Raw genomic sequence first — 121,896 nt, forward strand, 5'->3', positions numbered from 1 at the left:
TGGTGTACATACTGCGGTCGCATGGGGTCACGGCTGCAACCGGGCCCGGGCCTCCAGGGGGCCAGGCCGCCCTGCGACCTGGTATGTACGCCAGCATGGCCACATTTTGCCAGCCTCTTTTCCTGGGGGGGCCCACGAACTGGGGGATCTCTCCGCCCCAATCCGCCTCTCAGCTCCGCCCATAGGAAAGCATTACTCAATGCTTTCCTATGGACGTCCAGCGGAAGCGCCTCTAGCGGCTGTCTAGCGGCTGAAACAGCTACTAGAGGCTGGATTAACCCTCAGTGAAACATAGGGTTATAAACATAGCAGTATAACACAAATCTGCTATAAGTACTTGTTATAACATTAAAACATTGATTGACACATATAAATCTATTGTAATTTCTCTTGAAATGAGATTGATATAACATAAGGTGTAGGAAAATTTGATTGATATGTGCATTAAAATTAGAGGGCTTGGTTGTGTTGCATTCAACGCTCTCTCAGTGTATCAAATTGCTTTATTCTGTGAGAGTGCATTTGACTAGAGCAGCAGTTAACTCCTTCAGAGTCCTTGCAGTCTGTGTTTACAGCTATCTACCTGATTGTTAGAAATACTCTGCTGGAGTCACAGCATTCAACAATGGTTGCATTTACACTTGTTAATTTTTCCATCTAGAGTTCTGGCAGTCTTTTAGAACTGTTATGGCTGGCTGTTTGTACCCTCCAGTTGACAATCTAGTTGTCTGTAATTACTTATTGAATAAACTATTTAAACTAAATAAACAATAAAACTAAATACCTGTAAAAAAAAAAAAAAAAATACTTACCATTTGATGATTTTTTTCAGCAACAAAAAAGGGCAAATTGAAAAATTCCATTAAGCCCATTCAACTTATAAAATTAAAAGAAGACCTGTGCTAAAAAAAAAATCCTGGCACAAAAAATAATAATCCATTTTCACTCAGTGACGGCACCGCACAGACTGAGCGTAATCTGACTCAGAGCACTCTGGTTGGTCTGTTTAAGTCAACCAATAAGACTGCTCTGATAGGTATATAATAGTGAGCCTTACAGGTAACCAATCAGGTAAGGCGTGGTGCCCTCGCTATGTCTAGAGAAATGTATTTATTTTTGCGTCTGTATTTTTTGTTTCTGACTTTTTTTTTTTTTGGCACTCAGGTCTTTTTTATTTTATAAGTTCGAGTTACAGGTATCTGGTTTTATTGTCCCCCCACACTATTTTTAGGGTGAGGGGGGTAGGTCGGGCTCTATTTTGTATTTTTTGGGTGGGGGTGACTTGGTGCTTGGGGACCCTTAGTCACCTGTTGCCCATGGGTGGGTGCCGGGGGGGAAACAATAGGTCCCCCCATTGTCTTTTAGGGCCCCATCCTGCCCCTCATGGGCAGGAACCAGGGGCGACAATAGGTAGGTAGGTTGTCTTTTAGGGGACCCCCAACCACCGCTCAAGGATACGGGCCAGTGGGGACAATAGGTCCCCGCCTAATTGTCCTTTAGGGCCCCCACCCGCCGCTTATGGGTGGGAGCCAATGGTGACCCTATGTCCCCTGTTTAGTTTAATAGACCCCACTTGTGGGGGGAAGGTTACAATGCTGCCGCCCATCCCATGTGTTCCCTATTAAGGGTTAATACGTATATAGGAGAGCGCAGGTAATTTTTTCTTTTTTTCTTTTTTACTATATGTATTGGAGCTGATGTGTACTGTGGTCATTGCTGCCGCCCATGAGTGATGGGAGTGAGCGCAGGACTTTTCTTTTTGTATTTGTATTCACTTTTTGTATCACACAGCCTGGTTACAATGCTGCCGCCCATCCCATGTGTTCCCTATGAAGGGTTAATAAGTATATAGGGGTGTATATACATAATACACCTTTCTGTCTCATTAGAGATATCTTTGCCAGAAGCTCAAGGTAGCAAGGTGAAGGGTCAGAGTAGGACCCGTCTAGGGGGTTCTGCCTTGACGTTGGCAGGTGGGCATTCCCTCCAGTGGCCATTGGAGTAACTAAATGACCTCCATTTGTTTAAATATACATAGGGATTAAGGAGAGAGCGCAGATAACTTTTTTTCTTTGGTTTTTACTCAGTGGCGTACACACAACCCTTGGGGCCCCGGTGCGAAAACTGATCCGTAGCCCCCCCCCCCCCCCCTCCCCGGCGCGCGTTTACTCTGCGCGGGCTGGGGCCGCAACACATGGCGGCGGGCACCTGGTCGCAGGGCTGCGACCGCAGTATGTACGCCAGTGCATGCATAAACACATACACTTAAAGGACCACTACAGACACCCAGGTCACATCAGCTCAATGAAGTGGTCTGGGTGCCAGGTCTCTCTAGTTTTAATCCTGCAGCTGAAAACATAGCACTTTCAGAGAAACTGCTATGTTTCACTGAGGGTTAATCCAGCCTCTAGTGGCTGTCTCATTGACAGCCGCTAGAGCATTTTCTGCGATTCTCACTGTGAAAATCACAGTGAGAAGACGCTGAACGTCCATAGGAAAGCATTGAGTAATGCTTTCCTATAGGCGGATTGAATGCGCGTGTGGCTCTTGCCATGCATGCGCATTCGGAGCTAAGAGGCGGATCGGGGTTGAGAGACCCCCAGCGCCAAGGGAGTCCGGTGCTGGAGGAAGGTAAGTGCTTAAGACACACACGCACACATTTACTGACAGACACACACTCCGTGACAGACATACATACACACTCAGTGACAGACATACATACACACTCACTAACAGACGCACACAGACACACACTCTAACACTAACACACACACACTTACACACACACACACTAACACACACACACTCTAACACTAACACGCACACTCTAACACACGCTCACACACACACTCTAACACTAACACACACACTCACACACACTAACATACACTCACTAACATACATGATTTTATTTTTATTTTTTTCATTTAACCTATAATGTGTGTGTATGTGTTCTCTTTAGCTCATACATTAAATTAGATCAATCTCACTGTATCTTATTGATAAAATATTTTTAATAGTAGGGGATAATGGAATAATACATGAAATACATTTCACAAAGCCTTCCTAATGCAAACTAACAGATTTGACTTATTTTTTAATCTTTCTGATCCGACGAATGTTTTCATTTTTTTATCTCAACATCTAAAGTTAAACTTGAACCTGTAACCTCCAATGTTGACTGTTTTATCCGGCATGGTATCTTCTATGTGAACCTGATGTTGATTGATGTGGTTACCCGTGGTTTGTTACTGTGGTTCTTCTGTCTGTCAAGTTCTCATGTTTTTTCCTACGCAACTTCTGCAAAATCTTGTTTTGTGTCATGGCTTTGGTTTATTATTGCATTTCATCCGCATCTCTGCATGTCCGTTTCCTCTATCTAAACAATCACTATAGTTTCAATTTCAACACTGTAAAAATAATTTGCTCTGTCTGTTATTTTCTTTTATTTTTTTTACAATAAATTATTACGGTGAGACATGTTTTGTTGGCTGAATTATTATAGGTGTGTAGTGCGGTACGATTGGCAGTAAAACATACACAAATAATATTTAAAGGAACACTATAGTGTTAGGAAAAAAAGCTGTATTCCTAACACTATAGAAACCTTTTGCTACCCCTAACCCACTCCCCAGCAATCTAAAGGGTTAAAAAAAAACTTTTCTTACTTACCTGATTACAGATCCAATGTCCATCTGTTCTGGGTCAGACTCTTCCTCTGCCAACATCCCCTGATGGGGGAAACCTAATGCGCATGTTAGGCGAATGCCACACACACATTACACACTTTCCAATAGAAAAGCATTGATTCAACAAGCTGGACGTCCTCATGCAAAGCGTGAGGACGTCCAGCGTTATTTCACGAAGTCAAACTTTGTGGAACTGCAGAGATAACTACATAAATAATCCATAACTCAACAAATAATTATTAACACCTAGTGCCATACAGACTTTAGCTTACGTAAACGTCCTTGCCAATGAAACATAGAAACATAGAATGTGACGGCAGATAAGAACCATTCGGCCCATCTAGTCTGCCAAATTTTCTAAATGCTTTCATTAGTTACTGGCCTTATCTTATAGTTAGGATAGCCTTATGCCTATCCCACGCATGCTTAAACTCCTTTACTGTGTTAACCTCTACCACTTCAGCTGGAAGGCTATTCCATGCATCCACTACCCTCTCAGTAAAGTAATACTTCCTGATATTATTTTTAAACCTTTGTCCCTCTAATTTAAGACTATGTCCTCTTGTTGTGGTAGTTTTTCTTCTTTTAAATATAGTCTCCTCCTTTACTGTGTTGATTCCCTTTATGTATTTAAATGTTTCTATCATATCCCCCCTGTCTTGTCTTTCCTCCAAGCTATACATGTTAAGATCCTTTAACCTTTCCTGGTAAGTTTTATCCTGCAATCCATGAACCAGTTTAGTAGCCCTTCGCTGAACTCTCTCTAAGGTATCAATATCCTTCTGAAAATATGGTCTCCAGTACTGCGTACAATACTCCAAGTGAGGTCTCACCAGTGTTCTGTACAATGGCATGAGCACTTCCCACTTTCTACTGCTAATACCTCTCCCTATACAACCAAGCATTCTGCTAGCATGTCCTGCTGCTCTATTACATTGTCTGCCTACCTTTAAGTCATCAGAAATATTCACCCCTAAATCCCTTTCCTCAGATGTTGAGGTTAGGAATCTATCAAATATTCTGTACTCTGCCCTTGGGTTTTTACGTCCAAGATGCATTATCTTGCACTTATCCACATTAAATGTCAGTTGCCACAACTCTGACCATTTTTCTAGTTTACCTTAATCATTTGCCATTGGGTTTATCCCTCCTGGAACATCAACCCTGTTACATGTCTTAGTATCATCAGCAAAAAGACATACCTTACCATCAAGACCTTCTGCAATATCACTAATAAAAATATTAAAGAGAATGGGTCCAAGTACAGATCCCTGAGGTACCCCACTGGTTACAAGCCCAAGCTTCGAATATACTCCACCCTCTGTTGCCTGTCACTCAGCCACTGCCTTTCCCATTCAACAATATTGGAATCCAAACTTAAATATTGCAGTTTATTGATAAGCCTTCTATGTGCAACAGTGTCAAAAGCCTTACTGAAATCTAGGTAAGCAATGTCTACTGCACCACCCTGATCTATATTTTTAGTTACCCAATCAAAAAAATCAATAAGATTAGTTTGGCATGATCTCCCTGAAGTAAACCCATGTTGTCTCTGATCTTGAAATCCATGTGTTTTTAGATGTTTAACAATCCTATCCTTTAACATGGTTTCCATCACTTTCCCCACTACTGAAGTAAGGCTTACTGGCCTATAGTTGCCCGACTCCTCCCTATTACCTTTCTTGTGAATGGGCACAACATTCGCCAACTTCCAATCTTCTGGGACTACTCCTGTTATCAATGATTACTTAAATAAATCTGTTAATGGTTTTGCTAGTACACCACTAAGCTCTTTTAATAGCGTTGGGTGTATTCCATCAGGTCCCATTGACTTATTTGTCTTTACTTTTGACAGTTGAAATAGAACCTCTTCCTCTGTAAACTCTCGTGTAATAAATGACTCATTTATCCTTTTTCTTAACTGAGGTCCCTTTCCTTCATTTTCATCTGTAAATACTGAACAAAAATATTTATTGAGGCAGTCAGCTAGACCTTTATCCTCTTCTACATACCTTCCTTCTTTTGTTTTTAATCTAACTAATCCTTGTTTTACTTTTCTTTTCTCATTAATGTATCTAAAAAAAGTTTTGTCCCCCTTTTTTACTGACTGTGCTATTTTCTCTTCTGTGTGTGATTTGGAAGCTCTTATAACTTGCTTAGCCCCTTTCTGCCTAATCTTATAGATCTTTCTGTCTTCCTCACTCTGTTTTTTTTTTATAATTACTAAATGCTAACTTTTTGTTTTTTACTATTTTGGCCACATCTGCGGAGTACCACAGTGGTTTCTTGAATTTTTTGCTTTTACTGACAAGCCTAATGCAATTTTCTGTTGCCTTCAGTAGTGCAACTTTTAAATAATCCCATTTCTCTTGGACTCCATTTAAATTGCTCCAGTCTGATAATGACTCCTTTACACATATTCTAATTTTAGAAAAGTCAGTTTTTCTAAAGTCTAAAACTTTTGTTTTTGTGTGGTGTGACTCAGTCACTGTTTTTATATTAAACCACACCGACTGATGATCACTGGATCCTAAACTTTCACCTACAGTAATATCGGATACCAAATCTCCATTTGTTAACACTAAATCTAGTATGGCCTCTTTACGAGTTGGCTCCTCAATGACTTGTTTTAGAGACAATCCCAGTAGGGAGTTTAGAATATGTGTGCTCCTGGCACAAGCAGCTATTTTTGTTTTCCAATTCACATCAGGAAGATTAAAGTCACCCATGATGATAACTTCCCCCTACATTGTCATTTTAGCTATTTCCTCAACTAGCAGATTATCTAACTCTTTAATTTGTCCTGGGGGCCTATAAATGACACCGACACGAGTTACTGTGTGATTACCAAATTCTAACGTAACCCAAACAGACTCTATGTTCGCCTCACTAACTTTTATTAGGCTAGATTTTATGCTATCCTTCACATCCAGGGACACCCCTCCCCCTTTACTGCCTTTCCTGTCTTTTCTATATAAAGAGTACCCTTGCTATGTCCCAGTCATTTTTCTCATTATACCATGTCTCAGTAACAGCGACTAAATCTACACTATCAGTTGCCATTATTGCCACAAGTTCATGGATCTTATTCCCTAAACTGCGAGCATTTGTAGACATGACTCTAAGCTTATCATTCTTTAACACACTTGCTACAGGCACCTTGTGTCCTTGTTTTGGGGAACAATTGGATTGATGTTTTATCACCCTTTTGCCCCCCCTCCTAGTTTAAATACATCCTAGCAAAACCTCTGAACTGCTCACTGAGAACATTTGTTCCCTTTTGAGAAAGATGCAAACCATCTTTTTTGTACAGTTTATTTCCATTCCAAACAGAGCTACCATGAGAAATAAAGCCAAATCCTTGCTCCCGACACCATTCACCAAGCCACAAGTTAAAGTCCCTAATACGCATCCGCCTGTCGTTCTGAGTGTTATGCACAGGCAGAACTTCAGAGAATGACAGTGTGGAAGCAACCTGCCGTATATCATTGGCAAAAACACTAAAAACTTCCTTAACCTCTGAAACCTCATTGCAAGCCAAGTCATTTGTCCCAAGATGGACAAGTACATCCAATTCGCCTTCCTGCTTTGCTTGCTTAACAATATTACAGATACGTCTCCTGTCTCTGTGAGCAGTAGCTCCGTGAAGACACCTCACAAGACAACCCCATTGTCCATCTCCACACCTCTTATGATGGAATCCCCCAACAACAACTGCTTTCTATTAGGCCTCACCATAGTCTCCATGCCTCTCTCCACAACACCACTAGCCTCAGTGCCTCTCTCCACAACACCACTAGCCTCAGTGCCTCTCTCCACAACACCACTACCCTCAGTGCCTCTCTCCACAACACAATTACACCCTGAAAGTGCAGAAAATGAATTATGTAGAGCAACAATATGCCTTTTAACCACAACTCTAAGTCTACCAGATCCTACAGTGATCCATCTGCCATTCCTAGTATGTCTCTGCGGCAGTGGCTTTGCAGCAGTTCCAGCCTGAGTTTGCTTACCAGATAATTTACAAATCTCAGACTTCAAAAATACAATCTCCTGCCGCAAGATAGAGAACTGTCGACAGATTAGACAACAACCAAACCTCCAAAAAGTGGAACGTGAAACAAATGCATAGCAACTATTACACTGAACTAAGTCTGCCATTCCAATGAGGTGAATCATTTAAATCAAACGGATCTTAACTTTTTATTTATCCTCCTGAATACCTCAGATTACCTCCAGGTTATCTCCAACCACACACTTAGAAGCAACGCTTAGATGAAGCAACCAAGCTATATTAGCCAAGCTAATGACAACAACCCTTATATAACTCCTAAAATCACCACCCATTAGGAATGTTTAACACCTGGGTAGGCCTCTGCTTATTTGCAAACAATAGCTAATTAAACAGCAATCAACAGCAAGTAGCTAACTAATCAAATCAAATGCCTTATAATTACCAACAGGAAATCAAACCTTGTGCAATCAGTGACCTTTTCATACAGATGAATCTTACCTTGTGCAATCAGTAACCTTTTCCTACAGATTAATCTTACCTTGTGCGATCAGTAACCTTTTCCTACAGATGAATCTTACCTTGTGCAATCAGTAACCTTTTCCTACAGATGAATCTTACCTGTAACAGTAGAAAAGAAAACTCTTAGCACAACTCTTAGACAGTTGAAGCTTCTGTAAAACTCTCCAGAATATCTCCAACCACACACACTTAGAAGCAACACTTAGATGAAGCAACCAAGGTTCAGTGGCTGGTGACTATAGTGTCCCTTTAATAAATATAAAATGTATAAATAGATTTTTTTTTACAGCTCCTCTAGTTACTCCCTCTCACTTGATCTGTGAAGCAGATGGCATGAAAACGAACCTATCAGTGTACTAAAATATATATATACATAATATCTGCAGTACAGGGGGGCGGGGCCTGACCCCACAGCACAACACACTCCCACCCGCACCCCCTGCGCCACGCGGGAGGGGAAACGCAGGAATCCATGCCCGCTCTTCTTCCAAGCTAGGGACCCCAGTGGTGGTGACCCCCCACAGCCATCCATACACCCCGGGGCATGTCTGCAACCCGACAGACCCAGGGGCCCACGATCCCGGAGTAGGGATCAATGGAACACAGGCACAGGTGCCCGCACAGGCTTTGGGCCGAAGATGCAGGGAACCTGGACCCCGCAGACCCTCCAGCTGACAGTGCACATACCCCCTGCAGACTAGTCACCTGGAGAGACGAAGAGGGAACAGCGGTTCCATACAAGCCGTGGCGAGGTCTAAACATGGACACAAAGGGACTACCAATCCAGGGAGTCGGCTGAAAGCCACGTTCTCACAAAGAACTGCTGCCACATACAGCCACGACCCAATGGAAGATGCGCAAGCAACCCATCTAGCACCCCTTGTTATTACCCCTATGCAATATCTACACATGTTCATGTTACTAATCTGTCTGAAATCTCTTGCTCAGAAAAGCGGCTCTTACCATGACGCACTCTCATCATATTTAGCATGACTGGGTAGCATAAAAGTTGTGAATGCCTTTGCTAAGAAGCACTATATGTCTCGAGTTTTAAGCATGACAACCATATCGTAAAGCAACATATTAGATGTAACTAAATAGCCTGTATTAAGCTTGTCTTATAAACTAAATATTGTGCGTTACTATGCATGCCGTGCAAATGTTAACTACTATCCGTTTCCAAACTACAGGTGAATACTGATGTGACATTGCAGGCACGCGTATGTTATGTTCACAAATTACTTTACTCCCTTTAGCTACATGTCTAGGAACCAGCTTGTAATATGAGAAACGTACGCCTACCCTTTATACCCCACCTAGACATGTTAGATATAGCTTGTACCTCACATCACTTAAAAAATTGTGCAGTACATTCGTTTGCCTTGACCTTTGTTATGCTTTCAGTTCTCTTTCTTGCCACCGCTGTTGGGGCATGGTATGAATAATTGTTAATCTTATGCACACAAAAATAAAGATTTATAATAAAAAAAAAATATCTGCAGTACAAAGTAAAAATAAACCTAATTCAACGGAAACAAAAAAAAATGTTGCTCAATTTGATTCAATTTGGATGAACAGAATGTTTTCACCATGCATGGTCTACTATAAGAAAAGATCATGTTGATGGACTTGGAAAACTCATAACACTGTTCTAGTAGCATTGTTCTAGTTTAAGATGGTTATCAACTAAAGTGGGAATTTTCAATGTCTATTTCTGTGAATAGTAGTAAAACACAACACTCAGTATTTGGCTGACAACCCCCTAAAATACAAGTGTAAAAAGTGTAGCGCTAAAAATGATAAAAATGTGTGTGTGTGTATATATATATATAAACTGGGGTTTACCCCTCAAATAGTGGGGAAATGTAAAATATTGCATGTAACAAAAAATAAAAAGAAACATGCAGTGCTATATTGTAACAACCCAGTGAATATAATTATAAAGGTGAGTGGAGATTAACTCACATGGTGTAGAGCCTTTAAAATATATAGGCTCTAAACTTTGTCGCTTATGTGCTTTAAGGTAGCATACACACCCCTTTCTTGTTGAATTTTCAGATCAGCACCTCCCCATGCAATATATAAAACAAAAGTAAGATGGAGAGTATCTCCAAAGTGCAGTATGTTCTCATAAGGTGATAAACACAAGGCACTATTGTGGAGAGAATAGAAAACCACTAATATACAGTCAGGTCCATAAATATTGGGACATCGACACAATTCTAATCTTTTTTGCTCTATACACCAACACAATGGATTTGAAGTGAAACAAACAAGATGTACTTTAACTACAGACTTTCAACTTTAATTTGAGGGTATTTACATCCAAATCAGGTGAACGGTGTAGGAATTACAACAGTTTGTATATGTGCCTCCCACTTTTTAAGGGACCAAAAGTAATGGGACAGATTAACAGTCATAAATCAAACTTCACTTTTTAATACATGGTTGCAAATCCTTTGCAGTCAATTACAGCCTGAAGTCTAGAACGCATAGACATCACCAGACGCTGGGTTTCATCCCTGGTGATGCTCTGCCAGACCTCTACTGCAACTGTCTTCAATTCCTGCTTGTTCTTGGGGCATTTTCCCTTCAGTTTTGTCTTTATCAAGTGAAATGCATGCTCAATCGGATTCAGGTCAGGTGATTGACTTGACCATTGCATAACATTCCACTTCTTTCCCTTAAAAAACTCTTTGGTTGCTTTTGCAGTATGCTTCGGGTCATTGTCCATCTGCACTGTGACGCGCCATCCAATGAGTTCTGAAGCATTTGGCTGAATATGAGCAGATAATATTGCCCGAAATACTTCAGAATTCATCCTGCTGATTTTGTCAGCAGTCACATCATCAATAAATACAAGAGAACCAGTTCCATTGGCAGCCATACATGCCCACGCCATGACACTACCACCACGCTTCACTGATGAGGTGGTATGCTTTGGATCATGAGCAGTTCCTTTCCTTTTCCATACTCTTCTCTTCCCATCACTCTGGTACAAGTTGATCTTGGTCTCATCTGTCCATAGGATGTTGTTCCAGAACTGTGAAGGTTTTTTTAGATGTTGTTTGGTAAACTCTAATCTTGCCTTCCTGTTTTTGAGGCTCACCAATGGTTTACATCTTGTGGTGAACCCTCTGTATTCACTCTGGTGAAGTCTTCTCTTGACTGTTGACTTTGACACACATACACCTACCTCCTGGAGAGTGTTCTTGATCTGGCCAACTGTTGTGAAGGGTGTTTTCTTCACCAGGGAAAGAATTCTTCGGCCATCCACCACAGTTGTTTTCCGTGGTCTTCCGGGTCTTTTGGTATTGCTGAGCTCACCGGTGCGTTCTTTCTTTTTAAGGATGTTCCAAACAGTTGATTTGGCCACACCTAATGTTTTTGATATCTCTCTGATGGGTTTGTTTTGTTTTTTCAGCCTAATGATGGCTTGCTTCACTGATAGTGACAGCTCTTTGGATCTCATGTTGAGAGTTGACAGCAACAGATTCCATATGCAAATAGCACACTTGAAATGAACTCTGGACCTTTTATCTGCTCCTTGTAAATGGGATAATGAGGGAATAACACACACCTGGCCATGGAACAGCTGGGCAGCCAATTGTCCCATTACTTTTGGTCCCTTGAAAAGTGGGAGGCACATATACAAACTGTTGTAATTCCTACACCGTTCACCTAATTTGGATGTAAATACCCTCAAATTAAAGCTGAAAGTCTGCAGTTAAAACACATCTTGTTCATTTCATTTCAAATCCATTGTGGTGGTGTATAGAGCCAAAAAGATTAGAATTGTGTTGATGTCCCAATATTTATGGACCTGACTGTATGTTAACAAAAGGTATATTTTGTACTAGAGTATCCAGATCCTGATTCATCTACCGGGTTCCTAAGAGGGGAAATATCACCTTATAATTAACACTAAGGCGTTACAACTTGGAGCCAGTTCTAAAAGGCCCTTACCAGGTGAGCGTTTCCACAATAGTGTGTTGTATTTATCACTGTGGCAGAACTACTATTCGTTCATATGTTTTTTCCCCTTGTTCGCAAATCATGTTTGGGCTTGATTAGAAGATTGTGCTTTTCCCATTCTGAATGTAATTAAAATGAGGCTTGGTTATTAATCTGTGAGTAAGTGTTAGTGTCTCTTTTGGATATCATACTGCAGCACAGGGGGTTTTCTTGAGGGCTGATGACTATTCATATCAAAGGACACCTTATCTAGGAGGAAATCAGGACATATGGCAAGTGAGAGAGTTAGTTCATACCGAAGCCAGACGTCCAGGCCACTTGTGTGTGACTTCTCACACCTTGCAGAGTGGCTCAGTTGGGGTCCCAGCTTCAAATAGGAATTTGGATTTTAAGCTCTGACCTCCCATGCAATTCAATTTTGAAAAATTATTTTTGGAGTGTTTTAGAATATTGTTTATTTTTCTGTAGAGGATCCTGGGAGGAAAAGCCTTGTATTCTTGTATTGTACGCCCCATGTAGAGGGCAGTTGACTCCCAGGACTATGTTCCGTCTGGTTACTGGGGGAATGGGTATTTACTTTTGCTGATGGTTCCAGAGTGGCTGAAGAAAGGTAATAGCGGAGGTAACACCTTATGAGAACTTACTGCACTTAAGAGATACTCTCCATCTGCCTTTTGTTTTATAAATTACATGGGGAGCACTTGGATTGCCACCTAAATACTGAGTGTTGTTTTACTACTATTTTAGATTGGTGGGTGATTGTTGTTGAGATATTGATAAATCACCAGATAAGCGCCTAGAATCACACTTATTTGTTTTATTTGTATTTTCTATTTCTGTGAAAATCTGTGTAAGAGATTTGCAACTTTAAGGTTTGCACTCTTTTCATAAGATAACCACAAGGCAGCTCGGTGAGATCTATACTGGGCCAAAACCAGAATTTACAGATATATCTGCAGTTATTGCCCGATGAGCTAGTTTAGTGGTTAGGACTCCAGTTACAGACTCTATTTACAGAAATGTCAACTCAGGCGCCCATCCTTTCCGATATCAATAAACCGATTGCTGGGGAATTGGGAAATAGTAGCATTAAGAATCCATGATTTACTTTTGGAACCAAAGCTAAATTCATACTTCCTTGCCGAGTACTTTGATATTGTATTCAAAAGTAATTGTACTTTAAAAATCCAAACACTCATGCTCATGATTTACATATGTTCACATAATAATAATTCAAAATGTCAATGTCTGGGAAGCATATGTATCTAACATATCCCCCCTCTCAAAATATTGTAAAGCGCTACGGAATCTGTTTGCGCTATATAAATGGCAATAATAATAATAATAAGTGGGAATTGATTTATTGTTGAATTATGCTGTATTCATTTATTATTAAATCATGCTGTACAGAGCAGGCAAACAAGTTACCTCATAAGGCCATAATCCATATTGTGTGATGATAGAACTGTTACTTCAGCCAATTATACTTTTAAGAGATTTTTGAGGACATACCTACAATTAGTCCTTCTAAACAATAGTGTATAAAAAAAAAAAGTATCACCCTCTCCATCATTGAGAATGCACAGTGAATAATCAGAAAGTGTGTTAAATAGCTAAGCCAATCCATGATCTCATCCATGCTGCTTCCACCAATGAATGGTCTTGCACATGTGCAGTTCAGTCATACAATGAGGTCATTTGCGGGTGCTGTGCTCATGCACAAGTAGTTTCTACCTATTTCTACAAGGAAATGTTAAACATAAGCAGTCTGAGAGTACAGTTGTAAATCCTCTACTGTTTCTCAACTAAATATAAGGTGAGAGAGGTAGGGTTGTTTCTTTATAAATTTCAATTTAATTATATATATGTTGGAATATTATATGAAGGTTTACTCAACTGTTACATTATTAATATAACTTGGGGGTTTGTGTGGTGGTTGTATGGTTTGTGTGGTGGTTGTATGGTTTGTGTGGTGATTGTATGGTTTGTGTGGTGGTTGTATGGTTTGTGTGGTGATTGTATGGTTTGTGTGGTGGTTGTATGGTTTATGTGGTGGTTGTGTGGTTTGTGTGGTGGTTGTATGGTTTGTGTGGTGATTGTATGGTTTGTGTGGTGGTTGTATGGTTTGTGTGGTGGTTGTATGGTTTGTGTGGTGGTTGTATGGTTTGTGTGGTGATTGTATGGTTTGTGTGGTGATTGTATGGTTTGTGTGGTGGTTGTATGATTTGAGTGGTGATTGTATGGTTTGTGTGGTGGTTGTATGCAGTGGCGTACACATGACCCATGGGGCCCCGGTGCGAAAATTGATCCGTGGGCCCCCCCCCCCCTTCGCGTTTACTCTGCGCGGGCCAGGGCAGCAACACATGGCGGCGGGCACCTGGTCGCAGGGGTTGCAGGGCTGCGACCGCGGTATTTACGCCAGTGCATGCAGATGCACACACACTTAAAGGACCACTACAGATACCCAGATCACATCAGCTCAATGAAGTGGTCTGGGTGTCAGGTCCCTCTAGTTTTAACCCTGCAGCTGAAAGCATAGCAGTTTCAGAGAAACTGTTATGTTTCACTGAGGGTTAATCCAGCCTCTAGTGGCTGTCTCACTGACAGCCGCTAGAGGCGCTTCCGCCATTTTAAGACACTGAACGTCCATTGGTAAGCATTGAGTAATGCTTTCCTTTGGGCGGTTTGAATGCGTGCGCGGCTCTTGACGTGCATGCGCATTCGGATATGAAAGGCGGAGAGATCCCCAGCGCCATGGGAGTCCGGCGCTGGAGAAAGGTAAGTGCTGAAGACACACACTCTCACGAACAAATGCATACACACTAGCTAACAGACACACACATTTACTGACAGAGACACACTCAGCGGCAGACATACATACACACTCACAAAACATACACTCTCACTGACAAACACACACTCACTAACAGACATCAAACAGACTCACTAACACACACACACAAACACACTCAGTAACAGACACACAGTAACACACTCACTGACACTCAGTAACAGACACACAGTAACACACTCACTGACACTCAGTAACAGACACACAGTAACACACTCACTGACACTCACTAGCAGACACACACACTCTAACACAAACACCAACACTCACACTAACACACACTCACACTAACACACACACACACTCACACTAACACACACTCACTAACACACACACACACACACTAACACTCACACACACACTAACACTCACACACACACTAACACTCACACACACACTAACCTCACACACACACTAACCTCACACACACACTAACCCTCACACACACACTAACCCTCACACACACACTAACACTCACACTCACACTCACACTCACACTAACACTCACACTAACACTCACACTAACACTCACACTCACACTCACACTAACACTCACACTAACACTCACACTCACACACACACTAACACTCACACTCACACACACACACACTAACACTCACACACACACTAACACTCACACACACACTAACACTCACACACACTGTTTTTTTTTTTTATTTAATCCCCCCAGCCTCCTTACCTTTTGGAGTGCTGAGGGGATTCCCTGGGGTCCAGTGGTGCTGCTGGGCTCCTGGGGGGGCGGTCACCCGGCGGGCGGGCCCAGGAGCCGGCCACCTCCGGGCCCCCCGAGGCTGGCCCTGCTTACACCCGGCGGGCAGTCAGGCTGGCCGGTGCCGAGGGAGCACTCTCCCCTGAGTGCTTCCTCTTCAGCTCCCTCGCGCGCCGCGTAATGATACCGGCGCCGGAAGATGACGTCATCTTCCGGCTCCGGTATCAGTGCGGTGCGCGAGGGAGCTGAAGAGGAAGCACTCAGGGGAGAGTGCTCCCTCGCGCACCGGCCAGCCTGACTGCCCGCCGGGTGTAAGCAGGGCCAGCCTCGGGGGGCCCGGAGGTGGCCGGCTCCTGGGCCCCCCAGGAGAAGAGGCTGGCCCAGTGGCTACATACAGGGTCGCAGGGGCGGCCGGGCCCCCTGGTGGGCCGGGCCCGGTCGCAGCCGCGACCCCTGCGACCCTGGTATGTACGCCACTGGTTGTATGGTTTGTGTGGTGGTTGTATGGTTTGTGTGGTGGTTGTATGGTTTATGTGGTGGTTGTATGGTTTGTGTGGTGGTTGTATGGTTTTGGTTTTGGTTTTTGGTAGTTTTGCTTAAGATCAGTATTAAAAAGGATGAAATCTGGCCTCCTCTGTGGATTTCCATTTTTAATCAGCTGTCACTCTATAATTTAATGACATCTGCACTTTCTCTCACAATTTGCAATTGCTGACAAAATAACAGATGATGAGTGAATTAAATGTACATAAAGTAAATTCTGAAGTTGAAAACCTTTTGCTCTATGGCCAGCTTATGCATCTTAAGTATTGTCACACATGCAAACAATTTGGCAGTAATCCAAAGGGTCTATGAAGTTAACAGGAACGAAAAGATGGTGGAACTGAACTTGTACCAGCTATTTCTTAAAATTACCACTTTATTATTAAATATCTTCAGCATTCTATTATTTTATGTATAAGGAAACCAAAAATGTAATACCCCAGTCAATTTGCAATTAATATCTGTTTGAAGTCACGCAGATCAATCCATGTTTTTTTGGTGGGGGGGGGGGGGGGAGGGGAGGGGGGGTTAAGCACACTTGCCAGTATTCACAACCAGTAGATACAAAACTTTTATTTTGTGCTTTACTTATTTAATGATCAGAATAATTTCACCTAATATATAACAGCAAATTACAACTAAAGGCATGTTATAGGCACCAAAGCTACAACTGCACTCAGTTGCGTTGCGTAACAGCTAGAACATCATGCAAAATGTCCTATGTATTTTGTTTTCATATTATAATCTGTATGTTTTTCAAACAATAAAAACAATATCTTTGCCTTACATCAGGATGTATTCAGACACAAATCAAAAAGTGTACTTTTAAAACGCCAGTCTCATACCTCCCAACATTTCAATGGATAAAGAGGGACACTGTAATTGTCGGATGTAAATGGGGGTGTGACCAGGGACATGGCTGTTTTGCAAAATTTTTGAAGCTTTACTAATTACAATGCATATAACTAAAATGTAATTTAGTACAATGTATCTTATTTACACAGAATAATTTCTAAATAGTGATGTACCGAACGGTTCGCTGGCTAATAGTTCCTGGCAAACATAGCGTGTTCGCGTTCGCCACGGCGGGCGAACATATGCGCGGTTCGATCCACCCCCTATTCGTCATCATTGAGTAAACTTTGACCCTGTGCCTCACAGTCAGCAGACACATTCCAGCCAATCAGCAGCAGACCCTCCCTTCCAGAACCTCCCACCTCCTGTACAGCATCCATTTTAGATTAATTCTGAAGCTGCATTCTTAGTGAGAGGAGGGAAAGTGTAGCTGCTGCTGATTTAATAGGGAAATGGATAGCTAGGCTAGTGTATTCAGTGTCCACTAAAGTCCTGAAGAACTCATCTGATCTCTGCTGTAAGGACAGCACCCCAAAAAGCCCTTTTTAGGGCTAGAACATCAGTCTGCTTTTTTTTCCTGTGTAATCTAATTGCAGTTGCCTGCCTGCCAGCTTCTGTGTCAGGCTCACAGTGGATACTGTGCCCACTTGCCCAGTGCCACCACTCATATCTGGTGTCACAATAGCTTGCATTTAAAAACAAAAAAATGTTTTCACTGTAATAGATTGAATAGCAGTTAGTTGTCTGCAAGCGTCTGTGTGTCAGGCCTACAGCGTGTACTCTGCCAACCTCTTCCAGTGCACAGTGCCACTCATATCTGGTGTCACAATAGCGTGCATTTAAAAACAAAAAAATAGTTTTCACTGTTATAGATTGAATAGCAGTAAGTTGTCTTCAAGCGGGTGTGTCAGGCCTACAGCGTCTACTCTGCCAACCTCTGCCAGTGCACAGTGCCACTCATATCTGGTGTCACAATAGCGTGCATTTAAAAACAAAATAAGGTTTTGACTGTAATCTAATAGCAGTCAGTGTCCTTCAGCGGGTGTCAGGCCTACAGCGTGTACTCTGCCAACCTCTGCCAGTGCACAGTGCCACTCATATCTGGTGTCACAATAGCTTGCATTTAAAAACAAAAAAAGTTTTTGACTGTAATATAATAGCAGTCAGTGTCCTCCATAAGTGTGTGTCAGGCCTACAGCGTGTACTCTGCCAACCTCTGCCAGTGCACAGTGCCACTCATATCTGGTGTCACAATAGCGTGCATTTAAAAACAAAAAAAGTTTTTGACTGTAATCTCATAGCAGTCAGTGTCCTTCAAGCGGGTGTCAGGCCTACAGCGTCTACTCTGCCAACCTCTGCCAGTGCACAGTGCCACTCATATCTGGTGTCACAATAGCTTGCATTTAAAAACAAAAAAAGTTTTTGACTGCAATCTAATAGCAGTCAGTGTCCTTCATAACTGTGTGTCAGGCCTACAGCGTGTACTCTGCCAACCTCTGCCAATGCACAGTGCTACTCATATCTGGTCTCACAATAGCATGCATTTAAAAACAAAAAACTTTTTTCACTGTTATAGACTGAATAGCAGTTAGTTGTCTTCAAGCGGGTGTGTCAGGCCTACAGCGTCTACTCTGCCAACCTCTGCCAGTGCACAGTGCCACTCATATCTGGTGTCACAATAGCGTGCATTTAAAAACCCAAAGATCTTTTTCACTTTTATAGATTGAATAGCAGTTAGTTGTCTTCAAGCGGGTGTTTCAGGCCTACAGCGTGTACTCTGCCAACCTCTGCCAGTGCACATTGCCACTCATATCTGGTTTCACAATATCATGCATTTAAAAACCCAATTTTTTTTTCAATGTTACAGATTGAATAGCAGTTAGTTGTCTTCAAGCGGGTATGTCAGGCCTACAGCGTCTACTCTGCCAACCTCTGCCAGTGCACAGTGCCACTCATATCTGGTCTCACAGTAGCTTGCACGCATAGTACCACTAATCCCCAAAAAAATGACAGACAGAGGCAGGCCACTCCGCAGGGGCCGTCGTGGTCGTGGTGCTGTGATTCCCTTTTGCCCTAGAATAAAGCCCAGTTTTCAGAGGACATAGTTGACTGGCTAACACAGGACACCCAATCTTCTACAGCTTCCGCTCGGAACCTTGACGCACCATCCTCCAGCTCACCCGCCTGCCACCACCAACAACACTAGCACCACAGCCACTTCACTTTATCTGTCAGAGGAGTTATTTACACATCCGTTTGAAGAAATGAGTGATGCGCAACCATTATTGCCAGAGGATGTAGATAACAGGGATATGTCCCAGTCAGGCAGCATTACACACATGGACGTACGGTGTGATGATGATGATGTTGTACCCGCTGCTGCTTCCTTTGCTGAGTTGACAGATACAAGTGAAGCGGTTGATGATGACGATGCGTCCATGGATGTCACGTGGGTGCCAGCTCGGCAAGAAGAAGAACAGGGCGAAAGTTCAGATGGGGAGACAGAGAGGAGGAGGAGACGAGTTGGAAGCAGGGGGAGGTCGTCGCAAGGAGCTATTGGCACAGTCAGACAGTATGTATCAGCACCCGGGGTCAGCCCGACAGCACACCAATCAACGCATGCTATGTCCACCACCAGAATGCCGTCATTGCTGAGCTCAGCAGTGTGGAATTTTTTTGTGTGTCTGCCTCTGACAACAGCGATGCCATTTGCAACCTGTGCCAAAAGAAACTGAGTCATGGGAAGTCCAACACCCACCTAGGTACAACTGCTTAGCGTAGGCACTTGATCGCACATCACAAACGCCTATGGGATCAACACATGAATACAAGCAGCACACAAACTCAAAGCCGCCATCCTCCTCCTGGTCCAGCATCTTCAGCCACATCAACCACTGCTGTCCTCCTTGCCCCCTCTCAACCATCCGCCACTCTGTCTCTCGCCTTGAGCAGTTCCCGCTCATCTGCCCACAGTCAGGTGTCTGTCAAGGACATGTTTGAGTGTTAGAAGCCAATGTCAGAAAGTCACCCCCTTGCCCGGCGTCTGACAGCTGGCTTGTCTGAACTATTAGCCCGCCAGCTTTTACCATACAAGCTGGTGGAGTCTGAGGCGTTCACAAAATTTGTAGCTATTGGGACACCGCAGTGGAAGGTACCCGGACGAAATTTATTTTCACAAAAGGCAATCCACAACCTGTACTTGATTGTGCAAAAGGAAGTAATGGCATGTCTGGCACACAGTGTTGGGGCAGGGGTCCATCTGACCACTGATACCTGGTCTGCAAAGCATGGTCAGGGCAGGTATATCACCTACACTGCGCATTGGGTAAACCTGCTGACGGCTGCCAAGCATGGAATGCGTGGCTCTGCAGAGGAGTTGGTGACACCGCCACGACTTGCAGGCAGGCCTGCTGCCACCTCCTCTACTCCTCCTACTCCATCCTCTTCCATAACCTCCTCGGCTGAGTCCTCTTCTGCTGCTGCGTCTTGCTCCACATCAACGGCACCCCCCCAGCTCCCCAGGTACTATTCCACATCCCGGATACGGCAGTGTCACGCCGTTTTGGGTTTGACTTGCTTGAAAGCAGAGAGTCACAACGGACAAGCACTCTTGTCCGCCCTGAATGCACAGGTGGAAAAGTGGCTGACTCCGCAGCAACTGGAGATCGGCAAAGTGGTTTGTGACAACAATTTTTTTTGCCACGTTACTGGACGCTCATGCGCAATGCCTGTAGGCTCATGCGTCCTTTTGAGGAGGTGACAAACCTAGTCAGTCGCACCAAAGGCACCATCAGCGACATCATATAATTTATTTTCTTCCTGGAGCGTGCCCTGCAAAGAGTGCTGGATCAGGCCGTAGATGAGCGTGAAGAGGAAGAGGAAGAGTTGTGGTCACCATCTCCACCTGAAACAGCCTTATCAGCATCGCTTGTTGGACTTGCGGCAATGCTGGAAGAGGATTGTGAGGAAGAGGAGTCAGAGGAGAAATGTGGCTTTGAGGAGGAGGAGGAAGACCAACCACAACAGGCATCACCTATCTGGTACCCATGGTGTTGTACAAGCTGGGGGGAAGAACATACCTTCATTGAGATTACTGAGGAGGAGGAACGGGAAATGAGTAGCTCGGCATCCAACCTTGTGCAAATGGGGTCTTTCATGCTGTCGTGCCTGTTGAGGGACCCTCGTATAAAAAGGCTGAAGGAGAACGACCTATACTGGGTGTCCATGCTACTAGACCCCCGGTATAAGCAGAAAGTGGCTGAAATGTTACCAAATTACAACAAGTCGGTAAGGATGCAGCATTTGCAAAATCAATTAAAAAGTATGCTTTACACAGCGCATAAGGGTGATGTCACAGCACAACGGGAATCTAACAGGGGAAAAGGTGAAAGTAATCCTCCTCCTCCCACGACCAGGCCGGCAAGGACAGGACGCTTTAAAGACGTGTTGTTGATGGAGGATCTATCCTACGCATCGCCACAGCCCTTCGGGATCCACCCTCAGAGAACGACTCGACCGACAGGTAGCAGACTACCTCGCCTTAACTGCAGATATCGACACTCTGAGGAGCGATGAACCCCTTCACTACTAGGTGTGCAGGCTTGACCTGTGGCCTGAGCTATCCCAATTTGCGATAGAACTTCTGGCCTGCCCCGCTTCAAGTGTCCTGTCAGAAAGGACCTTCAGTGCAACAGGAGGTATTGTCACTGAGAAGAGAAGTCGCCTAGGTCAAAAAAGTCTAGATTACCTCACCTTTATTAAGAAGAATGAGGCATGGATCCCGAAGGGACTGACAGTGGGCGATACATTCGACTAAAAAAGGCCTGATCAGATGAGCTGCCTTGGGCTAAAAATGGTCCACACGCTGCTGTATTTTAGCTCTGAATGCCGGTTGACTTGCGTGACTTATCTGCCACCAACTAGGGTTCAAGCCACAATGTTTTAGGGCACTTTCTGCCTGGGAAACAAGCATCAATTTTTCTGGCCACTGCTACAGAAGCGGCTGCAACAATACCTAATTTTTCAGGCATGTGTACATGCCTAATTTTTCGGGCCTCTGGTGCTGCACTGTGACTTCAAAAAAAGGCACATAACAGGGATTAAACTGATAGGAATAGTACTACTTAACACACCACTCCTATCTGGTGGCACATTAGATTGCATGCGCAGTGCCCCGAATTTGAAGTAGGAGGACCGACCAAGCATCTTTTTCCATCTCCGGGTTCCTAAAATCGATGCCATATAAACGTCCCTTGATAGGGCGCCAGCTCGTTATTCTCTTGGGCGCCAACTCGTTATTCTCTTTTTCACTTCACTAGGGATACTTTACTGCACTATGGACACTTAGACCCACTCTTTGTCTTGCACAGTGTTATTCCTAGCCAGCATCCGTGATGGGAAATCAGGCAGTCATCTAAACGTTTAGATTGAGCTTTAGCTTAGAACACCCTTGAAGGTGTTTAAGGAGATTAGGGCTAGTTTAGAGGATTCTTCCGAGACCTCTCTGAGTCTTTATAACCCTTCTACCTATCCAGCATTTCTGGAAACTAGCTAAGAGAAAGGTTGGCTGTGTGTCTGTGATACATTTGACTTTATATCACCTTATTGACACTTTTTATGACAGCATCACTCCGGTCTCCACACTCTCTGCCTATACCCATCTATTTAGAGGGAATTTCCTTGCCCCTGGCAATATTATATAATAGGTAATAGTATTACCATTATTACACAATTAGCCACTATAGGGGAATGAGTTTAGTATCCCTTTGTTATTTATAAATGATACAATAAAGACTTTTGTGCATTACTCAATTTACTTTAACAAAGGGTACTAACCACGGTATTAGGAAGCATTACTCTGCTTTCCCTTTCTCCCTCTATTATACACCTATGCTCACTAGGATTTGTAGGTATCACTTTATTATAGTTGTCTAACATTTTCCTATGCCAGTTTTAGATCTCCTTCTTGGGAGATTTTTTATTTTTTCAGTTTATTAGCATACCTGGGTACAAGCCCTCGGTGGGGCTGGCACCACCACCTGACCACATTTCCTTGTTTCTTCCACTCATACCGCTTTTTCCATCTTTGAAGGGGTTTGGCTAAACAAGGAAATAGTCCTCTACTCGTAACAGGGATTAAACTGATAAGAATAGTACTACTTAACACACCTTATAATAACGCAGAGATAGGCAACGCAGAGAGAGTAATCTGAAGAAGAGGAGTCAGAGGAGGAAGGTGGCTTTGAGGAGGTGGAAGACCACACACAGCAGGCGTCCCACGGGGCTTGTTGTCACCTTTCGGGGACCCTTGGTGTTGTACGTGGCTGGGTGGAGGAAGAGACCTTCAATGACATCAGTGAGGACAAGGAACGGGACATGGCTAGCTTGGTATCCAACCTTGTGCAAATGGGGAGTTTGCGGTTGTGCAAATGGACTGTTTGCGGTTGTTTGGCATTTAGTGAATATTCCCTATTTTGCTCTGTGTCAGTGTGTATCAGGGTCTCTGAGGACAGGTGTCAACCCATATCTGCCAAGTGACACTATGTAGGAGGAACAGTCCCTATTCTGCTCTGTGTCAGTGTGTATCAGGGTCTCTGAGGACAGGTGTCAATACATATCTGCCAAGTGACCCTATGTAGGGGGAACAGTCCCTATTCTGCTCTGTGTCAGTGTGTATCAGGGTCCCTGAGGACAGGTGTCAATCCATGTCTGCCAAGTGACCCTATGCAGTGGTGTATCCTGGTTTTGTGCTGCCCTAGGCAGGACAAAACTCAGGCGCCCCGCTCTCCCCCCGCGCCACCCCCACCCAACCTTTCCCCCGCCCCGCATTCTAAATACACACACACACACTCGCTAACAGAAACACACACACACACTAACAGAAACACTCACACACACTAACAGACACACTCACACTCACTAACAGACACACTCACACTCACTAACAGACACACACTCACTCACTAGCAGACACAAACTAGCAGACACACACACTCACTGACATACACACACACTCACAGGCAAACAGACACACACAGTCACACACTAACAGACACACACACACTAACAGACACAGACACACACACTAACAGACACACACACACACACACTAACAGACACACACACTGACACACACTAACAGACACAAACACTAACAGACACACACTAACAGACACACACACACACTAACAGACACAGACACACACACTAACAGACACACACACACACACACACTAACAGACACAAACACTAACAGACACACACACACTAACAGACATACACTTACACACACTAACAGACACAAACACTGACACACACACACACTAACAGACACAGACACACACTAACAGACACACACACTAACAGACACAGACACACACTCACCCACCCACATTAACACTTTTTTTTTAAATTTATTTTTAACACATTTTTTTTTAATTTTTTTAACACATTTTTTTTTATTTATTTTTAACACATTTTTTTTATTTTTTATTTGTAACACATTTTTTTAAATTTATTTTTAACACTTTTTTTTTTAATTTATTTAACACCTCCCCCCCAGCCTCCTTACCTTTGGGAATGCTGGGGAGGGGGGGTGTCTCTTCCTCCGTGGTGGTCCAGTGGCTGCTGGGCGATCGGGCGGCACTGCCTGGCGGGCGGCCGGCCGGCGAGGGAGCACTTCCCCTGAGCTGTCTGCTCAGCTCCCTCGCGCGCCTCAGAGTGAGGCTGGGAGCCGGAATATGACGTCATATTCCGGCTCCGCCTCCCAGCCTCACTCTGCGGCTGGCGAGGGAGCTGAGCAGACAGCTCAGGGGAAGTGCTCCCTCGCCGGCCGGCCGCCCGCCAGGCAGTGCCGCCCGATCGCCCAGCAGCCCGCCGGCATGTCTGTTAGCCGCAAGGCTAACAAGACATTTGCCTTGGGCATTTGGGGGCGGCTTTTTTTGCCGCCCCCTGGAAAATGCCGCCCAAGGCAAATGCCTTGTTTGCCTCGCGGCTAATACGCCCCTGACCCTATGTAGGGGGAACAGTCCCTATTCTGCTCTGTGTCAGTGTGTATCAGGGTCTCTGAGGACAGGTGTCAATACATATCTGCCAAGTGACCCTATGTAAGGGAAACAGTCCCTATTCTGCTCTGTGTCAGTGTGTATCAGGGTCTCTGAGGACAGGTGTCAATCCATATGTCAAGGTGTCAATATGTCATATTGCAGGTGTCAATCCATATCCATTGTGATTTAGGAATGTTAGGTGATTTATGCCCTTTATGGATTAAAACCAGACTCTGCATTATCTGTGTAATTTTCCATGGGAGTTTTGCCATGGATCCCCCTCCGGCATGACATAGTCCAGGTGTTAGTCCCCTTGAAACAACTTTTCCATCACTATTGTGGCCAGAAAGAGTCCTTGTGGGTTTTAAAATTCACCTGCCCATTGAAGTCTATAGCGGTTCGCCCGGTTCGCCGGTTCGCGAACATTTGCGGAAGTTCGCGTTTGCGTACCGAAAATTTTATGTTCGCGACATCACTATTTCTAAACACATTTATTGTAGTTTAAAGACACATTACTGTGAGTATCATTGCTGTGGAGCTCTGTTATACACTTAGACACACCAACAATATGGAGCTCCTAGAAAATATGGTCATGAGGATAGAAAAGGGGGACAGAGGGATTTGGGCAGGCCCGTCGCAACCCGACAGGCAAACCAAGCAACTGCTTGGGGCCCCGAGCTGGCCTGGGGCCGCAAGCAGAGCCGGTGCTTCCTATAAGGCTGCAGCCGCCTGAGCGCTCTATAGAGAGCCTCAGGCGGCTGCAGCACTCCTTTCTCGTCAGTGGCGTACTAAGGAGGACGGGGGGGGAGCAGGGGGGGCGGCCCGCCCCGGGTGCCACTGTCCAGGGGGGTGCCATGACTTCACGTGTCATGTGTCGCCCCCCCGGCCCCAATCATCACGCTGCGCTCAGCCGCACCTTTGAGAAGGGGGAGGAGTCTTTGGGACGCTGCGTGATGACGCCGTACGCAGCGCCGCCGTCAATCCGCCTTCACGGATCTTCAGCGCAAGGATCCAGTGGTCGGTCTCGGAGGGAAGGCATCATCAAAACGTGAGTAGTAATTTATGTGTTTTTGTAATGTATGTAATGTTATTTAATTAATTAAAGGGGGTGTATTAATTATGGGGGGGTGTATATTAATTATGGGGGGGTGTATATTAATTATGGGGGGGTGTATTAATTATGGGGGGTGTATATTAATTATGGGGGGTGGATTAATTATGGGGGTGTATATTAATTATGGGGGGTGTATATTAATTATGGGGGGTGTATATTAAGTATGGGGGGGTGTATATTAATTATGGGGGGTGTATTAAGTATGGGGGGGTGTATATTAATTATGGGGGTGTATTAATAATGGGGTGGTGTATATTAATTATGGGGGTGGATTAATTATGGGGGTGTATATTAATTATGGGGGTGTATTAATAATGGGGTGGTGTATATTAATTATGGGGGGGTGGATTAATTATGGGGGGTGGATTAATTATGGGGGGTAGATTAATTATGGGGGGGGTGTATTAATTATGGGGTGGTGTATGTTAATTATGGGGGGTGGATTAATTATGGGGGTGTATTAATTATGGGGTGTATTAATTATGGGGGTGTATATTAATTATGGGGGGTGTATTAATTATGGGGGGTTGTATTAATTATGGGGGGTGTATATTAATTATGGGGGGTATATTAATTATGGGGGGTGTATATTAATTATGGGGGGTGTATATTAATTATGGCGGGTATATTAATTATGGGGGTGTATATTAATTATGGGGGGTGTATTAAGTATGGGGGGTGTATATTAATTATGGGGGTGTATATTAATTATGGGGGGTGTATTAAGTATGGGGGGTGTATATTAATTATGGGGGTGTATTAATAATGGGGTGGTGTATATTAATTATAGGGGGTGGATTAATTATGGGGGAGTGTATTAATTATGGGGGAGTGTATTATTTATGGGGGGTGTATATTAATTATGGGGGAGTGTATTAATTATGGGGGGGTGTATATTAATTATGGGGGTGTATTAATAATGGGGTGGTGTATATTAATTATGGGGGGTGGATTAATTATGGGGGAGTGTATTAATTATGGGGGAGTGTATTAATTGTGGGGGGGTGTATATTATGGGGGAGTGGATTAATTATGGGGGGTGGATTAATTATGGGGGGGTGGATTAATTATGGGGGGTGTATATTATGGGGGTGTATTAATTATGGGGTGGTGTATGTTAATTATTGTGGTTCCTGTAGGCTTTGCGTGCGTAAGGTGGGGAGGGCGTGGAGGGGGGGGGGCCTCCATGTCTATTTTGCTTGGGGCCCCCAAATTCCTTCAAACGGCCCTGGATTTGGGACTAAAATAGGGACAGTCCTTCCTAAATAGGGACACATGGGAGGTAGGCAGTTACATTTAAAAATAAATGGTACAAGTCTTTTTCTTCCAACAAATCATTATCTGCATTATAGTGTGATGTCCTGGCTTATTTTTGTGTTAAGCAATCTCCCCTTTATTCTATCCCTATTTCTCTTCTTGTCTTAACTATGTTTGCTTGAGCAATGTTGTACTTCTTCTCTGTGATCCGGTCATTTTTCTTGTATGTCTGTTTCGTATTATAGATTCTGTTGTCTCATTCTTGTATTTTATATTTTTATAGAGCTCACACTACCACACTGTTGTTATGTGAGTGAGTCAATTTGTTAATTTTAAACTAAAATCACTTGTGTACCTATTCTTTAAACATCGCTTGTGTTATTATGCATACTTATTGTAAAAAAAAAAAAGTGGCAGTCTTTCTTAGGAGTGTACTCCAAACCATGCTGATACCTTTACTATGTATTACCTTGCAATAACTCCTCTCTTTATTCTGTACCCTATGACGCAAATGCCATAGTAAAAGAAAGATTGACAAAAAAATAAAAATCACTTGTGTATTACTTACCGTATATTACTTTATTTCACATATTTTGACCCTACTTGGTGTAAAGGTTAATTTCTGTGACCTATCTTTATCCTCTTTTTCTTTCAATACAAATTCAATTTAAAGAATGGTATATACTTTCAAATTACCAATAAAACTACGAAAGACTGCCCACATCCAGCCCCACTCGCTTACATGAGTGGCTCCTATTCAATTGTATAGGGCAGTGTTTCCCAACCCAGTCCTCAAGGCACACCTACCAGTCCAGGATTTAAGGATTACCCAGTTTTGTCTAAGGTGTTTTTTCTTTTTTTTCTAAAAACACCTTAGACAAAACTGGGTAATCCTTAAATCCTGGACTGGTAGGTGTGCCTTGAGGACTGGGTTGGGAAACACTGGTATAGGGAACATTACTGACATCACAAAGTCTCCCATAAAAATGAATGAGAGCAACACCACGGCCTGTAATATTCAAGCCTCCTGCTGTTTATTAACAGTTAATGGGAGTGACGGATTTGAGCCTCTTAGCTCCTGCAAACCTTCAACAAACGTGTTGTTAATGTGTTTCTTTAACGTATTATTTATATTATGCACTCGAAAAAAATGTTTAAAAAATCAACTCTGCAGTGTGCCCTCAATACTTTATCTTTTATGGCACTAATTATATATCTTTACTACTAACCCTTAATGTAGCGATAATAATATAGTTACAGTAGACAGATCTTTAAATAAAAATATGTGGTTACAGACAGGTTTGGATAGCTCAGACATTTTAAATGCAAAGCACTACATGTTTTCACCTACATTCTTTCACAATTACGCGGGTGTATTTGTTCAAACAAAGAATATGTCATTTGGCTTATACTCCAGAGTGAGCAACCAAGCTCTGAATGTAATATTTTCAATTACATCATTTTCGGCTCTTTACGGTCTTTAAAAACCCAATTATTTTTATGCTCTTGATTTCACTAAATTTTCATTACTTTGTAATTCATAAAATAAAACAAACATTTCTGTGTTTATGTATGTTTCTATAACACGTATACATTACATACTATAGTATTCTTTTTTTGGACATTAAGCGCCTTGGATGGAAGGTCTCTCTCCTTGCTCCATTTAATTGCTTTAAAGACATCACATTGGGCTTTCTTTCTATTGCGGTCTGATAAGATTATACAATAGTATGCTTTTTTGTGAATCGCTTTTACAGTGCTCAGTTCATCTGTGCTACAACAAAACTACAAACAGTTTTAGAGTTATAATGACGAAAATAAAATATTTACATAAACCTAAAGAATTCTTTAAAACAGTCTTTCTAACGCAAGAGTGACAAAATACAGAAACATGAAAAATTACAAAAGCAGGCACTTTCTGAGTGTGTATTGGAAAAGAGGCTTTGTGACATTTCATAAAGCCTGTCCTTTTAAACTGTTGGAGTATCATGTGCAGCCAAATGATGTATATAAGACATTATAGAGACTGCTTTGTCTCATGTAATTGCAAATCGTTGCCGATGTTTGTCAAATGGAAGCTTTTTTTGCATGTGCAAGAGTACTGTAGTGCCAAAAGCTCATGGTAGGTGAAGTCACCAGGAGCAGATGAATGATAATGTTAATAATGTTAATTAACATAGCTTTCCCACACCCTGATTTCTCTCCTACAGCTGTCACTAAAAAGAAAACAAACAAAAATACCACTAAGTCTTCAGTGAATACTATTCAACCAACCTACTTTTCTACCCCTACCTTTTGTGTCACTTTACCCCACTTCCTCTAGCATGTAAGCCCATTGAGCAAAACTCTCAACCCATCTGTTCTTGTGTGTCCAACTCATCTGATTACAATTATGTGTTTGTTAGTCCACCCATTGTACAGCGCTGCTGAATTTGTTGGTGCTATATAAATAATAATAATAATGATGGTGGTGAGAAAATGGCAGCACCCAGGAAGGAGAGTTCAAGGTAAGCCTATCTTCCAATCTGATCCCTCCTCGGTCACTTTAAGACAACAGGACATATCACCTTGTGTGAGCTTAGCAAAACATGCACAGACCTCAAAAGTGACAGTGCCACTTTAAGACTTACAATGTGTCAAGACTTACTGGGTAGGTAATGGAAATGTGCAGTAATAGAAACAAAAGCCATCAAATGCAAAGCTGCTCAAAAATACACCATACATTTTATTTCAAAATAGAGACCGCTCTTCTCTATCACAGTCTGGGATCAAAGCACTTAACATTGGGGCTCCATGCCTTCACCCCCTTTTCAATCAAAACATTTCATTTTAAGTGAAACCCCAAGATGGCAAGGTCAGAGAGACAACACCAGTGCTGTAACTATTCTAAAACTGATTGTACTGTGTATGTCATTGAATCAAAGTAACCGCAAGGCGTCAGAAATGATTATCGCAGTGATGGTGACATATATATGAAATGTCACAAAGCATTTTGTGAAACCTAGTAGCACCAGCTGCATGCTTTGTTGCTAGCGAAACCAAATATTTAGTCACAGTATCTACAAAAAAATACATTAGATTTGTATTAGTAGTGTGGCAGAACTGAATCTATATCTCCTCATTTATCAGGAAGACATTTATCAAGGCAAAACAAGTGCTAATTGACCAAAGTGAAAAATGTTGCAAGAAATTCCATTGGTTTCCATAGTGATTGCTCCTGACTTGCATAGATTTTCTCCACAACAAGGTGGCTCTGCTTAGATCTTGGAAGAATGAGATTTGGTACAGTTCAAAGTTGTAAGGATACTGTCCCTTTAGTGCCGCTTACAGCCCCATCCTGTCTGAAATCATTTGGCATCTCAGTATAAAGTCACGAGATGCGGAGGCTGGAGCCTGGAGCCTATCCTGTACCCCCACTTAAAGGTGGAGTATTTCGGGCGGGTGGCCCCAAGTCTTCGTATGAAGTGTGGTAACTCTTCTAGAGGGATTGTTTCTTGGATCCTCTCCCCCCCGTTTCCTAATATTCTTCCTTTGCCCCCTGTCGTCTAGTATGTTCACCTGTCTGCATGTTTCAGTTTGAGCTGCTTGTAATTGTTGTACCTTTTCTCCCAGTGCCTTCAGGCCTTCAGGCCTTGTTTTGCACTTCTTCCTCGGTGGCTTGGGTGCATGCTGTGACAGCCTGTACCTGGTGAGTACTGCCAGGTCCGCTTCCCACATTCTCCAGAGGTTGAGCTGGAGGCCGGTGAGCATGTCCTGTATTTCTAGTTTGGTTGCCTCCGATGCGTGTGGAGTCCCTCTGTTAGTCGACATTGGGCTCCGAGGTGAGACCCTGCTGTCAGATCGTAAGAGTGATAGTTCCCGGAAGGGTGAGAACTCCCATGAGGCCGGCACTGGTGCTGGTGTCGGGGATTGCAGCATCTGGCCGATGTCGCGCTGTGTCCTGACATTATTCTCCGGCTGCTTTTGGGATTTTCTGCCCATTTCACCGTCCGTTAGTTGGTTGGACAACAGTACTGTCAGGTCCAGATTGCTCCACGTCGGACGGTCTCCTAGGTTTACGAAAGGCTGGTGGCCCACGTGGTATGCCTTGAGGCCGCGGCTGCGGGTTTTCTTGCCCGGGGCGAGGAAAAAAGGCATTGACTGCTTCAGGTATATCTGCCCTTGTGTCAGCTGTTGGCAGTAGGAGGCCTCTGATATTTAATAGATTGCGAGTTTGGCTGTCGGAGCTTTGAAATATAGCTACTGCTCTGGTGCGCTGCTAGGCTCCGCCCCCTTATTGTAATGTTTTTAGCAATATATAAACAGCCATTTGTATAAATGTATGTATAAATGTTAGTGCTTAGCGTATTCCTTTGATAGGGCACTCATAATCCCAATAGTTACTTGATTATACTGCTTATGGCACAATGAAGCTAAGTGTGTGGTTCCTCAATTCTTTTTCTCAGTCTGCTTTTAGTTATTTTGTCAAATAGTAAAGGAATCTCTCATGCCCAAAGCCCACCACTTCATCTTGCAACATTATATGGAGAATCTAAAAACCCAATTATCTGTCCTTGTATGAGGTTAACACAAAGCACTGTGAATTGCTTAGAATCATGGGGTAAAAGATGATTAAGCCAAGAGAAATCACTGCTGTCAGCTGAAAAACATGATTTTTTTTAAACAAATGGTATCAACACAATCCTGGTTTTGAGACATTATTCCTTACCTGTTTTAGCTTAAAATACAGTGGGAGTTTCCTAAAATGGAAGACATTGTACTGTACTTTGATGCATAAAAGTGCTACAATATGGAGTTTTTTTTGTTTTGCTCAACTAATTGCTCAGCTTAACGGACAGTTGTTTTTTTTTTTTTTAGCTTGTAGGGGGGCTGTGCTGGAATGCCTTCGTGTCTGGTAAGAAAAAGTAGCAGAGTTCAAATAAAAGTCCTGAGAAAGTGTGAATGCAGTGAGGGAATGTGGGTAAGGTTGTTAAATTTACGGACATAAATTTAAGCACTAAAATGTATTATTTGTGTGCATATGCAAACACCAAGTGCTTTATTCAACAGTTTGCAATTTGAACAAATTGACTTACAAAATGATAAGTCAATAACATTTACATGGGTCAACTCGCAGCAGAACTTGGCAATGTAACTGAGTGCTTGGAGTCTCGCAAAGATATTTGGAAAATACCAAACCACCCAGCCTCCTAGATCCAGTGAGACCCTGTTCTGATGTTTATGTGTCTTCACCTGGAGTTCCACTTCTGATGACATCAAAGAAAAATTCCCAAAAATCACAGCACAAGTGCATCATTAAATGCGTCCACTCTGAACTGGAGTGAAGAATGCAATATTGTATGTTAATGTATTCTGTTACCTGTATAGTTTTATAGCCTTTGTTACAATTTGTGAATTGTTTCTCCAGAATTTTTTATGGAGAAGAGCTGCAAGCATCTTGCATTTACCGTATGGAGTCTCTTTATAGTTCTTGTTGTTACAATATTTGTACAAAGACCGAACATATTTTACAGCACTGGATATAAGGTTATAAACACAACAAAACAACAAAAAATGAATTGGTGTTAAAAACAAGCAATGAAAACAAAGAGCTAGAATAATAATGGCATTGAAGTACAAATACAAAACTGAAATGTTTCCATGTCTATGTAAGTTGATAGTTAATGGAGAGCCCTGTCGCTGACATTTTATATGAGTTACATGTCTTTAATAAGAGGAACACATTTTTCTTGCTTCTACTATTAGTTTTTGGGTATTACAACACTTTAATATTTACTTACCACTTTCAAAATATTTACTTATATTAATGTCTGATCTTAATATCGGACCTGCGTTGACAAATGTAATGGGATGATGCAAAGGATCTAATTCTCAACCCTCACACTACAAGACTGTAAAATGCAACATCCTCATAAATTACTGCTACTTGCTATTTTGAGGCGGTAAATTATTTACATGTCTTTGTTGGCTAATGATCCTACCAAGGATTCCACATATTGTAAAGGACTACAAGCATGTTAATCCCATTTGTATTACCCAGTTTGATATCACACACTGCAGTCTATATGGATTTTAATGACCCAATTTTTCTGTTTGACTGGGTCCTGTAGCTATCTATTATGCCCTAGGGTGACAGCTAAAGCTATCATTGTGTCCTCCAATATGCAGTGATATTCTACCCTAGGAGAACATATTTATGGATGTAGAAAGGTATCCAGCATTTTGATCCAGACATGGTTATCATAAATAATTGTGTCTCATTTGAATAGAAATGCATTGTTAGAGAAATTGCAGTTACATTTTAATTTCATATGTACAACATACAATTTAATAAAAAGGGACACTATGGTCACCCGGCCAGAATACTTAATTTCAATGGAGTGGTATGGGTGCATTGTCCCTGACTTTTTAACCATGCAATGCAAAACATTGCAGGTGTTTAGAAACTAGGACATCCGCTAAAGGCACTTCATATCACATGGCATACAAGCAGTGGCGTACACATGACCCATGGGGCCCTGGTGAGAAAATTAAACCCACACTTACTCTGCGCGGGCCAGGGCCACAACACATGGTGGCAGGCACGTGGTCGCAGGGGTCGCAGGGCTGTGACCCCTGCCACCGTGGTATGTATGCCAGTGCATGCAGATACACATACACTTAAAGGACCGCTATAGACACCCAGATCACTTCAGCTCAATTAAGTGGTCTGGGTGCCAGGTCCCTCTAGTTTTATCCCTGCAGCTGAAAACATAGCAGTTTCAGAGAAACTGCTATATTTCACTGAGGGTTAATCCAGCCTCTAGTGGCTGTCTCACTGACAGCTGCTAGAGGCGCTTCCACGATTCTCACTGTGAAAATCACAGTGAGAAGATGCTGGAGGTCCATAGGAAAGCATTGAGTAATGCTTTCCTATGGGCGGTTTGAATGCGTGTGCGGCTCTTGCCGCGCATGCGGAGCTGAGAGGCGGATTGGGGCGGAGGGATCCCCAGCACCAAGGGAGTCCGGCACTGGAGAAAGGTAATTGCTGAAGGGGTTTTAAACACACACACTCTAACAAACAGATGCATACACACTAGCTAACAGACACACATTTACTGACAGAGACATACTCAGTTACAGACATACATACACACTCACTGACAGACAGACACACATACTCACTTACAAAACATACACTCTCACTGACAAACACTCACTGACAGACACACACTAGCAGACACACACAAACTAACACACACAGTAACACGCACACTCACTGACACAAACTAACACACACTCAATAACAGACACACACAAACTAACACAAAACTAACACACACATTAACACACACACACAAAACTAACACACTGACACTCACTAGCAGACACACACACAGTAACATACACACTGACACACAAAACCTAACACGAACACACACACACACTCTAACACTAACACACAAACATGTTTTTTCAAAATTTAATCCCCCAGCCTCCCTACCTTTGGGAGAGCTGAGGGGATTCCCTGGGGTCCAGTGGTGCTGCTGGGTGGCCGGTCCTGCAGGCGGCAAGGGAACACTCTCCCCTGAGCGCTCTCTGCCCAGATCCCTCGCGCGCCGCATACTGATGCCGGAGCCAGAATTACGTCATATTCCGGCTCCGGCATCAGAGCGGTGCGCGCGAGAGAGCTGGGCAGAGAGCGCTCAGGGGAGAATGCTCCCTTGCGCGCTCGCGCGCCCGGTGACACCAGGGCCAGCCTCGGGGGGCCCTGAGGTGGCCAACTTCTGGGGCCTCCAGGAGAAGAGGCTGGTGTACATACAGTGTAGATATGACACCTGCGACCGCGGTATGTAAGCCAGTGCATACAAGCAGTTCAATTCTTTCCTATGGGGAAGTTTGAATGTGTGAATGGTGCATTAGTTCCCCAATGCTTGTCTATGAGGAGCACTTGATTGGACTATGCTTGAGGAGGCCATGTTTCCACTGTGATGTCACGGGACAAGGTGAGCAGGTGAAAAAAGGTAAGGTAAGGGCAGTGGACCTGAATTAGAATAGGGACAGGGACCCTGAAATGTTAGGAATTCAGATTTGTATTCCTGCTTCTATAGTGTTTCCTCAAGCAGCCAACAGAGTGGAACAGAATATTATACATCATTAGGGGTACCCTCCTTCACTCCCCTTCATAGAGGGTTAATAGGAAAACTTACTTGCACATATAATGTCACATATATTATTGTCCTGTTAATTATTGTATAATTTGAATTAATTGCAAAATATGTGTTTTTCCCATGAATGTGCCCTTCCCAAGGGTGAGTATTAAAATACTATTTATTAGATACAAAAGGATGTCTCCTCTAACTGGTGGATGAATAAACAGCAGGTGTCTGGAAAATCTGATGGATGCTGAATTCAGTAGCTGAAAACCTGTGTAGTTCTAATTTTTGTATTCCAGTGCTTGCAGAGCGCAGTGCAAAAAATAAAAAGAAGCTTTACACAATATATTAATATATTTGTAGAAAGGTTAGGAAACATGTAGATCTGGAGCTACCAGGATGCTTTATCATTCCTGCTGTGCCTAGCCATCTCAGAAAGTGTGTTCTCTTACAGGTGGTGCAAAGCTGGCTAAACCTTTTATGGATTGATTTCATTCAATCTTTTAGTGCTGCAGAAAAAAAGTAACTTGCTTGGCAATGTTCTCTCTCGGGAGGCACTGGAAAGACTGATTAGCACAGTAATAAGGTCGGTAAGCTGGAGAAAAATGGTAACAGGGCTTATTTTTCTAAATTTGTGAAATTTTTTTCAGTAGTTGTAGTAGTGCATGAACAGAGAGACATGTGCGTTCTAAGGAAGAGGTCCACGTTTGGAATAAACAGGAAATTGAGCTTGAATGCTGACAAAATTATCTACAAGTATCATCAGACAGAATCAGTAGAATAGTGTGGTCAGGGCCACAGGGACGGTTGACCTGGCTGTAAAAAAATCTTAGGGGCACAATTTTTTTTTTAAAAAAAAATAGTAATGATAAATAAAAATAGCGCACCCTCTTCCTCACACAGAAAATGCCCCAATGTTCAAACATTCTACACACTTTTTTAAAATAACAGGGCAAATGAACATTGCTATGTAACATTCTACAGTATTTTTCTTGCTAAATACAATCACACAGTTCTCATGTAATCCTTATCGGTGAATTACATAATGCCTATTAATATAGTGATTTCCTGTTTGAAGATACTGGCATTAGATAGGCATTATGTAAATCCCTAATGAAATGGTATTATACTAGTATGCTGGTAATGGGCTCCTCACTCCTCCTTTCCTACATGGCTTGTCTCCGAGAAGTGTGTGACACTGATAGCTCTAGTAATGTGTATAGATCAGTGGTTCCCAAACCAGTCCTCAAGACACCTCCACCAGTCAAGGATTTAGGGATTCACCAGTTGTATAGATTATACACAAACAGTGGAATATAGACTATACACATTACTATAGACGTGAGCTGGATTTTAAAAATGATACAAAGCACCTATCAGTGCCACACACATCACGGAGACGAGGTGGGTAGGGAAGTAGGCGCAAGGTTGTCTAGATGCCAATTAAGGGACTTGCTATTGGTCCACAAGTTAGGGGGCGCAATATATACCTTGCCACAGGCGTTGGAAGCCCACACTATGCCACTGGACAGGTTTATTTAAGGATGAATAATCTGGACATAATTTTGATTTCCACTATATTTGGAAGGCTCAAATTTTCAAGTCCTACGCTATGAATGATGTATGGCACACTAACCAGGGGGGAATTTCTACTTGTCAATGGCTAGTGAATGAGAGGAAGTATATATATACTTCACTCTCAGGTTGTATTTGCTAAAATAAATAGATATCTTTTCTTTTAGAAAACAATATATTGGGGGGGGCGGGGCCGGACCGTCAAGCATAGAGGTCGCATACAAGCAAGCTCCTGCAGATAAATAACATTAATATGCTCAAAAAGCAAATAATTTACCCTTCTGCAGTTTGGAAAAAACGGTCCTGCGGGCAAAGAGGCGCTAGTGCTGAGGCCACTCTGAAAAACAAGCGTAACGACTCCTGAGAGGGCACATCAGCAAAGCTGCACCTGAGGCCTACCCGGGCGGTGAGTGAGGTGGACAGCCGCCAGCTTGCTATCCTGCCCTGTGGTTTCCCCTTGGAACTCTGACGCCATGCGGTAAGGGCCTCGTTTCCCCCCCCCCCCTTTGGACCGGTGGGGGTCATCCCGGTCCCAGGAGAATTGTCCTTGCGACTTACAGCGCCCGGGTCTGGGGAAGCCCCAGCTACCAGAATGGCAGACTTGGCAGGCGAACCCGAAATGGCGGCACAGCCTGAGACCACCAAAGCACAGCGGAACGGAACACCCGATGCGGCACTGATGTTAGAAGAGCAGGGGGACCCCTTACAGCAACCAAGCTACTGCCTAACCTACCAACAAGGGAGACCCCCGGCCCCTGCGGCAACAAGCAGTCGGAATCAGCTACCGGTCCCTCACCACACAAAGCCGCGCACATTGCCGACCAGCGAGACATCCCTGCAGCTTCCCGAGAAAGAATAGGCAGAAGCGAGACTACTCACCCCTCTTGCCAATCACCACGCTGGACTCATTCCTATCAGGTTAAAGTCCATACAAATTGTGGGTTGGGTAAGCCTGGACTGTACAGGGACTCTCTTGGTGCCTGGGCTGCACATAGTGGGGAAGGCTCCTGTAACTCCTGTCATTTAAGCTACGTGTCACATTTTCTTTATTAATTGTATGTCTAATCCTACAACTATCACCCACTTAACTAACAAAAATGTGCAAGTACCCCAAATACCCCAATGTTATAAGCGATGAAAATCAATGTGAGGAATGCCTTTGGGGTACCCCACGCTTGTTTTTATGTCTTTGCACTGCAAAAATAAAAAATTTAAAAAAGAAAACAATATATTGTATGTGTTGGCAGAGTGTCGTAATGTGAGAGGTAGATCACAGTTGAACAAGAACATGCCTAAATTAGCAGCATTGCCCTGAAGAACACAACCATGTTAATGCTCTCTACACTGCCCAGCTTCATACGGCAACACATACATTGTCCTGATGGGACTGTATATTGGAGGAGGGGAGTTGGGACAATGTTGCCCTGGAGCCACAGTCATTCTTAAAAAACGCTCGATATGAAGATTGCGTTTTACCAGAATGATTATAGTTCCACTTCCGGGTGTGCTGTAGCCAATGACAGAATTTTCACGCAGTACGTCAGGACATCTTGGACGTCATTACATCTACGCAAGTCGGAATGACTAAATAATGCGGAAGTAATTATGGAGCACCAAAAGGCGTGAAAACTAATTTCCGGCAGCACAGATTAAAAACCAGCAGCGGGAGAGGAACATTATACACTTTGAGAAAGGCCGATAGGTTAAAACACGTTTGTGTTCTTTTATTTGCTACGTGTTTTATTTTCAGCCTTTGTAGCTGATATTTTATTTTATTTGTTTGAATTGAAGTATAACTTCTAAATTACCTCTCTGGATATCGGCTCATTCATACCCATTGGGAAAGAAGGATATTGAGGAGTCGTGTTGATAGCCTTGAATAAGCTATATTATTTGAATGCTGATACAGCCAGAGCCTGCTTCTTAAGGCTCAGAAAAGTGTGAGTGACCCATTGCCTCTGCCATTGATCAAATTATATTGTTATACAGTATTATGCTATGTGTTTTATACTGTTTCTTACAGATGATCAGGAGGTCTCACATTACTAAGTATACATTATTGTGGATTTTGCACCACCTTAATGTGTTTGTTTGTATCCATTCATGTAGTGTCTTTGGAGTGATTTTTAGACACTGGGGGTTGTTGCAATTACCTTTACCACGTAGCGTCAATCCACCTGTATTTTATCCAGCTCTTGGGTTAAATATATTTTCCTTTTTTTACTCTTAAAAAGTCACAAATGCGAATTGTATACTTTGCTTTTCCCTTCAGAGACTGTCCGCTTTCCTTTTAACTACAAACATATTACTTTTCACCTTTACATGAACTTTGATTTATTCCAGCAGCAAATCAACTATAGAACTGATATACCAGGCTGCGCCAAATACTTCTTTCCTGACTTCTGCAGTGCCTGAAATCTTGGAGAACGCAATCAGAATCAAGTCAATGGTGTGCTGGTATTAACAGGCGCACAAAGTTCAAATTGAGTTTATTGAACAGTGAGTCACTTCCTATTAGTCTGTTCTATAGTGTTTATCGATTTCATTCTCTTAAAATTGTTGACAGGATTGCTTTGTACATCAAATTAATTCATCTGTATAGCCTCATTCCCAAAGATGCATTATACATTATTATTAATCTGTTAAAAAGTAACTCGGACACATGTGTAGATGATTTGTAAATATGTTTAGTGTTTTTAGATTAAATAACAATGTGTAAAACATAGCTGATCTGTGATTATGGCACAGATGGAACTAAGTATTTTCAATATGCAAACCAAACCAACATGCCGAAACGTCTGATTTCTCAGCAGATCGGCAACTTTCTGGATTTTAGCCGTTACGGTTTCTCAAGGATTGAAAAATGTTGATGACATTTCTAGGTGACTACCTTTACAAAAAAAATCCTCAAGTGAGGTGTCTACTTTAAAAAATGTAAATAAAGCACAGTTCACATCCAGATTTAGTAGGCAAGAGAAGAACTGGCTGATGCTCGTATCCAGTGAATTCCATCCAATTGATATCAGTAATGGGGAACTTGGAAATTCCAGATTAGTCGAACCATAAAAGTAGAATGGACTGGAGGAGCTCGAGGAAACAAGTAAATGTGAAATATTTAGAAAACTGTTTCAGTCCTTAACCTTGGGTCGGCACTAGAGGACCTCCGCATCATATCCTGCAAAGCCATTTCCTTCTATTAGTCTCCAACCCTATTCCTCTATCCATCTTTACATTCTTTTTAACCCCTTAAGGACACATGACATGTGTGACATGTCATGATTCCCTTTTATTCCAGAAGTTTGGTCCTTAAGGGGTTAAGCACATAGAAAAAGTATTCACCCGCAGAGGAAAACAGACAAACAAAAGGTTACAGGAAACCATTTTAATTATTTTCAAGCATTCAACTCAAGTAGAGAAACAAAAAAGGAGACGTATACCGCGCCTAGTAATTTATATATGTAGAAAATACATACATGAGTCTTTGAATTTTCCAATAAATCGTAACCTCGGAAAAGAATTAAAAAATAATAAGTGTCTTCTGAAGAAGCCTATCAGGCGAAACGCGTTAAGTGGACTTTATATTTTATATTTTACTATTTATTACTTTGTTTGTTTATATTAAAGTATACTTTTAAAGTTACTTTTTATTCATTATTTTTATCATTTCCTGGTATCCTGAATATCCGTGGTGGGGATTATACCACCTAAGCTGTTTATACTAGAGCAGGTCACATGCTCTGGAAAGTGTAAGTACAATACTATTTATTACCTTTTACAATATTGGTACTTACTTCACCATATTGCTGCTATCCTTTTTTTATATCAACTACGCATATTGCACTTTGGAAACATCCGTGGAGACCACTACAAATCCACAGACGGGGATTGTACCGTCCAGGCGCTTCACAGCAGAGCTCTGTTATAGCTCATCTCAATGTGAGTGGATTGCATATAGCTACTAATCATTTGTTTTTAAGACTAAATTTACTGTATTGCACTATTATTTTTTAATTCTTTTCCGAGGTTACGATTTATTGGAAAATTCAAAGACTCATGTATGTATTTTCTACATATATAAATTACTAGGCGCGGTATACGTCTCCTTTTTTGTTTCTCTACTACACACTCACAAGGTTGGGGAATCCTTGTTTTGTATACTGCTGCCTGACCACTATAGTGAGCGCCTATTTCTTCCTTTTTTCCATTCAACTCAAGTAACTGGTGCTATCAAGCCACATGCACAGTTTTTGTTCTCTGCCTTGGTGGAAACTTGCAGATGCAACACAAGAGATCTTTATGTTCCAAAGTGCAATATAAAAGATTCAATGTATTAGACCAGGCTCAAGAAGAAGAGATAAGAAGAAACTGGCCTATGTCATTTTCCCATTATGTTTTTTTCTTCTTTAATCCTCAGTATAACCTTGAGAACAAACCAGGCTGAGTTGATTTCCCTTGCATTAGCATTTACTGTGTCTAAGGCTATTTCAGATACCTTCACCAACATGTCTGTAAAGTGGTATTTGAATCTTCAAAAAAGGCCTTCTTGTTCTAATGAAATGCTATATAAACAGGAATGGTTATGAATACCATCCATTAGTTTTGTTTCTTATAAATAAGAAGAAAAAAAATGAATGCAGAATTTTGTTAGTAACGTATATGTGAAATTTGTAACGATGCAACAGTAAATCATCTATTATTAACACATAGTTCACTTTTTCAGAGGTAATCACTCTAAATTTACATTAGTAAATGTTTATTAGTATATGGTTATGGGAATGACTAGTGTCTGATATTTCTTTTTGCACTAATCTCACTATCTATGATAATTGTTAAAGAAACTCTCAAGGCACCAAAACAGCTTCATCAAAATTAAGTTGTTTTGGTGCCCGGAGGTTCCTGGTGCTGGCTTACCTACAAGGGTTAAAATGTTAAAGAACAGTTTAACCCCAATGTCTTGAGTCCAGACAGCTTTTCCCCCCAAACCTCTGTTTTAGTCCGAGGCTTCAAATAGGAATCCTCGGACAAGGACACGGCTGAGTTCATAGTGTCACATTCATCCTCACCGTATGGTATTTGCGGTGGAAATTGCCTTCCTGGCAATAATGGGGGTGCAACTCAGCAGTCCTGCGCCAGGGTGCGTGACGTCTGCAGCATGGTGGTGTACGCTGGCCGCTGCGGATCCACGCTATATTGTAGCGCCACGTCCGCCCACGGAAATGATGGCGTCGACATGGGACGTCACGCAAAAGACGCGCACGCACGTTTTGGGGTCAAAGGCCGGTTATGGCCAATCGGATCTGCAGGAGGATTATTTCAACTCATTTTTCCTTTTACTCATTGCCCTGTCGTGGTTTCCCTTTGCTGGTTATCCGAGAGTGTGTTCCTGATCATATTATTCAGTTTTTTGACTTTGGCTTCATTTTGACTTCCCTGACTTCTGGTATCCTTGACTTTTGGCTTTCCCTCATCGTTGTGTTTCCTTCTGTATCCCTGACCTTGGCAAGTATTCTGACTATTCTTGGATACGTTAAGTCCAGCCATTCTAAGGTCCGGTGAAATGTTATCCTTAGTCTTAGGTGTGATATATTCTGCGTGCTGGATCAACTAGTAATCCTGACACATAGTTGATCAATAACTCCCATTTCGCAAAACAGTATGAGAAAAATTGTACCGTCTGTTAACAGTTTAACCCTTGAAGGAAAGCAGTGCCAGGGACCTCCTGGCACCATAACAACTTATTCCCAACGAAGTGTTTCTTTAATGACTGACCTTGATAAACTCAGTAATGTTTATAAATTGACCTGGATCAAAGTATGCAGATGTATAAGACTGACGCCCTTTGAACAATGCATGGCTTAGAAGTATGGTATTAAACAGGAAACATCAATTCCTAATTATTTTTTAAGTCGAAATAGTAAAATTAATTTTCTATAATATTTAGTCTATTTGGAACCATTAACTTTTGCTTTTTGATTGAACATTTTAAAAAGCCTTTGGAAAATTGTAGACATTTCCCTAACAAAATCTAACATTTTTTAGATGTTTTTCTGTAAATAAATAAATTACCTATCATCCAGATTTTCTTTTGTCTCGGGCAGACTGCAAAACCTCAATGACATTGGTAGATTACACTGTCATGTTTTCTATGTTACATTGTCAGATATGCCTGTTCAATGACAGTGTCTGCACAGAATTGGGATAATTATTGTACATATTTACATATGTTGTGTTTGAGATATATTTAGGGTAGAACTAGATGTCTATTCCATACATATTGTTTGGCATGTTACTTCAAATCATTAAACATTTTTTCCTGTGACATAAAGATTATTTCATTATAACTTTCGACTAAACATAAATGCAATTAAATACATTGGTAGGGATATGTTTGTATTAAAGGGTCAGTATGTTTGTGGTACCAGAACAAATGTATTTTTCAATCCATCCTAATGATCTCGAACAGGATACAATGTAAGCAAAACCGTGTACCTGCAATGCTACAATGTAGCCATGGATATCTGTGCCTTTTAAACTAAGCTAATAAGGGTGGCTGAATGACGCAGTCTTATCTTCGCACCCCTGAGATTAATAGCTAAAAGTGGGAGTAGTCACTCACTGGAATGGAACTGGGGTATATGCACTCTCATCAAGGAAAGACAGCAATCTATAACCTGTACAGTTTCAGTATCTTTAGGTCCACTCAGCCAAAGCTCTAATGGTAAAATAGTCTGGATTTTCATGTCCAGAGAAATTATCCAGTAAGCGAGCTTTGAAGGGACCAGGCCTTCTCCTTCTTCTTTTTTAGCATCCACCATTGAAAATATCACAGGATCGTTTGAGATTCATGACTTGTGAAGACCAAGTAGAGACAGGATAGGTCAGGGCTCCATTAAAGGAAGAATGGGCGGGAGTTAATCCTCTACACCCCAACTTTACTATTCTCTTCATTTCTTCCTTTAGCCATACTTAAAGAAATCTCTTCAATAAGCAGTCCACCTACTTCACCAGGAAAGCAACCATTTAAAACTAAGAAGGGTGATACTTTCCAATTAAAAATGTCTTGTCACTGGCTCAGAAATTGTGTGAAAGTCAGTAGACTGTTTAATCTTTGTTGAGTAAGAATGATAATGCAATGTCTACATTGGCAGAAAAAGAAATTAACATATAGAATTTGAATGGCTCAAACAAAAACAAGGTCAGTCAATAATCAAGGGTCATATGCCCACAGGGGGATATTGTAACAAGAAGTGAATAATTAGAGTAGAAGTGACAGGTCAACAAACTTAAGTGAATTATAATGGATGATTAGTGGAGGCTAAAGATAGTTTTACATGCTCAGCACATCAAACTAGTCCTCTGTCTCTGTATCAAACAGCATGTTTCAAACGACAGAGCTCTTATAATTTGCCAATTTAGAAAAAGTCACAGCTCAAATGAAATATGGAGGTATATGAAAGAGCATCTTTTAATAGGCACATCATATATAAATGGGCACAGGTACTCATGTTCAAAGCTTTAATCTGCATTCAATACCTCGCAAAGTCTGGGAAGCAAAAGAAAGGAAACACCTTGAGAAATCAAACAAAATGTTTCTATCCAAACAACATTGTCATTTCATTGTGTATCAAAATCACTGCTTTGTTGAACATTTCAAAATTTGCCATATCACTGAGAGGTTTATAATTTTTTTAAAATGATTAATATTGACATATAATATGTTTTCATTTTCAAAAGTCTATTGTGCAAGCCAAAATTATATAATATATATACAGGGAGTGCAGAATTATTAGGCAAGTTGTATTTTTGAGGATTAATTTTATTATTGAACAACAACCATGTTCTCAATGAACCCAAAAAACTCATTAATATCAAAGCTGAATATTTTTGGAAGTAGGTTTTAGTTTGTTTTTAGTTTTAGCTATTTTAGGGGGATATCTGTGTGTGCAGGTGACTATTACTGTGCATAATTATTAGGCAACTTAACAAAAAACAAATATATACCCATTTCAATTATTTATTTTTACCAGTGAAACCAATATAACATCTCAACATTCACAAATATAAATTTCTGACATTCAAAAACAAAACAAAAACAAATCAGTGACCAATACAGCCACCTTTCTTTGCAAGGACACTCAAAAGCCTGCCATCCATGGATTCTGTCAGTGTTTTGATCTGTTCACCATCAACATTGCGTGCAGAAGCAACCACAGCCTCCCAGGCACTGTTCAGAGAGGTGTACTGTTTTCCCTCCTTGTAAATCTCACATTTGATGATGGACCACAGGTTCTCAATGGGGTTCAGATCAGGTGAACAAGGAGGCCATGTCATTAGATTTTCTTCTTTTATACCCTTTCTTGCCAGCCACGCTGTGGAGTACTTGGACGCGTGTGATGGAGCATTGTCCTGCATGAAAATAATGTTTTTCTTGAAGGATGCAGACTTCTTCCTATACCACTGCTTGAAGAAGGTGTCTTCCAGAAACTGGCAGTAGGACTGGGAGTTGAGCTTGACTCCATCCTCAACCAGAAAAGGCCCCACAAGCTCATCTTTGATGATACCAGCCCAAACCAGTACTCCACCTCCACCTTGCTGGCGTCTGAGTCGGACTGGAGCTCTCTGCCCTTTACCAATCCAGCCACGGGCCCATTCATCTGGCCCATCAAGACTCACTCTCATTTCATCAGTCCATAAAACCTTAGAAAAATCAGTCTTGAGATATTTCTTGGCCCAGTCTTGACGTTTCAGCTTGTGTGTCTTGTTCAGTGGCGGTCGTCTTTCAGCCTTTCTTACCTTGGCCATGTCTCTGAGTATTGCACACCTTGTGCTTTTGGGCACTCCAGTGATGTTGCAGCTCTGAAATATGGCCAAACTGGTGGCAAGTGGCATCTTGGCAGCTGCACGCTTGACTTTTCTCAGTTCATGGGCAGTTATTTTGCGCCTTGGTTTTTCCACACGCTTCTTGCGAGCCTGCTGACTATTTTGAATGAAACGCTTGATTGTTCGATGATCACGCTTCAGAAGCTTTGCAATTTTAAGAGTGCTGCATCCCTCTGCAAGATATCTCACTATTTTTGACTTTTCTGAGCCTGTCAAGTCCTTCTTTTGACCCATTTTGCCAAAGGAAAGGAAGTTGCCTAATAATTATGCACACCTGATATAGGGTGTTGATGTCATTAGACCACACCCCTTCTCATTACAGAGATGCACATCACCTAATATGCTTAATTGGTAGTAGGCTTTCGAGCCTATACAGTTTGGAGTAAGACAACATGCATAAAGAGGATGATGTGGTCAAAATACTCATTTGCCTAATAATTCTGCACTCCCTGTATAAGGAGGGAGCGGGGCCTGACTGCCAAGCAGAGCAGATGCATGCAGCCTGAGCTCCAGCATTAATCGACTAAAAACAAACTTTTCAGCCTAAATTTGGGACTTGCTTGCTGGAGCTTGGAAGCACATATACACGGGGGACTCCGGGCACACACTAACGTACTCTTCCTGAGCATTACCTTCGACGACAGCCCGACAGTCCTGTTGCGGCCTACTGGGATCTGGACGGGGGAGAGGTGGCCGATCTCCCGGCGTTCCAGCCCACACGCAGGCAAGCTACACTCCGACCCACCTCCCCCCAGTACTGGTGGGGGATATCCCGGTCCACTTGCTGCAGAGGGGAGAGCACACACGGAAGGCCAGAGGACAGAGGTGCCACAAGACACGAACCTCGTGGCGCAACCAAAATGGCCGCCATGATGGAAGCTTACCACAACAGCCCAGGCACTCAGTGGAAGGCCCTGTGGGAGGCCCTGTTCGATACCATCTGCCGCACATTCTGGCAACGTTTAGCCAAGAACAAAGCTGCCGTGAGCCGCAGACCTCGCAACTCGCCTCCTTCCAGAGATGAGAGCTCACCCTGAGAGGCATCCGGCCGGCAGCGTCAGTAACCAGAGAGGAACCGGGAGGGTAAAATACCCTAAGCCCCAAGACCACGCTGAGAACACGCCGTGTCTGGGCACACCACGCAGAGCCGCAAATGCTACCTACCTTACAAGCCATCCTGGGCCGAAGGCCAAACGGAGATCATCTCCACGGCGCTGTCCACATCGCCGGAAGCCCGCCCGCCGCTGGCGGCGGCAGAACACCAGGGTATTACAGGGCTCTCAAACAAGGGAAGACCCGGCCTCAGTGAGGTCCCGAGTCTGTGGCTCGCATGTGCTGGCCTTCACAATGGCCTGGGGCTGGAGGGCGACCTCCCAATGCCTGCATCTCACTGTCCGCCTGGGGACACTTCAGACACAAGGCACCTGCTGACCATCGATGCACCGGTCCATAGGACCAGCTCACAGACGCCCCCGGCAGTGAGCTTCAACACTCACCTGGAACTCCAATTGGACTGCCCATGAGACTACCCACGAGTAAGACTGCACAGCAAACCGTTATCTGCCTTTACCCTGCAACGATACAACAGACTGGTGACTCTCAGAACTTGTATGTTGTACTACTAAGCATACCTCGCCTGCCACGTTATCTTGCCTACATAGTGCCACCTGCTAAGCAACTTTGATAGCCCAGCATATTTCGTTTTAGCTTATTCTTTATAGCCTGTACGCTAGCCTCATAATTTAGCTGATAAGCGGGCATTGCTGGTACTAGCCTTGTTGATGCATATTCTATTAAGTCTTTAGCTAGTAATGTATAACAGCCAACATTTTGCAGAGACATTTAAAGGGACAAGCATGGTTAGCAAGTTTATTACTATTACTATATGTTGTTAGCTTCGCGACTACTTCAGCCTGATCCACAAACGACTTACCTAATACGTGTCTAAGACCTAACATACAGTGGCGTACATACCAGGGTCGCCTGCGACCCGGTATGAACCCACTATGGCCAGCCTCTTCTCCTGAGGGGCCCAGGAGCCGGCCACCTCAGGGCCCCCCGAGGCTGGCCCTGCTGTCACCCCACGGCCGGTCCTGCGGGCGCGCAAGGGAGCACTCTCCCCTGAGTGCTTCCTCTTCAGCTCCCTCGCGTGCCGCGTACTGATACCGGAGCCAGAAGATGACGTCATCTTCCGGCGCCGGCATCCCTACGCGGCGCGCAAGGGAGCTGAAGAGGAAGCACTCAGGGGAGAGTGCTCCCTCGCGCGCCCGCCAGCCAGCCTGCCTGCCCAGTGACCGGCCGGCCAGGAGCCCAGCAGCACCACTGGACCCCAGGGAATCCCCTCAGCACTCCAAAAGGTAAGGAGGCTGGGGGGATTAAATAAAAAAAAACATGTGTGAGTGTTAGTGTGAGTGTGTGTGTTAGTGTGTGTGTGAGTGTGAGGGTTAGTGTGTGTGTTAGTGTGAGTGTGTGTTAGTGTGAGTGTGTTAGTGTGAGTGTTAGTGTGTGTGTGAGTGTGAGTGTTAGAGTGTCTGCTAGTGAGTGTCAGTGAGTGTGTCTGTTGAGTGTGTCTGCTAGTGAGTGTCAGTGAGTGTGTTACTGTGTGTGTCTGTTACTGAGTGTGTTTGTGTGTGTGTTAGTGAGTCTGTTTGATGTCTGTTAGTGAGTGTGTGTTTGTCAGTGAGATTGTATGTTTTGTAAGTTAGTGTGTATGTATGTCTGTCGCTTAGTGTGTCTCTGTCTGTGTGTGTGTGTCTTCACACTTACCTTTACCTTCATACTTACCTTCTCCAGCGCCGGATTCCCATGGCGCTGGGGATCCCTCCGCCTCTCAGCTCCGAATGCGCACGCATTCAAACCGCCCATAGGAAAGCATTACTCCTATGGACGTTCAGTGTCTACAGTGCGTTGTAGTGATTATTGTGCTTGAAGTGTTCCTTTACAACAATGTAATATGGTCTTGTGATGTTGTGTACAGGAATTGAATTCCCACAAGAATAAATGTGCATTTTATAGAAAGAATCTAAAATTAGAAGCTCTGAATACAAACTCCAAGTTTATCTTTTTTAGCCAGTCCTGGCGAAAGCTTTCATTAGTCAAAAGAATGCAGACCAGCAGGACTGAATGTGAAAAACTGCTTCTAAATTGGAGACATCGAGCGACATGAATAGCAAAAAAAGATAAACTTGGAGAATTCAAACAAGGTCTGGACCAAAATAAATCATTGCATTAAAATTAAAAGAAAATTGGAGCCGTGAAACGGATTCATTCAAGACGAGGCATTACTGTTCATGCCTGCATGGCATCAAGAATGAAAATTTGGGAGAGAAGACAGGGATTGCACTTGGATCACTTTAAAAACAGATTGCACCACTGTTATCATTGTCAATGCCCATAGTTTAGTTTGCAAAGACCACTCATGGTGACATGCCTAAATGGTAAATGGGAGGAATATCCAAAGGTACATACAGTATCTCACAAAATATTTTATAATATCTTTTCATGTGACAACACTGAAGAAATGACACTCTGCTACAATGTAAAGTAGTAAGTGTACAGCCTGTATAACAGAGTAAATTTGCTGTACCTCAAAATAACTAAACAAACAGCCATTAATGTTCAAACTGTTGGCAACAAACGTGAGTACACCCCTTAGTGGAAATGTCCAAATTGGGCCCAATTAGCCATTTTCGCTCCCCGGTGTCATGTGACTTATTAGTATTACAAGGTCTCAGGTGTGAATGGGGAGCAGGTGTGTTAAATTTGGTGTTATCACTCTCACACGCTCTCATACTGGTCACTGGAAGTTCAACATGGCATCTCATGGCAAAGAACTATCTGAGGACCTGAAAAAAAAGAATTGTTTCTTTACATAAAGATGGCCTAGGCTATAAGAAGATTTCCAGGACCCTGAAACTGAGCTGCAGCACGGTGGGCAAGACCATACAGCGGTTTCACAGGACAGGTTCCACTCAGAACAGGCCTCGCCCTGGTCGACCAAAGAAGTTGAGTGCACGTGCTCAGCCTTATATCCAGAGGTTGTCTTTGGGAAATAGACGTATGAGTGCTGCCAGCATTGCTGCAGAGGTTGAAAGGGTGAGGGGTCCGCCTGTCAGTGCTCAGACCATATGTCACATACTGCATCAAATTGGTCTGCTGGAAGCCTTTTCTAAAGATGATGCAAACAGTTTGCTGAGGACAAGCAGACTATGGACATGGATTACTGGAACCGATGAGACCAAGATAAACTTATTTAGTTCAGATGGTGTCAAGTGTTTCTTGTATACAGTCATGAGTGCTGCCGGAACAGGGGAGCTACAGTTCATTGAGGGAACCATGAATGCCACCATGTACTGTGACATAGTGAAACAGAGCATGATCCCCTCCCTTCCGGAGACTGCACCGCAGGGCAGTATTCCAACATGATAACGACCCCAAACACACCTCCAAGACGACCACTGCCTTGCTAAAGATTGCTGAAGGTAAAGGTGATGCACTGGCCAAGCATATCTCCAGACCTAAACCCTATTGAGCATCTGTGGGGCAACCTCAAATGGAAGGTGGGGGAGCGAAGTTCTCTAACATCCACCAGCTCCGTGATGTTGTCATGGAGGAGTGGAAGAGGACTCTAGTGGCAACCTGTGAAGCTCTGGTGAACTCAGAGAAGAGGTACTAAACTGGTTCATGGATTGCAGGATAAAACTTACAAGGAAAGGTTAAAGGAACTTAACATGTATAGCTTGGAGGAAAGACGAGACAGGGTGGATATGATAGAAACATTTAAATACATAAAGGGAATCAACACAGTAAAGGAGGAGACTATATTTAAAAGAAGAAAAACTACCACAACAAGAGGACATAGTGTTAAATTAGAGGGGCAAAGGTTTAAAAATAATATCAGGAAGTATTACTTTACTGAGAGGGTAGTGGATGCATGGAATAGCCTTCCAGCTGAAGTGGTACAGGTTAATGCAGTGAAGGAGTTTAAGTATGCATGGGATAGGCATGAGGCTATCCTAACTATAAGATAAGGTCAGGGACTAATGAAAGTATTTAGAAAATTGGGCAGACTAGATGGGCCGAATGGTTCCTATCTGCCCTCACATTCTATGTTTCTATGATACAGACATTAAAATAAGCAATAACTGTTCTTTGCATGTTTTCTGTAATCAACATATATATTAGCACTCAACTCAGTACAGACAAAAATTACATGTACTGGGTGCAATTCCAAGTCGGAGCCCCTATAGTGTAATTACACACTAATCTCTCCTATTTAAACTACCTTTTAGCGTTATGCACATAAATACCTTATATCAATAAGTAGCAATATCTTCAACCTTACATCCATGAATACAAATACTTTATCACAATTTAAAGTTATATTTGCAATTTTAACAAGACTAAAATATATATCCTATATTAATTAATACCCATACCCAGAAATTCCAATGGTTTATAACAAATTCATTAATATTAAAAAGGCAATTTTAATAAAACTACAATATGCATTCCATGTCATTACATATTTAAAAAATATATCCTATATTAATTTCTTAAATATAAAAGTGTCTCTTCTCAATAAAGCAAATATATATATTTTAAATATGAAATGAATATAGGATATATCTTATTAAAATTGTATATATAACATTAATTTGTGATAACGTATTGTGCTCAGAGGTGTAAGGTTGCAGAGGTACCCTAAGTACCCCTAAATTAACTGGGTTCAGCAGTGTACCTTGACATATATTGACTCCTGTCATTACAAATAGAACAATAATGTCACAAGCCCATATTTAAGTTGACATTCTTACAGAGCTGCTATGACGCACACCTTTTTTATGCTGACATGTTTTATATATAATGAAAATGGATAGTTCTGATCTCATTAGTACATAGCACCTTAAACCGTGCTCATCAGGATTTTTCAAAAGCATCTTCCTGATGACACAAGGAGTGCAAACAAGAAAGTATATGATGGTACTCCAATGTTATGGTTTTCTTTTCCCTATTTAAAAAATATAGCCTATAAAATATAATACAACAACAGTACATAATTCCAGACGGTTAAGGGATTAATGAGTAACCTCGAATCTGTGTAATATTCTCATCAGCATAAGATTTGAGTAGTCAATCCTGAAGTTTTTATATTTGTGAGCATTTATTGATATGTCATTTATAAAACTTATAAAAAAAAAAAATTACAAAATAATAATAAATGTATACTTTGCAGTTTTTACTCTTTTAGAATGTTTGAGTTAAAAGCACTTTTTCTCTTCAATTGTTTCATTATGTGTTGTTTTTGTTATGATTAGATTTATTACTTTGTGACAACAATCACTGATTGTATAAAGATCATTGATTATGTTTTTCTAGAAAATCATAACAACTTTAGTACATACCATAGCCAGGTTGTAAGGATATTGATAGAAAGGATGTACTATACTATGAAAGTAAAACCTATCTGAAATGCAGAATAAATAAATACCTATTTGAGTAGTCAATGGGTTTATTTGATAAAGTATGAGTTGTGGAAAACAAAATCCTCAGTCTATGAAAACATCAAAAATGTAAACTCCACTAAACACCAAAGTAATAAATGAGGCTTTAAGAAACATTAACGTTAGGAATAAAAACATGTAAGTTACAGAATTTTCTTAACTACCTAGTTTATTGGGCCCCTCTCAAATAGTAAAATAAAGAGATTTACTCACCTTTAGTCTACTGACATGCTGCCACTCCTCCCTGTGCTGAGATAATTTTTATAGGTGATCTCAGCCAATCCAGTGCTTCCCCTTGGAGAAGAATTGGGAGGCTTGTGTGCATGTGTGTCAATCACCACACTATGACAATCAGCATCTCCTCATAGAAATACATTGGCTAACTATAACTCTATTGGTAGCATTCGGCATCTTTACGGAAATGTGATGATGCCAAATGTCGGTCCTGCAAAAGATTTCATGGCCTCAACAGGCAACGTCTCTAGTGATTGTCTCCGTGACAACCACTACAGGTTTCCCTAGGTAGTAATACGTCCTTTTCTTAGAAATACATTATTTTCTTAGAAAAGGCAGAGTTCACTTTTGTCAGACTGCAAGGACATTCTCTTTGCACCAGAAGTACTACATTAAGCTGTAGAGATTCTGTTGATTAGGACATCATTTAAGGCCAGGGTAACCAAATTCACCATGTTTTCAGGGACACATCATTTTGTCATAATTATGAAAATGCATGAAAAGGTCTGCCCTGCAGAATGTAAAATGCATATTCTGCAGGATTCGTCATTGCCTATTTCATTAATCTTAAACACCTTCTTCTGAATTCTGCAACCCTTTTCATGTGCTGCCCATCAATATGTATATGTGATATGTGCCGCTGAAAACATGGTGGATCTGGACCCCCTGATCGTGTTCAGACCTGTCTATATTTATATAGACCATCCCCACCTCCCACCGTGTGTCCTAAAAATAAAAGATTATTTTCACCTTTTTCCAGTGCCAAGGTTCTCTTTGTATTGCTACTTAACTCTCTTCTTCTCACTATGTCCCCAAGAAGTCATGGCCTCCAATCCAATGCTTCTCAAAGAGGCTAGTGCCGAATGCACATTTAAGCTTTCCCATAGGAAAGCATTGAACCAATTCCCTACCCTTCTTCCACCGCCCAGACTTTCTGTGGCTGTCCAATCACAGACTTTTCAATACAACTCAAAGATAAATGTTTGCAAGGCAGGTGCTCTGAGCAATTGCTGTCTCTTGAGTTTACCTTCACTGAGCTAACCAAACCAGGAAGTAGCAGGACAGGTTGTATGATGGAAATCCAGGGGGGTCTTGTTTGTTTCACAATCAGCTGGTGTGAAAATGTTAATTTAAAAAGTGACAATTTCTATTTGTGAAGGTGGTCACCATCACTGGGAGCAGAAGACATGGGTTTCTGAATGGTTCTTATGTTTTAGTCATCCTGTGCCCATTACAGGTGCAGGGTGTTTATAATGTGATTATTCAGTGTTAAGGGTTTTGTGTGCTCTCCTGTTCTCCTGGTCTCATAACCAACTAGGTGGATTTGGCTATGGAGAACTGTACTGTGCCATCTGTTTGTCGTAGGGATCAGGGAAAAAAAACGCTATATGCACTACCTGAATAGCAAGGGTTGATAATTTGCATATTCAGGTAGATTTGCAGACTATGAATTCTGCAAGCTGGAGAGGTATTTTGTGTCAATTCTTGTCTCCACCACCCATTTATAAATATGTTATTATGTTATTATAAGATCCTGTATTTTTTCTGATATGATTTTGTTACTTTTGTTTTATTGAAGTTGTCACAGTAATTTAAATGTAATGAGCCTATTGCCTAGTCCCGAGTAAAAAAATAAATAAATAAAGCTCAGTGTGTAGTTCCTTTTGGAACTGCGTTTCCTGTTTGGATTTTCAGAGATCCCTGTAAGAGAGTTGTCATAACTGTTGGCTGACTACCTTGTACCTGTAGCCTGGGACAAATAAAAGAGAGCTAGACCCGAGAGACACAAGTGATTTTGTAAAGGCAGTAGCTAGTCACAGTGCAGGCAGAGGTGGGGGTAAAGAGGAGCTAAAGAGAAGAAAGGCAAAGGGGACAATACCTGCCTGAAAGAAGAGAACTGCAGCCTGTTGGGGTGAAAGAGTTCCTGAGAGACCCCAGTCAAGCTTTGGCGACTGGGTCTAAAGCGTTTCAGGGTCCCTGATCCTGACTAGAAAGCGGACTCGGCGGAGGTACTCAGTCGGAGTACCAGAGCTCTGTTACACTATTGAAATCTGCACTTTTTGTAAAATGAAAATATAGGACACATTCCTCAAACATAAAGCATCTCAGGAAGCTAAACTGCTCTAGGGATCTAAAGTGTCCCTGTAAAAGGACACGAGTACTGCAGGACAGGATATCAGAGGGTCTTTAAATTTACTTTGAATTAAAGGGTTACTTCAACCACCATTCCCACTTCTGCTTAAAAGTGGTATGGTGGTAGTAGTCAGTAAACACTGCACATACTGAGCTATTGGCATTTGTTTACTGAGGGCTAGTTGCACCTCCGACACACATGACTGCAGCAGCCCATAACTTCGGACTGCCTAATATCAATTCTGTGCATAAAATAAGTCGGCCATCAGCTTAACCCTAGATGTGCCCTCTATCTCTCCCTCCCTTTTTGTGTGTAGCCTTCCCACCTACCCAATCAGCTCAGTTTTTTTCCTCTTTTCTTTCCCCACTCTCTCTCTCCGCTTGCTCACTCATAACTATTAGATGGTCCAATTGAAGGCTTCTCTATGAAGTCATTGATTGGACTTCGCATGGCTGCTTTGACATCAGAAGGGGGCGTAGAAAGCCTTTCTGGGAGCTTCACCGGGTGCTGGATTCCAGGTAACACATTTTTTTTAGTTATAGGGGGGAAAGGACCTAAAACATAATGCCCAATTGGGCATTCTTCATTTAAAAATAAAATAAAAAAATGATATATTAAAAGGTGTTGGAATAACAATTCACAATAACTAGCTTTCTATTTTCCACAATTCATTGATTGGTGTGTTGGCCCCAGTGATATTTATATTATAATTAGTTATATAGCAATGGAAAATTGTTCATTAAACTAAACTGAATGAAAACTTCAAACGTGTAAATATTTATAGTTTTTCCAAATCAGCCAGGGTTGCCTACATTTTGCATTTTAAGTTCTCAATTTCCAATAAGTCGTTTTTTAGTCACCCCCCGCCCTACCCCCACCAGACTTGTTAACTAACACTTCTGCTCTTTGTCACCCAAAAAGTAAAAGAACTCCAGGACTTGTCAGAGCTATTTGTATCTATTTGATTCCTCCTGGTTCTAGAATGTGATTTATTGCTGAGATTCTGCAGACAGAGAAAGAGAGAGAGAAAAGAGATTGCCTTGTTGCTCCCTCCAGGATAAAGAAGCCTTGTGATTGGCTGCGGGAGGCTGGGTTGGGGAGTGAGCGAAGCTGCTGATTGGCTGCCGGGTCGCCCCTGTGTCCGCACTGTTAGGGAGCTGGAGATGCTGAGCCGCACAGCTTACCCCGAGCCAGAGGCGGCGGAGCTCAGCTGGGAGCGAGGCGGATAGGGGCGGACAGCCCGGGCAGTGACCTGCAGGGACCAGCCAGACCCCCACAATGGACACGGACTCAGGGGACCTCAGCGAGGGGGAACTCTCCCCAGGTAATGGGAACAAGTTCAGCCTGAGCCCGCTATCCCCAAATCACACTTACTGTAAGGGGGAGAGGGGGCTGTGTCTTTATATTATTACACATTATTTTATATCTCACATTCACTTTGATCTTATTTATTTATTCATTTTAAGCCAGTACATATTTTGACAGTGTTTTTTTTAATAGTGGATTACAACTCCCACCAGGCTCCCCTGGATAGCCACCAGTTGATTGTCCCTCCTGTGTGATGTGAAATCCCTGTTGCTGTTCTTTGATTTTTATTATTTGATGTAATTTCATCATTTACCTATTGCTGCAAGTCTTAATTGTCTGCAGTTTGCCTTAATTACAATACTGTTCCCAATCCCCACTCCTCTGCAGCTTTATATTAACCCATGGACGACCACAGAATAAGCAAAATTCCTTTATATCCGAATTGTCTTATTCTGCTATGATCGTTAAGGGGTTACATATCTTAAATCTGCATCAGATGTCAACTGTACATTTATATCCTAATAATAAAAAAAATAAAAAAAATTATTTATATATATATATATATATATATATATATATATAATTATTTTTTTGTACGTAAAATGTATATGTTCTGTAGCATAACAAAATACAAGAGTCTGTGATGTACAAGCAAAATTAATTTTTGACTGTTTCATCACAAGACACATAATATCACCCTTTGAGTGTCCTCCTACAGTTGGGAAGGCTATTTATATCAGGAAATGTTCTCTTCTTCAGTGATGGCTTAACCCTCTGGCACTCCCGATGTTGTAGTCTGTACACCCTTTAACGGCTGGCAGAGCATTATGTGAAGTGTAGTTCAAATGATCAGGAATTCTGGAGGTTAAGCCATCACTTCCCTGCAGATTATTATTGATTTTTATGCAGTCCATATGGCAACCCTGACCAAATAATACATTGCAGGTTGTTCTGCTGTGTGTAAGGTAGGATAGCCCTGAGCTATTGCTTAGGGTTTCTCTCATTATTTGGATTCACTATATGTTTTGGTCAGCACAGCACTCAGATAAGTTATGTATGGCTTAGCATAATGAGAGTATTGGTCCAAAGCAGACAGAAGTTTCCTTTCCTGACATAGCTGTTAACTGGAAGTCAAACTATTTTTCCACGCTCATTCCGAGGGTGTGAATGTTAGAGGAAAGCCAGATCTCAACTTTTTTTTTTTTTTATATTGGTGACTTGATCCAGGCTTCACGAACATTTCCGTAATGATCCCTTTTATAGTATGATGGCGTTCTGTCCTATTTGTTTTCTGTGGTGCCACACTTGGGGCAAGTTTGTGTCATTTTAAACCACGCAATTCTGATGACCTTTCTGGAAATACATTATACAGAGCAGAGCATTGGGTAGTAAATGTAGGTTTATATTATTGAAAGTGAGCTGCAATAATTAGAGGACTTAAGTCCTAGTGGGGTGGGGGTGGGTAGCAAGGCTGCTTGTATCCGTACTATTGTTTTAAAACCTTCCATAAACTCTGGGCTCTTTTAGAGCAGCTATTAAGCATCAAATATGTTACTCAAAAATCTATCATAACAGATATTATCCACAAGGCATGCAAATTATCTAACATTCATTGTATGTGAGTAATGTGATTAAAAAATAACTACTTGTTATCCTTTTCAGACTGTGTGAATGCACAATATCTACATTTATTTTACCATTTATCTGTGTGCCCTATCTTTCCGTCAATCCCTTCTATGGCATTTTCTTTTCTCCCCATTTTTCAAACGAGTTCTGTTTCTGTCTACTCTATCCTATCCCGCTACATGCTGCGCAGTACTCCATACTGCCCTATTTCTGCACAATCTTTAATAATTCATTCAGAACTTCACACCTATTGACGCCTCTGCATGTTTTGAATCTCCAGTGTGCGAAGGTTTCGCACTGAACTCTCACCAAACCAGGAAGTGACTGAGCCAATCGTAATGCTCTCATTCCACCCACCTCATAAGAGGTGAACATATCCCATAAGCCCCTCTCCAAATTTGGAAGCAATTCCCCCAGCTTACCGATAACTCAAATCACAGTTTAACAAATTGAGCATTAGATTACATTTTATGACGCTGAATTGTGTGCAGCAACTGCTCTTGCTCCTTGTCAGTAAGTTGCGAAGGAGCCCGATAGAAGATGTGGAGACTTGTACAGTGTGCTTTCACTATTCAAGTCTCTACAAGGACTTGGACAGGTGGGGAGAGCATAAACTTCCTCCTGTGATGTATGTCAGTGTTGGGGAGGGAGCTTATAGTGTCCATGATGGTTTTTATATCACTAGAGTAATAAGCAAATATGCACAAGGAGACTGTGACCAGGAGCATCCTTGCAACATTAACTTTGTAAGAACCTTAGCTTGTAATGAATCTTGAAGTATCCCTTTAATTATTGATTATTTTTAGACTTAGAACTTCGAAATGTCTCCATTTCTTGGATTTGTCAAGATACCCATCATTTGTGGCATCATTTTCACAAACATGAGTCATTTCAACAAGAAATTACCTGACTTGTACCAATTCTTCTGCAGGAAATCTCAGACATGGAGCATGACTATTGGCCACTTTACTTCGCTACCTTCTGTGTAGTTCATGTTCTACCTATTGACCTTTTGAGTTCTGAGACTTAGATGTCCAAATTTGTAGACTTGTTTTGCTTTTTTTTTTACATATTAAGTTGGGTTCCTTGTCCTTTTCTTACCGAACAATGGATTGCCCACTAGCCTTAATCCTGATGTGGGAAGGGAGTGGACAGTTTGTAGTGCTCTGTTAGCAAAGACCATTTGAGGAACTTACACTTACTCACTGACTTGTCTCATGCTTTCGGCATTGTGGATCAGGATGCTATGTACGAGAGAATGTGCTTGAGAGAGGCCTGAGCTATTTCTGCAGAGACTGTCCTCTCCTCCCTCAAGACACCAGAGGCTGGTTCAGACACACCAACACCCTCTCCTCAGGTGTGTCTGTGTGTGTGTGTGTGTACACAACTATATACCCTGTTTGCATGTGTGTGTGTTTGGCTAGTTATGTATGAATGGGAGTGATTGACTATTTTTTTGTGTGTGGCTTCTTTTTTTTTTTTGTACATTTTTCTTGCTTTTTTCCAGCAGCCAGTGTCTAACTGCTGCTCAGCTCCACCCACAGGAAAATGTCAGTGACAACAGACCATCTCCTCCTGTTGTGACTTAAATTGGCGTATGTGCAACCGTTGCCACAAATGCACCAATGAAATGTCGTGATCACCTAATAGAGTTCTTATTTGGTCTTCAAAGAAATGCCCCTGACGCATGACATGTACAAGTGTTCCAGACGGGAGTACATTTCCCATAATTCTCAGCTAGCTTTTAGAGTCTAAAAGCTAGCTGAGCATCATGGGAAATGTAGTCCAGAAACAATGTATGGTGTCAAGGTTAGCCATCACCTTATTAGACTAATGCTTCCCTTTGGAAGCTCTAGCTTCGATGATTTAAACAGTGGACGGAAAAGCATCCATGGCCTTCAGTGTGATTGCCAGGAATGTTTTTGAAATTGGCACTTATTATTATTATTATTATTATTATTATTATTATTATTATGTTATTTATATAGCGCCAACAAATTTCCATAGCACTTTACAGTGGGCGGACGAACAAACATGCAGTTGTAACCAGACAAGTTGGACACACAGGAACAGAGGGGTTTAGGGCCCTGCTCAATGAGCTTACATGCTAGAGGGAGTGGGGTAAAGTGACACAAAAGGTAAGGATAGTTTTAGACTAATGACAGTTGCAAAAGTAGAATCATTTGGGAGCTATTAACAGTTTAATTGATACGCTTTTATGAAGAAGTGGGTTTTTAATGATTTTTTTTTTAAGGAGTTTAGACTGGGTGAGCATCTAACGGAGGAGGGAAGCGAGTTCCACAGGAATGGTGCAGCCCTCAAGAAGTCTTGAAGATGAGCATCAGAGGTGGGAGTACGGACTGAAGATAGACATAAGTCTACAGCAGATCGTAAGGGCCTAGACGGGACATACTTGTGTATTAGGGAGGATAGATCGGTGGGAGCAGCATTATGTAGCGATTTGAAAGCAATAACCAGAATTTAAAATTGAGCTCTATATCTTAAAGAAAGCCAATGTAGGGACTGACAGAAGGGTGAGGCGTGGGTGGTGGGGGCGGACAGGAAGATGAGCCTCGCCACCGCATTCATTATGGACTGTAACAGCTCAAGTTGGGAGCACCCAAGACCACTGAGAAGCGGATTACAGTAGTCAAGGCGAGAAAGGACAGTGAAATGGACCAGCACCTTAGTCGCATCTGGCGTTAAGTAGGGTCGGATGTGTGCAATGTTTTTGAGATGTAAGCGGCAGGATTTGGCGATAGACTGAACATGAGGCGTGAATGGGAACCAACTGAAGTGCTTGATGGGTCTGGAATGTCTTTTTAACTAGATATGTGAAAGAGAGGGTAGCTAATGAGGTGTTTGAATAAGGCTTACAAGTTTGTACATGTCAGTTTTTAAAATAAAGTTTTTAGTTTTTTCCTTTTTGATCCGCAACGTCCGTCCTTGTGTCCTAAACTCTGGGGAATTTTATCAAGTCATCAACTCCAGATAATCTCACGTTTTTGAGATATGTTCAAAAATGTACCTGCCAATAGTGTTTTCTTTTTTTTTGTTTTTTTTTTATAAACCTTGTCCCTTTCCCACAGGTGACTGATCTACCAAATCTTAGGGCCTGTGGGATGAAATTTAAGGGTTCAGATCTATTTATCCCCCTGAATCTCCATCTTCCTATATTTTCAAGCCATGCCAGCATTATGTACCAGAAGTTGTTGTGCATGTCTGATGTCAGACATCTCATGGTGTCATCCACACATCTGTCAACAAGAAAAAACTGGAAACCTGTGATTTCATAATTAGAATTAAAAAAAGTTAAATCCACTTTATGAGTTCAATCATGATATTGATAATGAATGTTCATATATGGGGTGGCTACAAAATATACCCCCAGCAATTTCTGAGTTACGTTCTTGTAATTGTAACTCTGCACCAGATGGGATCTCCCATTTCGCCATCTATGGCTTGCAGATCGGAGTATACAATTAGCAACGTTAACAATCATTAGAAACATTAACAATCATGGACACATTGGTATGAAGTGGGTGTTCTGGAATCTTTGACAGAAGATTTACATAATGTATGTCCAGTGTGAAAATTGACATTCTATGTGGGAATGAGTGTAAGAACATTAGATTATGTTCACATTGTAACATTTGAGATCTATTACAGATCTTTCAAAGTTTCCAGAAAATAGGCATATAACTGCTCTAAATTCAATGCTGGAAAAATTGACCACAAGATGCAGAAATTCCAGTATATTCAGAATACAGCACAGCAAATCCAATGAAATGCTTTGTGTTAGACTAACAAAACACAGCAGCATTTGGTTAAAGCATGTTCCCTGTGGGATTGTTTTTCTTGCATAAAGCTTCATTGATTCCTATACACATTCTGCCCAATTTAGTCACTCCCTGTTATGTTACTCAGTGGGGGGTTTGTTAACATAGCACCAGGCTACAACTTCCATCTTCTATTGGACTGCAACTCTCCAAATCTCAGGCAGATAGTAACTGAATGACAGTGCTCCAAGTTACAGACATTGCAGCTGGGGTACTCAGCGGCCATGGTGGTAGTAGCCCAACAGCAGTTACGTAGCCATGTTTACTTAGCTAGTTGTGATGGGAGTTACCATGGAAAAAGGACCTAGATAGCTGCATTTGATAATTTGTGTGATGGCCAAAGGTAAGATTCTCAATGAGTTAAAAAAGTACGATCAGCCACAACTTAATCATTTATAGTATTCTAGTTCATTGTTTTTTTTTGTCTCAGGGATAAACTAGATGCTGATGAATATTCAAAAAGGCCTATAAGCTTTGCTTTACTATAGTAACTTGGCTGCTAAAGAGTTGCAACAGGTTTCATTATAGATCAATGTATCGGCTCACTGTCTAGACGCGGGAGCAAATGATTAAATTGCCAGCAGTTTTATTTAAACACACACACTTGCTACGCATGTGGGCAGTGCGTGATTTTCCTCCACACTCTCTAAAGTGTTAATTCCTTCTGTACAGGAAGCGCCTGGACTAACTTAGTGTGTTGCTAATCATAACATGCCATTATACAACGTGCATAATTAGTGGATTATTCATCAGTGTTTTCCTGCGGAAAGTCGATGGAAAGATACATTATTTTCATCTAAAAGCAGAATGTCATGGGTTGCCTTGTGTGTCATAAATCTAGCACGGTTTTCATTATTTGTATGTAATACCAGTGTGATGTATCCCTCTACCTTATTAACTAACCCAGAATTCTTTGTTTCTGATCTGGATAGATTGCTGGCACGCTAGATGTCAGACAGCATTGTCTGTCACTGTGAAACCTTCATCATTTATAAGCAAACATGTCACCTTTTCTTGTTTAATCCGACTCTCTGGTTGATATTAATCTTGTTTGTAAGATTTCAAGCTCAATTTGGTTAGCTACTGGAGAGAACTCCAAACATATTTATTCTTCCCCTGCCTTCAATGTCTTAATTTTCAGGGAAATATGTTTACTGTAAGATACTGCATGATCTCTCTGTAATTTTCCTCTTTTCCAATCTTTGTCTCGGAGAACAGTGTGAGTTCTACTGATTTCTCCATCTGCAAGCAGTGTAGTGTGGTGCTACGATGATAAGCCTAGTTTTATTATGGCTGCTGCCATGAACGTGGACAGATTAGGAGCTTGATATCATTGAAGGTTTAGGGATTGCCCGAAATATTTTTTTTTTTTTTTCTCCCTTGTTAACATTTTGATCTCTGTAAGCTGATTGGAGAGTTTACTGTTCGATTTCTGTGTAGTTTTAAAATAGAACTGAAAATTATTGTGAAAGGGTTACAGAATGACAATTTCAGTGATTAAAAGTGGTCATGGTGTCTGGAGTCTGTATATGCAGCATTTTGCTATGAAATTCTGCACATACAAGGATAATCCCCCCACCCGTCTCTGTTCCTCTAAGTGATCCTTAATATATGATATACACAAAAAGTCTGTAAAGCTCAGCAAGTAAGGAAATTAGTTAATTCTTGTGATGAAATAAGCATGGCTCATGAGCACATTCAACCATGCTTGAGAAAATAGTGTGCATGCGCACATAAGTCTTGTCTCCATTAGATGCCCAATCATGTAGGTGTGTGCCAGAGGCACCATGGAACGGTGACTTGCCACAGCGTGGATGTGCAGTGGAAGTAAGCTTTGTTTTTGATTGTTTTTTTGTTAGTTTTTTTCTTGCCTTCAGCTGCAAATTTTTACCCCAGTGAGCACTGAAACCATTTTAACTAGTAGGGGAAGGGGCAGTAATATAAAGTTTAAAAGAAACACTCTAATGTTTAGAATTATGTTTGTTTCTTTGTTTTCCACTTTGGGCTGAATGCGTTTTACCTGTATGTTTTGTGTAATTATACCTCAAAGTACACAGACTATACGTTATTAAATAGGACCTCCCACCGGTTTATATGGCACCTGAGAGCTTCAGAGAAGGTGGACTGAGTGGACATTTGTACATTAGGAGGACAAACGTCTGCCCTTACGGTACCAGCAGACCTGACGACTTGAGCATGCGTGAACTGTAATATACAAGAGACCTAGAGGCAAGCGACAGATTAATATTGCAACTGCTGACGTGCAGTCATCCAAAATTGTGAGATTACAAAGCCGTCCTCATGTTAAATGGTTGGAAACAAATGGCTTGTGAAACCATTCCTCTTTCTTTTTATTTATATTGAAGTAAAAAATAATTGGAGTTTTCTGCTAACACAGAGCAAGTTCACACATAATCAGAGCAGCTTTCACTTCCACTTCCCAATACATTTCTTACCCTGACTCATTCATGTTGTACAGATTTAAGAGACTTCCTTGCCTCTTATTGCAATGGTACATTGGTTGCTCATGATCAGTTCGTATATGGGAAACAAACTATCTTTGCAAAATTCCACTGAGTACACTTTAAAACCGCAACCGTTTAATCCAGATCATCTTAATAGGACTGTGAACGGACTGAAACCTCAACATGTTCACTGGCAGATTGGCGTAATTAAAGGGTTTCTCCAAGCACCATGACCAGTTCAGTGGTTTGAAGTAGTTATTGTGCCTGGTGTCTGTATGTTCAGCAGATTAACCTCTCTGTTGCCAATGGTGTAACTCCACATGTGCACGTGTGTGGATGTAACTGCTTCTTCACTATAATCTGTGCAGCACTGTACATATAATATGTAGAGTTCTTGGATGAGTAGTGAAGAATCATTTGCTTCCTCCTGTGATGTCTTGGTGAGAGTTGGGCTTACAGCTGCAGTTCTAACAAATTGTATGTAGGAAGATTGCGACAGAGAGCCTGCTTGTAATGTAACCCATGCAGAGAATACAAGTACTTATAGTGCTCAGATTGTCCATGTAAAAGAACACTAGACTTGACGTGATTTCCTCCACTTTAGAACATCTACAATTTGCTTTCTCTAAACCAGGAAGTAGCTCAGCCAATCAGCAGGCATTAAAATACATTGCTACCAAGAGCTGAAATACATCTCCCCCCCTCCCCCCCCCCCCCCCACCCCAATTTGGGGAGATGTATTTCAGCTCTTGGTAGCAATGTATCTTCTAGGACAAGGGTAGACAACCTTCGGCCCTCCAGATATTGTGGACTACATTCCCCATTATACTCTTACACTTATAATGCTGGCAAAGGATCATGGGAGGTGTACTCAAACACGTCTGGTGTGCCAAAGGTTGCCTATGCCTGTACTAGGATGACTGGAATTGATGTCTAGGCTGATAGCAGCTGCTAGGACTTACAGCTTAAAATGTCGGGACTTCTGGCTTTCTCTAACTACATAATAATGGCAGTGGTTTTACTTGATAAAATCTTGAGAAAGTGTTTTTTGTATTATGAAATATGTGGCCATGTTTGCGGTCTAGATGGCGGTAACGCGTCTACCCTTATCAGTTTTGGAATGAGTTTTTGGTTTTAAATGCCCCAAAGGGTGAATAAATGATTTGTTTCGTTTTCAATGCAAATGGTTCCGCTGCTATAAATTTTGGGAGCACTGTGGGCTGTCTATAAACTCGGCTTTTTTTGTGAAGAGTGGTTTTGCACTTGCGGGTAGTGCTGTTTATGAAAGGACACAAATGAAAGAACTGGCAAGCGTTGTGGCATGTGCAGTGTCCCTTTAACGAAAGAAATTGGTAAATACTACAAGTGATCATTTCTATAGCAGAATTGGGGGGGGAAAAAACGTAGTGTAGTTGTCACATCATATGGAATGACATGTTCAACAGATAGAAATGCACACATATCCTAAACTTCAAATTTCAACAACTAGAAAGGCTTAAACCATTTCTGTCTGTTTCTGGAGAGCTGTAATCCACCCAGACTTCTAGGATTTCTCAAAATACCATGCAATCAATTAAAATGCGTATCACTGTAGCAAAGTGCAGAAACCTCTCCTGTGTGGTTCAGTCTTCAAGGATTGTTATAGAACGTTTGGCTCGAACAGCAAGTTTTTTTTTATTGACTTAATAGCTAAATCTATTCATGTTCTGATGACATCAGTGGCTGACTGTTTTTCATTAATTTTAAAGTACTTGTTAATATATTAAATGGCAGAATGTTTGCTGATAAAATGTATTATGTATTACATTCTCCCCAATGCTTTCCAGGGGCAGTAAATACACAAGACTTTTTTTTTGTTTTTTATTGGTATGGGTCACACTCACAAAGCAGTTGTAAAACCACAGGTAGTAGGAGTTGATTGCTTGCTGATACATTTTGGTAGCAAAGATTTTGTTCTTTTATAAATCTAACCCACGTACATCCCACAGCAAGGGATGACATCAGACAAAATCTCATGTTTTTGCAGAGATAATATATAGGGAATCACAATGCCTTTTAAATATAAAAAATGTACACTTATTTTCTCTTACATCTCTGCAGATTATTACACTATAAAAAGCTAAATATAGCAACATTGGAACGTCATTCTTATTTTGCTTCAATGCTTAACCCCTTAAGGACACATGACATGTGTGACACGTCATGATTCCCTTTTATTCCAGAAGTTTGGTCCTTAAGGGGTTAAAGGGACACTATAGTCACCTGGACAACTTTAGCTTAATGAAGCAGTTTTGGTGTATAGAACATGCCCCTGCAGCCTCACTGCTCAATCCTCTGCCATTTATGAGTTAAATCCCTTTGTTTATGAACCCTAGTCACACCTCCCTGCATGTGACTTGCACAGCCTTCCATAAACACTTCCTGTAAAGAGAGCCCTATTTAGGCTTTCTTTATTGCAAGTTCTGTTTTATTAAGATTTTCTTATCCCCTGCTATGTTAATAGCTTGCTAGACCCTGCAAGAGCCTCCTGTATGTGATTTAAAGTTCAATTTAGAGCGTGAAATACAATTATTTAAGGTAAATTTCATCTGTTTTGAAAGTGAAACCAGTTTTTTTTGTCATGCAGGCTCTGTCAGTCATAGCCAGGGGAGGTGTGGCTAGGGCTGCATAAACAGAAACAAAGTGATTTAACTCCTAAATGACAGTGAATTGAGCAGTGAAATTGCAGGGGAAGGATCTATACACTAAAACTGCTTTATTTAGCTAAAGTAATTTAGGTGACTATAGTGTTCCTTGAAACCCTGTAATGACCAATTAAGTCATCCCCTATTAGGTTTTTTAGGGTGCTATTGGCATAATGATTTGGACTGGTTTACTATCTCTATAGTGGCCAGTGCAGTGGATTCTCTTACGTTACTTGTGCAACTGCATAATAGTTGCAGTGAAGTGCTGATCCTTTCATATTTGGCATATCTTCCCCCCCCCAGACACTTCCCTACACACTTCCTCGAAAAGAGGCTTAGTTTTTTTCACTTCCCTTATTCCACAGTATATTTGATTAACAATGTCTTATCTCCTGCACTGTTGGTAGCCTGCCTCTTGTGTGATTAAAGTTCAATTAACAGAGCAGAAGATAAGAACTTCTAAAGCAAACATACTGTACTGGGGTATGTGAGTATGGGACTGCATGAACAAATAGGATTATTTACTAAACACCAGATTTTTTCTGTCCCGGTGAAATTTCAACGAATGGAAATACTTAGATTTACTAAAGCAAAGTATGGTCATAATTCGGTCAACCCGACCAGTTGGCAACAATCGGTCAGATCCCTTCGGTGTCTGCTTTAAAATTAGTTATTTTCCCCTATACATAGAATCTGAAATCTAAACAAAACGCTGATTCTGGACTCAATAGGGACTGATTGAACCCAGCACATGTGCAGAGTATTGTCACTTGCTTTTATGCAAATTAATGAGAATCTTAAGTAATATGTATCACCCTTGGTATCCAGCGGCCACATTTAAAAGGGAAGGAAAAAAGATTTTAAAATCCAGTGGTGGCCAATATGACCTCCCTATTAGTATAAGTGAGGTGCAAGCGATGATATTGATGCTAAAAAGTTATTTGCCAGCGGCCAACCAATCAGAATGCTCCAACTGACTTTTCAAAGTGTTGGAAGACCGTTATAAAGTATTTTTCCACCTTAAAATGTCAGTTGGTTGATATCTCTCTCTCTTTTACAACATGCTTTTTACATAGTTACATAGCTGAAAAGAGACTTGCGTCCATCAAGTTCAGCCTTCCTCACATATGTTGTTGCTGTTGATCCAAAAGAAGGCAAAAAACCTAGTCTGAAGCGCTTCCAATTTTGCCACAAACTAGGAAAAAATTCCTTCTTGACCACAAAATAGCAGTCAGATGTCTCCTTGGATCAAGCAGCTATTACCCCACTAATTAGAAATTATGTCTATATAATATCCCTGTATGTTATGTTTTTGTAAGTATTTATCCAATTGCAGTTTAACTCCTTAAGGACACATGACATGTGTGACATGTCATGATTCCCTTTTATTCCAGAAGTTTGGTCCTTAAGGGGTTAAACATCTGTAGTGACTCTGACAAAACCACCTCTTCAGGCAGAGAATTCCATATCCTTATTGCTCTTACTGTATAAAAACCTTTTATTTGCCTTAGATGAAATCTCCTTTCTTCCAGCCTAAATGTGTGACCTTGTGTCCTATGTATAGCCCTGTTTATGAATAGATTTCCAGATAAAGGTTTGTACTTGCCCCAAATATATTTGTATAAAGTTATCATATCCCCTCTCAGGCGCTGTTTTTCCAAACTAAACAGATTTAATTTTTTTAACCTTTCTTCATAACTAAAATGCTCCATTCCTTTTATCAATTTTGTAGCTCGTCTCTGGACTTTTTCTAGTGCCATGATATCTTTCTTTAGAACAGGTGTCCAAAATTGCACAGCATATTCAAGGTGTGGTCTTACCAGCGATTTATAAAGAGGCAAAATTATATTTTCATCCCGAGAATTTATGCCCCTATTTATACATGACAAAACCTTACTGGCTTTAGCAACTGCAGATTGACATTGCATATTGCTGCCTAATTTGTTGTCTATAACAATTCCCAAATCCTTCTCGTGCGTGGTTATCCCTAATTCACTACAATTTAGTGTGTAAGTTGCTTGTGCATTCTTTTTTTTTTTTTAATCATTCTTTATTTATCGGATTTTTGTATATGTAAATAAACATATCAATATTCGGGAGAGGGGGTACAGAAAAGAAAAGAGGGGAAGGGTTGGGGTGGGGGTATAACCTTTGCATCCGTTCAGATTTGTACCATCGCAGGGTACGCATAAGAGTATTGTAGAGCAATGGTAAACAGTGGTGTATCGGCATTGATTGGCAGTCATAAATCAATGCGTTCTTTCTCGCTCGGTTGTGAGCCAGTAATTGTGTATACCAGTATCGTCATGGTGGGAGGTTACCTTTAGGTTAGGGGGGGTGGGGGTCTGGTCGGGTCGTGAGTCCAGCTGGGGTTAGAGTGCCTAGTCCTGTCTGGGACGCTGTTTGGTACCTATCTGTCGTGTCCGTCGGGGATGGTTTGTTTAAGGTTGCGTCCTTGGGCTTGCATGGTTGATTGCCCAGTTGGCGGTGAGTGGTGAGGGCGTTGGGGACTCGTACTGAGGGCAGTCCTGCAGTAGATCCTAATGTCGGGTCTGTCTACCTCCTGTCATTTGTGAAGGGTTGTGCGTGGTCTCTGTCGTGCCCCATCTGTAGGGTCTCAGTAATGGTCCGCTCCTGTCGGGTTCGGTAATGTGTGTGTTGGTGGGGAGGTCATCCGTGCATCTCTCTCTGATTCGTGGGTGTGCTTTGCGTCTGGTTGTGTTGTGTTAGGGGTCGTTAGGATGGTGGGGTTAGGTAGGTGGGTTGATGCCCCTGCAGGTGGTCTTATATGGGTGAGTTGGGGTATAGGAAGGGGTTACAGCCTGTGGACCGCCCGGGGCGCCGTGCTCCCCCACCCGAGCCCTGGGAGGGCCAAGAGTGTGTAATGTGGAGTATGGGTTTTGTGGTGAGCCAGTGTTGTGATGAAGTGTTGGCGGTTCAGTCTTCAATTGTGATGTTGATCGTGTCCCTGTCTGTGTGTGCGAGTCACCAGGGGATGGTCGTGTCCCCCTCTAGCCACGGGTCCCATATTTTGTGGAACTGTTTAGGGGTGTCTCGGATTTGTGCCGTCAATTTGTCCATTTGCGAGCACTCTACTATTTTTCGTGTGATCTTGTCTTGTGGTGGGATACAGGGCGTGGACCAGAGTTCCGCGATGGCTCTGCGGATGGCCAGTGCGATTCGGGCTATTAGTTTGTTTTCTGATCTTGTGAATGGTTCTATGGGTTTGGATAGCAACAGGGCCCAAGGGGCCGCCTGGCACGGTTTGTGTAACAGTTTGGTGATTAATTGGGTGGCGCTTTGCCACAGCGGGCGGAGTTTCGGGCACGTCCAACAGCAGTGTAGGAATGTCCCTGTCTCCCCGCATTGTTTCCAGCATGTGTTAGATGGTGTCTGGTGCATGGAGGCTAGGCGTTGTGGTGTGAGGTACCACCGAAACAGCATTTTATATGCTTTCTCTGAGTGGGTTACGCATATGGACACTGAGGCTATTGCCTCCCAGATGTCGGACCAGTCCATCGATTCAGTTGGTGGGCCTAGGTCTCTCTCCCATGCTGAAATGTATGGGAGGGAGCGTTGTGTGGGGTGGTTGGCGATGGTCATGTATAGGTCTGATATTTGGCCTTTTCTGTTTGGGCGGGTCTGTCAGGATCGGGACAGGGATCCAACACGCAAAGTACAAACAGGTACAGGGTACGTATCCCGGACCTTAGAATGGCCGGACTAACGTACGGAGAGTATAGAGAATGGTCAGAGACAAGCCCAGGTCGAGGGAACGAGAGGACAGGTAAGCGAGTAACAAGCCGGGTCAAGGATAACAGAGGTAAACAGAGTAAGACAAACGAGCCGGGTCGGAACCAAAAGGATAACTGAAAAACACCAGAGCACTGTGTGACTAGACAGGCTAGAACCACGACAGGGCAATGAGCAACAGGGCGAAGTATGTTTAAATACCCTGGCTAGAGGGGATAGACACGCCTCCGACGAGTACTGATTAGTCTCCAATGGATTGAGTGACAGGTTGTTCCGGATTGGCGTCATGACGTCGGTCTCCGGGCGCCATGCTACATAAGGAAGTGACTCCCTCGCGGCCGGCGTTTATGTGACCGGGTCGACCGCGAGGAACAGGAGAAACCTGGCGTCCGGACGGATAAACGTTTAAGTCTCTACCTCTCTCGGAGGCAGAGACCTCAGGTACCCTGACAGTACCCCCCCTCTCAGATACTCCCACCGGGCGGAAGGAACCGGGACGAGATGGGAAGCGAGCGTGATACGCCCTGCGGAGACGAGGAGCATGAACATCCTCTTGAGGTACCCAACTCCTCTCCTCAGGACCATATCCCTTCCAATCGACCAGGTATTGTACCTTCCCCCGGGATATTCGAGAATCAATAATAGAGTTAACCTCATACTCCTCCTGACCCTCCACCTGAATAGAGCGAGGAGGGGCTGTTGTGGAGGAAAATCTGTTGCATATAAGTGGTTTCAGCAATGAAACATGAAATGAATTAGGGATGCGTAAGGTAGTAGGCAGAGCTAGACGATACGCAATTGGATTGATACGAGTCAGCACCCTGTAAGGTCCAATATAACGGGGAGCGAACTTCATGGAAGGCACTTTTAAACGGATGTTCCTTGTGCTCAGCCATACCCTATCACCTGGAACAAAGACCGGAGCCGCCCTTCTACGTTTATCAGCGTGTTTCTTAACCAGCATAGAGTTGTGCATAAGGATTTGTCGAGTCTGATCCCACAACTTCCTCAAATTGGCAACATGAACATCAACCGACGGCACCCCCTGGGAAGGGGAAGCCGACGGAAGAATAGACGGATGAAAGCCATAATTCATGAAGAAGGGGCTTGAATGAGTAGAATCGCAAACGAGATTATTGTGTGCAAACTCCGCCCAAGGAATCAAACCGACCCAATCATCCTGGTGTTCGGAAACAAAACATCGTAAATATTGTTCAATTTTCTGGTTGGTACGTTCAGCAGCTCCGTTAGACTGAGGATGATAGGCAGAAGAAAAGTTCAATTTGATACCAAGTTGCGAACAGAAGGACCTCCAAAAACGGGAAATAAATTGGGAGCCTCTGTCAGATACAATTTGAGAGGGTATCCCATGTAGGCGAAAAATCTCCCTAGCGAATATCTCTGCCAATTCGGGAGAAGATGGGAGTTTAGGCAGAGGAATGAAGTGAGCCATCTTAGTGAATCTGTCAACCACGGTGAGGATAACAGTCTGTTTTTTAGAGATAGGTAGATCGACCATAAAGTCCATGGCCAAACAGGACCATGGTCTCTCTGGAACCTCTAAGGGGTGCAGGAATCCACATGGGAGCGTATGGGGTTGTTTGGTTTTAGTACAAACCTCACATGCAGTGATGAAATCTTTAGTATCCCTACGTAAAGCAGGCCACCAGAAGTCTTTAGAGATCAAAGCATACGTCTTGCGAATACCAGGATGTCCCGCCACTTTGCTGTCATGGAAACACTGCAACAGTTCCAGTTGAAGAGCAGGAGGAACGAAATGTCGACCCGCAGGAGTCTGTTTAGGTGCTAGATGTTGCAGCTTAATGATCTCGGCCAGTAACTGGGAATGAATCCTGAGATTCGTATTAGCAACAATATTGCATTTCGGAACTATAGAAGAAAGAACCGGTTCAGGTACAGTAGAAGGTTCATATTGGCGAGATAAAGCATTGGCTTTAGAGTTCTTAGAACCAGGTCTGTAAGTCAGCACATAATTGAAGTGAGTCAGGAATAAGGACCAACGAGCTTGCCTAGAGGACAAACGCTTAGCCTCCCCAATATAGGACAAGTTCTTGTGGTCCGTCAAAATAGTAATAGGGTGTAAGGTCCCCTCCAATAAATGTCTCCACTCCTTTAGAGCTTTAATGACCGCTAACAGTTCCCTGTCTCCGATGTCATATCTGCTCTCAGGCCCAGAAAGTTTCTTGGAAAAAAACCCACAAGGGTGTAATGGTTTGTCCACCCCTAATCTTTGTGACAAAACCGCACCTACTCCTGTCTCAGAGGCATCGACCTCGAGTAGAAACGGCAAAGTCGTATCAGGATGGACTAATATCGGAGCAGAAGCAAAAAGTTCTTTGAGATTCTTGAAAGCAGCGAGAGCTTCAGTAGACCACGTCTTAGTATCCGCGCCCTGTTTGGTCATATGGGTAATGGACGCAATAATAGAAGAATAACCCTTAATGAAGCGCCTATAATAATTGGAAAACCCAATAAACCTCTGAATAGCCTTGAGTCCCTTAGGCAATGGCCAATCTAAAATAGACTGAAGTTTGTCAGGGTCCATTTTAAAACCTTCCCCAGAAATCACGTATCCAAGAAAGTCTATCTGGGTCTGGTCAAAACTGCATTTTTCCAACTTACAGTATAAACCGTGTTGCAGAAGTTTGTGTAATACCTTTCTGACTTGTCTACGGTGGGTTTCAATCTCTCTAGAGTGTATGAGTATGTCATCCAGGTAGACAATAACACAATCATGTTGAAACTCCCTAAGAACTTCGTTAATCAAATCTTGAAAAACTGCAGGTGCATTACAAAGACCAAAAGGCATGACCGTGTACTCATAATGACCATAGCGGGTATTAAACGCTGTCTTCCACTCGTGGCCTTGCTGAATTCTCACCAAGTTGTATGCCCCTCTGAGGTCCAACTTGGTGAAAATTTTAGAGCCCTTTAGCCGATCAAAGAGCTCGGTAATCAAGGGGATAGGATAGGCATTTCTGATGGTTATTTTATTCAGACCTCGGTAATCGATACAAGGTCTGAGTGAACCATCCTTCTTTTTTACAAAAAAAAATCCAGCCCCGGCAGGAGAGGAAGATCTCCTAATGAATCCCTTGTCTAAGTTCTCCTGAATATACTCCTCTAAAACAGAATTCTCTTTAGTAGATAGAGGGTATACATTGCCCCTGGGAGGCATGGTACCAGGTAATAGATTAATTTTACAATCAAATGTCCTGTGTGGAGGTAGTGTATCAGCGTTCTTCTTGTCGAACACTGCTTTTAAGTCCAGGTACAGAGGAGGTATCTGTATCCCCGTAGACTGGTTAGAACTGTCTGGTGTGTTAATTACAGCCAAAGGGGAGACCCTGCGTAAACACCTCTCCTGACAACCCTGGCCCCATGAGAGTATTTCCCCTCTCTCCCAATCGATATTAGGGTTATGTCTCTTTAACCATGGGTATCCCAGGACTATGGGAACAGAAGGAGACGAAATGAGCATAAGTGATAAGTTCTCCTCGTGTAAGATACCAACCGTTAGGTTCATGGGTATAGTCTCACGAGAGATAACAGGCTCGAGTAGCGGTCTACCATCTATGGCCTCAACGGCCAAGGGTGTATCTCTTAACTGGGATGGGATAGTGTTTTTAGTAGCAAAGGCTTGGTCGATAAAATTCTCAGCAGCTCCGGAATCTATCAAGGCCATAGTCTTTAGTACTCCCTTCTCCCACGTTAAAGAAACTGGTAGCAGAAGCCTGTGATCTTTATAATTATGCGTAGAGGACAAAATAGAAACACCCAAGGCCTGTCCTCTAGAGAAACTTAGGTGCGGGCGTTTCCCGAGCGAATGGGACAATTCAGGCGCAAGTGACCTCTGACTCCACAATACATACATAATCCCTCCCTTCTCCTGTACTGTCTCTCTTCTTCTGAGAGGCGAGTATTGCCTATCTGCATAGGTTCAGGAAACAGTGGGGTATTGGAATCAGGGCTTAGAAATGCGGGTGCTAATTTAAAGGCAGGTCTCAGGTTCCTCTCTCGAGTGTTCTGTCTCTCTCTTAAACGCTCATCAATACGAGAAATGAACAAAATTAAATCCTCTAAATTCTCAGGAAGCTCCCTAGTAGCAACCTCGTCAAGGATAACATCTGATAGCCCGTTCAGGAATACATCCATATAAGCCTGCTCATTCCACTTGACTTCTGCCGCCAGAGACCTGAACTCTAGTGCATAATCCACTAGTGTTCGGTTCTCCTGTCTCAGGCGCAACAGTAATCTGGCTGCATTGACCTTTCTACCAGGCGGGTCAAAAGTTCTTCTAAAGGCAGCTACAAAGGCATTATAATTATATACCAACGGGTTATCGTTCTCCCATAATGGGTTGGCCCATCTCAGAGCTTTCTCAATGAGTAAGGTGATAATAAATCCAACCTTTGCCCTATCGGTAGGATAGGATCGAGGTTGCAATTCAAAGTGAATACTGATCTGGTTTAAAAAACCACGACACTTCTCAGGTGAACCACCATAGCGTACTGGTGGGGTAATACGGGAAGAGGCACCTACAGTGGCTACCTCTAGGCCTGAACTTGCAGAGGAAATTGGAGTAGGACGCGTCTCCTCTGGTGGGTTATTAGCACGAGATAATAACGCCTGTAGTGCTAAGGCCATTTGGTCCATTCTGTGTTCCATGGCGTCAAACCTGGAATCAGAGGACCCAACCTGACTGTTTGTACCTGCAGGATCCATTGGCCCTGTCGTAATGTCAGGATCGGGACAGGGATCCAACACGCAAAGTACAAACAGGTACAGGGTACGTATACCGGACCTTAGAATGGCCGGACTAACGTACGGAGAGTATAGAGAATGGTCAGAGACAAGCCGAGGTCGAGGGAACGAGAGGACAGGTAAGCGAGTAACAAGCCGGGTCAAGGATAACAGAGGTAAACAGAGTAAGACAAACGAGCCGGGTCGGAACCAAAAGGATAACTGAAAAACACCAGAGCAAGAAAGTCTATCTGGGTCTGGTCAAAACTGCATTTTTCCAACTTACAGTATAAACCGTGTTGCAGAAGTTTGTGTAATACCTTTCTGACTTGTCTACGGTGGGTTTCAATCTCTCTAGAGTGTATGAGTATGTCATCCAGGTAGACAATAACACAATCATGTTGAAACTCCCTAAGAACTTCGTTAATCAAATCTTGAAAAACTGCAGGTGCATTACAAAGACCAAAAGGCATGACCGTGTACTCATAATGACCATAGCGGGTATTAAACGCTGTCTTCCACTCGTGGCCTTGCTGAATTCTCACCAAGTTGTATGCCCCTCTGAGGTCCAACTTGGTGAAAATTTTAGAGCCCTTTAGCCGATCAAAGAGCTCGGTAATCAAGGGGATAGGATAGGCATTTCTGATGGTTATTTTATTCAGACCTCGGTAATCGATACAAGGTCTGAGTGAACCATCCTTCTTTTTTACAAAAAAAAATCCAGCCCCGGCAGGAGAGGAAGATCTCCTAATGAATCCCTTGTCTAAGTTCTCCTGAATATACTCCTCTAAAACAGAATTCTCTTTAGTAGATAGAGGGTATACATTGCCCCTGGGAGGCATGGTACCAGGTAATAGATTAATTTTACAATCAAATGTCCTGTGTGGAGGTAGTGTATCAGCGTTCTTCTTGTCGAACACTGCTTTTAAGTCCAGGTACAGAGGAGGTATCTGTATCCCCGTAGACTGGTTAGAACTGTCTGGTGTGTTAATTACAGCCAAAGGGGAGACCCTGCGTAAACACCTCTCCTGACAACCCTGGCCCCATGAGAGTATTTCCCCTCTCTCCCAATCGATATTAGGGTTATGTCTCTTTAACCATGGGTATCCCAGGACTATGGGAACAGAAGGAGACGAAATGAGCATAAGTGATAAGTTCTCCTCGTGTAAGATACCAACCGTTAGGTTCATGGGTATAGTCTCACGAGAGATAACAGGCTCGAGTAGCGGTCTACCATCTATGGCCTCAACGGCCAAGGGTGTATCTCTTAACTGGGATGGGATAGTGTTTTTAGTAGCAAAGGCTTGGTCGATAAAATTCTCAGCAGCTCCGGAATCTATCAAGGCCATAGTCTTTAGTACTCCCTTCTCCCACGTTAAAGAAACTGGTAGCAGAAGCCTGTGATCTTTATAATTATGCGTAGAGGACAAAATAGAAACACCCAAGGCCTGTCCTCTAGAGAAACTTAGGTGCGGGCGTTTCCCGAGCGAATGGGACAATTCAGGCGCAAGTGACCTCTGACTCCACAATACATACATAATCCCTCCCTTCTCCTGTACTGTCTCTCTTCTTCTGAGAGGCGAGTATTGCCTATCTGCATAGGTTCAGGAAACAGTGGGGTATTGGAATCAGGGCTTAGAAATGCGGGTGCTAATTTAAAGGCAGGTCTCAGGTTCCTCTCTCGAGTGTTCTGTCTCTCTCTTAAACGCTCATCAATACGAGAAATGAACAAAATTAAATCCTCTAAATTCTCAGGAAGCTCCCTAGTAGCAACCTCGTCAAGGATAACATCTGATAGCCCGTTCAGGAATACATCCATATAAGCCTGCTCATTCCACTTGACTTCTGCCGCCAGAGACCTGAACTCTAGTGCATAATCCACTAGTGTTCGGTTCTCCTGTCTCAGGCGCAACAGTAATCTGGCTGCATTGACCTTTCTACCAGGCGGGTCAAAAGTTCTTCTAAAGGCAGCTACAAAGGCATTATAATTATATACCAACGGGTTATCGTTCTCCCATAATGGGTTGGCCCATCTCAGAGCTTTCTCAATGAGTAAGGTGATAATAAATCCAACCTTTGCCCTATCGGTAGGATAGGATCGAGGTTGCAATTCAAAGTGAATACTGATCTGGTTTAAAAAACCACGACACTTCTCAGGTGAACCACCATAGCGTACTGGTGGGGTAATACGGGAAGATGCACCTACAGTGGCTACCTCTAGGCCTGAACTTACAGAGGAAATTGGAGTAGGACGCGTCTCCTCTGGTGGGTTATTAGCACGAGATAATAACGCCTGTAGTGCTAAGGCCATTTGGTCCATTCTGTGTTCCATGGCGTCAAACCTGGAATCAGAGGACCCAACCTGACTGTTTGTACCTGCAGGATCCATTGGCCCTGTCGTAATGTCAGGATCGGGACAGGGATCCAACACGCAAAGTACAAACAGGTACAGGGTACGTATACCGGACCTTAGAATGGCCGGACTAACGTACGGAGAGTATAGAGAATGGTCAGAGACAAGCCGAGGTCGAGGGAACGAGAGGACAGGTAAGCGAGTAACAAGCCGGGTCAAGGATAACAGAGGTAAACAGAGTAAGACAAACGAGCCGGGTCGGAACCAAAAGGATAACTGAAAAACACCAGAGCACTGTGTGACTAGACAGGCTAGAACCACGACAGGGCAATGAGCAACAGGGCGAAGTATGTTTAAATACCCTGGCTAGAGGGGATAGACACGCCTCCGACGAGTACTGATTAGTCTCCAATGGATTGAGTGACAGGTCGTTCCGGATTGGCGTCATGACGTCGGTCTCCGGGCGCCATGCTACATAAGGAAGTGAATCCATCGCGGCCGGCGTTTATGTGACCGGGTCGACCGCGAGGAACAGGAGAAACCTGGCGTCCGGACGGATAAACGTTTAAGTCTCTACCTCTCTTGGAGGCAGAGACCTCAGGTACGCTGACAGGGTCGAGCATTCGCGTTCGAATTTGGTGGGCGGGGCCGTCCCCGCTTGCTTGATGCTCGGTGTAGCCGCGAAGCTTCGCAGTTGGATGTACCTGAAATGGTCGAATGTTGTTAGGGAAGAGGATTCTGGAATGTCCGCGAATTGGATGGTTTTGGTGCCCTGATAGAGGTGTCCTATTCTGGATATATCTCTTTGCTCAAAGTTGGCAAAGTGTTTGGGTGTGAGACCTGGGGGAAACAGTTTGTTCCTCCAGATGGGGGTCATCGGGGATAGGAAAGAGGAGAGGTCATATTTGTCCCTCGTCTTGTCCCACAGGTCCAGTGCATGGTTAATCGCGGGAGCCGTCGGCGGCGGTAGGGGTCTTTGAGGTCTGGGTGTCTACATGTACGGGGACGGGTGGTCACGTCCAAAGATCAGGTGTTCTAGGTCCACCCATCTTTTCTTTCCAGGCGGGATATGCCATTGCTGGATCTGGGCTAGGTGTGCTGCCGTATGGTAGTGTAAGAAGTTCGGTAGGCCCAGACCTCCTGTTTTCTTTGGCACGTATAGTGTGCTCCTTCGCACCCTTGGTCTACGTCCGTTCCATATGAACGTGTCGATAGCTGATTGGAGGGCTTTGAAGTCCGGTTTATGTAGCGGGATGGGGAGGGTTTGGAAGAGGTAGAGGAACCTAGGGAGGAGATTCATTTTAATGGAGGTCACGCGCCCTAACCACGATATCCCCAGGGGCTTCCATTTGATGAGGTCCTCATGTGCTTTAAGGAGTATGGGGGTGTAGTTCTTGGCATAGAGGGAGGAGGCGTCAGCTGGCAATTGGATTCCGAGGTAGGAAATAGCCAGGTGGCAGATCCTAAGTGGGAATGTTTGGCGTATCCTTTCTTGGCTTGCGGGGTCTAACTGCACGGGAAGGAGTTCAGATTTGTTTAAATTGAGCTTGTAGCCCGAGATGTCGGAGTATTCCTGTACAATGCTTAGGAAGGGCCCTAGGGAGTGTTCCGGGTTGGTTAGAGTCAGGAGGATATCGTCGGCGTACGCCGAGATCTTGAATGTCTCCCCCCTTACCGTGATCCCTTCCACCTCCCCGCTGGCTCGCACCGCCTGGAGTAAGGGTTCCAGGGAGAGGGCAAACAGCAGGGGAGACAAAGGGCATCCCTGACGCGTGCCGTTGTTGATGGGAAAGCGCGGGGGCGGTATGTGGGGTAGTAGGAGTGCTCCTTGAGGGTCGTGGTATACCGCCTGCAAGAATAAGGTGAATTCCGGCGGTAGTCCTATGTGCGTTAGGGTACGGTGTAAAAAAGGCCATGTTAGGCGGTCAAAGGCCTTTTCGGCGTCGAGCGATATTACTGCAGTTGGGATTTGTCTATGATTGACGAGCCATATAAGGTCCACTGCTCGTCGGGTGTTGTCCGCGGCCTGTCTATGGGGGATAAATCCCACCTGATCTGGGTGGACGAGGGATCCTAGGTACGGGTTCAGTCTATTTGCCATGACCTTAGTCATGAGTTTAAGGTCGTTAAGTAGAGATATCGGCCTGTAGTGAGAGGGCTCTAGGTGGTCCTTTCCGGGTTTGGGCAGGAGGCAGATGTTCGCGCTAGTCATGTCCGGTGGGAGGGTGCTTGTGCATTCTTAACCCCGAAGTGCATAACTTTGCATTTCTCTACATTAAATTTCATCTGCCTTTTTAGTGCCCAGTCCCCCAATCTATCCAAATCCCTCTGCAGCAAAGCAATATCCTGCTCACATTTTATTACTTTACAAAGTTTTGTGTCATCTGCAAACACTGATACATGACTTTCAATGCCCATTTCCAGATTATTTATAAATATGTTAATTAGAAGTGGTCCCAAAACAGAACCCTAAGGGACACCACTTACCACGTTTGTCCAGCCTGAAAATGTACCATTAATGACAACTTGTTGTACTCTATCCTTAAGCCAATGTTCTACCCAAGAACAAGAATATTCATCTAGACCAATTTCTTTTAGTTTGAAGACTAACCTATTGTGAGGAACCGTATCAAATGCCTTGGCAAAATCCAAGTAGATCACATCCACTGCAACACCCTGATCTATACTTCTACTTACTTCTTTGTAGAATGCAATTAGGTTAGTTTGACATGACCTATGTTTCATAAAACCATGCTGATTATTGCTAATAACAAAGTTCTTCCCAATGAATTCCTGAATATTATCCCTTAATAGCCCTTCAAATATTTTCCCAGTTACAGAAGTTAAGCTCACAGGTCTATAATTTCCAGGCAAGGATTTTGAACCCTTTTTAAATATAGGAACAACATCTGCCTTCCTCCAATCCTCCGGTACAACACCTGAAACAAAAGAATCTTGAAAAATTAAATACAGAGGTTCACTAATTTCCCCACTTAGCTCCTTAAGTACTCGTGGGTGAATACAGTCAGGCCTCGGAACTTTATTTACATTAATTTTCTTTAATAGCTGTAGCACCTTGTCTCGAGTTATCCAATCACAAGTTATCTGCAAGTTTTTTGCAGCAATCGTTTGCATATCTCTTGCCATTGGATCCTCATTAATATATACTGAAGAAAAATAGTTATGTAAAATGTCTGCTTTTTCCTGGTCTTCATTAGCTAATAAAGCCAACTCTGTTTCCAGTGTACCTACACTTTCTTTTTTTGTTTTTAAAGTTGCATTGGAATGCAGTGAATTTTTATTTGGCCTTTTTTGGGGGGCTGAAGAAAAGAAGAAAGAAGACTTAGGATGAGACTGGTACCTAGGGCATTTTTATTTTTTATTTTTTTATTTTTATTTTTTTACTGAGGGGTGTCTACGATCTTGGGGACTCCTAACAACTGGTTAAGGGACTTATTGGGGAATTTAATTTGGGGGATTATACATTGGCAAGTCCACAACCTCTAATGCCATTTAGTACCCCCTTCAGAAACATGTTAATCCCCCTCCCTACCCCCATTATTCATTAAATAGTTGGTGGGGCATAAGTGTGTTCAACACCTCCCTTATGCTAATATGGGTGTGATATTGAACTCCATAGGTGTTTTTTTTTTTTTTTGTTTTTTTTTTGTACTAGCAGGAGCTATGATTATTTCTTGGGCAATCTTTTGCATTTTTAAAAAGATCTAGAGCCTCCACTCACGCTGTGGTGCCTTGGGGGTTCTGGAGCCTCTTGAGGCATCACTTGTTAAATATAACGGTGATTTGTTCCTTACTATTTGCCACCTTCGTTACCGAGTGTGTTTGTTTTTCCTTTAAAAAATTTTTTTGATGGTACATATTGATATACTTTGCAACACTACATGCTTCTTGCAAAATAAACTTCAACTAAAAAATAAATAAAAGTTTAAACAAAAATTTCAAAATAATCTGGCCCTGATTTCAAGCATTAGGGCCTGGATTTTAATGTCTGGTTCGGATTCAATTCAGCTGGAAATCTAGACCAGTTATTGCAGGTATCTCCCAGAAGAGCAACGTTAAGTTGTTAACCTGTATTTTTTAATTATTTTTGTAATTTTTTTTTTATTTCAATCTTGCTAACATTAAACATTACAAGTCCCATACGTTTTACTGCTGTTAATTTCTCTGGCAGGGATGCAGGAAAGTTTAGCTCATGTGCCGTTAAGGTTGTAGCCAAACTGCCAACAGTATTTGGCAGCTAACTGGTGTGTTATCTGTGTGGTGAATCACTGTGGTAATAATAAAAGTTAGCAGTTTAAAATTTCTATAACAAATAGTACGGCCTTGTTTCCTTCTGGAGCGGTCACAAGTATTAGAGGAATATGGAGTGTGATGCTTAAAGAAACAGTCTATGTACCAAAATGGCTTCATAGTAATTAAGTAATTGTGATGCATAGGGCCAGCATAATCATGGAATCTATGTGGTGTCCCGATTATCATGCAGAATATGCGGACGCTGCACATTGCTTGCATCCAATGCTTCTCTGTGAGAAGCTCTAGATTCAGTGCAGATCTTTGGGCTGCACTGCATTGGGAAGACTGGATACTGGAATAAAAGTAGGTCTATAATGGCTTCTTCCTTTTTTTTTTTCCAAAGGTTTTTATTTATTAATTTTTCATTTTAAAGAAAGGTGGCCCAGTAATCTATGAATTATTTTTTAAATAAAAAAAAAAATATATAGTATATGTCTCTAGTGATGATCTCCCAGCTTTGGGACACAATTTGCTCGTAGTTAAGCATTGAACTCGGTTCTTCTGTCTGAGAAGCCTTTACCGGAGAGAAACTCCTTGGCTCTCTGACTGATGGCTGGGAGGGGTTTTCAAGGAGGTTTATAAAAGTGCCAATTTTCTTGAAATTGGCACTTATATAAAATAAGACAGTGAAAGGGGTCATGCTGTAAATCCCCCACAGCACATCAGCAAGCTAAGATGCTATAGATTTTTGGAGTGTTCTTTTAAATTACAGGCTGATTGTGCTGTAAGATGCTGGCTCACTTAGTGTAATAGCCTGCTGATTGTTGTGTAAACTCATATTTGATTTATAGTAAAAAATGGAATTCCAACAATTCACATTTAATTCACATATCACTCAGACTAGATTGTGGACATACACTGATCAGCCACAACATTACAAGCACCTGTGTAATATCGTGTAGGTCCCCCTTGCGCTGCCAAAATAGCTCTGATGCATCAAGGCATGGACTTTACAAGACCTCTGAATGTATCTGGCACCAAAAATTGTCAGCAGATACTTTTTTTTTTTTTTATATATTTATAATTTTTATTGTAGCATAGCAATTGTACACTTAGTATCACACATAGTTTGCTACTTTTTAAAATGCAACCATTGCATGCATAAACATAGGTAATGGGTAAACATAACAGTTTAGATAAAGCATAGGTACTGTGGCATACTAGTAGTTATATAAAAAAATTCTGGCTTGTGGTTGCACAATTTTAGTAGGACATATTAGCATTTGCTTATTGCAGATAGCTTCCTTTTGGGGGGTATGAGCAATCTGGGAGGTAGTGGTAGTGTTAATGCTGATCGTGGGTGGTCTTTTGGGTGGTGGGCCCACTGGAGCAGGATTTGAAAGGTGGGGTCGGACTCAAAGCAAGGTGATAGTCCATGAGGTGTTTGACTGTGTTATGCAGTCCAGGTTATATCGTGCTTGCGACATTCAGGTTTGCGGCTGAGGTGTGCCTGCGGCACCGCTCATTCTCGGGAAGAAGGGTTGGTCTCTCTTGACGTCCCATATTCTGGATGTAGTCGCTGGCGTCTTTGCTGCGGAGGTAGTGCCTGTAGTGGCTTCCAGGTATATTCCAAATTTTGCAGAAAAGTGACTGAGTCACTAGCTTGGGTGATGTGAGCTTGTTTGCCTTCGTTGCTGGCAGAGAGCCTGCACCCTGGTCCCCATCTGTATTGTATCCGCTTGGCTCTCAGTGCTTGGGTGACCTCTTTCATGGAGCGTCGCCATTGGACTGTCGCCCTGGAGAGGTCATTATAGAAAGATAGCTCAGAACCTTCAAATTCGTATGTGTTAGCTTCTCGGGCGGCTTCTTGTACTAGTAGTTTGCCCCTTAGGGATTGAAAGCGGATAAGTAGGTCCCGCGGGACATCTGCTGGGGCTCTTGGAGGTTTGGGAATGCGGAAATGAAACTCCAGCAAGATGGATTTTGTTTTAGCTGGTAGTAGCAGGGAGGCTAGTAGTCTGCGTAAATAGTGTGTGATCTCGGGATCTTGCACAGCCTCTGGTATCCCCCTTATCCTGAGGTTTCGTTGGCGCCTAGCGTCTTCCAGTGTCGCCACTTTATTTTCCAATATAGTGCTGGTCTTCTGCATTTGGGTAATTTCCCTTTGCAGGGTTTAAATTTTGGCTGTTGTAGCAGCTTCATTCACCTCCACTGCCTGTATGCGGGCTGTCATGGTGCCCAGATCTTCCCTGATTAGGGCCACGTCTGCTGCTGATTGAGCTTTAAGCTCCTTAAGCAGATGGAGGATGTCTGCCTTGCTTGCCGGCATTTGTTCAGGAGGTGGGGTACTCTCACCTCTATTACTCCTGCTCTTTGTCATTGCTTCGGCAGCCTCCTCCATACTGTCATCTCAGGTGTGATCATAGGCTTCCCGCGCGGGCGCCATCTTGGCAGGCCGCGGCGTTGCACGGAGTAATTCTCTGATATTGTGGGTGGACGGCATCCCTTCATTATGGAGCTGTTTGGATTTACGTCCCATCTTGTGCTGACCAGCTTTGGAGGTGGTTGGGCTTATCTGAACTCCCGATTTCGTCCTTTGTGAGTGGATTTCTCCTGGAGCTCAGTGCTTGCACATCTGCTTGGTTTGCTTGCTGGCTCCGCCCCCTGTCAGCAGATACTTTAATTCCTGCAAGGTGGGGCCTTCATGGATCAGATTTGTTGTTCCAGCACATCCTACAGATGCACAATCGGATTGAAATCTGGGGAATTTGGAAGGCAAAACTTTGAACTCTTTGTCCTGTTCCTCAAACCATACGTGAACAATTTTTACAGTGTGGCAAGGACATAATCCTGTCCAAAGAGGTAACTGTCATGAGGAAAACCATTACCGTTAAGGGGTGTACATGGTCTCTAGGTAGGTCGTACCTGTCAATGTAACATCCACCTGAATGCCAGGATCCACGTATTAAGGGGATGGAGGCTGTTGGGGGGGGGGGGTGGGGGTGGAGATAAGTGACTGTAGCGGGTTGCAGGGGTTGTAGTGGAGTTAGGAATTGAAATGGGGGTTTAGGGGCTGTAGTGAGGGGTTAGGAATTGTATGGGCGGATATAGGGCTGTAATGGGGTCCTAGGGGCAGCTAGTAGGGGTTGGGGGATGTAGTGTGAGATTAGGAGCTGAAATGGGGGCTTAGCATTGGCGGATCCAGGGGGGGGGCAACGGGGCAATTGCCCCCCCCGAGATTCCCCCCGGCCGGCTAGTGCAGGGCTGGCATTGCCCAAGTGCCAGCCCTGCAATGTGCCTGCGGACCGGGAAGAGAGATCAGTGATCTCCCTCCCCGGTCCGCAAGCACTGTGCTGGCAGCCGGCAGGAGAGTGAGAGAGGACCCGGCGGGAGCTCAGCCTGCAGCTCCTCCGGGTCCTCCTCTCACTAGCATGGAGCGTTGCCGCGGTAACCACGGCAACGCTCCAAATCTCGCGAGAGTGAACTCTAGCCCTGGAGCGCGGGCTAGAGTTCACTCTCCCCACCTGACCACCAGGGAATCACACTGGGACCACCAGGGACGGAGAAATGTCCCCCCTCCTCCTCCTCAATAAAGGTAAGAAGGGAGGGGGGACATAAATATATTAATTTTATTAAATACATTTTTTTTTTTTAATTAAAAAAACCTCCCTTCCCTCCTCCCCCCGTACACACACTGCCCCACAAACACACACTGTCCCCATACACACACTGTCCCCATACACACACTGTCCCCTTAAACACACTGACCCCTTAAACACACTGACCCCATAAACACACTGACCCCATACACACACTGACCCCATACACACACTGACCCCATACACACACTGACCCCATAAACACACTGACCCCATAAACACACTGACCCCATAAACACACTGACCCCATAAACACACTGACCCCATAAACACACTGACCCCATACACACACTCTCCCCATACACACACTGACCCCTTAAAAACACTGACCCCATAAACACACTGACCCCATACACACACTGACCCCATAATCACACACTGACCCCATAATCACACACTGACCCCATAAACACACTGACCCCATAAACACACTGACCCCATAAACACACTGACCCCATAAACACACTGACCCCATACACACACTGACCCCATACACACACTGACCCCATAATCACACTGACCCCATAATCACACTGACCCCATACACACACTGACCCCATACACACACTGACCCCATAGACACACTGACCCCATACACACACTGACCCCATAAACACACTGACCCCATACACACACTGACCCCATACACACACTGACCCCATACACACACTGACCCCATAATCACACACTGACCCCATAATCACACACTGACCCCATACACACACTGACCCCATACACACACTGACCCCATACACACACACTGACCCCATAAACACACTGACCCCATACACACACGTCCCCATAATCACACTGACCCCATAATCACACTGACCCCATACACACACTGACCCCATACACACACTGACCCCATACACACACGTCCCCATACACACACTGACCCCATAAACACACTGACCCCATAAACACACTGACCCCATAAACACACTGACCCCATAAACACACTGACCCCATAAACACACTGACCCCATACACACACTGACCCCATAATCACACACTGACCCCATAATCACACACTGACCCCATAATCACACACTGACCCCATAAACACACTGACCCCATAAACACACTGACCCCATACACACACTGACCCCATACACACACTGACCCCATACACACACTGACCCCATACACACACTGACCCCATAATCACACTGACCCCATACACACACTGACCCCATACACACACTGACCCCATAGACACACTGACCCCATACACACACTGACCCCATAAACACACTGACCCCATACACACACTGACCCCATACACACACTGACCCCATAATCACACACTGACCCCATAATCACACACTGACCCCATAATCACACTGACCCCATACACACACTGACCCCATACACACACTGACCCCATACACACACGTCCCCATAATCACACTGACCCCATAATCACACTGACCCCATAATCACACTGACCCCATAATCACACTGACCCCATAATCACACTGACCCCATACACACACTGACCCCATACACACACTGACCCCATACACACACGTCCCCATAATCACACTGACCCCATACACACACTGACCCCATACACACACTGACCCCATACACACACGTCCCCATAATCACACTGACCCCATACACACACTGACCCCATAAACACACTGACCCCATAAACACACTGACCCCATAAACACACTGACCCCATATACACACTGCCCCACAAACACACACTGACCCCATAAACCCACTGACCCCATAAACCCACTGACCCCATAAACACACTGACCCCATAAACACACTGACCCCATAAACACACTGACCCCTTACACACACTGACCCCTTACACACACTGACCCCTTACACACACTGACCCCTTACACACACTGACCCCTTACACACACTGACCCCTTACACACACTGACCCCATAATCACACTGACCCCATAATCACACACTGACCCCATAATCACACACTGACCCCATAATCACACACTGACCCCATAATCACACTGACCCCATAATCGCACTGACCCCATAATCACACTGACCCCATAATCACACTGACCCCATAATCACACTGACCCCATAATCACACTGACCCCATACACACACTGACCCCACAAACACACACTGACCCCACAAACACACACTGACCCCATAAACACACACTGACCCCATAAACACACTGACCCCATAAACACACTGTCCCCATAAACACACTGACCCCTTAAAAACACTGACCCCATACACACACTGCCCCACAAACACACACTGTCCCCATACACACACTGTCCCCATACACACACTGACCCCATACACACACTGACCCCATAAACACACTGTCCCCATACACACACTGTCCCCATACACACACTGTCCCCATACACACACTGCCCCCATACACACACTGCCCCACAAACACTGTCCCCATACACACACTGCACACCCATATACACACTGCACACCCATACACACACTCCACACACACACACACACAGACACATACAGTGCCGTACACACACTGCTGCCCCCCCATACACGCATTGCCCCACACACACGACCCCCCGCATACACACACTGCCCCACACATACATACAGTGCCTCCCCATACATACAGTGCTCCCCATACACACACTGCCCCACAGACATACAGTGCCCCCCATACACACACTGCCACCCTCACACACACACTGCCCCACACATACACTGCCCCCTAACACACACACTGCAACCCTGAAATACACTGCCGCCCTTACGCACTCACACACACTTTACCGCTCACACACACACTGCACCTTTCACACACACCACTTCTCCTATGCCCTATATCCCAGCAGACCCCAGGTAAGTTGTCAAACTGTTCTTAAACGGTATGACTACTTACTCTGGGGTGGGATCCTGGCACTACTGGCACCATAACTACTACACTGAGCTGTAGTGGTTATTGTGCCATGAATATTTATTTAAATAATCTACAAGTGCCCCTCCCGAGATCAGGCTCTGGATCCGCCACTGGGGCTTAGGGGATGTAATGTGGGGATATGGAGCTATATTAGGGTATAAGGTCAGTAGTAGGGGTTAGAGACAATAAGGAAGGGTTAGGAGCTGTTGATGGGGTTTGAGGCAGTAGTTTGTTCCCTCCTCCCTGAGGCTTACCTTGGACCAGGGAAGGGGGAATTCCTCCTGATCCCTAGTGTTCTGGGTAGGAAAGGCTGCCCCAGCAAACCGCTTCAGCCTACTGTTTTACAGTATTGCCATGCATTACCACGGAAACACTGTAATATAGTAGAAGTATTGGAGAAGCTGGCATGGGAATATTAGGGGAGGGCTGGGGTTTGGGGCATTGTGGCTTACTTGGCTGCTCGGTAATGGGGTACTTGCCCTGGTGCCCCCGCCCTCTCCTCGAATCCACCCTTGCTGCATTGGGACAAGTGTCTACACTGCAGTCTTCCCCTAAAAGTTGATAGTCACTACTTTAACCAAGAATCAGGAAATCCAGTAAAGAATTTATATAGTATAGCAGATCCTTACAGAGCCACATTTGTGTTTTGTCACTTATCACTGATTACCAATTCATTTAGTCAACCCACATGGAATCTCTCCGTATGAGACGTTCCCACACTGTAAAAGAATTTCATAAAATAATTCCATCATTTCTTCTTTTAAGTGAGTCGGTGATCTTCTTCCATCTTGGAGGATTAGTCACACAAAGAACTGTAGTTCAGTGAAACACAAATAGCAATTTAGGCAAAAATGGTCACGGCGTGACAGCAAGCTGAGTTTAACAGTTTTTCCAAATCAGCTTTTCGTACTTAAATTTTGCAATTTGATATCAGTTCACTACAATTAAGTATTTAGCGAATAAACGACAAGGTTTCTTACAGAGCTGTGCGTTATTGAAGACTGAACGTTAGCTGGATTTCGTGCTCCGTGCTCCGTGTCCCTCAACAGTGCCCAAATGTTGCATTTTATGCCATTACACAGATTAATGTTTTTACTTCATTTCTTTCTTGCTCTCCATACAGTGGTGTGAAACAAAAATGATGGCCTGGAAATCCATTAGATATGTGGTGAATGAGAGGCCTCTGAACCCCCCTCAGGCCTCTGATTAGACATGTGGTGAATGACAGGCCTCTGAAGCTCCCGCAGGCCTCCTATTTGATATGTAGTGAATGATAGGGCCATATTGTAGTAATATGTGGTAAATGACAGGTGTCTGGACGTCACCACTGCTAGGAGATGAGTGAGAAAGAGGCCATTTAAGCAGTTGGGTCCTGGTTTGACGAGTGACATCTATAAGTTAAAACAGGAGTAGGTTAAAAAAAAAAAAATACTAATACAATTCTAGGCGTAGAAAGCTCATGCAAATAGTTGCCAATATTTCCGAGGCTAAAGTGACATTTGAGTATCTTGAATTTAAAAAATATATATCTTTATCCACAAATGAAATACAGTAACATTACAGGCCCTGTTAAGTAAGTAAATTAATTCCCTTCAGGAGTATATGAATTCTGCAAACTGCCTGGGAGCACTCCTAGGCACACCACCAACAGTATGAGGGAGTGATAAAAGCCTGATGAGCAATTAGTTTACTCTTTTTTGGAGGGGGAGGGTGGGGAGGAGAGAGGGTTTTTTTTTTTTTTACTTACTATATACTACAGCAAATATCATGCATATGTATACAATATCTCAGCAGGCAGATGCCTTAGAGAAGCACGGCTGTGTCACCCTGAATTAAAAACTGTAATATTTTTGTTGTGACTCACCCTGTGCATTACGGAGCCTACAATCTCAGTCCTTTATCTCCTATTAATCTCAGGAAGACGTGTGTTTCACACCCAGACAACCGCTATTTGCTGCCATCAAAGGAACATTGCAAGCACCATAACAAATACAGCTCACTGTTGTGAATATGGCACCAAAGGTACCCTGTCCCACCACCCCCATTTTATCTAGTAAGACCATTTAAGGATGGTTTAACTTCTTAAATGAGACGCATCAAGTACCCTCCCTGTCTCCACTACTTCTGACAGCTCTCTAACTACGCTAACAAAGAAGTCTAGGTCTTAGCTCATTGGCTGAGAGCAATCAGCTGACGCTCTCAACCAATCAACTTAGCTCGGGAGGCTAACGGAAGCCTAAGCATGAGTATAGTCGGAATGAGTGGAGGCAGGGAGCATCCTACAGTGGCTCTAAAACATCCCATGATATCTATCTAAGGTCAGTTAAACGCTATGCTTCGGCTTATCACTGTTCTACCAAGATATATATATATTTTTTTTCATGCATACTACAGGGCTTTATTCTAATGTATTTTATTTTTCTTGTTTGATATATAAGGTTGTAATTAAATTTTCTTGTTTGAATGCTCAAAGTCTGATAAATGCAAGGGTTAGATGTCCTATTGAGATCATGGAAAACAAAATTGGAAACATAATCATAAAAATGTAGTTCACATAATGGGTAGAATGAATAACATTTCTTACAAAATAATAATAAATAGATAAAAAACAAATATGAAGTGGATTGCAATCCTAAAACAACAATGCATTATTACAATTAATTATTTTTGGGGGGCTGTTGTGATTTTCTCTATTTGAATAAAAATAAAAAAAGTCCTGCGCTCAAACTCCCATCACTCCTGGGCAGCAGCAACAACCATATTACACATCAGCCCCAATACATACAGTAAAAACCAAAGAAAAAAGTGACCTGCACTCTTCCCAAATCCCTATGCATATTTAAACAAATGGAGGTTATTTAGTTACTCCAATGGCCATGAGAGAGTTTAGCCCACCTGCCACGTCAAGGCAGACCTCTCAGGTGGGTCCTACATTAACCCTTCACCTTGCTTCCTTGAGATTCTGGCAAAGATATCTCCAATTAGACAGAGAAGGGTATTTTCCATATACACCCCTACATACTTATTAACCCTTAATTGGGAACACATGGGATGGTGGCAGCACTGTAACAAAGCTGTGTGATACCAAAGTGAATACAAATACAAAAAAGCATTTTCTTTATTTGACCCTTTTTATAATTGCTAAAATTGTAACTGAAGTATTGTGCATGGGTTATCGGCCAATAAATATAAAATTCATGTTTTTTTTTTGTTTTTTTTTGTTGTTTTTTTTTAATAGTCTTCATTCATGCTCTGAAACATTCTGCTAAAGGTGCGTTCATTTGTTACTTTGGGGCTTTTTGAAGTGGAATATCCTAAAAGCTTGCAGTTTAATGAAAACTGGGCTCAAAGTAGATTTATTGAATCAATTAGAAGGCACAGACGCTAGTTATTTATAGTGTGTCGTTGGGAGGTTGTTACATATGACTGGAAGAGTGCAAGGTTTACAAGTATTGCTGCCAACTGCTGGATGAAACAAACTGCGCAATGGGCCATAATTAAAATTAATTAAAAATTGGTATATGCCAGACACTTTAACCTGTAAACATTATTTGGCATTGCTGTTACTATTCCAGTTTCATTATAACTCTCAAACTACACTCACAAATTTACCATAATTTTAGCTTAAATGTTACTTTAAATTCAACTGAGGTTTGCAAAGTAGGTCTTGGTCATCCGCTCAAAGCGAACAGTTGATACTACCAGCCAATCAGCTGGCCTTGCATGGCAGGACTTACCATGGGAGAGCTCCTAGCAGGAGTTCCTGACTGTCTTGCCTTAACAGGAGAGGAAGAGAGCGGCAAGCAGCGGACCCCGGTTCGAAGACAAACTGGCAAACCGTTCGGCTGCTTACATTGGTGGGCCGCACCAGGGCCCTTCTGGTACAAAAAAAATATGTCTGTCTGAATTTCAAACAACCCCTTCCTTACCCATCGACTTAATATTTTCTTATCAAATCACAAGCACAGTGTTTCTAACTTTTTATGCAGGAAAACAATTAGAAATCTAAGGATTTGTGCAAAACAAATGGTAATTGAACTAGCTGTAATAAGATTGAGACATTATATTTGTGTTTTGCACAGAGAACAGGATGATACAATCTTTTAGTGCTTTGAAGGAAAGACAAAACTACTTAAATTTTGGTTTATTTAGAGTAAAAAAAATAATCTTAAATTTGGTATTGCTTGTAGCTGATCCGCTGTCTTAAAATGTTAGCTTTGTTTTATAAGCCCAGGTATTAAAAAGAATTGACAGTGCTTTATTTTGCTTATACGAAGCAGCAGCCCTTGGGAGCGCAGCTATGAAAATAGAAATACCCTTGGGGGGAAAAAAACGAATAAAATAGGTAATTAAACTTCCTTTAAGAAATTGGCTGAATTGTGAGGCTCATTTTCTTCCACAGCTGCTTTAATGTGGATTTAACTCAAATTGTTCATTATAGTTTAATGAGATGGGAGAGATCCAGTATATTGTTCACAGTAGATTGTGGTACGTATTGTAATTTTTATTAAAGCCTGACTGTGGAAAGTTCTGTTTCAAAGGGAACTCAAACCAATTTTTAACAACTAATAAGCGCCAGACCTACCAAGATTTGGGACATAGAAGAACTTTCATCACAGTGGGATAACTATCCATAACTAATAATTTCGTAGATCATTAAAGAAAACTGGGGGAAAAAATTGAAAAGCCAATTTTTTTTTTTTTTTATAACTTATTTTTTATTGTTTTCAAAAAGTATGGGGATACAGAAGGGAAGCGGGGTGGGGGATCAAAAAGGTTTTGTTCAGTATGACACAATTAGCATTTTTACATTGCATAGTTCATACAACGAGGATTCTATCACAGTACATGACATAATATGGTGTTAGTATTGACAGCTCGGGCCGTATGTGTTAGGTTCGAAAATCAGATTAAACATTCGACATGCGACATAGTACCCTTGGGAGCGTGGGGCTTAAGTTTTTACTAAATGCTCAAGTTATGTGTTAGTTTGCTGTTCACTCTCTGACTTTGGCTCAGTTTTAAAGGTCTGTCAGTTAAAATTTCTTGGTGTTGTCTCCCATTCCAGGTCCAATGGGGCTTGTGACGTTACTATGTCTATATGACCTGAGCAATAGTAGATACCCGTGTGAGGTAGCTCTTTTGTAACATCTACGTTGATGATGTCGTGTGGGGGTCTAGAGCGTGTTGTCCTGTTCCTCTTCAAGGCTCGTCACAGAGGTTTGAGGGGTTGGGGGAGAGAAGGGAAAGGTAGGGTAAAGAAACCTGGTGAAGGTAGTGGGTGTGGTACCTGGTGAAGTCTGTCCCGGCAGGGGTCAACTGAGGGGTGAGAATCAAGTCTCTAGGGTCATGTGTTATCTCGTGGTGCGTTGGTGTATCGTGTGAGTGGTAAGTAGAGTCCTCTGGTCTTTGTGGCAGTTATCGTCTGGATTCTGACTTATGTTAGCCTTTCGTCGCATTAGGCTATGGAGATTTGTGTAGGTAACTTCTACTTTAAAAGGTAGGTACGCCACATCTTGTCTATGGATGGGCTCAGTTTCCCTATCTTCATTTGGTTCCACATGAGGAGTTCATAGTCCACTGTTGTCGACATCAGGGTTGTAATTTCTTGGATTGAGGAGAGAGTATGGGTCTTCCAGTTTCTAGCTATTAGAGTGGACACTGTGGAAAAGACAATTTTGAATTGACTCTTTCTGTGCCTCTGATGTATGGAAGAGTCATAATGTCTGATCGCCTTCAAAGTATTGTGCTGTGTGTTCCTATAGCCCTCGAAGGGATACATAAAAAATAATAGTTTATACAATCGCTTTTTGCTGTTCGATATCTTATAATTCTCTCTGCTACAATTTGAAAATTCCAGTTCAAGAAAACTTTGTATACTATGAAGATTTATGAAATATATGCATTTATAAATGTCTTATCATTTTTTTTGGTTTTTTTATTGTTGACATGTTCAGTTCATTTAGGATGATATGTTAGCTTCAGCCTGTAGAACTGCGGTTTTAAATTGATGGTCTGCCTAAAGTCTGTCTATTAAACACTCCCTGTCGTTCTCATCATCTTACTGACTGTGCTGGGATGTAACATAGGCTTCCAATTGAAGGAGCACAATTATATATGAAAAGACTGAGAGGAAGGCGCATCAGACAGTCTGTCTACATGTAATTCTAAGCAAGTAACAAAGTTTGAAAGTGGAACATTGAATAAGGCTTCTAAATGAAAAATTGCTTATTCTCTTCAGTAGAGTCAGGCATTCTGAAATTGTTAAACACCGCAACTGCTATAAAAATAAAGTCAAGAAACAATAGATGCCTGTCTAAAAACATGGATCTATATGGAGATTTTTTTAAAATTTAGATTTTAAAGGATGCGAAATACATATAGCGTCATCATGTGATTTAATCTTACATACTACATTAAGATGCAATCATAGTATGTATGTGTATATGTATATATAGCAAATATCATCACCTGACTCCGAGGCTCCTAAAAACCACAAGTTTCACTGCTATAATTATGCTCTCTGGTTGTGATGACTATAAATTCACCATAACCAGAGAGAGCTTTTGCAGACCACTTTTTTTTGTTACTGAAAAAATGGATTCATCCATGACATTTAATTGGCCTGTTACGCAAATTGTAATATGACACAGGATTTCATTGATTGGGATGATATCCATACCTTGTGGCCAATCCAGTGTCAGCAGTGAAACTTGTGGTTTTTAAGAGCCTCGGAGTCAGGTGATGATATTTGCTATATCACTGGTGGCACATGTTAAGGTTATGTCATTCTATCACACGTGCAGGACACACATGGGGTGGGCATGCCGCCCTTACAAGCTGTGAACCAGAGCTGCACACGTGGAGTGCTCTGCTGGAGATCTATTCTGGGACAGTTGGAATTCCATAATCTATTCGATTGCTTTGTGCTGACTCTGTAAACTGGGTCTACAGATTACATTAAAGGGACACTATAGTTACCAAAACAACTTTAGTTTAATCAAGCAGTTTTTATATATATATAGATCATGCCCCTGCTTTCTCACTGTTCAATTCTCTGCCATTTATTGTTTAATCACTTTGTTTATGCAGCCCCTCAACACACCTCCCTGCATGTGACTTGCATAGCCTTACTAAATATTTCCTGTAAAGAGTCGTATAATGTTTACACTTCCTATATTTAAAATTCTGTTTAATTTAGAATTAATTATCTCCTGCACTGCTAATAGCTTGCTAGACTTTGCAGGAGCCTCCTGTGTGTGATTAAAGTTAAATTTACAGAGCAGTATGTAAAAAGGTCTAAAGTGCGTTAACATCTGATTGATTTTTTTTAAATTTTTTTTTTTATGCAGGCTGTGTGAGTCACAGCCAGGGGCGGTGTGGCTAGGGCTGCATAAACAGAGAATCGAGCAGTGAAACTTCAGAGGCAAGATTGATACACTGAAACTGCTTTATTAAGCTAAAGTTGTTTTGATGATTATAGTGTCCCTATAATGAAGAATTTTGGAGAGGGTTTCTCACACGAGAGAGAGTCCAAAGTTTATTTATGTATGTATCCCTTTTTTCAAATAGGTAGAAAAACATATTGAGAGCTCCATGGGAGTTTATTCTTCCAAAACATTTTACAAAGTGTACATTATTTAAAAAAATAAATCACAATAGATAAAACTTCTCAGATTGAAGTAGGGAAGCTGGATGACCGTGTTGGCTTAGCTTGAAACTTGTGTTTGTGCGTGCGCATATGCTTGTAAGTAGCTATGCAAATCTGCACAGGTATGCATCTGTACATCTTTATCTGTTTATTTGGATTATTTTATTATTTCACTGTAGCTAAAGTATGGATGCCCGGAGTACCCCTTTAATTTGATACCAAATGTATATTGTTTTTGTTGGAGTGGTAGACATTTATTTTATTTATGTATTTAGAAAATATTTTACCAGGATGGATACATTGAGATTTCTCTCGTTTTCAAGCATGTCCTGGGTCCACAAAACTTTGCATTGTTACAATATTACAAAAATACAAGATACAAACTGTAAATATATATACACATACACACCTATATAAATTTTAATACATAACCGGTAATATATTCAACCATGACAGGTGCATTCTGTATTGAGGTACGTTGCCATAGATCCTTTAAAAGATTTTAGATTGAATTAAGATTTGACTGTGTCCCTGAGGTTATTTCATAATTGCGATGCTCTGTAGGAAAATGAGGATCGAGCCACTTTATTTTTGTATTGCGGTATGCTGAATATCGTGCTAGTACGGGATCGGAGGTTATAGGAGGTGGGTGCAGCTGGGGAGAGCATTCTATACAGGTAGAGTGGGAGCTTCACAGAAATGCTCTTATGCACAAGGCTGGAAATATAAAGAGTGCGTTGGGATTCCAGCGACAGACAGTTTAGCTCTTTTCACATGTCACAGTGGTGGGTAAAGTAATTACATTCTAGTACAAAGCAGCAGAATGAATTTTATATAATGTTTTAAGTTTATTATGGTGGGTTTGCGGTGCGGGTGCATACAATACATCCCGATAATCAATGACCGGCATTGGCCTTTGTTGCACTATCCGTTTCCTTACTGCAGGGCTTAGGCAGGATTTGTTTCTGTACAGGGCACCTAGTTTTGGGTAAAGTTTTGAAGAGATTTTTTCAATGTGAAGGCCAAAGGATAGATTGGGGTCTAGCAACATACCTAGATATTTAAAAGAGCAGACTGCTGTCAGTGTGTTATTTGAATTTGTTCTGATACACAGCTGTTGATTTTGTAGTTTACGTAATTTAGGTACAGTTCCAAAGATCCTTGTAACGGTTTTGTCAGTGTTTGCGAAGAGTTTGTTATCCACTATCCACTTTTCTACCTCTGTGAATTGGGTTTGGAGCACATCCTCAAGCTGCGGTAGCTTGGGTTTACTAGCGTAGATGACGGTGTCCGTCTGCATACATGTGTGCAGTTGAGGATTTGCAGACGTTAGGCAGATCATTCATAAATTATGTGAATAGAAGGGGGCCGAGTATGGAGCCTTAGGGAACACCACATGTGACAGGCAGAGGTAGGGAAGCGCTATCAGAAATGGCCACGTATTGCAATTGGTCTGAAACATGTGATCGAAACCAGGTTAGCGGACGAACACCAATGCCTGAGTTTTTAAGCTTTTGCAAAAGAATGCCATGGTCTACTGTGTCAAAGGCCTTGGCAAAATCAAGGAAAATAGCTCTAGTTAAGTCTCCTTGTTCCATGCCAATTTTAATGTCATTGCAAACTTTTAAGAGGGCAGTCGAAGTTCAGTGATTTGGACGAAAGCCTGCTTGGTCAGAGGTCAGATAATTTGATCGTTGATAATATTCACATAGTTGCGCGTGGACTCATTTTTCCAAGATTTTTGACAATATAGGGAGCAGTGATATCAGGCGATAGTTAGATACCAAAGTACTTTTATGATAAGGTACAACTTTTGCAGTCTTCCAAAGTTTGAGTATGTATCCTGACACCAGGGATTCATTGATTAGGGTAGTGACAGGTTTAGCAATTGCTGGCGCACTGATCTTCAGAAACATTGCTGGGATTTGATCTGGTCCACACTGGTTTAATTATTAAGATGTTTATTAACGACACTAACAGGCACAGGTCTGAATCTTAATTTATCTATATGAGGATTTTGAAGATTTGTCAGGGCCTGATCTTTATTTGCAGTCTGAAAATGAGTGTAATTTGTTATCTTCGAAACCAGGGTGGTAGCACATCCAACAAAATAATTATTGAAGGCATTTGCTACCTCTAGCGGGTGTTGCAGTGTTTGGTTGTCCATTTTGACAGTGGAGGGTTGGGAGTAGATTGCGGGGGTTTGTATGCGATTTATGATTTCCCAGAAGTTTCTTGGGTTTAATAGGTTGTTGTTCAAATTTTCACTGAAATATTGGGCCTTTGCCATTTTTGTTTGTTTTGTGCATGCATTTCGCCATTTGGATTCATGTTAGTGGTATGAGGTGTGAAGATGAAAACAAAACACAAATAGTGAAAAATAAAAAGATAAATAAAAGTATTATATTTGTGTGTGATATATAGCTATTTGTAGGGAGAGAAGGTATGTATTCTATAGGGTTAAGAGATTGGAAGGCTGTGCTGATCAGTGTTTGCACCTGTCATTTCAGGAGAATTCAATTTGTGTGGGTAACTATCTATAATTGAGGAAATGAGCATGGAGTGGGTAGGGTGATACCCTTCATATTTTCTTTTTCGTTTTTATTGACTAGTATAACTTTTGTGTTTTTCTACATGCCATTGTACATTGACTGCTCTATCACTGCTGATCAACCTTCACATGGTTATTGACAACATAAGTGTCCTCCTGGTGCTCAGCTGGAAGAGTCATAATGTCTGCCTGTTGGAGTGTGTGAGCACTAAGAGTTTCACAGCATTAGGGAAACCATATCGAAAATCAGACAAATGACACATATCGGCTGCATGGGGCTAAAACAGTAGATGGGTAAAAAAAAAAAAAACTGTGTTCCATTTTCCCCTTTGGTAAGTTCAATGTACATCAATTGTTGTTCTTTGAAATGCTTGGTGGTAAAAAGCAGGACCTTGTAAGATCCTTCCTAAATAACGGGATGGCTATTTCAGACACAGCTGCTGTAGTCACGATCCTTGAACATCAGAAATGGACTGCAGCCAACTTTCTTAGAATTTGCGGTCAGACTGCAATAGAATAGCCAACTCAGTCAATATTCTCTATTTTAAGGGTAAATATATAGACAAACTGTGATAATTGCAGATAAACCGTCAACTGCAATAGAATTGCTTACCAGGGTATATTCAGCTGAATAAGCTCTAAACCAATGTACTTTTCAGATTGAATGCCATATGTATAAAAAAATAAAAATAAACTAACACTGCAAAATTTAAAGAATGCAATTTATTCTGAAAATTGAATTCAATCCTCCAACCCCCTTTTAATGGTCGAGGGAATGCATATCAAAAGAAGACACTAATTCAGGTAAAATCCAATAGTCATGGCTTCCCCTCCCCTCTTCAACACTTCTGTGTTCTATCTTTTGCACCAATTTTGTATCCCAGTGCAAGTATTTTCATTGAGAGAATCTTCTAGTTTGTTCTGCAACACTCTGAAGCCCATGTTGTTATTATATGTATTTTATAACCTATTACAGTCAAACTTTGGTACAGGAATCATTCCTATTATTTAAATGCCTCCTCTCTTTGTGTCCGCCTTCAAAGAGTTCTAGCCTTCTGAACTTGATCCAGTCTTCATATTTTCTGGATTATACTCTCCATCTTGCCATGTTTCCCAAAAGCAAAGTTAAAGATTATGGAAACAATAAGGTGCAGTCCTGTACAGACCAAGATGCAAAATGAATTCAATACTCATGGCTTTACCCATGGTATTAACATGCCTGATCTCCCAATAATCATGCTGACACTTAGTATATAAGAGAAGGGTACATTTTAGGTCCTTTTCAAAATCTACATTAACATTTCCTATAATTGGAGTACAGTACCAGACTTTGAATTCAGACCTGACCCGTTACGTCATTTGTCTCTTCTCTGTGCCACCAGTTTCCTTCATGTGAATTTGAGCATCACCAAGCCACCACCACCATGCTTGACTATAGGCAGTGTTCTTTTCAGCGTACACTGCATTCTTCTTCCTCTAGACCTACTGCTGATCTATTGGTCCGAAAAGTTCCAGTTTTGTTTCATTGCTCCACAGAACAGAATCCCAAAACTTCTTTGGTTTATATATATATATATGATCTTTCGACCATATTAAAGCTGATTTTTCTTGTGATTTTGGGTCAGTAGTGGTGTACACCAAGTTCTGGCATGATAATCTTCTGTGTTTAGTACTTGCCTTACTGTTCTCACTGAAACCTCAGTGCCTGTTGCCACCAGGTCTTGCTGCAGGTCTCTTGCAGTCACTCGAGGGTTTTCACAATCTGCCTTCACAGAAATCTGATTGCAGCCATTGATAGCTTCCTTTTCTGCCCCCTCCAGGTAATGTAACCAATGTCCCTTCAACTTTGAACTTGCGAACTATGCTTCCAGCAGTGTCTCAAGGAACATTCAGTGCGTTCACTATCTTTTTGTATCCTGTTCCTTGTTTGTGACAGGCAATGATCTCTTCTCTTAACTTTGTGGACCATTCTTTTGACTCCTAGTTCTAACTTGCAGTCAAATGTGACACTAATTTCTTTCCTCATGATTACTTGTTTTGTTTTTTTTCTTTTCAGGAAGGTCATACAGTGAGGGTTAATAATAAATAACTAATGGTCCAGTGGGGGGTAATTTATACTTTTATGGTTCACTGGAGTGGTTTTACGAACAATTCCCTGGTGGTTGGTGGTGGAGTGTGTGGTCTGCACCCTCACCTGGTTCAGACCATACCAATTGCTCTGAAGATTAATATGGTCTACACTTGACCACCATGGAATCATTTTTTTTGTATCTTATATATTGCCATTTTTAATGGGGGTATCAGTATGCTCTGACACTTCACAGTATCACTGTCCCACAGATTACCGCAACATGACGTACCTCCTGCTCACTTACCAACAGATAGGCCTCCGCAAGCCAATCGTTTACCATGACCGGTATAGGACATAAAATAAGGAATTCTGACTTTAAATTTTAAATCACATATAGGCAAACGTGAGTCACCCATACATCTGTGCTGTCATACAGAAAAGTCATCAAACTCAATTGCGCTTTCATCAATATCTTTATTGTATTGTGCAGTTTGCTTGTGCTCTTACAATACATTTAGAGCCGAGCCAATACTTCAGTGTACTCTCATTGTCTATTAAGTGGACTTGCATGCTACAAACAAACCACTCTGAGCTTGTAGGTTTATTTGAAATTAAATTTCCATTATGCAGTGGAATATACCAGAGGATATTTACTGTAAAGTATAGGCTTTTTGTTAAAACTGTTGTGTTCGGAGTTATATTAAGTCTAAAAAGAATTGGTGTAATTCAGGTTTTTGCATTTACATAGATTTGAGTTTGTTCATACAGTCGCTAATGCCAAGCAAGCAATTTATGTTAAAATTCTGCATTATTATTTTTATTATTATTGGTATTTATATAGCGCCAACTAATTCCGCAGCGCTTTACAATATTATTAAAGGGGGGGATTACAATAAATTAGACAATTACACAGGAACAATAGGTAGAGGAGGGCCCTGCTCAAACAAGCTTGCAGTCTTAGAAGTAATGCCTAATGTTGGCCTTATGGAAGTATCGGCCCGGTTTATAGGTTGATATTCTGTGTTATACAGTGATGCCTAATAATGAATAATTACTGACAATTTAGTTTTTGGGGTTTTTTAACTTACTAAAAAAATGAGAGAGGGGACAATCCTATTACAGAAGATGTTATGCTTTGCTTATCACAAACAGAGGTTTGACAAAATTAAATATGTTTCTGATATTCTTTCTCTGGAACCATTTGGTACTTTTGGGAATTCGGATTTTAAAAATATCAGATGCGTATAGCTGATGGTGAGCAAAAACACAATTCAAAACAGAATTTCAAGCTATGCACAGATATACAGAGATTTTGAGATAAGTCAGACTTGCCTGTCAGAGCGCTCTGATTTGGCAATCCAGTTTTTCTTTTAACAGTATCAATGTGACTTAATGGATATTTGTTTGCCCTTTATTATTTGAAATGATTTAAATATAAAGTAGACATCTGATGGTTATTATTTTTTTATATACAGTTATTAGATGTATTAGCCTCCCCTCACTATTAAAAGGTTAAGGATAGGTAGGGTACTTTATTTTGGGGTTGGCTAGGAGCTTGAGTACCCCTATTCACGATTGGGAGTGGGGAGTGACATGTCCACTCCCCCTTGTATATTTAGTTAGAGCTCCATCCATCCATCCATCACCAATGGGTAGGGGTGGAGAGGGGTAGGACAATAGGTCCCTTGTTATATTAAGTCCACTTTGCTTTATTTTTCTTTAATTCATAGCCCCGCTATGGGTGTAGGGGGGAGTGGAGAGGTAGAGCATGGGGATGAACCTGTACCAGGTCCTCCCTGTACCTTACTAGTGACTGTCTTTACAGCTCACTGTTTAGCAGACATGCCCAGTCTTGTAGCAGGTGGTGGCATGGCGGAGGTTTTAAACCTCCTTTTCACTAATATAGAGTTCATTCAGACCCCCCCTTTTTTATTATTTGCCCACTAGCTGCTTGTGCTGGCAGCAGGCAAATTGGTTTAAAAATATATATAATGAAAAGAATGTACTAACAGCTTTTAGCCGTCGAATCCAATAGGCCCATTTAACAGCCAATATTTTCAATGTAATCTATAGGCTTCAGATTCTGTATGCAAACAGATGTTTTTCTGCTCCTGATCAGAATTTCACTGTTGGAATTAAATTGATCCATACCATTAAATGGCTTATTGGGAGCAGAAATACTGCCAATACACATGATAGGTTGATATGTAATCAAGACCTTTGGCTGGGTCTTTATTTATATGCCCCATTTATAATGAGCCGTAGAACTGTGTGAAATGTGTTAATATCCCTGTGATTACCATTTACATATATTCACATCTCCAAGCCCCTAGAGCACTGTTGTTACGCGCATATAACCGTTACTAAACTTTGCCTTCCATTTTAATATTTTTGGATAGCATTTTCAAATGGTTTAATATTTTGAAAAGTATTGTATTACTTTGTTTTAACTATATATAATACAATGTTAAACAAAAATCTGCACAGCAGTCAAGCCATAAGACTTGCTTTTCCCACAGAAATCACAAATCTGCAGTGATGTTACTACACACACACACACACACACACACACACCAACACCACCACCACCACCACACACACACACCAACACCACCACCACCAGCAGACCCCAGCAGGTAAGTTGTCAAACTGTTTTTAAACCGTTTGACCACTTACTCTGGGAGGGTGCCACGGCACTCCTGCTACCAGAAATCTGTAGTGGTTATTGTGCCTGGATTGTCCCGGTAAATAATCCCCAAGTGTCCCTCCCGACATTCGGTTCTGGATTCGTCCCTATATCAAATGCATTTCACCTAGTACATCAAAATCCACAATTTATCAAACTCATGAAAAGAAAAAAAAAAGTCATGTGCATCATAAATAATTCAATGTTTGTTTTTTTAATTCCAAGTTATGTAAGTTAATGTTTTGCTGTATTTCTCTTTGTTGTTGCACCTATTGTGTAAAAAACGAATAAATAATTGAACAACTTTGGGCATGGTGGAGAAATACTACGGCAAACAGGTTTGTGTTGTTTTTTTTTTTCTTTTTACGTTGACAGCTACTGGTCCCATAAAAAAATCCATATATGCTTTAAAAGGACATTCCAAGCACCATAATCACTGCATCCTGCTGTGTTTGGCACCCTCCTAGAATAATTTGTCTACAATGGTATGACAATTTGCTTAGATCATCCCTGATGCCTACAACCCTGCCTCCCAATTAATAATGCAGGAGAATCTGGTTAGCTTTTTTCTTTTCTTTTCTTTTTAATTAAATTGTGTAGATTTAGGGTCCCTCATTGTGTTATTAAAAATGTTAGTCACCTTTTTTTACAGTGGCAAGACCATCTTCTCTTCTCACCTGCAATTGCCCCATAAATACTGATGATCTCCTGACCATATGCCATAATTGGCACATTGTGCAAATAGAATGCTTCTCATTTAGAAGAATTGGATACAATGCTTCCCTTTAAGAAGCACTCTGCCACTTTGGACACTCGTTCAAAGTGAGTCATCAGCATACTCTGTAGTGCTTAACCCCTTAAGGACACATGACATGTATGACATGTCATGATTCCATTTTATTCCAGAAGTTTGGTCCTTAAGGGGTTAAGGGAATTGGAGTGTTTCTTTAAATGGGTAGCAGACCTGGAAACGGAATTCACACTGGCTAAAGCTATATCCCACATGCAGGGAACATCTATAAATGTGTATAAACCCTAGGGAATCTGATGGGTAGCAGTAGTGGATGAATACCAACAATAATAAGTTGTATATATTGGTATTTGTTTTTCTGAAATTAATGTGTTTATTGCAACAGATTCTCTTGAAATCAAGAGAAATCTCAATGAATAAATATTTTATAAATAAATTTAGGATCTTTAATTAGCCAGCTCTGACAGTTTACTGATGATTACCAATATTAAAAGTAAAAGAGAACAAACACATTGACCAATTAGAGCAGGGGTCCTCAAACTCCGCCTCCCCCTACCCCCAAATGTTGCTGAACTACAACTCCCATGATTCTCTAGCTATCTATGTAATTCAAAGAATCATGGGAGTTGTAGTTCAGCAACATCTGGGGGGCGGGAGTTTGAGGACCTCTGAATTAGAGCTTAAAAAGATCTTATTTTATGCTAGAAGACATCTGAAATGATTTTCACTACGATATATAGAGCAATTTTGAATAAATAGAATGTCGGCAAATTACCAGTTAAAATACACTATCCCCTCCAACCTCCCAGCTCATCCATTTATCTCTGCAGTGTATTTGGCATAGGAAGCATAATATACATCCCCCATTGTACCCTTTCAAATGTGCACAATGATAGATCATTAGATGACTCTCACAATGCTAACAGATGGAGGGAGGCAGTAGGAGGACACGTTCCCAGGAAATGATTTTTTTTGGCAGATTGTCCATTTAATAAAACAGTTTTCCAAACTGAAAAAAACATTAAATAAAACTGTATTGTCATGTAAAATGTGAAACTGACGTATTGGCTTCTCTCCAGCAATGTGATGGAGATGAAGCAGAACAAGACTTATTTCAAGGCATTATGAAGTCTCTAATGTTCATATGCTATGATGGATATGTCTATCAAGATCCACATGCTTGGCATAGCAAAATAAATCAAAATACGTTTTAAACAATTATTGCATTAAAAGGTTTTTTTTTTGGTTGTCTTTTTTGCTAATTTATGTGCATTAAGTTTAAATCTACAATTGTTGCCAAGACAGGCTTACTTACCCCATAAGCTATACTATTTATTTCTGTTTTAGATGAGAGGTTATTATATCAATTAAGTCAATCTTACCAGTATTGACAGTTATTTTATGAACGAATATGAAGTGGAACTGGGACCTGTGGACACAAATGGGTCTGTAATATGTAAATTTAAATACTATGATCTATTTAATATCATACTGTATATTTAACTAAATATCTAATTAGCATTAAAAGAACACAAGAGTGGTTATGGTGCCAGATGTGCCCTGGTGCTGTCCCAGCATAATCTGCCAAACCATTTAGCATAGTGTGAAACTTTCCTGGGTCCAGCCTGGTACCCACGTAGCATCCAGTGTTCTCAGAGCTTCAACAGAATGATTCATTCATTGGTTCAGAGTGCTCCGCCAATCTTCTCAGTCAATGAATGAGCATCTACATAGACACCCATCGGGCACCCAGGAGGATCCAAGTAAGAAAGTATATTGAGGAATTTGAAGGGAAAGGCTGATGAATGGTAAGTGAGGCTAGTAGAAATAGGAAAGGAGGGAGGATGGGAAGATGGTTAGCACCTAACCTCCAATAAGGAGAAAAATCGAGCCAGTGTACAGTTTAAGAGAGTAACATTGTATGTTTACGGTGTGAGAGAGCTTTGAGGATCAGTTCGTAGCTGCTGTTGCACACTTAACCCCTTAAGGACACATGACATGTATGACATGTCATGATTCCCTTTTATTCCAGAAGTTTGGTCCTTAAGGGGTTAATAGCCAGATAGTAATTCCACTCAAACCAAGTGTACAATTTCTGTGTTTTGAGATTGGAAGAGACAAATTGCTCAAAAACTCTGACTTGTTCAACCAACACATCCAATGCAGGTATCACTGCTCCTCTAAGTTTGACAAACCCTAATCATATAGGGATAATTCACTAAACACCTGATTTTGTCAAGTCTCATATGTACTAAAGCCAAATATGGTCGGAATTCGGCCTGAGCAATATGCAGCAATTGCCTGTGTGCATTCAGTGTCCAGATTAAAATTGGTGCTTTTGCATCTGAATCCTGTACAAAGAATACGATTCAGTAGATTCACAAAGCACTGATCACTGCCCAACCCCATGACCCACCAGCGAGTGGGAGCTATTTGAAGAAATAAACAGGTGAGGACATCCTTCTGTTCCCATCCCAACTTTGGTCAGCAGGTGGGGATTTTTAGAATATAAGGGGGACACCTAGTGTCACCACTCCAGCCCCAATCAATTGGAATTCGGTGAGGCCCCTAATATTACTATGGGGAATGGACCAAGTGTCCCTCCAGGCCTCCCTTACAGTAATACAAGGGTCCTTTTTACCCAAACAGCCTTTTTATTTCTATAATTTCTCTTTGTTTTTATGAGGAAGTTGGCCAGGAAGCACTGGCCATCCGCAACATAATGAACCCTTGTGCAGAAGAGAAATTGTAAAGGAGCACTATAGGGTCAGGAACACAAAATATATTTCTGACCCTATAGTGTTAAAACCACCATCTGGCCCCCTCTTGCCTCCCTACATATAGTAAAGTCTTACTTGTATTCACGCCTGAAGCTGCTGACTCTGCCCCTGTCTGCCTCAGACCAGCAAGCTGTCTGTTGACATCATTAGAATTGTTGTTCTGAGACAATGCTTCCCCATGGGATTGGCTGAGACTGTAAAGGAGGCAGATCGGGGCAGAGCCAGCACAAGTCAAACACAGCCCTGGCCAATCAGCATCTCCTCATAGAGATGAATTGAATAAATTAATCTCTATGAGGAAAGTTCAGTGTCTGCATGCAGAGGGTGGAGACAATCAATGTTTAGATGCATTTTAGGCAGCCATGACCCAGGAAGGATCTCTAACAGCTATCTGAGGTGTGGCCAGTGAAGTTATCACTAGGCTGGAATGTAAACACTGCATTTTCTCTGAAAAGACAGAGTTTACAGCAAAAAGCCTTAAGGGTATGATTATACTCACCAGCACAAATGCAATGAGCTGTAGTTGTTCTGGTGACTATAGTGTCCCTTTAACTATGTGCTCGCTGGTTGCTAGAGCTGGCCAAGATTTGAAGCATTCGGTCCAGATTTAAACTGTCCAACTGAAATCCCTACCAAATTCAGACCCGTTAGTGGCTTGAATTGCAAAATCTGGACATTGTTCACACTATCTAACAATGTCTGGATTTTGCAGTCTAAATCATAGACCTTCTTAACCCCTTAAGGACCAAACTTCTGGAATAAAAGGGAATCATGACATGTCACATGTCATGTGTCCTTAAGGGGTTAAAGAGCTAGACAAGAAGACTTGCTTGCAGCATGCACACACTGTATACATCTGTGTTTGGTCAACGTGTAGAATCCCCTTTTCATGTCTCAATCAGTAGTGGGCAGGCATGTAGCTGAGGTGTAGCATACAATTTACAAATGGATCCTTAATATCTGCGCATAACATGTTTACAATGTATTCGACATGCTGAAAACCATATTTTACTAGAGCAGTTTCTGCAGCTCTCATAGTCTCTTCAGCTGTGTTTCATTGAAACACATGGAATACAGATGTACATAAATTCATTCCTGAAATCGAGGCATGGTTGGTCTTCCCCTTGGTTGGGGGGTGATTGATATTCCGCAAAGGCAATGATTAAAGTGGAACTATCACAACTGAGATATTGTTTTGTATTTTGTTAACATTGTATATCTGACTGTTTTGACTTAATTTAACCCCTACAGTGCCATAGAAGGAATACATTAGAACACATTTCTCAAAATATACAAAACGCCTTGGGGCAGTGATGCAGTCCTCGTAAATCTTGCAGACATAAGGGGCTGTTTTTTTTTTTATATATATATTTTTTTTTATTTCCCTCCTCCTTTATTTTAACCCCTACAGTGCCATAGAAGGAATACATTAGAACACATTTCTCAAAATATACAAAACGCCTTGGGGCAGTGATGCAGTCCTCGTAAATCTTGCAGACATAAGGGGCTGTTTTTTTTTTTTTTTTATATATTTTTTTTTATTTCTCTCCTACAATCACAGTCACCAAGAATGTGATTCTAAACTGGAATGTAGAATTTCTCAGAGGTTTCCCGGTGGTTAAAGAGTCTGTTTAACCCCTTAAGGACACATGACATAGAAGTTTGGTCCTTAAAGGGAAACTCCAGTGCCAGAAAAACGATCCGTTTTTCTGGCACTGGAGGGTCCCTCTCCCTCCCACCCCCCAATCCCCGGTTACTGAAGGGGTGAAAACCCGTTCAGTGACTTACCTGGGACAGCGGCGATGTCCCTCGCCGCTGTCTCCGCCTCTGCGACGCTCCTCCTTGTGATTACGTCGGCCGATGGGCAAGACTAATCTCGCCCACTGGCCGAGGAGACCTAATGCGCATGCGCGGAAATGGCGCGCATGCGCATTACGTCTCCCCATAGGAAAGCATTGAAAAATCATTTCAATGCTTTCCTATGGGGTTTTGAGCGACGCTGGATGTCCTCACACAGTGTGAGGACGTCCAGCGACGCTCTAGCACAGGAAACCTGTTGAGGGTAGTGGGAGTTGGCACCCAGACCACTCCAATGAGCAGAAGTGGTCTGGGTGCCTGGAGTGTCCCTTTAAGGGGTTAAAGGATTCTTCCCTGTGCTGATTTGAAAATCAGGTGCACTCTAAGCTACACATACCCCTAACAAAGGTGCATATTTTTCACCAAATCACGCATTTGGTCATGTATTACACTAAGCAACTGCAATATTTGCAGATTGCTGACTATTAATTTAAATTCTTTTTTTTTTTTTCATCTTGAGTGGGTATTGGGGTAGTCCACAACATCTGGAGTGCCAAAGTTGCCTACCTCTTTAATAGGGCATGCAGAGTATATGTAGAGGGGCAATATTCATTCAGTCTTCTCCCCTTTGAAATATACCGTTTCAAATGCACCATCTAGTACGAACGCATGGAAAAATAATTATTTAGGACCAGTGTGGTATATGTTGAGGGGCTATATATTCATTGGATTGCCGCCTCTAGGGAACACCGGTCCTAAGAGATTGACGAACACAAAATAAGGAAATCTCTGATTAAATGTTGGACTAATTAATCTGTACCAGAGATATGCAGAGGATATCCTCTTTTTTTTTTTTTTTTTTTTTTCTGCTTGCATATGTGTGACTGCGTAATGCATGGATAGATCTTTTAATGTTCACGGTGCTTTAAGAAAGAGGTCTACTTTGAGCCATTATAAGAAGCTATGAGATATATGTGGCTTAGTTAAGCCACACTTTATACTATCATCTGTCTCTACCCACCTTGGATTATCTATACCCCTTTTTTCCTGTTCCCCTATCAGTAAATGACTGTCCGCTATCCACACTTATTTTCCTGCCTCTTGCAATGATAGCATAGATACATCAATCAATCCTGACTTTGTTTGAACACTAAGATTTATGTATCCTTTCTGAGCTCTTTGCATAATGGATCTGCTAATAGCTGTACAGAACCTTCCTAATTAAATAACAAGAAATCTGAAGGGAATGGATATCGTTTGTGAAAGTACCTGGGAATTTCTAACCATTTAACTGGTGGTTATCTTTCCCCTGAGCTCGATTAAGTCGAAATCCACTCACATTGTAACAATCACCAGTCACTACACAATTGTTAGTAGAAGATGTATTTATATGTTGGTGTTGTTTTGTTTATTTTCTTTTCAATTTATTTGAGTTTTTGGAAATAAAAGCGATAATATAGAATCAATAACCTTCCTTAAAATCCTTTGTGTCCTCCAAAACAGAGATTTTGCCCTCTCAATTTGGGAGGGATTTTCCAAACACTCCGAGCACCTTAATCACGGCAACCCATTGTAGACATAAAAAAAAAAAATACATCTTGGTTTTAAAGCATTGCATTATATCTTACCCTAGTGTAACTTTAGTGCTGTATATCTAACAGCTGTGCTTTTATTTTGTGTTCATGATTTTTATTTTATTTTTATTTGCACGCTACAACTGCAAAGGTAAAAATAAAATGTAGACTGTTGTAGATCCATTTAAAGGGGAACTGTCACTTCCCAGGATTATCAATATTTACTTACTCTTTCCCTATATTTAGCAAATATGGTTTTGTGAAGTTTGAAATAAAAAAAAAAAAAAAACTAAATGTAGAAATTCTACTGGGTCCCTCCATCTTGGCTCCCTGTCAATCAAAATTAGAAATATTGCCAGTTTCTGCCACTGAACATAGAAGAAGATAAACTGATACGACGTGTCTAATGTCCTCATTTTCATTATGTGTCTTGGAGGTGCCTGAACTCAACTGTGATGTGAACTGCTACATTTTTAATATGCATTTTATAAAATTGGACCATCCAATTGGAAAACAAAAATAGCTCAGCGCTGGGTCGGGCTCCTCCTCAGATGGCAATCTGGGGATACCTAATGCGCATGCTCGGCAAGTGGCACATGCTCAATAGGCATTCACCATATATATTCAATGCTTTCCCATGGGGGATTTCAATAGGCTGGATGTCCTAATGCAAAGTGTGAGAAGGTCCAGCGTTTTCACTCCATGAAACTCCAGGAAGTGCCTCTAGTGGCTGTCTAGTAGGAAGTCTTAACCATTTAATAGAAACATTGAAGTTTCTCTGAAACAGCAATGTTTAACATTCCAAGGTTAAGTGGACAGGGACACTGCAAACAGGCAACTTCAATGACTTGAAGTGGTCTGGGTGCCTACAGTGTCCCTTTAACACAGGTTGTAAGGGATTTTTTTTTTTTTTCAAAAATGGTTTTTAATGAGTGGTTAAATTCCAGATAAGGGGGGGGCGGAGCTAGCAGCGGAGCAGAGTGGCCGCACTCACCAAGAGCTCCTCAATACGACCCGCAAAAAACGCTATTTCAAGCGGTATCCGACGTCCACCCGGGATCCACGACCCACACCGGACACCGGATTAACTATGGGACGCAAGCACAAAAAAACCAGGGCGGACAAAGACCCACCTACCCACGATATCGGGGAACTTCTCCGACGCTCCCAAAAGGCCGCATGGGACAAGATGGCGGCGGGGGACGACGGCTACTCCTTCTCATCTGATGATCTCTCTGTCGACCACGGAGAAGGTATGGCACAAGCCCTGTCACCCAACCCAAAGCCCTCACAAACCACTGCAGAAAATCCTGTTACACCATCCATTCTGAAGAACATGCTGGCAGAGCTCAGATCTAATATCGCTGCAGACATGGCCGGTATAAAAGAGGCAGTGGGGGGGGTCACTACCAGGGTTCAGCACCTTGAGGCCTCAACTACCTCCCAAGAGGCAAGGATAGCGTCCCTAGAACGGGCTCTTACTGAGGTACAGTCTCAGCAGAGCGCAACGAACAACCGGATTAATGCCCTTGAGGACCTCAGACGACGCTATAACGTTAAGATCCGTGGCATCCCGGATTCAATAGGCCAGAATGACCTGCCGCATTTCATCAGACGCCTGCTGGCTGACCTACTGCCGCCCAAACAGGCGAAAGCAGTGCGCCTAGACGGCATGTTCAGACTGCCAAAGCCCGCAACGGCGTCGGCCGCGGCACACACAGACCTGATCCTCCGTTTCCAAAATCTGCAGGACAAAGCCCAGCTACTGGCGGCAGCGCGAGGGAAAACCCCTCTTACATTTGAGGGAGCCACGCTGTCCCTCTTTCAGGACATTACTAAAAGCACAATGAGTTGGCGCAAGACCATGCAGCCCCTCTTACAACACCTCAGGACCAAGAACATCCAGTATAAATGGGGGACGCCGAATATGGTCACCTTCGCGCACCAGGACACCACTTACAGAGCCCGGAGCTACCCTGAACTGGACTCACACCTGCGCACGGCAGGCCTGCTGTCATCCCAACGAAGGACAAGCCAAAGTCTCGCCCAACTGGACCCAGCAGCGGTTGCGGACTTCATCCCAGGGGCACCCACCAGACCACCGCACCAACGAAAGGCACCCTGAGGGGTACTAAAACAGGGAGATTCCTCCTCACTACCCCAGAGACTGCCGATAATGCTCTCACCTGATTATGGCCCTCTGCCCACGATAGATCCTTGCGAACTCATATATGGTTACCACCCAAGTTCCTCCTCCCCATTTATTTTTGGTTGATTTAATTGACTTTTTACTAGTCCACAAAGGTCCGTATAGGTCTCCCAGGAGCGGACTCCACGCACCTGAGGCAATCTGGATGCACTCACTGCTCCAATTACTGGTGTCATAAGCACGCACGACCAGACGAACGACTGACCACATCTGTACCCGTCTCACTTCCACGCACGAACACAAAACGACACACCCAACTACACTAGCAGTGGGACAAGCGGGTACTCCTAGAATAGGACACACACCGGTCTAAGTAGACACACCCGACATAAGAACCATCCCCACACACTGCGGGCTACATCGACACCCACACTGGGGGACTCGCGGACTTTGTACAGCACATATAGCAGTACACCTCCACAGCTGGTCCCGACACAGACCCACCCGGTACAACACATGCCCAAGACGATCTCCAAGTAGACGTACGCACAGACTTCACTAGGCCTTGGACATGCCCGGAACACTAGACGACTCCACAACTATACAATTACTATATATAAAAAGTGCTAGGTATATATATATGCCGCTATCGTATTACCATATGTTGGTAAAAATGTGAAGGTTTCAATGTGATCAGTAGGCTGAGCCTGATAACACATCCTGTTTAAAATATGTTTTTGTTGAACGACTTGTAATACTAAAAAATGAGGCATTCATATTTTGGAGAAATGATCCTGCTAGCATCAACACACGAATAAGTTTATTCATATAGAAATGTTAATCTGATTAACGTGTGATCTAAGAAAATCTCTTTACCTTTCACCTTTAAAAATGTGCACAGTTTATTCTCATGCCATGTAATGTTTTGCTATTGAAAGGCTCCCTACAGCTGATGTGGCGTAGCAAGCCAAATTGTTCAAATCTTGCACAAACAAAAATAAAGAATAAAAAAAAAAAAAAAAAAAAAAAAAATTCCAGATAAGTAATACTTGTACTTTATAAAAACAAACTTTTTAACTTTTAAAATTGTTGTCCCATTTAAACAATCAGCCGCTCTGAATTGCAGAAATTTTAAGTTTGTTTGGATCGTTAAGAAATACATTTAAACACTGCAAGGAGCAGAGATTTTGTGCAATCATCTTGGGAGAGCGATGAATAAAGAATCCGAGATTACGGCTTAGGCTTCAAGGATTCCTCCATGTGTGATTATAGAGGATTTAACCAAGTGATGGAGTCGCTCAGATGCCTCATGAAATAGCAAACCGATAATTCCTTACAAGATCCATCTGCGGAACTGTATCAATTTATTGCTGGTAGACTACAATTCTTAGATTGTCTGAGGATCATGGGCAATGCAGTTAAGTAATTTGCTGTGTCAAGGGGAAACTATCAGGGTTTTAGAAGAGTAGAGGTAGACCATCTATATCCTAAAAACATGATTAGAATGTAAAATCTCAGGTTTTAAACAGACTTCCTAGATTCTTTCCTTTCTTCCATGTGACGTGAGCTTTAACTTAAGGCTTTGTATAGCATTAGTGACCGTGGAATCAGCTTTGCATGTCCTGACAGCTAGCAGGTTATAATTAGAATACACAGTAGAAATAAATGCTCTTTAACCCCTTAAGGACCCATGACATGTGTGACATGCCATGATTCCCTTTTATTCCAGAAGTTTGGTCCTTAAGGGGTTAAACAGCAGTTTTAGCACGTTAATCTGAATATTTCTGATCATCAAGGGGCTATGTGGACGATTTTTCTTTTTCATTTCTCAATGGCGAAAATAAACACTAGAATATTGACTATTTGAGAAAGTAACTTTTAATTTAAGGATTATTTAGGAAAATGGTGAAGTCTCCAACTCCAATCAAGTCTTGTTCTCAGTTCACGCTAACTCACTGTTTAGCGAATAAACCCTTAGATATATTTTCTCTGCATTTGTACTTGGTACATTATTTTAACAAAAAAGTGGGATATATATTTTTTTCAAGTTTTATTTTACTCGGCGACCACTAACCATTTATTTTTGTTATATTCCAAAAACGTACTCCATTTTGCTGGGTGTCACAACAGTATGTGGTGCATTTAACAACCAACTAGACTCAAATAGTTAATTTTCTTGGTGGCAGCTGTATAAATAACGTACGTAATAGCCAATAATGGGATATTCTTGTCGTGTAAAAGGAATAATGGCAGTTCCATTGGATTCTTTCTGTAATGCATCCACTTAGGAAAATATAACCTGGTTGTTTGAAAGTCAATGCATCATTAACAAAACACGTTTTATTCTTTCTTTGTATCAATGATAGTGACTGTATCATTAAATGTACTTTAGTCTATTTACAGTGCGGCGTAGGGAAGCATGGAAGTCTTTTCCATTCTATGTTGAAAGTGTCGATATACTCAAGCTCTTTCAGCTAAGAAAGGGGCAAGAAATTGATTTCAAAGTAAAATGAAATTATCTACTTTTAAAAACAATTCTAGGAAGTGTCTATATACTAGTAACACCACAACTTTTGTCGAGAGATATATATATATATATATATTAGAGAAAATGGTTTGGGCTTAAAAGTAAAGATTTCAGTAACTGCTTCTTAATACCATAACCACTAAAATAAGCTGCAGTGCTTTTTTGTGTCTGGAGTGTGCATTTTACTAAGAACATTTTATACATAAGAATAAAAAAATCAGTTTTACGTGTTCTTTGTTTGCAGTTCGTATCAACACAATTTTGTCCAGAACCTAGTTTCTCAATCCATGGCACTTGTATCCCAGGGGTAGTCCAAGATGGGTTGGCAGACCCCAGGAGGCATCCGGTTGGGCGAGAGTGGATGTGGCGAGTGAGCTGTACTCTTTATGATCTTCCAGAACTGCTCCCTCACGCACCCCAAGGTGATGCTGGAAGCCTGGTTATGGTGTCACACTTGCCCCAGCATCACAAAACTGTGTGCAAGGGACCAGTGCTAGAAGAGCAAAAAGATTACACAAGCCTCATACTGGACCCCAGGAAAATGATCTACCCCAGCTCTCCCCCCCAAAAAAGGGGGGGGGGGAGAGGAGAAAAGAGAGAGAGATCCGTCCTGCAGGGGTACTTCTCAATAAAAGGTTGATAAACACTGGTCCAGAACACAAGGTGCACATCTGAGTGGTTAGATAGGACTGTCTTCCCATTAACAATGGTCTATTTTGTAACAATGTTAGAAACAGAAGAATAAAAACAATAATATAGACAGCACAGTTCCCCTATACAATAACAACGTATTATTATTATTTGGCATTTCACCTGCAGTTTAAAGGGAGACACTGTGCACCTCTGATGAAGGAATGCATTTCATAGACATAGAGAATCATATGAAAATAATTCCTAACTTACTTACTGCATGATGCCAAATATCTACCTATAGGTTCAGGGTGGAGGATTATCTAAAGATAAATATATTTTTTAATCTACACATTTGAATTTTTCTTCAGTTCAATGTGTACATTAAATATATCTGTGTGTGAAGGTAACCTTGTCATTTACATGTTTTTACAATGTCACGTTTACTTTAAATAAATGTGCCTCCATGTATATTTGGCTATTCCTATGTGATCATTTTAAGATGGAAGCATTCAAAAGGTTAATCTTCAGTGGGTAAAAAAAAATGAAAAATAAAAAGCTGAGCTAAAATTCTTATTATATTTTTTTGTAAGTAGAAATAATTATCAAAAATCAGCTCAAAGAGACAGCTGTTCAAACAGGACAACAACTTCCTGAGAATAAATGCAATATTTGAGGAGCGTGTTTTCAAAATAGAAATAATGACATGTTTACTTCATGCCAATCTCTGGTAACAAGTGGTTTTCGTTAAGTTTCAGAGAGTCTGTGTCCCTGCTTGAAATGAGCGCCGTTTGAAGTTAACAAAATGAAAGGCAGCACTTTCAGTTATGTGATGCTTGTTGTAGGGAAAATACTGATGTCCGTAAAATCCAGTAGTAATTTGGAATGCCATATTTTGTTTACTTGGTATGAACGTGTTATAGTTTGCAAAGGCATCCGTTTTAATTGCTCCGCTTTGTTCCTTAATTGTATGGTTTTTGGAAAGAAAAAAAAGTAAAGGCTGAAGGTAAGTTTTTAAAGGTGACCGTGCACAGTTTAAAGGGACACAACTTTAGCAGTTTTGGTGTATAGATCATGCCACTGCTGGCTCACTGGGCAATTTCCTGACATTTAGGAGTTAAATTACTTTTACTTCTGTCCATGAAGTACTAGCCACACCTCCCCTGGCTGTGACTCACACAGGCTCCATGAAAAAAAGGTTTTATTTTTCAATCAGATCTTGCAGCACAATGTGTTTTAGGAAACAAGAAAATGTAAACTGTCAGGAAGGGTGTAGGAAGGCTGTAAGCGTCTCAGCAAGAGGAGGTATGGCTCAGGCTGCATAAACAAAGTGCTAAATTCTATGCCATTATATCAGTGAGACTATAGCAGGTGTGCCCAAAAGACAGATTCCCCAGATGTTGACCTTAAACTCCCATGATGCTTTGCATGCCTTTGGAATGGCAAAGAATCAAGCTGTAGTTTTAAAACCTATGGGGATCTACATTTTGGGCACGCCAGCTATAGAGGGATCAACTATACACCAAAACAACTTCAATTACTCGGAAGGTGTTTTTGTGCTTGCAGTGTCCCTTTAAGCAAAAATGGTAATTGTTCTGGATCTGCGTCTTTGAGAAATACAACTGAGCAATACTTTACTTCTGTTTTTAGCTCCTCACAGATTAAGCAGCCAAGAGCAACACCATTATTGTAGTTGTGCTACAAAACAAGAGTGTATAAAAGATGGCAATTACTGGATCATCCACTGATGATCTTGTACATGTGCAATGAGATGAAAGATATGTATTGTTAATTTTGGAGAAGACTCCTATCCTCAAGCAGTCTGTGAGTGACAGCTGCTGTAAAATTTTAATTTAGGAAAGAGAAGCTCATTAGAGCTCCATCCTTTGTCACATTTTGCAAAAATTCTATAGAGTTTTATAGATTCTCTCAAGCCAAATTCAAAAGGAACTCTTCTTCTCTTTTTAACCAATAACATTAACCCCTTAACGCCGTTACGACGTACCATGCCGTCCTGCATTAAATGGGCTTTAAAGCCGTTGCGACGGCATGGTACGTCGTAACGGCTTAAGCCCCCAGGAGATGAGTTGTACTCACCTCCGCCGCGATCCTCTTCTGGAGGGCTACCGGACAGCCCAGGCATCCCCCCTCCGGCAAATTAGGCCCCCGGGGGCCATGTGATCGCTCTCAAAGAGCGATCACATGGCCCCCTATAGCTGGCTATGGATCTGCCAGCAGGGGGACTGTTTGAAATATCAGTCCCCCTGCTGGTGGGGGTGTGTGTGTGTGTGTGTGTATATATATATATATATATATATATATATATATATATATATATATATATATATATATTAGATGTACATATATATATTCTATATAAATACGTATAATTAAAATAATAAATAAAATAATTAAATAAATAAAATATTGAAACAAAATTTAATATAAATTATATATGCATATGTAATTTCATTCTAACTGTATTTTGTTATTAATATATATATCGGTAACAAAATACACTTAGAATGACATTCTATATATATCCATCTATATATAAAATACAAATAACCGCAAATATATATATAGATAAATACATATAATTATATAAAAGATTACATTAGTATACACGTAGAATTTAAATACCTATAAATGCATATATATTAAAATTCTACGTGTATATTTAAATAATCTTTTAACGTAATTATGTGATTTGATTAATTAAAATGTGATTGACAACACAGGGAGAAAGTGCAGAGAATTTAATTCGCAAGCACTATATTTGACCCTGTAACTCTCCAAGACACCATAAAACCTGTACATAGGGGGTACTGTTTTACTCGGGAGACTTCGCTGAATTCAAATATTAGTGTTTCAAAATGGTAAATTGTATTACAACGATGATATTTTAAGTAAAAGTGATGTTTTTCGCATTTTTTACAAGCGAACTGCACTTTTATGGTCTATGTTATTGTTGTAATATGTTTTACTGTTTTGAAACACTAATATTTGTGTTTAGTGAAGTCTCCCGAGCATAACAGTACCCCCCATGTACAGGTTTTATGGTGTTTTGGAAAGTTAGAGAGTCACATATAAGGCTTGCATTTCATTTTTTTTCACATTGAAATTTGCCAGATTGGTTATGTTGCCTTTGAGAGCGTATGGTAGCCCAGGAATGAGAATTACCCCCATGATGGCATACCATTTGCAAAAGTAGACAACCCAAGGTATTGCAAGTGGGGTATGTCCAGTCTTTCTTAGTAGCCACTTAGTCACAAACACTGGCCAAATATTTGTTTTTTGCTTTTTTCACACAAAAACAAAATATGAATGCTAACTTTGGCCAGTGTTTGTGACTAAGTGGCTACTAAAAAAGACTAAACATACCCCACTTTCAATACCTTGGTTTGTCTACTTTTTCAAATGCTATGCCATTATGGGGGTAATTCTCATTCCTGGCTACCACACCGTCTCAAAGGGAACATTACTAATCTGGAAAATTTCTATTTGAAAATGGAACGTTCTATATTTGACCCTGTAACTTTCCAAAACAACATAAAACCTGTTAATTGGGGGTACTGTTGTACTCGTGACACATCGCTGATTACAAATATCTGCATTTTTTTGTAACAGTATTATGACATTCACAGTTAAAATGTCAGACGGAAATGCAAATTTAAAAACAAATCTTATTTTCTCAAATTTTTTAAAAATGTTATTCATAATAAATTATGTTCCATATATGAATAGTTAATGATAAATTAAAGCCCTGTTTCTCCTGAACCAAATGATATATAATAAGTGTGGGTGCATATAATTTGAAAGAGGGGAACTACGGGTGAACAGACATACAGCGCAAATTCTAGTTTTTGTTTACGTTTTGTTTTGATCAGAACGTGCACTATTGACTCCGTCCTGAAGGGGTTAAAACTAGTAAAATACTTACATTTATGAAGTCACCTTGGTAAGTAGTATTATTATAGTGTTCTGCATATAACTAACCAACAAGATAAATGGCAAATATACATTATATGAATGATGTAAAGAGCAAGGCAATTATTATAAATATACCTTCTATTGACCCAAAATGCTAAGTGGCAATGTAATGTTGCCATTAATTTAAAACCGTCACCTAATGCCAGCAGATCTTGACACAGTGCATTTTTATTGTGTTCTTTCCTCTGCACTGTACTATAGCCAATTCTCATTGAGCTAATTAGATTGAGGCATCGACTTTTTCCTATGGAACAAGAGAGGAGAAATAAAAAGTAGAATTTTTTTTTTTTTTTTTACTTGTACTGAATGGCTAGTGAGGATAGTTCAATGGTTCCTACAAATTATTCTGCACTCCGCACTATAAAGGAACTTTTTTTTGGCACTGTGAATTCCCGAGGACTTGGTCAAACTGAAAACTGCTTGAAAACCTGAAGGACTCTAAATTTAGCTTCATAGTGACTACAATAACTGGTTCTGTTTACAGTTCTTGTCCGTTTAATGAGTTATGTTACATTATATTACAGGTTGTCTAGATGTTTGTTTCTTTTGAAGTATTTTTTTTAAATAAATCTTCCACCAGTTTATAAATCTAAACCTACATGAAGCTTGATTTCCAAGTGTATGACCTCTTTGTCTTTACTTTCTCCTACATTTAGGACCAGAGTTATTTAGCTCAAAGAGCTTTGCAGTTCAAGCCCAGAAGAAGATTCTGAGCAAGATGGCAACAAAGTCTATGGCAAATATGCTTATTGACGACACAAGCAGTGAAATCTTTGATGAGCTTTTTAAAGCAACCAAGGAACACGTAAGGAATAAGAAAGAAGCTCACAAAATCCTTAAGGACCTCATAAAAGTCGCAGTAAAAGTTGGCATTTTGTACAGGAACAACCAGTTCAGCCCAGAGGAACTGGAAATTGTGGAAAAATTCAGGAAAAGGCTGAATCAGACAGCAATGACTGCTGTGAGCTTCTACGAAGTTGAGTACACGTTCGATAAGAATGTGCTGTCCGGACTCCTTCAAGAATGTAAATCACTTTTACATGATTTAGTGCAACGTCACCTGACACCAAAATCTCACAGTCGAATCAACAGGGTTTTCAATCACTTTGCAGATGTTGAATTTCTTACTGCCCTCTACAGCCTTGATGGGAATTGCAGGCCATACCTCAAAAGGCTATGTGAGGGAGTGAACAAACTCCTTGATGAAAAGATCCTTTAAAACATTGCCTTTGAACTTCTCATGTTTGCATAATGTTGTAAGGAAACTGAATGAATATTATTGATATTATTTCAGGTGGCAAGATAACAGCAGATGTCTGTAGAGAATGCAATGTGTGAATACTTCATTTTTGTTTTGTTTTTTGTTCTATGTTCTGGAATTACTTGGATTTTTTTTTTATCATTTGTAATGAATGAGGCATTCACCCGCAATCACCAGTATATTCCCTTAAGCAAGGAGAAAAAGATTATTTTTTGTAAACTTTGACTGATGTCATCGACAAACCATTTCAAATTGTTTGTGAGCTTAAGAACCATGGTACTCCAAGAAAGGAATGTTGAGTGTGATCATTTCTGTCAGTGGACAGTGCTTGAACTCTTCTGGTTTTGGGGGATTTTAAACCCTCTGCTTCACCACTTGCTTTTATGTTTTCATTTACTCTTAAATCTATGAAACCGTGCAGCTTGCCAATAAAAGCAAAAATGTTGCATGACACAGAGTTGTGTATGAATGTACAAGAAAAGGGTCACCACAATTACAGTAAACCAGAAATTTTAAATCCATGTAATGAGTTGGGAAAATGCTTTGTATGAACAATTGTGTTCCCTAAAATTAGCAATTTTTCATATGCCAGTATTTTTGTTTGATAACCTAGTATTATGGAAGGGCTCAACAGCATTGCCCTAATGAGTAACTATGGAAAAGACTGTTAATGTACACCGTTCATTCTTTCTCCTGGAAATTTGGAGAAATCATGACATTTTTATTTACCATGGCTGGTTAAAAACACTTGTATGTTAAAATTAATCATTCATTTACATTAGTGCTCCTCTTGTTTAAAAAAAAAAAAAGTTCATTATAAAACTTAC

General features: G+C 41.8%; 1 protein-coding gene across 1 annotated transcript; it reads left to right on the forward strand.

Moving 5' to 3' along the window:
- Positions 1 to 56,155: 56,155 nt before the first annotated feature.
- Positions 56,156 to 121,522, forward strand: TNFAIP8L3 (TNF alpha induced protein 8 like 3). The gene is made up of 2 exons (XM_063445693.1): positions 56,156 to 56,378; positions 120,465 to 121,522. The coding sequence occupies exons 1-2, from the start codon at positions 56,333 to 56,335 to the stop codon at positions 121,025 to 121,027; spliced, it is 609 nt and encodes a 202-aa protein (XP_063301763.1). The 5' UTR covers positions 56,156 to 56,332; the 3' UTR covers positions 121,028 to 121,522.
- The last annotated feature ends 374 nt before the right edge of the window (positions 121,523 to 121,896 follow it).

Source organism: Pelobates fuscus, chromosome 3 (genome assembly GCF_036172605.1).
Source record: "Pelobates fuscus isolate aPelFus1 chromosome 3, aPelFus1.pri, whole genome shotgun sequence".
NCBI classification, from domain to species: domain Eukaryota; kingdom Metazoa; phylum Chordata; class Amphibia; order Anura; family Pelobatidae; genus Pelobates; species Pelobates fuscus.

Bases quoted from the DNA above. Each gene is read 5' to 3' on its own strand.
- TNFAIP8L3 (XM_063445693.1), top strand. From the start codon at position 56,333: ATGGACACGGACTCAGGGGACCTCAGCGAGGGGGAACTCTCCCCAG. The intron at 56,379-120,464 runs GTAATGGGAACA...TCCTACATTTAG, and splicing joins CGAGGGGGAACTCTCCCCAG to GACCAGAGTTATTTAGCTCA.